This window comes from Cervus canadensis, chromosome 1, assembly GCF_019320065.1.
Source record: "Cervus canadensis isolate Bull #8, Minnesota chromosome 1, ASM1932006v1, whole genome shotgun sequence".
Taxonomy (NCBI): Eukaryota; Metazoa; Chordata; class Mammalia; order Artiodactyla; family Cervidae; genus Cervus; species Cervus canadensis.
In genome coordinates this window covers 95,406,137-95,550,315 of record NC_057386.1, presented here as the reverse complement: position 1 = coordinate 95,550,315, position 144,179 = coordinate 95,406,137, and positions in this window count along the sequence as shown.

Here is a 144,179-nt window from a genome sequence, read left to right as displayed (position 1 = left end):
TACTCCTTGGAATAAAAGCAATAAAAAACATAGACAGCATGTTAAGAGCAGAAACACCACTTCCTCGACCAAACTCTGTATAGCCAGAGCTATGGTTTTTCCAGTAGTCATGTATGGTTGGACCATAAAGTTGGACCGTAAAGATGTCTGAACAACTAAAAATTGAGGCTTTTGATTTGTGGTTCTGGAGAAGACTCTTGAGAGTCCTTTGGACTGCAAGGAGATCAAACCAGGTAATATGAAAGGAAATCTACCCTTAATATTCATTGGAAGGACTGATGCTGAAGCTCCAATACTCTGGCCACCTGATGTGAAGAGCTGACCCATTGGAAAAGACCCTGATTCTGGGACAAATTGAGGGCAATCTGGGAGGAGAAGGGAGTGACAGAGAATGAGATGGTTGGATGGCATCAAAGACTCAATGGACATTAGTTTGAGCAAACTCGGATAGATGGTGAAGGACAGGGAAGCCTTGCATGCTGTAGTCCATGGGGTCTCAGTGAGTCAGAGTTAACTCAGTGAGTGAAAAAAACAATAATATTTATAATGGACACACACACACACACATATATACATACATTTATATATACATATACATATATGACAGAATAGGACTTACATTGTCATATATATATATATATATATATGTATATATATAGCACTTAATTGAACACAGTAGAGTTGTGACTGTCATGACCATCATCATGTTTTCTATTCAAGCATCATACAAATGGCAGTGATGCTACCATTTGGATAAAAACTGGATCCTTGTATAAGTTTTTCCTTAAACCCTAACTGTTTTGAGATACAGCTAGCAATTTGGGCTCTATGCTTGCTGCCCACTGGAAGCAGTCTGCTCTATAATATACATCTGCATCACTGTGTAAGTCCTTCTTACTCCATGGTTATATGCATATCCATCCCTTTTATCATCCTTTAGCAGGTATTAGCCTGTCCCTCAGTTTATTGGTCTACTTCCTACCAAGGACAATGAATAGAATAAGAACTCTAAAATCTGTGTGGGGATCACCCTGTATTTTCTCAGCTCCCTCACTCTCCCACTCTGTTCCAAAACTACTTATTTCTCCTTAACTTCCCCATAGAGCATCCCTGTTCCTTACCTTGGCTCATGGTTTAGTGTCCTGTTTTACTCAGAATACTGTGTACCTTGGGAAAGTTCTACACACTCCCACAACCCCTTATCCCTGATACATTTACTCACCTTTCACTTCTGACTCTATGATTCATTGTCCATACTCCTTCTGTCTATTGGTATATCTAAAGTTCAACTTGTATGCTTGTTTCCATCCTCTCCCGTCAAGTTAATGGCAGATTTATATTATATTTTTTTGTTTTCAGTATTATCAAATTTTCCCTCTCTGTTTTGTCCTTCTTATCAGCAAAAAGAGAAACTATTATTTCTTCCATCAACATAAATCCTACGTATTCTCACTAAGTAGACCCCTAGGCTCTTCTTATAGAAAATATCTGCAAAGAATTGCCCACACTTGGTATTCACCCTAATTCCCCTTCCTTTTTCTTGTAAACATTGTGCAATCAGGTCTTTTACTTACAGTGGGACAAACACTATCCAAATGCTTGTGATGGTTGATCTTCCTGTCGCACAGAGAATAACAGATGCTACTCTCTTGCTGGGGACACTTTCTGCCCTTGAATTTCCGGTACCACACCATCCTAGTTTTCTTCCCAGTCATTCTCCTTTGGTACTTCCTCTCCTTTTCTCTGAACTTTTCACATTGTAGTAACCCTGGCTCCATCCTCAAATATGCATTTTAGATTATAGTTTCCTCTCACACATGTTCCTCATTCCCCATTATTCTTTATTGTTCTCTGAAACATGTTTTGCAGTCTGACATATTGTATGCTACTTGCTTAATTCTCATTGCCTATTTCCTTCTACTGTATTTTAAGCTCTGGGAGAAAAGTGATTTTTCACTCTGTTACTTACTACTCTGCTTCTAGTACCAGAAAAATACCTGGGACAAGGTTGAAAGTGAAAGTGAAAGTTGCTCAGTTGTGTCTGACTCTTTGTGGCCCCATGGACTACATAGTTCATGGAATTCTCCAGGCCAGAGTATTGGAGTAGATAGCCTTTCTCTTCTCCAGGGGCAAGGTTAATTCTCAATAAATGTCTATTGAATTGAGACAGGCCTAGGACCTCAGACCCTTTGGTGCAAGATAAAACTTACACCTGGAAAACCTCTCCTCAAGCTACAAAATATAAAAAAAATTGTATGATACTAAAATTAGCTGTCTAAATGTGCAGTTGAGGCAAATTTTGGACCAAAAGATACAAAGACTCAAAAACAAAAAATTCCATCTATTTCTAAAGAGCCTGAAGAAAAAACTGGGTGTCAGGAGCAAAAGTCGGGTACTGTTCATGCCCTTCTTCACTCAACCACGAAGGGAGTGGGCAAACCACCTGAGCCAACCCTCCATCCTTGGACATACTGCTAACCACTCTATGTAAGGAGGGAACTCACCACCCCCACCCCCAACCTCAGGGAGCAAACACGGGAACCTGTTGATTGCTTTTGCTCCCACTTGCAGCTGGCAAGGGAATCCCAATAAAGCCTTGTGTGAATTTCTTGTCTTCCTTTTAGTCAATTTTCATTGGTTGTAGAGGCCAAGAGCCCTATTCAATATCAAACTCAGTGAGTGTGTAAGGTGGCTCTCCTCCTGACAATACTGTCTCACATTTTGTCAAGGCAGTAGCAAATTACGACAATGAACGTCAGGGGGTTAAGACAATCACAGAGGACTATTGTTAAAATACAAGATTCACCTTTTGATGAACAGATTTTCTTAATATTAGCATAGTCTAGCTTATTAATCTTTTCCTTTATGATAAGTGCTTTTCCAAACTCAAACTCATGAAGATATCTTTCTGAGCAACCATCTAATCATTTTATTATTTATCTTTACATTGTGAGTTACAATTTGGAATTATAACCTATAATTGTGAGCAGTGTGAATTAGGGCTCAGCTTAGTTCTTTTTTTTTTTTTTTTGGCCAGTATGGACAATAGATTTCATACTATAAGATATCTTTCTTTTTGCAAATGTTACACTTTTCCATCTTTGTCACTCACTTGATAACCTGCAATTTCAAAATAAATTTTTAAAAAATGTTATGTCCTGGTTTTTAAGCTTTTATCTGCAGAAGGGATGTTCAAAACAGACATGGTAATGCATTGTATGAATATATCATAGCTTAACTTTTGCTTCATTATCTATGTTTTTCGCTATGTTTTCTTGTTATATAGCAATATAAAAGTATTTTAATACATTAAAGTATTTTAACAGTATATGTATTTTATAAACTGTGAGGCTTTATGATCTGTTGAAATACTGAGTTCTATTGATCCAGACCCTGATAGCTCATCTGATAAAGAATCCGCCTGCAACACAGAAGACCCGGTTCAATTCCTGGATTGGGAAGATCCACTGGAGAAGGGATAGGCTACCCAATCCTGTATTCTTGGGCTTTCCTTGTGGCTCAGCTAGTAAAGAATCTGCCTGCAATGCCAGAGATGTGGTTTTGACCCCTGGGTTGGGAAGATTCCCTGGAGAAGGGAAAGGCTACCCACTCCAGTATTCTGGCCTGGAGAATTCCATGGTTTGTACAGTCCATGGGGCTGCCTAAGAGTCAGACATGACTGAGTGATTTTCACTTTCACATTGATCCAGACATTTTGCTGGGTCCTTTGTTATGGTGAAATTTATGTGTAACTTTGACTAGGCTATGGTCCCTACTTATTTGGTCAAAACTACTCTCAATACTTTTATGAAGGTATTTTGTATATCTGATTATTAATAGAATCTATGAGAAGAAATTTTACCTGAAGGTTGCAACTAAAATCTTATCTGAGATTACAGACTGCTGGCCTGCTCAAAAGATTTCAGATCAAAACTGCAATATTAATTCTTACTTGAATTTCCAGCCTGCCCCAAACTGCCCTGTGGATTTGGGACTTACCAGGTGTCCTAATACTATGAACCAATGACTTAATATAAATCTCCTTACATGCAAACACACACATACACACACACACTATTGCTACATTTTCCTCTCTACAAAACCTTGACTAAGACACACTGCTTATATTAAATAGCAAGACTGAATCAAAGGTGTGAAAACTTATTCAAGACAGTAAAATATATGAGGTATAGGGAGATAGGAATTTTTAAAATCTTGTCAGAGAACTCTTTGTGCACTTTCTGATATCCCTTAGTATATACAAAAAGATTCAGCTTATGCTTTGAAGAGCAAGCTATCTAAATATCAGTGAGATCATATCCTATGGGAAATTATTGTTTAAACAATTATGGCAGCAGAAGATCGGAATACTGAGAGAAAATCTTTATGTAAATGTCATTTAAAGATACTTTTAGAATTTACTATAATCAGATAATGGGGGAGTTGCGCTCACTAACAAGAAATACATTTTTGTTTATTTGTTTCAATTTTATGTTAATATTAAGCTGGAAATTTAATAGTTTTATTTTTAACATGTACCTTATCTTGTGTACATAGGAATTAAATTCACATTTTCAATATATATGATCACTTTCATATTCATTAATTGTATCATTAATGATACATTAATGTATCATTTTTTACTACATAAAAAAGAAAATTTCATCAACTTAGATCTGTGAAGGTAATATTTTTTAATAGAAAAGTAATATAACATAAGTAATTAGTCACTATGTCAAGGTTAGGTGGAATTAAATAGGCAATAGCAAATTATTAGCAGATAATTCAGGATCTTCCTATTAAAGTGAAGTGAAGTAAAGTGAAGTCGTTCAGTCATGTCCGGCTCTTTGCGACCCCATGGACTGTAGCCTATCAGGCTCCTCTGTCCAAGAGATTCTCCAGGCAAGAAGACTGGAGTGGGTTACCATTTCCTTCTCCAGGGGATCTTCCCAACCCACGGATTGGACCCGGATCTCCCACATTGGAGGCAGACGCTTTAACCTCTGAGCCAACACTGAATAAACCACCAGAACTTTTTACCCTTTTTTTCTACATGTGTCAAAAAGCTAAACCTCCTAAGATGCAATTAAGCCAGAAGTGAAGGTGACTGCTGGAGGGCCATTGCAAATAATCAATATGTCTATGTGATGAAATAATTTCAAAAGCATCAGGGTTGCAAACACAGAGACAGTATATGCTCTTCTGAGTAAAATATCCAAATAGAGTTTCCAGCCAAGTAAAAGAAAAACCAACATTAGTAAATGAGGAATAGGAAATGTGTAAAACAAAATTGTTGATAGTGCAAAACAACATAAACATGTGTTTCTGTGTTATGTGTGTATATGTGTGTATGGAGAGATGAGCTTTAATAATATACAAATGTACATTAAATTGTATTGTTATTTCAAGTGGTTAAGTTAGCCACAGAAATGAAACCATTATATACCAAATCATGCACATAGTTTAATTATTTGTCTATTCAACATTAGAAAATTTAGAACTATGTATTGAGTGCTTTAGACAGAGGGAAGTGCTATTGATTCTTCTTTTCTCCTACATCAGGTAGTAGGAAAGTGAAAGTGAAGTGAAAGTTGCTCAGTCACGTCAGACTCCTTACGACCCCATGGACTATACAGTCCATTCAGTTCTCCAGGCCAGAATAGTGGAGTGGGTAGCCTTTCCCTTCTCCAGGGGATCTTCCCAAGCCAGGGATCAAAACCAGGTCTCCCATAATGTAGGCGAATTCTTTACCAGCTGAGCCACCAGGGAAGCAAAATATATGCTAGTATCAAGAGTAGACCCTCTTGGTCTTTAACTTTACTGAAAGGTATCCATGCCAAGACTCTGCTACATAGAAAGTTGAAGTGGCTAGATTAAATCATCCAATTCCCCTGAAGTGTAGTTTACATTTCTGCCTATTTCTGTTCTCTGTTGTATCAGTCTGGTTCTCCCATAATTTTTTTCAGTGTCATGAAAAATGAAAATTTATCTTTGACTTTCTGATTGATTTTGATAACCACTGAGGGAAAAAAAAAACAAATTCTAATTTTTAATAGGTCAAGATTTCTATCTTACTTGTGACAGAACATTTAACCAATGTGGAAATTTAAAAGATTCATGTTGCAAGTTAATTTTTGTTGTTGTTCAGTCACTCAGTAGTTGGGCACTTTTTGACTCCATGGACTGCAGCACGCCAGGTTTCCCTGTCCTTTACCACCTCCTGAAGCTTGCCCAAACTCATGTCTATTGAGTCAGTGATGCCTCTGTCATCCTCTTCTCCTCCTGCCTTCAGTTTTTCCCGGGTCTTTTTCAATGAGTCAGCTCTCCACATCAGATGGCCAAAGTATTGGAGTTTCAGCATCAGTCTTTCTAGTGAATATTCAGGACTGATTTTCTTTAGGATTGACTGATTTGATCTCTCAAGAGTCTTCAATACCACAATATGAAAACATCAGTTTTTCAGCACGCAGCCTTCTTTATGGACCAACTCTCACATCCATACATGACTACTGGAAAAATTGTAGCTTTGACCATATGGCCCTTTGTTAGCAAAGCTTCTCACTCATGTATTTTACACATGAAATCATGATTAGTACATTCATACATACTTTTTTTCATACAAATATCTCAGTGTTCCATAAGATAGCCCATTGTGACTCAGTTATAGATTTTATAGGTAAAAATAGCACCTAAAATTTTAGGAACAAATTAGCAATCATGGAAACTGGGAGGAAGAAAGAAAACAATTTTATGGATATATCTCATATTGCTTGTTAAAAATCAGAAAAAAAAACACTCTCTCTTATTTTGATAATTAGAGAAATAGGGTGCCATTTTTACATTTAATAAATTTTGAGACAAATAACCAGTGAAATTTTAAATATAATTCTTAATTTGGAAATAATACAAGCTAAAAGTGGACAGAAAGGAATCACATAGCAATGGTTTGGCTTAGATAATTTCCTTTGGTTTTTGCATTAAAAGTTCAATGGAAGGACACAGGTAAAAGTACGGAGACACTGAAGGTCGTGGCAATAATCCACATGGCAGAAAACCATGGTGGTTTAGACCGAATTGTTGTTGATGAAGGCTGTGTAAGGAGGATTAATTGTGAATGTATTTTAGTGTAGGAATACAATTTCATGGTAGTTTGGATATAAAATATAAAAATAAATGATTCTAAAATAAATTCAAGATTTATTTTGCCTGAGTAATTCAACTAAAAAAATTTCCATTCATTAAGATGGAGAAAACTATGGAAAGAATAAGTTTTAAGGTAGGCATTGAGTAAAGTTTTATGCATTTGAATAGAGATATCAAGTAACATGCTTAACATAGTAGTCTAGAATTCTGAGTTCATATTCCAAGAAATATTTTCAATCAACAGCAAAGAGATAATGTTTAAGCCTATCAAATTACACAAAATGTGAATGAAAATTCCTCATTGAATCTAGCAAAGTGTATACAAGTGAATATATTCTCTTGGATAAGAAGGGTAAAAATTAGTGAGCTCAAGAAAGACTGAGTGATGAAGATATGGAGAAAGCAGTTTGCTGTAAAGTGCTACAGCAGATAGAGATGGTTACATAGTAAAAAGATTTTTTCTAATGAAAAAATATGTATTTATAAAATAGGTAATGAACAATGGGAAAGGAAAAAAAAAAAAGAGTGAGAAAAGCAATGATTCTTAGAATTATGTCCCCTAGTAAAGAAAAGTACCAAAAAAAAAAAAAAAAAAAGAAAAGTACCGCTTCACTGGTGGTGTTAATAGTAAAGAACCTACCTGTCAAAGCAAGAGATGTAAGAGGTGTGAGTGTGATCCCAGGTTGTGAAGATCCCCTGGAGAAAGGAATGGCAATCCCCTCCAGTATGCTTGCCTAGAGAATCCTATGGACACAGGAACCTGGAAGGCTACAGTCCATGGGGTCACAAAGAGTTGGACATGACTGAAAAGACTTAGTGTGCACGCATAGAAAGTAGATGGGATCTAGTGAACAAGAGCAACTGAATCTGAGGTTCTTGCTTCCTTGCAAAAGAATTTGGAGACAAAGTGACAAGTAAAAAGTGAATTTATTTAGAGAGAAATAGACTCCACAGACAGAGCGTGGTCCACCTCAGAAAGTAAGAAAGAGCTAGCTCTGAAATATGGCATGTTTAGCTTTAGTGGGCTAGGTAATTTTATAGGCTAAAGAGTGGGAGGATTGCTCCAATTATTTTGAGAAAGGGGCAGAGATTTCCAAGAATTGGGCCAACACCACTTTATGACCTTTTAAGGTTGGCCTCAGGACTGGCGTAGCGCCGGAAGCGTAGCATGCTAATACATTACAATGAGTGTATGATGAGGTTCAAGGTCCACTGGAAGTTGAATCTTCCGCCATCTTAGACTCAGTTCGTTCTAATCAGTTATGTTGTCTCCTCAGGCTATGTCATTCTTTTAAAGGTTATGCACTGCCCCCTTCCCTCGTGTTTCCCAACCATGGATCCTTATTAATAAAAGTACAGACAGAATATATGAGAACAGTGGTGTGTGACTTAGAAATAAGATGCTGAGTAAAACTAGAATTTTGTTTCTATGCTTATTGCTATTTTATCAAAGCATTGGAAAAAAGATAGGAATGGATATAAATGGTGGTAGAGTAGAATTTTAGGAAAGAACAGATGGTATAAAATGCTTCTTGGAAGGTGCGGTCCAGTTACAGGATGGGGAAATTTTAAGAGGCTGGCAGAGCCATGTCAAGAGTCTACCTACATTAGTGGTCATATTTTAAAAAGAGAGAGCCAATAAGGTTGAGTATTCTTCTTTGAGCACAGAGTTGGTGAAATTCCCACCTTGGGGACTCTGGACAGTTTTATGGGTGAAATAGATTATGGAGGCTACTGAGGATGTTTCAAGAGAAGATAATAGTGATAAAACATGGATTCTAATCTGGAAGTGAAGAAAATGAGAATAGGATGGGGATGAGGACCAGAAAATAGGTGTCAGGATCAATGCATTGGCAGTTCCTGTGGGGCCAAATATTCTTAGGGCCAAGGCACTACAAGGGAAGATTGAACTCTAAGTAGGCAAGGAAATCCAGTGACAGGAAATTATGTCACTTCTATGAAAATGATCAAGAAAAAAAAAGAGGGAATATAAAGGATATTTACAGTAAAATAGCATAACCCCTGCCTGTTTATACCTTAGCATTAAAAATCCACTATTTCAGTTTTATAAAGAGCATAAGAAAGCATATTTTAAACACTGTTTTGTACTGTAAGTAAGATGTATATAAAGGATTCAAGGCATATAAATAGTTTCAAACTATTCATTCCATTTTAAGTACATGTCAACTAAAATGTTCTAAGAATTAAGATAAGATGTTTTTGTTCTCATTTTAAAGGAAAAAAAAAAAGCAAACGTGGTTTCTGGGAGGATAGGGTGTTAGTTGAGTAACTGTGAATGTATAAGACCAATAAAAGTGTAAAGAAGCTGGTAATTACAAACAAAACTGAACAATTGAAGCTGAAACCTTGTAGTATTAGAAACTAGGACACATGGAGCAAATGACTAACTCAAATGAGAACCAGAGTTGAAAAGTGTATTTTTAGAAGAGCATTTTTGTTTTCTTTTGTTCTGTCCTTTCCTTCTCATTAGGGGATGAGTTAAAGATGAACAACTTAGAGAGCTTATGTGAGGAACATAATACACATTCAGAACAGAATGCCCGAATTACATAAAAATTGACAAATGTTAAGAGTTTATGCCTAAAAAACCATTTAAAACCCAGATTTAGTCAGGATAATATAGCAATGGGAGTAGCTCATTACATACAGCAAAAGACTAGAATTTGACAGCTTTCAGCTACCTTTTCCAACAAAAGGCTGTTATTAAGATTTTTCACCATAAATGATTTTAATGAAGCTCCTGTGGGCAAGTTGTCAAGGTGTACACATGCCGTTTTGCATGTTCCTCTTTAGAAAGAGATGAAAACTGCTATGAGCACCTTGGACAGCACTGCTCCACAGAAGATGAGTCCTCTGCTGCCTCTAATGACCATATCCATCAGACCATAATAATGATACAATTTCCTGCTGAAGGTCTTGTTGTCATCCCCCAGGGGACTCAGTTACACTGAGGTATCAGAACTGTTTAGTGACAATGCCTGTTATTATGGTCTCCATTCTCTAACTTTGGAGTTTTTGGATACATTTTTATTATATAAGGATTTGGAAAGTGTTACAAAGGAACAGTCTTTCATCTCTCAGCTGGAGCAACAGTAGTACCTTGCCTGAGAACTTAACCAAATCATCAATTCATTTAAATTCTGTGATAAGTTCTAATACTGGAGAAAATATATTTCTTATAAATAAATGTTTAAAATAACATGAATACAATGAGTATGTTTGCTTTTCACAAAATTTCATGCAGTGTATTTTACATACATATATCAGATCACTTGTGCAAACAGTAATGGCATAGACTCCCTTCAATTATTCTAAAAGGACAAAAAGGCAAAAAGGACAGAAAATCTTTGTTCTTGGCTATTGTTCTTTCTCTCTTGGGGTATTATTATATTTTTTCTGTATTGAAATGATAGCTCTATGGAAAATTTGAATATATGAATATTTAAGTATTGTCCATTTATAACATAGAAAAGGAGACTAGAAATGTGTTTTTCTGTATGTATTGATGTATGCAGACAGGAAGAGGTTTGATTCCATTTTTTTTCATAGCAAAAGAGTAACTAAGTCTTGACTGATATCACTTGGGTCAGAAACAGCACTAGTTAAGTTAGGATGGATTAACAGACAAGCTCCAAATGCAGAGTGAATCAAAACCAGCATGTTTGCTTTTGGCCCATTTCCTATGCATAGGGAATAGGAAGTTTTTACATTAGAATCCAGGAACCCAGGTTGATAAAGGCTCCAATACTTTCCACAAATATCTTTGAAGGTTTCCCTGATGGTAGGACCCATCTCAGTCAACAAGAAATGGAGAGTTCACAACAGCCCCATGCAGGTTTCCAAGGGTCAAGGGTAGAGGTAGCCCTCACTGTCTCCACTCACACAGAGACTGATTCTACACCTATAAAGCAGAGAATGCTCATTTTGATTAATAACCAGTAATTTCTGCTTGATTATCTTCCATTAATGCCTTATCAATGTTCAGGCCTTATAAATACAAGAAATACATTCACTAGCAATAGTTCCATCTATATGGATTAAAGAAATTAATTATTTTTAGAATACCTACAGATACTGTATAAGTGCGGGGATCTATTATTGACTATCCAATCATCCTCAATGGTACAATCAAGAAATTTAGACAGATATAGAATGTCCTTCCCAGTGATTTGTCTGCCATTGTCCTAGATTGGTGTCATATGCTACTTGATTCTTGGGTCCAGTGTGATATTTGCTGGCATAATCACCCCTTCTAATATCAATTAATCTGGTAATTTACTTTATAGAATTTACATGCAAGTTGTAAAGATTTGTTATTTCTATTATGTACCATTTACATCTAGTCTTATCAGAAATTATATTTTTCTTATAAGAAATTATATTCTTATTCTTATATATTATGCATATGGCTATAATTTCAAAATATGTTGACTTTTAGAGCTGCAATTTTCTTTTAAATTACAATATTTCTTTTATTCAATAAAAATCCTTTATTAAACTTATACTAGATCCCATATGCCATATTCTGAGGTTACAATTTTTTAAAAAAATGACTGTGTAACATGGAGAAAGGTCTATAGATGGATTAAAGAGAAATGTGAAGACAAGGTGGTTAAATGTTTCACCATGTTTTTCACTTTGGGTTACTAAGGTGGGAATGTTTTAATAATCTCTTTTGATGAAATTACAAAACTAAAATGCTTTAATCCAAATATTATTTAAAAGATTCTCCATTGTCATTATTTAAAAATACATCACTTCTTAGAAATAACAATTTTCTGTACTTCAATATATGTGGTTTTAAAACTACTGAATTAAAGTTTTGGTTTAATATGAGGGAGTCAAGCCAGACTTCTACATTCCCTCTGCATAGGAGCTAAAATGAACACAATAAACAAAGTAAATAAACAAATCAGGGAAACACACTGCAGCAATGAGACAAAGGTGTGAAGCTTCATGTTCTAATCTTTTTGAAAGCAGTGCTCATTAAGAAAGAGACATTTTTACAAGATTCTCTAATTTGATTCCATGCAGATTTCAAGTTTCTCTCTCTTTGCATTCTACACATAAAGAGTGCAAAAATTAAGTTTAGGTAAGAGAAATCCTAAAAAAAAAAAAAAAGAAAAAGAAAAATCTTAAAAATAACACACACACACACACACACACATATACACACACCTGCAGAGACAAAGATGTGCAGTGAACACCACTGAAGAGAAGAGCACTCTTTTTTTTTTTTTTTCATCATTTTTGTATCCTACGCAAGGCAGGAAATAAATTTTGGATTGCATTTATTTAGAGGCTCTAAGCTAAAATTAAGTTAAATTGATATATCTAGAGGTAATTTCCTTTAGAAGTACTGAAAACAAAAGAGACAATAAAAATAATCCTTTCAGAAAGCAAGACAGAATAAGATCTCAGGTGAAAACAGTAGAAACAAACAGGTTGCCTTGGGCTAGTGAGTAGGGAGGAGTGAATAGAATACAAAGGAAAACTAAGACATTGAGTGTAATGGAGACATTCTAAATTTTGATAATTCTGATGTTTAAAAAACTATCAACACTTGTCCAAATTTATAAAATTGAACAAAAAGTAGCTGAATATTATGTTGTCTCCCTTGAGTTCAGATCAGTTCAGTTGCTCAGCCATGTCCGACTCCTTATGACTCTATGGACTGCACCTCGCCAGGCTGCCCGGCCCAGCACCAACTCCTAGAGCTTGCTCAAACTCATGTCCTATGAGTCTATGATGCCATCCAACCATCTCATCCTCTGTCATCCCCTTCTCTTCCTGCCTTCAATCTTTTCCAGTACCAGGGTCTTTTCCAATGAGTCAGTTCTTTGCATCTGGTGGCCAAAATATTGAAGGTTCAGCATCAGCCCTTCCAATGAATATTCAGGACTGATTTCCTTTATGACTGACTGGTTTGATCTCCTTGCAGTCTAAGGGTCTCTCAAGTCTTCTCTAACACCACACTTCGAAAACCTCAATTCTTCAGTGCTCAGCTTTCTTTATGGTCCAACTCTCACATTCGTACATGACTACTGGAAAAACCATAGCTTTGACTATATGGACCTTTGTCACCTCCATAAATCTGGTTAAAAATCAAATTAACCAAAAAAAGGAATATTAATCATAAAAGAATTAGCAAAAGAAGTATGGTAGTCCAGATGTTTGGAAAGTGAAGTGAAGTCGCTCAGTCGTGTCCGACTCTTTGCGACCCTACGTACTGACTATAGCCAACCAGGCTCCTCCGTCCATGGGATCTTCCAGGCAAGAATACTGGAGTGGGTTGCCATGTCCTTCTCCAGGAGATCTTCCTGACCCAGGGATTGATACTGGGTCTCCCACATTATAGGCAGACACTTTACCATATGAGCCACCATGTTCAATCGATGTTTGGAAAGGCCTCCTACAAACCAAAGTTAGGAAAGAAGCTGAGACTTGAATTCAAGCTTGTGGAGAATAGGACTTGTTATAGGTAAGTTATGCCATGGACAATCCCCAGTGTCCATGCTGCCCAAGTTTCTACCAGCAGCAATGTGCAGGATAGAACTAGAGTCTCAAATTAAGCCAGAAACCTTTGAAGAGAGCTAAAGTAGCTTAAGATAGTTGCTAGGCAGAAAATGAAATAAAAACATATGCAGCCAATTTGTTTTTTATATCATTGTGTCTGTTTCTGTTTTATTATTTTTATCTATTGGCTTCGTATTTTAGAATCTAGTGGGAAGGGGGAAGATTAAGTTATGGAATTAAGATGTACAAACTGCTATGTACAAAATAGGAAAGCAACAAGGAAATAGTGTTCACAAGAGAAAAAAATAGCCATTATTTTTTAATAGAAATTAACTTATTTATTTTAATTGGAGGCTAATTACTTTACAATATTGTAGTGGTTTTTGCCAGACATTAACATCAATCATCCATGGGTGTACATGTGTTCCCCATCCTGAATACCTCTCCCACTTCCCTCCTCATCCCATCCCTCAGGTCATCCCAGTGCACCAGCCCTGACCACCCTGTCTCATGCATCAAATCTGGACTGGCGATCTGTTTCACATATGATAATATGCATGTTTCAATGCTATTCTTTCAAATCATCCCACCCTCGCCTTCTCCCACAGAGTCCAAAAAATTGTTCTTTACATCTGTGTCTCTTTTGCTGTCTTACATATAGGGTCATCATTACCATCTTTCTAAATTCCATACATTTATGTGTTAGTATGCTGTATCTGTGTTTTTCTTTCTGACTTACTTCACTCTGTATAATAGGCTCCAGTTTCATACACCTCATTAGAACTGATTCAAATGCATTCTTTTTAATGGCTGAGTAATATTCCATTGTGTATATGTACCACAGTTTTCTTACCCATTCTTCTGCTGATGGACATCTAGGTTGCTTCCAAGTTCTGGCTATTGTAAACAGTGCTGCGATGAGCACTGGGGTACATGTGTCTCTTTCAATTCTGGTTTCCTCAGTGTGTATGCCCAGCAGTGGGATTGCTGGGTCATATGGCAGTTCTACTTACAGTTTTTTAAGGAATCTCCACACCATTCTCCATAGTGGCTGTACTAGTTTGCATTCCCACCAACAGTGTAAGAGGGTTCCCTTTTCTCCACACCCTCTCCAGCATTTATTGTTCATAAACTTTTTGATAGCAGCCATTCTGACTGGCGTGAGATGGTACCTCATTGTGGTTTTGATTTGCATAAAAATAGCCATTATTTTGTTAAAACTTAAAATGGAGAATAATATATGGAAATGTTGAATCACTATGCTATAAATCTGAAACTAATATAATATTACAAATCACTTATATTACAAAAATAATAAAGAAAATGCAAGAGAAACATATGTGAGAAATTAGGAGAATGAGGGATACAATGGGCAGATGTAGTGTTGGGGTCCTTTAATGGACAGGAACCTGCTGGTCTGGAGTCAACAGTGAGAAAGTGAAAGAAGGAGAGGCTAATATTTCCTGGGTTAGGCAGTCAGCTTTCGCACTCCAGGGAATAAGCCAGAAATAGAGAGAGAGACAGAGACAGAGAGAGAGAGAGAGAGAGAGAGAAACAAAGAAATACACAGGGACCCAGATTCTGATGAAGCAAAGGTGCTTTATTGAATTCTGTAAGAGTATATATACCAGTAGCTTCTTTAGATAAAGTTCAAGAGACCAGACTTTACAAGTTTACAAAGGAAACAAGGAGCAATAGAGGCCACAGGGGCAAGAGGCAATCCATATCAAAAGAGGATTGTAAATAACCCCTTTCACCAAATGGAAAAGCTAGTGAAGGAAATGCTATGCAAGCATCCCATCTCTTTGATCTCCATCCTGGGAGAGGCTTGCCTCCTCCTCTTGCCCCTGACAAGGACTGATAAGGAACAGAGGGCTCAAGAGAGATAGGAAACAGCACACAGGAATCTTACTGTTAAATGCTTCCTGACAGTGTAGCATATACATTTCCTCAAATATCTAGAATAGAGAAAAAGAGGTGGAAATAAAATATCTGAGAATAGAATGACTGAAAAATTTCCTGAAGAGATTAAAGACATAAATCCACAGGTACATGAAGCATGATTTAAAGTGTGCAGGATAAACACAAAGATGTGCATATGTAAAGAAATATTCGGCTCAAATAAGATATTTAAAAGAAGCCAGAGGGATATATAAGATCACATACACAGGAACGTTTAGGCCAATGACAGATTTCTCAGCAGCTAAACCTGAAAACCAAGTTCAATATTTGGAATATAATGTTAGAACATTATCATTGAACACATTTTTTAATACCCAGAAAAAAAAATATATTTTAAAACAAAGTTCAGGAATAACAATTCTTAAATACACAAAAATTTCAATTACCACTAACAACCCAAAACCAAAACACAATTTTAAAAGAAGTCTTTAATGAAGTGATGGGACTGAATGCCATGATCTTAGCTTTTTGAATGTTGAATTTTAAGCCAACTTTTTGAATCTTCTCTTTCACTTTCATCAAGAGGCTCTTTAGTTCTTCACTTTCTGACATAAGGATGGTGTCATCTACGTATCTGAGGTTATTGATATTTCTCCCAGCAATCTTGATTCCAGCTTGTGCTTTATTCCACCTGGTATTTCACATGATGTACTCTGCATATAAGTTAAATAAGCAGGGTGACAATATACAGCTTGACATACTCCTTTCCCAATTTGGAACCAGTTTATTGTTCCATGTCCCATTCTAACTGTTGCTCCTTGACCTGCATACAGGTTTCTCAGGAGGCAGGTCAGGAGGTCTGGTATTACCATCTCTTGAAGAATTTTCCACAGTTTTTTGTGATCCACACAGTCAAAGGCTTTGGTGTAGTCAAGAAAGCAGAAGTAGATGTTTTTCTGGAACTCTCTTGCTTTTTTAAATGACACAATGGATGTTGACAATTTGATCTGTGGTTCCTCTGCCTTTTCTAAATCCATCCTGAACATCAGGAAGTTCATGGTTCATGTACTGTTGAGCCTGGCTTGGAGAATTTTGAGCATTACTTTGCTAGCATGTGAGATGCATGAATGCAATTGTGTGGTAGTTTGAACATTCTTTGGCATTGCCTTTCTTTGGGACTGGAATGAAAACTGACCTTTTCCAGTGCTGTGGCCACTGCTGAGTTTTCCAACTTTGCTGGCATATTGAGTGCAACACTTTTACAGCAACATCTTTTAGGATTTGAAATAGCTCAACTGGAATTCCATCACCTCTAGCTTTGTTCACAGTGATGCTTCCTAAGACCCATTTGACTTTGCATTCCAGGATGTCTGGCTCTGTGTGAATGATCACACCATCATGGTTATCTGGATCATGAAGATCTTGTTTGTATAGTTTTTCTATGTACTCTTGCCACCTCTTCTTAATATCTTCTGCTTCTGTTAGGTCCATACCATTTCTGTCCTTTATTGTTCCCATCTTTGCATGAAATGTTCCTTTGGTATCTCTAATTTTCTTGAAGAGATCTCTAGTCTTTCCCATTCTATTGTTTTCCTCTATTTTTTTTGCATTTATCACTGAGGAAAGCTTTCTTATCTCCCCTTGCTGTTCTTTGGAACCTTGCATTCAAAAAGGGGTATATCTTTCCTTTTCTCCTTTGCCTTTAGTGTCTTTTCTTTTCTCAGCTATTTGTAAGGCCTCCTCAGACAATCATTTTGCCTTTTTGTATTTGTTTTTCTTGGGGATGGTCTTGATCCCTGCCTCCTGTATAATGTCACAAATCTCTGCCCATAGTTCTTCAGGCATTCTCTCTATCAGATCTAATCCCTGGAATTGATTTGTCACTTCCACTGTATAATTGTAAGGGATTTGATTTAGGTCATACCTGATTGGTCTAGTGGTTTTCCCTACTTTTTTTCAATTTAAGTCACGTCCTTCTACTCTGCCATCATACTTATCACTTCATGTACTTTAACCACAATGAAATAAAATTTAAAACCAAAAGATTTTTATAATAATGCCTGTACATCTAGAGAATTTTCATTCATCACTGTCCTTCAGGGATGTCCCAGGAAGGGTCAATATCGCTGCAACTCTCCACCTTTAGGTGGAGCCCACCTAAAGAGAGTTCCGATTTTATTCGGAACTCTCTGCAAATTAGGCCTGAGTTTTCTCTTTCTCTGTCAACTTGTAAAATGGAACTTACCATGGGGTCATATATACAGGCTGGGGGAGAGAAGGCCAAGTAGCAAAAAGGGGGACAAGAATATTTGTGTCACTTCATGTAGACTACTTGTTCATTGGCTGAACACCAATCACTTCTTGACCACTTCTATTAGATGATGGTGTGCTGATCTTCATGTCCAAACTTATAGCTTGGAGAGTCAGATAACTGCCCAGTTCATGATGAGCAGCACAGGTCACATGGTAACTTAATGACCCACAGTTAAGTTTTCAGTCTCTATTGAGGTCCACTAGCAGTCCAGGTGCTGTTTCTCAGAAGTAAAGTAGTTAGTTATCTTCAGTTGATGGCAGTGCTTTCTTCCCAAATCCTAAGGGTATGGGCTGTAATTCAATAGTAAGTTCCTGTCTAAGGCTCCAGATTGTGGTCCTGTCTTCTGTTGCCACTTCAGGAGTCATTAGATCTGGTAGACCATATGGGTAAGCAGCAGAAGTGCTTATGCAGCTGCATAGTCCTGTTATAAAATCTTTTCTTGATCTGCAGAAAGAAAAAGATTCTAGGTTTCATCTAAATTATAAAAACAGAGAGTCAGGGCCCTTCAGTCGATTTCCAGACTTGAGCTAATTTATAAGCCTAGAATGAAAAGAAAATTCAGCTCCATTGAGAGAAAACCCTGGTTTACTCCCCAAAATCTATACTATTAATCTTTCTTTCAGCCTTCCCCAAAGGGGCCTATAGTGTTTGTTGTTGTTGCTATTCTTTTAAACAGGGCAACAGTGCATTGGAGAAAAGAAAAAAGCAGATCTTTCAGAGACCACTAGATGCTGGCTCTAAACTAATATTAATTCAGGAGAATTAACAGTGGATGTGGTCAGAAGAGGAATTTATGGAGATCAGGTAATCAGTGGAATTTGGTTGTTGTTGTTCAGTCACTAAGTCATGTCCAACTCTTGGTACCTTGCATGTGGAGGTGGGAAATACTTTATTTTTTTAATACCTCTCAGTAAAGACCACCAGAAGCAGTTGATTTTCAGGGGGAAAGGCCAGAAAAATTACACTTTCAATGTACTACCTCTTGTTACTGTTCTTCAGTCACTAAGATATATCTAACTCTTTGCAACCTCATAGACCATAGCATGCCAAGCTCCTCTCTCCTCCACTATCTCCCAGAATTTGCTCAAATTCATGTCCATTGACATCTCTAACCATCTTATCCTCTACCACCATCTTCTAATTTCCTGCTTCAATCTGTCCCAGCATCACAATCATTTCCAATAAGGCAGCTCTTAACATCAAGTGACTGAAGTATTGGAGCTTCAGCTTCAGCAACAGTCCTTCCAATGAATATTCAGGGCTGATTTCCTCTAGGATTGACTGTTTTGATCTCCTTGTAGTCCAGGGGACTCTAAAGAGTCTTCTCCAGCACCACAATTTAAAAGCATCAATTCCTCTAGCCTTCATCAATTCCGGCCTTCTTTATGGTCCAACTCTCACACCCATACATGATTTCTGGAAAAACCACAGCTTTGATTATATGTACCTTTGTTGGCCAAGTGCTGTCTCTGCTTTTTAATATGCTGTCTAGGTTTGTCATAGCTTTCCTTCCAAGGAGCAAGAGTCTTTTAATTTCAAGACTACAGTTATCATCTGCAGTGATTTTGGAGCCCCCCAAAATAAAATCTATCATTGCCATGAAATGATAGGACTGGATGCCATGATTTTAGTTTTTTAACATTAAGTTTCAAGCCAGCTTTGTCACTCCACTCTTTTACTCTTATCAAGAGGCTCTTAATTTCTCCTCACATTCTGCCTAATTATAGTGTTATTATCTGCATGTCTGAAGCTTGTGATTCATCCAACCAGGCATTTCACATGAAGTACTCTGCATAGATGTTAAACAAGCAGACTGACAATATCCTGCCTTGTTGGACTCATCTCCCAATGTTGAATCAATCAGTTATTCCATGTACTACTTCTAGCTTATATCAACTCCTTAGCTCTGTCATAATTTAGGTCTCAGGGATCATGATCACCTTTTCTTTCTATGAGATATTACTGATCCAACACATGGATAGCATTATATCGGCTGGACCTTTTGAGGAAGAAACAGCAACTTCTCTGCACTTATTGGTAAGGCATTTTGTGCTGGAGAGTGGGAAATACATTTGTTGAAAATCCAAAGGCCAAACATGTCAGAGAAATTTCTAGTGGTAGAGTGATGCAAGCATGTTGAAATACCCCTTCTAAGATTCTTGCTTTTGGCCCATCCTATAACCAAAAAGAAGAAAATTGGAGGTATCAAAGGAACACTTCATTAAAGCATGGCCACAATAAAGGACAGAAACAGTAAGAACCTAACAGAGTCAGAAGAGATTAAGAAGAAGTGGCAAGAATACACAGAAAAATTATACAAAAAAGATCTTAATAACCCAGATAACCAGGATTATTCACCTAGAGCCAGACAGCCTGGAGTGTGTAGTCAAGTGGGCCTTAAGAAGCATTACTATAAACAAAGCTAGCAGAGGTGACAGAATTCCAACTGAATTATTTGAAATTCTAAAATATGATGCTGATAAAGTGCTGTACTCAATATGTCAGCAAATTTGGAAAATTCAGATGTGGCCTCAGGACTGGAAAGTTCAATTGTCATTCCAATCCCAAAGAAGAACAATGTCAAAGAATATTCAAACTACCATAGGATTGACCAAGAACTTCCAGATATACAGTTGGATTTTGAAGAGATAGAAGAACCAGAGATCAAAGTTCCAACATTCATTGTATCATGGGGAAAGCAAAGGAATTCCATAAAACATTTACTTCTGCTTCATTGACTTATGCCAAATCCTTTGTCTATGTAGATCACAATTAAAGTGTGGAAAACTTTTTAAAGGGATGGGAACACCAGACCACTGTACCTGTCTCCTGAGAAAACTGTATGTGTGTCAAGAAGCAACATTTAGAACCAGACATGGAACAACTGACTGATTTAAAATTAGGAAAGGAGTACAAGGCTGTATATTGTCATCTTGCTTATTTAACTTCTATATGGTGTGCATACAAAATGCCAGCTTGGATGAATCACAACCTGAAATCAAGCTTGCCAGGAGAAATATCAGCAACCTAAGATATGCAGATGATACCACTCTAATGGGAGAAATTGAAGAGAAACTAAAGGGCCTCTTGATGAGGGTTAAAAAAACAGAGTGAAAAAGTTGGCTTGAAACTCAACATTAAAAAGCTGGAGATCATATCATCCAGTTGCATCACTTCATGGCAAATAGAGAAAAAATGGATGCAGTGACAGATTTTATTTTCTTGGGCTCCAAAATCACTGTGGACCATGCCTGCAGCCATGAAATTAAAAGATGCTTTCTCCTTGGAAGGAAAGCTATGATAAACCTAGACAGCATATTAAAAAACAGACATCACTTTGCTGGCAAAGATCCATAGAGTCAAAGCTATGATTTTTGCAATAGTCATGTATTGATATGAGGTGAAACCATAAAGACTGAGCACCAAAGAACTGATGCTTTCAAATTGCAGTGCTGGAGAAGTCTCTTGAGAGTCTCGGACTGCAAAGAGATCAAATAAATCAATCTGAAAGGAAATCAACCCTGAATATTCACTGGAAGGACTGTTGTTGAAGCTGAAGCTCCAATGCTTTGGCTACCTTCTGCGAAGAGCCAACTCATGGGAAAAGATCCTGATGCTGGGAAACTGCAAAGAGCCAACTCATTGAAAAATACCTTGATGCTGGGAAAGATTGAAAGCAAAAGGAGAAGGTAGCAGCAAATTATGTGATGGTTAGATAGCATCATCACCAACTCAATGGACATAAATTTGAGCAAATTCCAGGAGACGATGGAGGACAGAGAGGTCTGGCATTCTACAATCCAGGGAGTTGTAGAGTCAGGCATGACTTAGCAACTGAACAACAACAACAGAAGACTCAATAACTAGAGGGTCTTCTTGACTTTTTGAACATTTAATGTGTTCTTCCAACACATTTAATGAGTAATTTTGAAAATCTGCTAGTTTTGAGTTTGGACCAGGACAAGAGAAATTTTCTAATTATATAGACCAAGTAATAATATAGTAGACTTCTTAAATATTTCACTTGTAAGAATATTGCCAGTGAATTTAAATTTCTTGCTTTGTCACTAAAGAATTTCAAGATGAAATAATAGGTAAGAGTTGGACTTATTTACAGAGAAATACACTCCACAGACAGAGCAAGGTCTGTCACAGAACGTGAGAGAGTATCGAAATATGGCACAGTTAGTTTTTGTAGGCTGGGTAATTTCATTGGTGTGAATTAGGAAAATCAAGTAGTTGTCTTGAACTGTAGCACATGGGTCATACTTTAAGATGTCTGGTAAGGCGTCAGCCTAGTTATAAGTCTAGAAGCAAACAATGGTGCTCTGGTGGGTCCTGAGGACATCAACAGTGTATTGTAAAGTATCTGCCCTAAAGGAAGTTGTTATAGTTTCCTCAGGTATCCCTTACTGGAGTTAGGGAGGCATCTGACAAAGAAGACTCATCAGAACTTAGGGTCTCAGTGTCTCATTTTCATCAGTCTTTTTTGATATGGCCTCATCTTAACAGAGAATCTTATTCTTTCTCAAAACTTTGCTTCATTCATTTGTAGACACTGTACAAAGTTTGGTGTTCAACTTACTTTATAATCCAGTCAGTCACAGGATGAGGTTTTTCATTTCACTGTCAGTTGTTTCAGCCCTGTAGCTACAGGAGTTAAAGGTCCCCTCCAGGGAACACATAGAAATTTTCAGGTACTTCATGTGGCACTTGAGTTGGGAATTTGAATTGCTGACCTCATTCTTTTCATTCATCACTTCATCTAAGGATATTAGAAAAAACCAGGCGACCTCATTCAATTTATGTTTTCCAAAAACACTCAAAATACATACAGATTCTTGTTTCTTATAAAGCGATTAATTTAAGGGTGTGAAATGGAGTTGTTTTGCATATATCAGTTGCCATGGTCTATCAGTGCTTTTTCTTTTTTTAACTATTGGACATAGAATCATTAACTTCTTTACACCTCGTTAGTTTGGAGAGCTAATTACAGAAACCTTAGAACTGATTATGATTTTTTTTTTCTTAAAATTCTCTTCTTTTAGAATATTTTTATACTAAAACTTAGTTAAAGTTGTTTGAAAATAAATAAGATATACAGAAAGATGATGGATAGATATGTACATGGATAGAGTTTACTATAAGAAACTGGCTCAGACAATTATACTCAATGTACACGGAATTCCATAATATGCAGTGTGAAGGCCAGCAAGCCAGAAGAGATGATGGCTTAAGTTCCAGTCTGAGTTAGATGGCAGGACAAGACAGATATCTCAGTTTGAAGACCACCAGGTAGAGAGAGCAAATTCTCTCTTGCCAGGCCTTTGGTTCTACCTAGGCCTTCAATAAATTGGATGAGACACATCCCTATTGTGGAATGTGGCTTTATTTAGTCTATAAATTTAAATACTAATCGCATCAGGAAACACATCTACAGATACACCCAGAAGAAACATTTAATCAAATATCTGGGCAAACCAATGCCAGTCAGGTTGATACACTAACCATTATGTGTAATTTTAAAATACTTAGAAATGAATATTAAAATAGTAGTTAGGGGTAAAATTATTTTTTAAGTGCTTACTTCAGAAAAAAGAATAAAAAATTAATGAGTATATTTTCTAATTGTAAAATGATAAAATGTATTTAAAAATTAAAATAGATACAAAGATTAGAATAAGCAAGATAAACATAGATGCAATGGGTAGGATTTTCAAAGCTAAAAATTGATTGGGTGAAATGACTAATAGCATAGACAAATATTTTCTAACAGTGATCAAGAACAAAACATTGCAGGCAAGTTAAACTATATTAGCAGAAAAATAAGCAACTAATGGCCTTTTTGTGAATGAATCTTAATTTCATGTATGCCAAAATTAGACTTACTCTGTCTGCCTTCAGGGCATGTTTAGTAAGATGCTTTGTTGGTCCTCACCCTTTATAGTTCAATGAGAAACCTTCTGATGAACAGTTTATTCTGAAGAACTCCTCATTGGCCTGGGAAAAAAAAAAAAAAAAGAATTCTTTTGTAATTTAAGGCTCTTTGGACTCAGTGATTCTTTCTTGGAGGTGATGCAATTCCAGTTGAGCTATTTCAAATTCTAAAAGATGATGCTATGAAAGTGCTGCACTCAACATGCCAGCAAAACTGGAAATCTTAGCATTGGTCACAGGACTGGAAAAGGTGAGCTTTCATTCAAATACCAAAAGAAGGTATTGCCAAAGAATGTTCAAACTACCACAATTGCACTCATCTCACATGCTAGCAAAGTAATGCTCAAAATTCTCCCAGCCAGGCTTCAACAGTGCATGAACCATGAACTTCCAGATGTTCAAGTTGGATTTAGAAAAGGCAGAGGAACCAGGGATCAAATTACCAACATCCATTTTGTAATCAAAAAAAGCAAGAGAGTTCCAGAAAAACATCTACTTCTGCTTTCTTGACTACACCAAACCCTTTGACTGTGTGACTCACAACAAACTGTGGAAAATTCTGAAAGAGATGGGAATACCAGACCACCTGACCTGCCTTCTGAGAAACCTGTATGCAGATCAAGAAGCATCATTTAGAATTGGACATAGAAAAACAGACTGGTTCCAAATAGGGAAAGGAGTACATCAAGGCTGTATATTGTCACCCGCTTATTTAACTTATATGCAGAGTATATCATGTGAAATGTCAGGCTGGGTGAAGCATACGCTGGAATCCAGATTGCCAGGAGATATATCAATAACCTCAGATATGCAGGTGGCACCAATGTTATGGCAGAAAGTGAAGAAGAACTAAAGAGCCTCTTGATGAAAGTGAAAGAGGAGAGTGAAAAAGTTGGCTTAAAACTCAACATTCAGAAAACTAACATTATGGCATTTGGTCCCATCACTTCATGGCAAATAGATGGGGAAACAATGGAAACAGGGACAGACTTTATTTTTGGGGCTCCAAAATCACTGCAGATGGTGACTGCAGCCATGAAATTAAAAGATACTTTCTCTTTGGAAGGAAAGTTATGACCAAGCTAGACAGCATATTAAAAAGCAGAGACATTACTTTGCCAACAAAGGTCCTTCTAGTCAAAGTGATGGTTTTTCCAGTAGTCATGTATAGATATAAGAGTTGGACTATAAAGAAAACTGAGCACCAAAGAATTGATGGTTTTGAACAGTGGTGTTGGAGAAGACTCTTGAGAGTCCCTTGGACTGCAAGGAGATCCAACCTGTCAATCCTAAAGGACATCAGTCCTGAATATTCATTGGAAGGACTAATGCTGAAGCTGAAACTCTAATACTTTGGCCACTTGATGCAAAGAACTGACTCGTTGGAAAGGACCCTGATGCTGGGCAAGATTGAAGGCAGGAGGAGAAGGGCATGCCAGAGGATGAGATGGTTGGATGGTTTCACTGACTCGATGGACATGAGTTTAAACAAGCTCCAGGATTTGGTGATGGCCAGGGAAGCCTGGTGTGCTGCAATCCATGGGGTCGCAAAGAGTCAGACATAACTGAGTGACTGAACTGAGCTGAACTCCAAGCATGATAAATCCCTTGTCATTTTCTTAAGGGTCTCTCTACCTACTCCTACTTCTTCTTCTTTTTATTTTGGTTTAGAAGGATTTCCTGGAATAAATTTCAAGGAGATCTAATTCAATGCAATCTGCTTCTCAGAGGGACTTGCCTGACATCTATGATATCATAATGATTGGAACAGTAGGCATTAAGAGGCACTTGAGAACTTGCCCATCTACTGTCCACCTGGCAAATAGTTCCCCATTCTGAATTGAAGGTAGGACTTAGACAATCCTGGGCACAGTTTGGTGGTCTAATTGCTGAAAATTTTACTGGCCAGAGAAAATTCCCAAGTGACCAAAATCCCCTTGACTCTATAATGATGCAGTCATTTAAATAAAATGGGCGGGGGATTCCTTAAAAGAGTGCAGAAACAATCTTTAGTGGTTATTATTGAGTTATACTGACATTCTGTAGAGAAATAATGAGAAGCTGAAAAGGTTAATAACTCAGGTATGCATGGGAGCCAGAGGATTTTTTTTCATTTATAAAATTCCCACCCACATCTCTTGTAGTAGAAATGCATAACTTGGGAACAGGATTTGATGGTTTGAGTCAGAGAGTTCTAGTTTTAAGTGCTCTTTCAAAAATTAGATGAGGATTCTAGCTGAGAAAACCCAGGACACTTAGACATGGGAATGTGACATCTGGATGAATCTCTGCAAGAATTTTGACTCTTCAGACCCTCTTGAATCTTAGAAACTTTCTGGCATAACTCACTCATTTCCCAATAATATTGTGTTCTTTCTTTGTATAGGAATGATCTGGAGAAATCACAAAATGGAGATATCACCATCAGACATTTTCCACACCTCCTTTCCTGATTGCCAGGCTGAAGAAAAAAAAAATCCAGAATAATCCAGCTCTGGACGTACCAAGGGAGTTATAAGCAGTAGCTAGCTACATTGGTAGAAACAAGAGGAATACCCACCCATGGGGTTGAGTGTTTTTGAGTGGTTGATAAAGGGAAGCAAAATTTAAGACTGGATAAGCAAGAATTAATTGACTTGTGCTCACTTTCTTGATATATGAGATTTAACGCCCTTGTGAGCACTCCAGGGGTGGGGACAAACTTACAGCTGGAGTGATTTAGAGAAGTCTGGAGGAAGCGATGACTCACATTAGCCAATGGACAAGATCTGAGTTGTCTTGCCTAAAAAGGCTAAAGGAAGTGAAAGTATTCAGTTGGACATATTATGTAAGACCAGAATATCAACAAAAGATTATCTTCCATTGGAGAGACAGGGCTCAATATTCCCCCAAGACTATCAGGAAAGTTCTCATGAGAGGGAAACCAGCATAACTAGAATGTTCAGCATTGGGTCTTCTCTGAAAGTCAGGGCTGGTATTAGCGCTAGTCACAGATCTGGCCTATTTAATATCATTAAGGCCAATGGGGTTGAACTAATAGGAATCAAGTGCTCATAAGTCCACTGGGTCAACAGTCCAAACTAGGGTCAGTTCTTCTCTTCCTAAGTATCTTTGTCTGCTACGGATGCTTTAACAAATATAAGAGACTGAGTAGCTTAAACATTAAAAAAAAAAAAAATTATTTTTACATAATTTAGGAGATTGGAAAGTCCAAGATCAAGGTCCTGGTCAACCTGGTTTCTTGTGAGACCTCTTTTCCTGACTGGTAGACAGCTACTTGCTTACTAAATTCTCACATGGCCCTTTTTTGGTGTGTATTTGCAGAGAGAAAGAACAGGAAATCTCTCTTTCTTCCTCTTCATATAATGATACCAATACTATCATACTAAGGCCCCACCCTCATGACTTAATTTAACTTTTACTACCTCCTAAAGGCTCTATCTTCAGAGTCACACTGTTGGTTAATATCTCAACATATGACATCTAGAGAAACACAGTCCTATTCTACAACACTAAGTTTGTTAATTGGCACGGACATATTTGACAGCTGAAATAACTCAAGATGTGGTCTTTAAAACATGTCCTGTCATGCTCAGTCACCCAGGAGTGTCTGACTCTGTGCAACCCCTTGGACTGTAGCCCACCAGGCTCCTCTGTTCATGGAATTTTATAGACAAGAATACTGGGGTGGGTTGCCATTTCCTCCTTCAGGGAATCTTCCCAACCCGGGGAATGAACACATTCTCCTGCATCTCTTGCATTAGCAGGCAGATCCTTTACCACTGAACAACCTGGGAAGCCCCTAACATGTACGGTAAGAGCTATTAATAGTGGGGAAGATCGAGTGGAGCCTCTGAGCTACCGGCCCCCTACCTCCTCCCCTTGAAGCCAAGAGAGTGAATCAAAAACCAAATCACATTCTGGAAAAGATGATGATCAGTGACATCATTAAAGATACAAAAGATGCAGGAGAAGTAGTCCCTGTCACATCTCCATTTAATTCACCAATCTGACTTTGACAGATTAATCCTTGAGAAAGACAATAGAGTCAGCCAAGGAGGAGCCACTGGAGTGGCTGTTATGTTAGGTGCTATCATTGACAGAATAGATTTAAAAAGCCTCGGCATGCTACAAGTTGGCCATTGATTTGGTGAGGGTTTTTTTGGTTTTTTTCCCTCTTATTCTATCACTTAAGAGGATCAGACAAGTTCACATTCATGTGGAATGGACAACAATGTTCATTTATAGATTTTTCAAAAGGCTATGTTAACTTTCCTGTATTCTGTAATAATATGATCCCCCAAAATCTGAACCATATGGGCATCTCTGATGCATGATATTGATGACATCATGCTGTCTAGACAGGACAAGCAGTAAGCGGCCCCTTTGCCAAACATCTTGGTAGTACATGTGTTCCAGATGTTGGAAGATTAGCTCTATGAAATATCAGGGATATGGTATTCAGTAAAATTTTAGGATCCAGTGGTCAGGGATTTGCAAGGATAACCCTTTAAATAAAAGACATATTTTTGTATTTTCTGACCCCTGAATTGTTGCAGAGAAGGAAGCAACTAGCGGGCTTATTTTGCTTCTGGAGATCACTCCTTTCCACAATAGATATACTGTGTGTTCACCCTCCACACTGTGAGACATGAAGACTGTCAAACTTGGGTGAAACCCAGAACAATGCAATGCTCTGTGGAGAGTCTAAGCTATAGAGCCAACCACCCTGAAGCATGGGCTTTATGAGCTGCCAGCACTGTGTTATTGTGGATCTCTGTTGATGGGAAAAGATGCACTTTGGAGTTTATGGCAAATTCTTGTGGAAGAATCACAAAGCTGGTCCCTAGAGTACTGGGACAGTGTCATGTTTTTGGCAGCAAAGAATTAAATGAAAGTGAAGTCGTTCAGTCATGTCCAACTCTTTGCAACCCCATGCACTGTAACCCACCAGGCTCCTCCGTCAATGGAATTGTCCAGGCAATAGTACTGGAGTGAACTGCCATTTCCTTCTCCAGGGAAGCAAAGAATTAGATGCCTTAAATATATATATATTTTATATATAAAATATAAAATTGTAAAGCAAGTATATATATACCCATGAAAGATGAAATATATATATATATATAAATATTCCCACCGGGGAAGTGCTCTAGATATGATATACTTGAGTGAATAGCTGTGGTTTTTAGCTTCTTACCTAGGTGCTCAGTGGTAAAGAACCTGCCTGTCAATGCAGCAGACACAGGAGACACAAGTTCCATTCTTGAATTGGGAAGATCCTCTGGAGGAGGAAATGGCAGTAGTTATGCCTGGAAAATCCCATAGACAGAGGAGCCTGGCAGCCTAGGGTTAGACATGATTTAGTGACTGAGCACACACACACACACACACACACACACACACACACACACACACACACACACACACACACATTGCTTAAATATGATATACCTGGGTAAATTGGCTGGGGTTTTTATCTTGCTTAATGTTCTCTGATCTTCCTGGATATGTGGTTTGGTGACATCCATTAATTTTGGAAAATTCTTAATCATTATTGCTTCAATTATTTTTTGCTTCTTTCTTTTGTTCTTTTAATAGTACTCCTATTATACACATGCTACATCTTTTGTGGTTGTCTCACAGCTCTTGGATGCCCTGTTAAAATCTTTTTTGTTGTTGTTGTTTCAGTTTTAGAAATATCTGTTGACATATCATTGTGTTGTATTTAGTTGCTCAGTCATGTCTGACTTTTTTCGACTCCATGGACTGCAGCCTGCCAGGCTCCTCTGTCCATGGGGATTCTCCAGACAAGAATACTGCAGTCGGTTGCCATGTCCTCCTCCAGGGGATCTTCTCAACCCAGGGATCGAGCCCAGGTCTCCTGCACCCACTGAGCTACCAGGGAAATCGCTGACATATCATTAGGCTTACTGAATCTTTCTTCTGCTTTTCAGTCTAATGATGAGCAGTTTTTAGTACTTTTTATTTCCAGCTTTTCTTTTGAGTCTTTCATAAATTTTCCATCTCCTTACATTAGCAATCTGTTCTCTCATTATCCACTTTCTCCATTAGAGCCCTTGGCATATTAATCACAGCATATTTTAAATTTATGATATGACAAACTCAAGATTTCTCTTATCTGTATTTCATCTAATGCTTATTCCGTTTATTCAGACACTCGTTTTTGTTTTGTTTTGTTTTGTTTTTGCCTTTTATCATGCCCTGTAATTTTGTTGGAAGTCAAGCATGATGCACTCAGTAAAAAGAACTGAAGTAAATAGTCCTGAAAGTGTGAGGTTTCCTGTTTATCTGGCTAGGAGCCATGCTGAGTTTAATTTTTGCTGTAGTTGTAGGTGTCAGAAGCTTAACTTTCTTCAAATATTCTTGATATTTTCTCTGTTGTTGGTACTAGATTTCCCTATAAACTCCTTTTAAAATAAAATTTGATCTTCCAGTTCTCCCTTATGTAACCCACTGTTATTATCCCAAAGCCCTGCAGTGCTGAAAGAGCCTATAATCTTTTGATGAAATCTCTGTGGTCTCTTTTTTTTCCTCTTTTTCCTCCCCCTGTTCCTACCAGGCAAGAGTCCCTGGTCTGTGACTTTCAGAATATTTTCTTAGCTCCTTTGTTTATTTATTTTTCTTCAACTCCAACTAGGCTGGAGTTGCCTAGTTGCCCTTCACCGAGGTCAATTAAGACTGATAAAGCAGTTTCCTTCAGAGGGGTGGCCTTTGTTACAGAGAATATAGTGAAGAAGGAATGTTGGGAGTGTATTTCAAAATTGTTACTTTTACCCTCACTCTGCCTAATGCATGGTGAAATTTTCTCAAATCCTTAGTGAAAACCTGATCTGTCTCTTGCAATTAAAATTCAGGAAAATGTGGGGCTTTAGTAAGAACTGGGCCCTGAATTTTCATTCTCAAGCTCATTCACACTGAGCCTCCAGCAGTTCATCAATCAGTTTAAATGTTTCTGCAGTTTCTGGCTCTTCAGGATTCTTCTCCCGGTAAGCTGTGATTCTGTTGTATTCACCTGTATCTCCAGTTTTAAGGGTAGACGTTTGCATTGTGACCTAGTTCTCCAGTGGGTCTAAGAAGAGTTGTTGATATTCACTTCCAAGTTTTGTATGAGTCAGAAAGAGAACTGGAAGCCACATCATTCTTTTTGTTAAAAATAAAATGTATAACTTTTCATCTTTATTTAAAGCATTTTGACCTATTATTTGCTTGTTTCAGGCATAATTTGAGAACAAAATAACTAATATTGCATTTAAAGCTTTCTTTATACTACTACATGTACTGAGCAAAATGCATTGACTACAATTTTATTTTCTATTATTGAATGAATCATAGGATAGTCCTTCACCCCAAATATAAAAATCATGAGACAAGACATACAATACAGCCAAATAACTACCAAGAGACTTATTTTTCTCTATGATCATTGGTAAAATATTTTTATGGAACCCAGTAAAGCTTTTAGATACCCTTATATATCTTAGATATTTATTGAATTCAGTACTCAAAATTAAGTTTTATTTTCTGTTTTGAGTATGATATTTATATTTTTAAAATAATTATTGCACCATCTATAGAGGAAAGTATTTGCAATACTGTATTCTCACATTTTTCCTAATACATTTTCAGTTGATTTTCTTGATCTTTGAAGCTATACATTATTTAATCTATCTCCTTTAAAAAGACTCATTTTATTTCATTTAACAGTATAAAACACAGTATATATTTATGCTATACATTGATCCAAAGCACATACACACTCATTAATTTTGACTAACTGCATTTGCTGGTGTATCCAGAATAATGCTACATGAGTATGGAGGTAGAAGCCATTCCTATTTTGTTTGAGTGTGATGAGAGGGTTTTATGACCGAAGATAACCTTTGCCCTTTACTCACTCCCTCCTCCATACATCTTTCTCTGTCCTGACTTCCCTCTTACTTCTCTCATACTATCTGTCTATATCATTACACCAGTTTTCACATTAAGAAAGGATCCATCCATTTTCGTCAGGATGGAATCTAAGAATTTGTCAGATGCTTTCAGATTTTATAGAAATATTTTTTAGTTAAAAAGTTATGAAATCAGAAACATGTTTAAATTTGAGTAAAATTAGCATTAATTGTAAAGCAGTGGTATATTCCACTTAAATATACATTGCTCACACTCTTTTTTATAAATCACTTTCTTTATCTATATAGGAATACTTTGGATCAATGTATGTACAAATCACGGAGGAAAAAATTAGATAGTCTACCTACTGTCTGATGAGGTTAACACAATTCTAAAACTGACAGTTACTAATTATTACTGGTAGAGTCCTTGTATTGAATTTTCATCTCATTCAATATAAGCAATAAGAATGATATGTCTTCCAAATTATTTTATTACTGAGACTGTCTTTAGTCATCTGAAATCTAAACTTTATTTAGATTGATGCAGAAGTAATTGTGGTTTTGCACTGCTGAAATTTGCCATTTGATATTGGACTAACATTCCTAAACAAATGCAGTTATGTTGTACCTAATTTTAATGCATATTTTTCAGTTTATTTGTTTTTGCTAATGACTTATTGCTTGCTATTTATTTTGTATTTGCTTTAGACTACAGAAATGATGTTAGACAAAAAGAAAATTTAAGTGATTTTTTTATTCAAGTTCAAAATGGGTCGTAAAGCAGCAGAAACAACTCGCAATACCAACAATGCACTTGGCCAGAGAACTGCTAACAAATATATAGTGCAGTTGTGGCTCAAGGAGTTTTGCAAAGGAGGCTAGAGCCCTGAAGATAACGAGCATAGTGGATGGCCATTGGAAGTTGACAATGACCAATTGAGAGCCATCATCAAAACTGACCCTCCTACAACTACATGAGAAGTTGCTGAAGAACTCAAAGTTGACCATAATATGGTCATTCAGCATTTGTAGCAATTTGGAAAGATAAAAGAGGTCAGTAGGTGGATGTCTCTAGCACTGATCAGAAATCAAAAAATTCATGGCTTTGAAGTGTCATCGTGTCTTATTCCGTGAAACAAAGAACCATTCCTCGATTGGACTGTGATGTGCGATGAAAAATGGGTTTTATACAAAAACCAGTGATGGCCAGTTCAGTGGCTGGACTGAGAAGAACCTCCAAAGCACTTGCCAAAGCCAAACTTGCACCAAAAAAGGTCATCATCACTATTTGGTGGTGTGCTACCATTCTCATCCACTACAGCTTTCTGAATCCTGGTAAAGCCATTACATATGAGAAGTATGCTTAGTAAATTGATGAGATGCACTGAAAACTACCTGCAACTGGCATTGATCAACAGAAAGGACCAATTCTTTTCCACGGCAATGCCTGACTACATGTCACACAGAACAATACTTCAAAAATTGAATCAGTTGGGCTATGAAGTTTTGCCTCAACTGCCATATTCACCTGACCTCTTGCCAACCAACGACCATTTCTTCAGGCATCTCAACAACATTTTGCAGGGAAAAAGCTTCCACAACCAGTAGGAGGCAGAAAATGCTTTCCAAGAATTTGTCAAATTCCAAAGCATGGATTTGTATGCTACAGGAATAAAGAAACTTATTTCTCATTAACAAAAATATGTTGATTGTAATGGTTCCTATTTTGATTAATAAAGATGTGTTTGACCCTAGTTATAATGATTTAGAATTTGTGGTCTGAAACTGAAATTATGTTTGCACCAACATAATAATGTTGACTTGCCTCTTGAGAAATCTATATGCAGGTCAGGCAGCAACAGTTAGAACTGGACATGGGACAACAGATTGGTTCCAAATAGGAAAAGGAGTATGTCAAGGCTGTATATTGTCACCTTACTTATTTAACTTATATGCAGAGTACGTCATGAGAAACACTGGGCTGGATGAAGCACAAACTGGTGTCAAGATTGCCGGGAGAAATATCAATAACCTCAGATATGCAGATGGCACCACCCTTATGGCAGAAAGTGAAGAAGAACTAAAAAGCCTCTTGATGAAATTGAAAGAGGAGAGTGAAAATGTTGGGTTAAAGCTCAACATTCAGAAAACTAAGATCATGGCATCTGGTTCCATCATGGCATGGCAAATAGATGGGGAAACAATGGAAACAGTGGCTGACTTTATTTTGGGGGCTCCAAAATCACTGCAGATGGTGACTGCAGCCATGAAATTAAAAGACGCTTATTCCTTGGTGGAAAGTTATGACCAACTTAGACGGCATATTAAAAAGCAGAGACATTACTTTGCCAACAAAGGTTCATCTAGTCAAGGCTATGGTTTTTCCAGTGGTCATGTATGGATGTGAGAGTTGGACTATAAAGGAAGTTGAGTGACGAAGAATTGATGCTTTTGAGCTGTGGTGTTGGAGAAGACTCTTGAGAGTCCCTTGGATAGCAAGGAGATCCAACCAGCCCATCCTAAAGGAGAGCAGTCCTGAGTCCTTAGAAGGACCGATGCTGATGCCAAAACTCCAATGCTTTGGCCACCTGATGCGATGAGTTGACTCATTTGAAAAGACCCTGATGCTGGGAAAGATTGAAGGCAGAAGGAGAAGGTGAAGACAGAGGATGAGATGGTTGGATGGCATCACCGACTCAATGGCCATGAGTTTAGGTAAACTCCAGGAGTTGGTGACGTACAGGGAGGCCTGGTGTGCTACATTCTATGCGGTCCCAAAGAGTCGGACATGACTGAGCAACTGAAATGGACTGAACTGAATAACGTTGAGGTCTGTATTAACTCCAAAGGCTTCAGAAAACTTTTCAGGAGTTATATTTTTGGGTGGTGGAAATGGTAAGAAATATGTTAACAAAATATGGAACTTCCTACTGTTCCTACTTCCTTCACAGCTCTGTCGGTAAAGCATCTGCCTGCAATGCAGGAGACCCAGGTTCAATTCCTGGGTTGGAAATATCCCCTGGAGAAGGAAATGGCAACCCACTCCAGTATACTTGCCTGGAGAATCCCATGGACAGAGAAGCCTGGCTGGCTGCAGTCTATGAGGTCGCAAGAGTCAGACACAACTTGGCTACTAAACCACCTCCACCACTGTTCACTCAATCTGTAAATGAAATCACTTTTCATTTTGTTTTTATTTTCTTCATTCTAAAAAGAAGCTAAAACATCTCTCCAACATGACATTACATGTTTTGAGTTGACTGCAATACTGTTTTTTTTTTTTTTCCTTTGTCAAAAGATTAAAAATAAAGCTATAAACACACTTGAGTTTCTGAACATGAAAATATGTGGTCTTGCTTTGTATTTTATGTAGTAAATGTAGGAATGACACGGAGCTCAAAATTTGGCCTACTTTGACTTTTTATCTATCCATTCTCTGTAAATTATTTCATATAATTATATGAAATATAATATACAAGTTACCATTGCAAATGATATTTCTAAAGGATCTAATCTGGTCCTGCTGTCCTTTCTGTATTCAAATGTTCAGTTGCTCATTTGTCGTCTTAGTATGAATATTTAATGACAACGTTACACCTACTTTGGCCAAAACAAATTGCTAAACGCTGTCTCTTCACTAGCAGTGATACAATGCTCCTTTATCAGCATTGCTTCAGCCTCCCACTAGTTACTGAGCTCAGAACCACCAGAATTATTTTCAACTTTAATCTCTAGAATCTTGGTACTCAAAGTTTGATCTGAGCCATCATCACTGGGAAACTTGTTTGAGATGCAGTATCAGTTGCCCTAATTCAAACCTCTTGATTCAGACTCTGGATTTTTCCTTTTTTATAGGATTTTTTATCAGATGATTAGTAGAAATATTAAAAGTTAGGAAACACTGCCACAAATCATCTCTTATATCCAATCTATCTCTACACCTAAGGCAGATGCAGAAGAGAGTAACATTTTATCTTCATTTACCAGTGTAATTCTTCATCACTTCTTCCCACTTCCACTTTTGCTCCCCATGGTCCACTTTTCTCAACAGCAAACCCTGTTGGCTCCCAGTCTCACCATTGCATTTGAAGCCCTTTATTCTGTCCTATAGTGCTCTGTTTGATCTGCCCCATCTGTCTATTGCTCACTAATCTCATTCACTCGTAAATTCAGCTATACCAGCCAGTTCTGGACACACTGCCATGTGGTATACCACAAAAAACTGGGACCCAGTAATATGCTGGGGCTATTTTGTGGATGAACCTAGAGACTGTAATACAGGGTGAAGTAAGTTAAAAAGATAAAAACAAATATATAATATCACTTACATGTGAAATCGAGAAAAATGGTATAGAGGAATTTATTTGCAAAGCAGAAATACAGACACAGACATAGAAAACAAATGTATTGAGAGCAAGGGGGGAAAGAGTGTTGGGATGAATGAGGAGTTTGGGATTGACACATTTACACTGTTGATATATGTATAAAATAGACAACTAATGAATAGTTGAATAGCTATTCCCTGGATAGCTCAGGGAACATTACTCAGCAGTCTGTGATGACCTAAATAGGAAGGGAACCCAAAAAAAGAGGGGATATATGTATATGTATAGCCAATTCATTTGCTGAACAGTAGAAACTGACAGAAAATTGTAAAGCAAGTGTATATATACCCATGAAAGATGAAAGTGATCATATTTAAACTGAAGGAAAAAAAAGAGACTAGAAAAATCTTGAAATAAGTTAGAAGGATGGTGGTAGTATTATCTATAGGGGAAGAAAAAAAAAAGACTTCTTTTTACAAGTTATGAGGAAAGAGAAAATGGAATAAAATATTTTAAATAATAGAAGAAATTAAAAAAAAAACTAGAATTCTTAATCTATCAAAACTATCCTTGAAAAGTGAAGGAGAAATAAAGATTTTATGATAAAAATAAACATTGAGGGAATTTATCACCAGTAAAATGCTAAAATATGTGAGAAATTTAGATCTACATGAAAAAGGAAGAGCATCAGAGAAGTAACAAATAAAGTTATGTAAAATCTCAGGATGGCTGCTATCCAAAAGTCTACAAGCAATAAATGCTGGAGAGGGTGTGGAGAAAAGGGAACCCTCTTACACTGTTGGTGGGAATGCAAACTAGCACAGCCACTATGGAGAACAGTGTGGAGATTTCTTAAAAAACTGGAAATAGAACTGCCATATGACCCAGCAATCCCACTCCTGGGCATACACACTGAGGAAACCAGATCTGAAAGAGGCACGTGCACCCCAATGTTCATCCAGCACTGTTTATAATAGCCAGGACATGGAAGCAACCTAGATGCCCATCAGCAGATGAATGGATAAGGAAGCTGTGGTACATATACACCATGGAATATTACTCAGCCATTAAAAAGAATTCATTTGAACCAGTTCTAATGAGATGGATGAAACTGGAGCCCATTATACAGAGTGAAGTAAGCCAGAAAGATAAAGAACATTACAGCATACTAACACATATATATGGAATTTAGAAAGATGGTAACGACAACACTATATGCAAAACAGAAAAAGAGACACAGAAGTACAGAACAGACTTTTGAACTCTGTGGGAGAAGGTGAGGGTGGGATGTTGTGAAAGAACAGCATGTATATTATCTATGGTGAAACAAGTCACCAGCCCAGGTGGGATACATGAGACAAGTGCTCGGGCCTGGTGCACTGGGAAGACCCAGAGGAATCGGGTGGAGAGGGAGGTGGGAGGGGGGATTGGGATGGGGAATACGTGTAAATCTATTGCTGATTCATGTCAATGACAAAACCCACTGAAAAAATAAATAAATTAATTAAAAAAAAATCTTATACTTTTCTAATTTCTAAATGATGTAATTGATAATTATTATTTCATAGTAATACCAGCAACAATGCATCATGATCGTAGTATATGGATTGTAGTATATGGATCAGTGAAATATTATAAGGGATGAAAGAAAGGAATGGAGAATATTCAGCTATAAAATGCCTGAAACACTTATGAAGTAGTATCCTGTTACCTGAAAGAGGATTTATACTAGTTGTAAATGTGCATTTTAAACACAAAACCATCATGTGAAATTTGAAAAAAAGGGACTTCCCTAGTGGTCCAGTGGCTAAGACCCAGCACTTCCATTGCAGGGGACCTGAGTTCAATCCCTGATCAGGGTACTGGATCCCATATGCTGCAACTAAGACCAAGCACAGCCAAATAAATAAACAAATATTTTAGAAAAAAGTAAAAAAAAAAAAAAAGAATGTAAGCAATGAGTAAGAGAAGAGTGAAAACTGAGTAAATAATATTGTTCAGTTTAAATCATTGAAGGCAAGAAAAGAATGGCAGTTAAAAACATAAAGAAACAAAGAACAAAAGCAATAATAGAATAGTGACAAATATGGCAGCTATTACTCCTACTATAATAATGACTTTAAATGTCAATGATCTATAAACACCAATTAGACAGAAGTGGAAAGAACAAGTAAAAATTAAAATTCAGCTATTTCCATGTATAGAGAACCAATTTAGACATAAAGACACAGATAGATTTAAAGCATCAGATTGGAGAAAGATGTTTCATGTTAACAAGCAAAAATACTGGAGGAGCTACATTAATTTCAGATAAAGCAGACTTCAGAAAAAGAAAAAGAAATATCAAATATAAAGAGGAGTATTACATGATGATAAATGAGTCAGTTCTGCAAGAAGATATAAAAGTTCTTAAAGTCTATGCACCTAACAATAGAGAATCAAAGTACATGAGGCAAAAATTATAGAATATTAAAGGGAAGTAGGCAGTCACTGATTATAACTGGAGCTTTAAACATCTATCTTTTGGTAATTGACAGATCCAGCAGGCAGACAATGGAAAGAATATAGTTGAACTGAACAGAACCATCATTCAATTGGATGAAACGGGCACTTTTAGAGTAACCAACAATAGCAGAATTTGCATTTTTCTCAAGATCGCTTAGAACATTCACTATGATAGATCACACTCTGGGGCATAAAGTGCACTTTTGCAAATGAAGACAATAAAAATCATACAAAGTATGCTCTCAGATCACAATGGAATTAAACTAGAAATCAAAAAGTGAAAGATGGTGGGTAAATTGCCAAATATTTGGAAATTAAATAACCAAATTCTAAATAACATATAAATCAAAGAAGCCTCAAGAGAAACTTTAAATATATATTACATCAAATGAAAATGAGAATACAGTTGCAAAAATTTGTAGAATGAAGTGGCAGCAGTGCTTATGAATAAATGTGGAAAATCCCATGGATGGAGGAGCCTGGTGGGCTGCAGTCCATGGGGTCGCGAAGAGTTGGACACGACTGAGCGACTTCACTTTCACTTTTTACTTTCATGCATTGGAGAAGGAAATGGCAACCCACTCCAGTGGTCTTGCCTGGAGAATCCCAGGGACGGGGGAGCCGGGTGGGCTGCTGTCTTTGGGGTCGCATAGAGTTGGACATGAGTGCAGTGACTTAGCAACAGCAGCAGCATACTACAAAATGTATATTTTACAAAAGAAGAAAATATAAAATAAGTAATTGAAGAATCAGTATAGGAAACCAGAGAAAGAAGAGCAATATAAATCTAAGAAAGCATAAGAAAATAAATATTAAAGATTATCAGTTCAGTTCAGTTGTCAGTTATGTCCAAATCTCTGTGACCCCAGGGACTGAAGCATGCCAGCACTTCCCTATCCATCACCAACTCCCGGAGCTTGCTCAAACTCATATCCATCCAGTTGGTGATGCCATCCAAACATCTCATCCTCTGTCGTCCTCTTCTCCTCTTGCCTTCTATAGTAGAAACTAATAAAATTGAAACATGTAGACATTAGAGATGAACAATGAAAACAAAAAGAAGATTTTTGAAAAGCTCAATTGAATTGGTAAAATTCTAAACTAACCAAGCTAAATAAACAGAGAGAGAAAGAGAGAGAGAGAGAAAGATAGAGAGAAAGATGACTCAAATAATTTCTAATAACAGGAATAAAACAGAAACAAACACCTCTTTTCTCATGGACATCAAAAAGCTAATGAAGGAATATTATGAAGAACTTTATGACCACAAATTTGATAATTTAGATGAAACGAATCAATTTCTTGAAAGACGTATCTTTGAAAAGTCACACAAGGAGAAAAGATACCAAAATAGGCTTATATCTGCTAAAATGGATTGATAATTAATAACCTTCTAAAACAAAATCACCAGACCCAGAAGGATTCACTGTTGAACTGCACCAAAACTTTAAGGAATATTAGACCAGTTCTTTGCAACCTTTGCAAGAAATACTAAACCAATATTAGACCAATTCCTTTGCAATTCTTTGCAAGGAATATTAGACCAATTCTTTGCAATTTTTGCAATCTTGTTTAGAATTAGAAAACAGATGTAACTTTCTGTAACTCATCCTATGAAGCCAGACTTATCCTAATTCCAAACTAGAAAAAGACTTGACAAGGAAAAAATATATATATATACTACAGACAAATATGTCTCATTCATATAGATAGAGAGGGTGTCAACAAAATATTAGCACATATAATCTAACAATATAAAAATAACTATATCTTGGTCAAATAGAATTCAAGTATTTTAAAAGACTGTTTTGATGTTCGAAATCAATTTAACACAATCCATTACAACAGAAGTCTAAATTATAAAAAAAATTCTATATCAGTAGAAGAGAAAGCATTTGACAAGATCCAACATGCATTCATGATAAATACTCTTCACAACCTAGAAACTTCTTCATCTTGATGAAGAACATTTACTAAAACATCTAGCTTATATCCTGCTTGAGAGTTAGAAACTAGATGCTTTCACCCTAAGATTGAAGAAGGAAAAGGCAACATCATACTGGAAGTTCTAGCTAATGAAATATGATAAGAAATGGAAATTAAATGCATTTGGTTGGGAGAAATAAATAGAACTGCTTTTGTTAGCAGATGACATATTTATGAAGAAAATCTCAAAGAACCGACAAAAAAAAAAAAAAAAACCACTAACAGTATTAAACAATTATAACAAGGTTACAAAATACAAGGTTAACATACCAAAGTCAACTGGTTTCCTCTTTATTAGCAATAATCAATTTGAACTTGAAATGTAAATCATAATGCCACTTCATTGGCATCAACAAATAGAAAATTCTTAGGTGTATATCTAACAAAGGGCTTCCCTGGTGGCTCAGCTGGTAAAGAATCCACCCTGGAGAAGGGAATGGCTACCCACTCCAGTATTCAGACCTGGAGAATTGCATGGACTGTATAGTCCATGAGGTCACAAAGAGTTGAACACAACTTCATATCTAACAAAATATATATAACAATCTATGTGAGGATAAGTATGAAACTTTGATAAAACATTAAAGAAAGTAGAAAATTTTTTTTTCTTTTTTGTAGGTGGAAAGACAATATTATTAAATATGTTAGTTTTTCCTGTGTAAATTCAGTTTAATCCCAATCAAAATCTCAGCAAATTATTTTGCAAATATTCAAAAAATTAGTCTATAGGTTATAAGTAAAGGCAAAAGACCTGGAATAGACAACACAAGACTGAATAAGAAATACACATTTGAAGAACTAGCACTGTACTTCTTCGTGATTCACTATAAAGATATAATAATCAAGACTGTGTGATATTGATGAAATAATAGACAAGCAGAACAATGGAACAAAATAGAGAGCCAAGAAATGGACTACACAGACACAGCCAACTGATGTTTGATTAAGGATCAAAGACAACTCAATGGAGATATTAGAGTATTATAAAGAATTGTTCTGGAAAAAAAGAAAAACAGCAAATATAGACTTTATACTCTAAAAAATAACTCTAAATTGTAGATGTAGAAGTAATATGCAAAATTACAAAAATTCTAGAATATATTTTAGGAGAAAAACCTAGGTTACTGTAGATTTTGCAGCAAATATTTAGACACAACACTAAAGCATCACCCATGGAAAGAACAAAATAAATAGACTTTTGTTCTGAGCAAGGTACTTTTAATATAATGAAAATATGTGCCATGATCTGGGAGTAATGTTTATCTGATAAAAAATGTGTACTCAAAATATACAGAGAACAATTTAAACTCAAAAGTACAAAACAAAAAAGTAAATTAAAAAAATTGAAAGTAGATCTGTATAAATAGCTCATTAAAAATATACAAATAGCCAATAAGCATATGAAAGCAATGCTCAACAAGATATTAATGAATTGCAAATTAAAACAACATTGAAAAGCTACTACACATCCATTCGAACGGCCTTAATCCTGAATACTGACAATATCACGTATAGAAAAGAATGTAGAGTACTAAGGACTCTTAATTCATTCCTGGTGGAAAAAGCAAGGCTATGCAGCCCCTTTGGAAGACAGTTTGGCACTTTTGACAAAGCTGAACATAGTCTTAGCATACAACCCACTAACACACAAATAAAATTGAAGACTTGGGTTCAAGCAAAATGTTGCAAAGAATGTTTACAGCAGTTCTATTTATAACTGTCAAACACTGGAAGTAAACAAGATGTTCCTCAATAGGTGAATGCATAAACAAGCTTTTGTACACTTATGCATTGCAATGTTATTCAACAATAAAAAGAGATGAGCTATCAAATCATGAAATGACATGGAGGAAACTTAAATGCACGTTACTAAATGAAAGAAATCAATTAGGAAAGATTGCACTACATACTGTATATTTCCAGTTTATGATACACTGAAAAAGGTGAAACTGCAGAGACAGTTAAAGAAAATCTGCCAGAGGGTATAGGAGAGGATGGAGTAACTAATGAAGCAGAGGGAATTTTAGGGTGGTGAAGCTATATCATAATATACAGTACCAACAAAGATACATAATTAGGCATGTAAAAATCAACAAAGTTGTAAAACACAAAGAATATTTGTGTTTTAGTATACTATATATGTTTAGTATACTATACTATACTATATATATATATTTAGTATAATATATGTATTATATTTAGTATATATATAGTATATATATATATTTAGTATAATATATATATTTAGTATAATATATATATTATAAATTATGGATTTTTGTTAATAACAATCTATCAGTATTGGCTGATTAATTTAAACAAATGCACCACACTAATGCAAGATACCAAAAGTAGAAAAAAATGAATGAAGGAGTTGTATCTGATCTCTGTACCATCTGCTCAATTTTTCTGTAAATGAAAACAATTTGCAAAATAAATTACATTAATTTTTCAAAAAGGATGAAGTAACTTTCAAGAATTTGAAAAAAATAATTTTATGTAAGTTTTTTTGTTTAATACTTTCCAAATATTACAAACTTTGCAGTAAAAGTATTTTTTCATTGCCACATTATGTCTGTGACAAACGGAATTTTTAAATTATGTTACAAACAAGCTACAATATAGAAAAATATTTGATAAAATGTGGAAATAAATATATTCCTGAACAATTAAGCAGGTGAAAGAAAAAACTAAAATTCTATATTAAATAGTGGAAGTGAGCATGTGCTATTTTATAATGTATAAGGTAAAGTACAAACTGTTATTTGTAGTTCATATATATATATATATGTGTGTGTGTGTGTGTAAATATATATATATATACATCCTATGTACATAATGTCTTCCCTGGTGGCTCAGAGGTTAAAGCGTCTGCCTGCAATGCGGGAGACCTGGGTTCGATCCCTGGATCAGGAAGATCCCCTGCTGAAGGAAATGGCAACCCACTCCAGTATTCTTGCCTGGAGAATCCCATGGATGGAGGAGCCTGGTAGGCTACAGTCCACGGGGTTGCAAAGAGTCGGACACGACTGAGCGACTTCACTATGTACATACAGGGTTGACCAAAAATGTTATTCGGATTTTCCATAAGATCTTATAGAAAAACAAAATAACTTTTTGGCCAACCCAATGTACCAGGCATAAAACAGAATTATTATATATGAATAAAACTTTGATAAGTTTTTGAACAAAATGAAATCGCCCATGAGTTTTATCCTGTTTTGCCTACATTAATCCAGACACAAATTTTATGTATGGTCACCTATTAGTGTCCTATTTTATAAATGTGTTCTTCGTGTCAACTATTTCGATATTAAATGACTCTAATTCAATTTTTGAAAACAAATTATCAGAAGATATGTCTTCAGGTAGAAGCTCTCTTACTTTCCTCTCTAAATTCTGGGTCTCTTAGTCTTGTTTATCACAGTATCTGCCTCTGCATAAAATATACCTAACGTGGATAGTTAATAGTGTGAAACTTAAATATTTGTTTTATGAAAAAATACCCATAGTCGTTCATCATAAAAATATTTCTTGGAGTTATCCATGTGAGAAACAAGTTGCAAAATGACTTGCAATGTTTTCCTTTATGCCTTTAATCTAGGGCTTGTATTCAAGGCTAGTATTAATTTTCTTTGTCCCAGGATCCTGCTACTTTGAAGGAATTTATTTTAATCATGATTATACAGGCTCTCATTCTGTCTCAGCTTTAGGTATCTAGACTGTCCTTCTTTGGAGAAGCACTGAGACCTCCCAAGGTGAATTTTTCATATGCCACACTAAAAGTTTCATTGTAGTCATTCCAAAAAGTAACCTCCTAAATATGTTAGAAACTCCTCAGCTTTTTACATTAGATGTATAAGAGGAAAAAAATAAAAAATGGATCACTAGAAGAGAAAACCTGATCTACTGAAACCGATAATAAGATTTGGATTTATACACTATCCTCAAAAATCATAATTATATTTATTTTAAGAATTCACATCTCCAAGAAAAAGAAACAATATAGGGGAGGGATTATTTTTAATAATACCTGTAAGAGGTCTTCTTGCTAGTTCTTTTCCCTCCATTCTATCCATAGATGTCACATGTGCATGATTTCTGGTTGGTTAGGGAGAAGCACAGCTGGTAGTTACCATCAAAACTCAAATCCACATCTGTTGTGATATTGCTGAAAACAATACTTCACTAACTTATATGATGAAACATATTTCAGCCACCAACCCTTCTCACAGAAGTGCAAGATATTTCCAAAAAACATCTGGGCTCTTTGCTAAAAGTAGGTATTTCATATAAGACATTATTATCATTAGACTTTAGTATAATTTGCTAACATTATATAATGAATCACTGAAAAATAATATAGTAGTGTCAGATATGTTAATTCACAAATATATTTTAAAAAAATAATAATTCTTCTTAATTGCTCCGTTGTCTCAGACTTAACATAATACCCGAAATAACCAAATTACTTTGTTTTACAAAGTTCAGAAAATTTCATTTTTTCCCCATTTCCTTATTTCAAATTCAGCAAATTCATTTTTCCCCTTAACTCCTTTTCTCAAGGTTCAGAAGTCCATAAGTCTTCAGGTCTCCAAAAGTTGAGCTGAGATAATTTCAGTGCTAAAATACAAAATCAACTTTTAGAATTACATACTTTTAAAAATAAGCTTTTATAAATATTTTTCTTATTGGCTGTACTGCACAATAGTTGTGAATCACTGAAGTTGCTCAGTCATGTCTGACTCTTTGCGATCCCACAGACTGTAGCCTACCAGGCTTTTCCATCCATGGAATTTTTCAGGCAAGAGTACCGTGGTGGGTTGCCATTTCCTTCTCCAGGGGATCTTCCCGACCTGGGGATCAAATCCACGTCTCCCACATTGCAGGCAGATGCTTTACTATCTGAGATACCAGGGAAGCCCCAGTAGTTTTAGTGTTTCTTCATCTCAAAAAATACTAGGTTGACCACATAGTAAATAATTAGCATTGATCTCAGGGCTCTAAATATTTGTGAAAAGAAGAGAAGAGAAAAGCAAAGAAGAAAGGAAAGATATACCCATTTGATTACAGAGTTCCAAAGAATAGCAAGGAGAAATAAGGAAGCCTTCCTCAGTGATCAGTGCAAAGAAATAGAGGAAAACAATAGAATGGGAAAGACTAGAGATCTCTTCAAGAAAATCAGAGATACCAAGGGAAGATTTCATGCAAAGATGGGCTCAATAAAATACAGAAATGGTATGGACCTAACAGAAGCAGAAGAGACTAAGAAGAGGTGGCAAGAATACGCAGAAGAACTATACAAAAAAGATCTTCACGACCCAGATAATAATGATGGTGTGATCACTCATCGAGAGCCAGACATCCTGGAATGTGAAGTCAAGTGGGCCTTATGAAGTATCACTATGAACAAAGCTACTGGAGGTGATGGAATTACAGTTGAGCTATTTAAAATCCTAAAAGACGATGCTGTGAAAGTGCTGCACTAAATATGCCAGCAAATTTGGAAAACAGCAGTGGCCACAGCACTGGAAAAGGTCATTTTTCATTCCAATCCCAAAGAAAGGCAATCCCAAAGAATGCTCAAACTACTGCACAATTGCATTCATCTCACACGCTAGTAAAATAATGCTCAAAATTCTCCAAGCCAGGCTTAAGCAATACGTGAACCATGAACTTCCAGATGCTCAAGCTGGTCTTAGAAAAGGCAGAGGAACCAGAGATCAAATTGCCAACATTTGCTGGATCATCAAAAAAGCAAGAGAGTTCCAGAAAAGCATCTATTTCTGCTTTATTGACTATGCCAAAGGCTTTGTATGGATAACAATAAACTGTGGAAAATTCTGAAAGAGATGGGAATACCAGACCACCTGACCTACCTCTTGAGAAACCTGTATGCAGGTCAGGAAGCAACAGTAGAACTGGACATGGAACAACAGACTGGTTCCAAATAGGGAAAGGAGTACATCAAGGCTGTATATTGTCACTCTGTTTATTTAACTTCTATGCAGAGTACATCATGAGAAGCGCTGGGCTGGATGGTGCACAAGCTGGAATCAAGATTGCCAGGAGAAATATAAATAACCTCAGATATTCAGATAACACCACCCTTATGGCAGAAAGTGGAGAAGAACTAAAGAGCCTCTTGATGAAAGTGAAAGAGGAGGGTGAAAAAGTTGGCTTAAAGCTCAACACTCAGAAAAATAAGATCATGGCATCCGGTCCCATCATTTCATGGCAAATAGGTGGGGAAACAGTGGAAACAGTGGCTGACTTTACTTTTTGGGGGCTCCAAAATCACTACCGATGGTGATTGTAGCCATGGAATTAAAAGATGCTTACTCCTTGGGAGGAAAGTTATGATGAACCTAGATAGCATATTAAAAAGCAGAGATATTACTTTGCCAACAAAGGTCTGTCTAGTCAGGTTATGGTTTTTCCAGTGGTCATGTATGGATGGGAGAGTTGGACTATAAAGAGGGCCGAGCGCTGAAGAATTGATGCTTTTGAACTGTTTGTTGGAGAATACTCTTTAGAGTCCCTTGGACTGTAACGAGATCCAACCAATCCATCCTAAGGGAAATTGGTCCTGGGTGTTCATTGGAAGAACTGATGTTATAGCTGAAACTCCAGTATTTTGGCCACGTGATGTGAAGAACTGACTCATTTGAGAAGACCCTGATGTTGGAAAAGATTGAAGTCAGGAGGAGAAGGGGACAACAGAGGATGAGATGGTTAGATGGCATCACCGACTTAATGGATATGAGTTTGGGTGAACTCCAGGAGTTGGTGATGGACAGGGAGGCCTGGTGTGCTGCACTTCATGGGGTTGCAATGAGTTGGACACAACCGAGCGACTGAACTGAACAGCGTTCTAATTTAGGCATTTTATAAGTTCTTAGTTTTTTATCCAACATTTCTTGCTTATACATGCCACAATATCTATTTTAATTAGGATATATGGCATTAGCTGATATATGGGGCATTATACTAAGTTATGAAAAGTACTTCAGGAATCAAAGTAAGTCCTTAATTTGTAGTTGAAGGCTCTGAGATTTTCGAGTATGAAAAAACAGTTATGCTCAGATATGTCCAAAGGAAACATATGGATAAAATACAGTAACATATATATGCACAAAGAAATTCTTCTCATTTCTGGATGTTTTCTAAAATTATTATATTTTCAAAATTATTCTAGTACAATTAGTCATGCATCAGCTTGTAAAATTTACAAGCATTATTTAGTGAAGTTGTTGCTGAACTTTAAACTGTTAATACAATCAACAAATAAATACATGGCAGTTATTGAGAGCAAGGGAGGTAGAAATGGTTCAGACTCAGGAATCAGATGTTGGGGTCCTTTAATGGACCGGAACCTTGTGGTGCGGAGTCGACGATAAGAAAGTGAAAGAGAGAAAGAGAGAGAGAGAGAGAGAGAGACAAAAAAGACCCGGGGACCTAAGCTCTGATGGAGCAAAGGTGCTTTAATGATTTTTCTATGAGTATATATAGGCTGCAGTATAAGAAACTTCTTTCGGGAATGATAGAGATCAGAAAACCAAATGTACAGCAACTGTTACCACAAGGTCAGGAGACAATCCATATCTCAAGAAAGGGGAAGGAGATTAAGCTGTTTTGTCCTAAGGAGAATGTTTACTAAAGGAGACTCATGCTTGCCTCACATAATGACCTCAGTCCCTGGGAGCAGCGTGCTGTTCCACTTGAAGAGGGACAAAGGACTCATGAGAGACAGCATGTAGGAATCCTCCCATCAAACATTCCCTGACAATGCATCAGCTTGTAAAATTTACAAGCATTATTTAGTGAAGTTGTTGCTGAACTTTAAACTGTTAATACAATCAACAAATAAATACATGGCAGTTATTGAGAGCAAGGGAGGTAGAAATGGTTCAGACTCAGGAATCAGATGAGGTAGTATATTGTAAGCCTCATAAAGAGATTGCTCTTCAATATTATGGAAATAATTTGGAGAGGTTCAGACAGGAGAGTGTATTGCTGTCATTTATCTAGTTTTAAGACATTATTCTCTCTACTGTTTTGAAAGAAAGTTATAGGGAGAAAAGAGTATAAGCTGGAGGCTAAAAATGAGACTACATTAGCATCAGTGACATGTTAAGTCAAAAATATATACTCTTGAAATTTGGGTTGTCATCTGAGCCTTCAGATGATACAAGAAAGTTACATGATCAAATGTCAGATTTCACATCATTCCTGTTGTAGTCAACCTCTCCCTTAGCCAGACCTAAGGCATCATTAGTTTTACTTCATGAAAGGGAAAATTAGGCCAACTTCAAAATAGATTATCCACATATATTATACATATACTATAAGAAGAGAGAAATGAGATTTGGTAATGACAGCCTCATGATGCTTTCAGTATAGTTAGGGAAAAGAGTACAAAGATCTTGGATCAGAACATCTAGTTATCGTCTTTGAAGGAGATGTGGTTACAGAGAAGATTTCACCTACACTCATGGGCAGATGTGAATGCTTTGATTGCTTCATCTGACCTTTTATGAAACAAGGTTGTAATATTATTAACAAGAAAGTCTTAGGAAAAAGTCTTGTGAATGGGTCTTTTGGAATCAGCACAAGGGCATGGAACTTTTGTATCTCATATCCTGAGAGCAGCATCTTCTGCAGAAGAGATACTGGACCACCACATATATTTTGCAGTACTTGCATACCAGTCCCATGAAGAGCTTCCATGTGTCAGGAAGCTTCCATGTGCAGGGTGTGACATCTGAGCTATCATGCAGCACTGAGCTGAGTTCCCTATGCCACACTGTGGGCTCCCACTATCTATTTCACACATGGCGGTGCACATATGCCAATGCTACTCTGCCAATTCATCCAGCCCCCCTTCTCCCTCCTCCCTCCTCATCCACACATCCTTTCTGTAAGTCTGTCTTTTTATTCCTGCCCTGCAAATGTAGCCCTTTAATTTTTAACATGACTGCTGGAATTATTAATTTTACTCTGGAAGTTCTGAATAGCCATCATGGTGGAAAATTAGTATCTTAGCATGAGTGGATGCAAATTGTGGAAGGAACAGATCAGAGTACAGATGATCTTGTTGGTGTCTCCATCTATATTGCTCTGTCACATAGTAATTTATACAGGCCAATCCAATCATTCCCATATAAACACCTGCTCATTATCACTGAAAAGATCCCTATGGATACTAGAACAGGATCAGACTGGGTTTGTGGCAGACTAGAAGTGCCAAAGAATTAATAACCCCGGGAGACCCCTCTCTACCAATAGCTGATAGGAACTAATGGGTGAATATCCACAGTTGAACACTAAGACTGCATGACACATACATGAAATCTAAAAAATGATACAAATGAACATATTTACAAAACGGAAAAGAGACTTACAGATACAAAGAACATCCTTATGGCTACCAAAGGGGAAATGTGGTGGGGGGAGGGATAAATTAGAGGTTTGGGATTAACCCGTATACATTACTATAAGTAAAGTGGATAAACAAGGACCTACTGTATAGCACAAAGAACTCTATTCAAAATTCTGCAATAAATTATATGGGAAAAACCTGAAAAACACTGGCTATATGAACATGTATAGCTGAATAACTTTGACGACCTCCGGGAGTTGACACCACAGTGCAAATCAACCTAACTTCAATAAAATATTTTATCAAAAGATAAGCCATATTTTAAATTTGACCAAAGATGAAAAACACCCTGCAAGCTAAAAGACGCATTATCTTTCCAACAGGCACTTCCTATTATCACCTCAAAAAGTGTTGCTATTGTTCAGGCACTAAGGCCTGTCCCACCCTTTGTGACCTCATGGACTGCAGCGCCAGGCCCCTCTCCTTCACTATTCCAGGACTTAGCTCAAACTCACGCCCATTGAGTCAGTGGTGCTGTCTAACCATCTCATCCTCTGCCGTCTCTTTTTCCTTTTGTCTTCAATCTTTCCCAACACCAGGGTCTTTTCCAATAAGTTGGCTCTTGGCATCAGGTGGCCAAAGTACTAGAGCTTCAGCTTCAGCATCAATCCTTCCAATGAATATTCAGGGTTGATTTCCTTTGGGATTGACTGGTTTGATCTCCTTGCAGTCACAGAGATTCTCAAGAGAATTCTCTAGCACCACAACTTTAGAGCATCAATTCTTCAGCAGTAGAACTTAGCATAAACTAGCACCCAGACTTCTTTATGTTCCAGCTCTCATATCTGAATATGACTGCTGGAAAACCACAGCTTTGGCTATATAGACCTTTGACAGCCAAGTACTGTCTCTGCTTTTTAATATGCTGTCTAAATTTGTCATAGCTTTCCTTACAAGGAGCAAGTATCTTCTAATTTTATGGCTGCAGTTAACATCCACAGTGATTTTGGAGCTCCAGAATATAAAATCTGTCACTGTTTCCACTTTTTCCACTTCTATTTGCCATGAAGTGATGGGACCAGATTCCATGATGTTAGTTTTTAAATGCTGAGTTTTAAACCAGCTTTTTCACTTTCTTCTTTCACCCAAAAAATATTGGCCTCTTTTACCTCCAAAAACTATTTTTACTCAAATCTTGAGGGAAGCTCCGTAAAGACATTCAAATGGATACCCCATGCCTTCTGCTTTTATAAATAAGTACTTCAATACAAGTGATAGGTCTTTGTTTATGGGAAGGCTGATTATATGCAGCTTAGCACATTTCTCTGAAGAATAAAAGTTCAGAGGATTGTGTGCATTTTGATATTTCTCTCCCTTTAAGCATTCCCATAATTACCTGTATACCATATTAGAACTTTACAGGGCTGGTTTCACATGTGTCCTTGTCCATTTTCCCATGGTAGTCATGATATTCACTCTTGTTTATGATGTTCTTTCCTCTTCTAATTCAATCAGACACTGATATCCTAAACTAAAAGACTGAAATATACACTTTATATAAAATAACAGTGAAATAGAAGGGGATCTGGATTTTCTACGTCACAAGGCTAAAACAGCAGAGCTTTGACTGCAGCCTGGATAAGCTGAAAAGTCTTCTCTTGTCCTGAAACTTTTTCAAAAGTTGTGGCTTTAAAGCATTCTTTAAAATGTATCAGTTGCTTACATGGAATCTATAAAAATGGTATAGATTATCTTATTTGCAAAGCAGAAATCGGGACACCAATGACAAATGTACGGATATCAAGGGGGAAAGGGAGGGGTGGGATGAATTGGGAGGCTGGAATTGACATATATACAATATTGATACTATGTATAAAATAGATAGCTAATGAGAGTCTACTGTATAGCACAGAGAACTCTACTCAATGCTCTAACTGGAAAAAAAAAAAATTCCTAAAAAAAGGGATTACATGAAAGCATATAGAAAATTCATTTTGATGTACAGCAGAAACTAACACAACATGCTAAAACCACTATATTCCAATAAACATTAATACAAAATAAAATATATATGTGTGTGTGTGATACATGCCAACCTGTGAGGTTAATTTCTTTTAAAAATCAAAGCGATTAATCAGGTTATCACACCTCTTTCTTAGGGGTAAAGAGTGCAATGATTAAGCAACTACATTTGATTTTAGAGAAAGCATTTTGACATGCCTGAGAGGTCTGCATTCCAGATGCTTCACTGTATCCCAAGTTTTTATTTCTTCCATCACCTTGTCCATATATGTTTTACCAGGTAACCCACAATACCTGCTTCTTCTGATTTTCCAGATTTAGTAAAAATTGTGGTTCTCGATGGTGACTGTAAGAGGAGGTACTCAAAAATTTTGCAGATTAGGTTACGATAGAAACCTGAAGTGAGTCAGGAAGAAATATTGCCACCCCTGTCAGTTGAAAACAACTTGTTTATAGTATGTGTATATAATATGAATTATTAGTCTGGAATAATATAAATTATTAGTCTGGAAATCTCATAAAAGATGACAGGATCTGTGTTGATTTGGTCAAGTAAAGAGACTATATCAGTAATCTATTCATGGTGAGAGCTAATTAATGTTAGTTATACTTTTAATAATCCACTTGTGTTCTCCAAGATTCATGAGTTTTCTACATGAGTTAAACAAGTTAAAAAGCTTATAGAAGTGGTGAAGTGAAGTGAAGTCACTCAGTCGTGTCCGACCCTTTGCGACCCCATGCATTGTAGTCTATTAGGCTCCTCCGTCCATGGGATTTTCCAGGCAACAGCACTGGAGTGGGTTGTCATTTCCTTCTCTAGGGGATCTTCCCGACCCAGGGATTGAACCCAGGTGTCCCACATTGTAGGCAGACGCTTTACAGTCTGAGCCACCAGGGAAGCCCATAGAGGTGGTAGGGACCACTATAACTTCAGCATTTTAAGTCCTTGAGACTAGCGTTAATCTCTGAAACTCATGATAGATGTGGTATTGTATGACCATTATTATTTTAATAAACAGGGAATGGGGCTTTTGCAAAGCTCTCTTAGCACAATGAGTCAATGAAGATATTCCACCAGGCTCCAAACGTGGACAATCTATATTTGCATATGTAAAGCAGGTAAATAAGCACAGGATGAACTCACAAGTACTCTAGAACCTTTTGAGACATACTCAATTATCCTCTGCCTCCTTCAGCTTTCCACCTGAGTGACAAATCACACTGACTCTGCTATCAGATAGTCATATCAACTCAAAGTCCATGAACGCAAACCCTCTAAATTGAACATTTTTTTTTTTCTCTATCATACATGTTGACTTTAGTAAGTGGCCACAAGTCACACTAGCCTGATTGACAATGTCAGAATATTCTTCCTCTGAGAATATTTGTTCTCTGTTCATGCAAAGAGTTCTGTGCCCACAAACTCACTTGGGTCTAGAAATGGAGTGAAGAATGCTGGCTTTCCACTGTAATACCTTAGGTCATTTTTTCAGACTTACAGGGATTTATCTGGGTATCTATCTCAACCAATCAATCTGTCTATCCATCATCAATCTACTATATCTATCTATCTATCAATATGTCTATCTGGCATTGATCTGTCCAACTATCTATCATCAATCTACCTACTATTAATATATCTATCTTCTATATTTATTTATATATCTGTGTGTTTTTTTGTTTTTATTTTTTTGTTTGTTTTTTTAAATCACAGACCAATAGGACATTTTTATACTGCTCACTATTTTAGGGCTGGGACAGCATAGCCTTCAAGAGATAGACATCTCTTGACAAAGAACATACAGTTTAAATCATTTTCACTACAGGGCTGACCCTGATTTCATTACGGTGGCCATGGCCATTCTGTTTCTGGTGGTTACATGCTCACCTACTGATGAACTCAAGCACAGTGTCATTCACAATTGATACTGAGATCAGAAACTACTCTAGGTATTTCTAGCAGAAAGATTTAGTACAAGCAAGTAGATACTGAGAAAGTCATACAAAACTGTCTCTGGAGTACTGGCCTCAAGTTTAGACCTGGGATTCCATAATTAAAACGTCAGTAAGTACTGCAGTCACTGCACTGTTTCTGGGTTCTCATAGTTAATTTGCCTCTGACATCTACAAAGCTGGATATCAGGAAATAGAATGCAGAGTCTAACTGTATCACCTGCTCAAGTGCAGTGATCTCTGCCTCCATTCTGCTTTTCAGGACTTTTGCTTCTGCATCTAATTGACCACTTCTCATCTAGAAGGATAGTAGCAAAAATTCATGAAAAGGTAGTTTTTTTTTCCTTAGACACTTTTCAATAAAAGTAGATAGAATCCTTTCCCTAACCATACTATGCCTCTAATTATTATTACTTTTCTGCATATGCTTTCATCATCATATCATTAGCATAGGAAGCTTGTTGTCAAGAAAACTAGCACAAAGTGAAGAAAAACAAGATCACATTCTTTTTGAGAACTTGTGATGCACTGAGCACAGTTTCTAGCATATTAGATGTAATGACTAATTTATTTTTCACAGTAACCCTAAGGGATGCTATTTCATTTTACAGATGGGGAAACTGAGACATGATGTATTACATGAACACCAAATATCACAGCAGTAAGTGAAAGGACTCTGTGTTAAACTCAGGGGTTGTGTGGTTCCAGAGCAAGTACTCTGAATTACTGTGATGCACTGTCTCCAGTTTAATCTTTACTGAACATAAGTTTCCACTTTGCTGGACTCGTTCTTTTCAGGGTTCTCTCCAGTTATACGAAGAATATAAAGTCTTCCAAAGATCTAGAATCTCTTCACAGAGTTTTCAGTTCCTTCTCAAGGTTTCCTTGATCTGGTCATTCTTTCCCCTATTCACTAAAGTAACTACTTACATTTTCTAAGTAAACTTGATATCTCACTTTCCTTCATAAAAAATCATAAAAATAAGCATTTCTATCAAAATAAGGATGTCTATTATAAGTTCAAACATTTCAGACACTGATCTAACTATCTAGCTATTCATCTGTCTACCTCTCTATCACCCTTTATTTGTGAGTGCTGGTAATGGGAAAACATCATGCTCAATTATTACAGTAAGAAGATGTATAGAACTTATAGACTTACAAAAACTTTAGAGGTTATCTATACTTGTTTTGGATGCTGAAATATATCTCCAAATACATTGTTTTCCTTTCTATTGCTAAAACTGAAATTTTTCATCATCAGAATTGTTTTAGAAGAACTGATTTATTTCAGAATAAATAGTTATGCAGAGAAAGAAAAGATAATTGATAACATTACAAGAGAGCAGCTGCTATGTAATGTAACTTAAAAAGATCATTTCCAAGTTAGAAATTAATTACTTAGCTTCCCTATGAAAAATATACAGGATCATTGTTATAACTCATGCAATATGTGTAATTCCCTCAGTAGGAACGTCAACTAGCTGGCACTCCAATGCAGACATTACTTAGTAATCCTTTCTTGCAAATTTAGGTTGTACTTGGCAGTGAATGGCAAATAGAAAGGCAATATCTATAGTAATTAATATAAGCACAGATTTGCAAGCTTTCATAATATAGCCTAAGCAGATTTCCAAGGACACAAATCTTGACTTCTTTAAGCTTCAGATGCTTCATTTGTGAAATTAGATCACTAGATGCTAAGATCCCTAAAAAACATTGTTCTGAATTTCTACTTGCTAATATTATTCTGCATAGTAGAGAGGATTTTTCATTTTCATCCATAGGAGATTCAATTAATGCATTATGGAATAACAAATATTAATTAAATATAATAGAATGCTTGAGGAACCCTATTTAACTCATAATCAGAGATGGCATGTATGAATGTAAACATTGTTATCAAACCTTTCTATCTGAGTGGCTTGGAGATTAATACATTTTTCTGTGTAAAATGGGTATTCAGCACTTTACTATCTCTAAAACTGACCCTTTGCATTGATCTCTGAGGAAGATTTTCTTGTCTATTCTTGCTATACTTTAGAACTCTGCATTCAGATGGTTATACCTTTCCTTTTCTCCTTTGCCTTTAGTTTCTCTTATTCTCTCAGCTATTTGTAAGGCTACCTCAGACAACCATTTTCCATTTTTCATTTATTTTTAATGGGATGATCTTGGTCACTGTCTCCTGTACAATGTTACGAATCTCCATCCATAGTTTCATTTCATGCAAAGATGGGCACAATAAAGGACATAAATGGTATGGCACTAATAGAAGCAGAAGATAGTAAGACGAGGTGGCAAGAATACACAGAAGAACTATACAAAAGCAATATAAATGACCCAGATAACCACGACGGTGTGATCACTCACTGAGAGCCAGACATATTGGAATGCGATACAGTTGGCTCTATGAAACATCACTACAAACAGTGCTAGTGTAGGTGATGAAATTCAGCTGAGCTATTTCAAATTCTTAAGATGATGCTGTGAAAGTGCTGCACTCAATATGCACAAATTTGGAAAATTCAGCATTGATCACAGGACTAGAAAAGATCAGTTTTCATTCCAATCCCAAAGATGGAACTGGGAATGTCAAACAATGTTCAAACTACTTCACAACTGCTCTCATCTCACACGTTAGCAAAGTAATGCTCAAAATTCCCCAAGCCAGGTTTCAACAGTACGTGAACCGAGAACTTCCAGAGGTTCAAGCTGGATTTAGAAAAGGCAGAGGAACCACAGATCAAATTGTCAACATCCATTGGATCATAGAAAAAGCAAGAGAGTTCCAGAAATACATCTAATTCTGCTTTACTGACTACACCAAAGCCTTTGACTGTGTGGATCACAACAAAGTGTGGAAAATTCTTCAAGAGATGGGAGTACCTGACCTGCCTCCTGAGAAATCTGTATGCAGGTGAAGAAGCAACAGTTAGAACTGTACATGGAACAACAGACTGGTTCCAAAAGGGAACCAGTTTGGAAAGGAGTACATTGAGGTTGTATACTGTCAGGCTGTTTATTTAACTTTTATGCAGTGCATATCATGTGAAATGCTGGGCTAGATGAAGCATAAGCTAGAATCAAGATTACCAGGAGAAATGTCATTATCCTCAGATATGCCGATGACACACCCTTATGACAGATAATGAAGAAGAACTAAAGAGCCTCTTGATGAAAGTGAAAGAGGAGAGTGAAAAAGCTGGCTTAGAGCTCAGCATTCAAACAACAAAGATCATGGCATTCAGTCCCATCACTTCATGGCAAATAGATTGGGAAACAATGGAAACAGTGACAGACTTTATTTTTTGGAGCTCAAACATCACTGCAGATGGTGACTAGAGCCAGTCATGAAATTAAAAGATGTTTGCTCCTTGGAAGAAAAGCTATGACCAACATAGAGAGCATATTAAAAAGCAGAGACATTACTTTGCCAACAAAGGTCTGTCTAGTCAAAGCTATGTTCTTTCCAGTAGTCATGTATGGATGTGAGAGCTGGACCATAAAGAAGGTTAACACTGAAGAACTGATGCTTTTGATCTATGGTGTTGGGGAAGACTCTTGAGAGTCCCTTGGACTGCAAGGAGATCAACCCAGTCAGTCCTGAAGGAAATTAGTCCTCAATAGTCATTGGAAGGACTGATGATGAAGCTTAAATTCCAATACTTTGGCCACCTGATGCTAAGAACTGACTCACTGAAAAAGATTCTGATGTTGGGAAAGATTGAAGACAGTAGGAGAAGGGACGACAGAGGATGAGATGTTTGGACGACATCACTGGCTCGATGGACATGAGTTTGAGCAAGCTCTGGGAGTTGGTGATGGAGAGGGAGGGCTGGCATGCTGCAGACCATGATGTCGCAAAGAGTCCAACACAACTGAGTGACTGAACTGGACCAAATTGAATGAACGGTGACCCTTACTAATCCTATCACTAATTTTAAACCTAACGTACATATTATCAAATTTGATTGGGCCAGTCTGACCTACATAGTGAAAGGTGACTTTTTTTTTTTTTTGCTCAGACTTAGAGTTTTAAAAATTGACTTTGTTGTTTTATTTTTGGAACGTCAAACTTGAAAATCCTCATGCAATTCTGATTTCCTACAATTTTAAGAAGAACTTGGTCCATGTCAGGAAATATTGCTTCTAAACATTATTTATTTCTGGAATTTCTTTAGAGGAAAGAATAGTACATTAATATTCAGTGTCTGTCTGTTCATAAACAACATGTGACATCTGCAAACTTTTTCACTTTTAATATGAGGTCTAGAAAATAAATATATTTTATGACACTGTTTTCTGATAACTTTACCAACCATGTAGTTCTCAATTATGTTGATAGAGATGACTGAATTTATTGCCAATGCTTTTTAAATGGGCTCATAAAACAAATGTTTAGTAATCATTATAATAAATAATAAAAGCTACAATTGATTGTTAAAAGGTATTTTGTTGTTGTTGTTCAGTCACTCAGTTGTGTCCAACTCTTTGTGACCCCATGGACTACATACAGCACACCAGGCTTCTCTGTCTTGCTCACACTTGTTAAACTGTATAGATATGCCTAAATACATAAAATCATCAAAACTTTGTTGTGCACTCTAGAACATATAATATTGAATAAAATGTCTTGTGTTATGAGTCATTGTAATAGTCTGCAATAAGAAAAAAAATAACAAGCTTCCATCATCCTGGCTTATTGTAGTAAAGCAAAATAAAAATTTCCTTTCCGAAAAGTTCACTTTTCAGCTGTTGCAGGGTATTGATGCTTACTCTCTATGTCAAAAATATTCCCTTTCTCTTTCCTGTGACAGTTGACTTGAGCCTAAATTAAAGTCCTTTAAGCTACCAATCTTGTTGCGCTCTATTGTCACTGAGTACCATTAATTCCATTCTTAGTAGTCTACTTTTATTGACTGATTGCAGCTGCAGTTTCTGGAAAAGTGAAGGATCTGTAGCTAATATTCATTTCTCCCAATTTATAATTTCAAACTGCAATGACTATGGTGTACTTATGTCAATTTTCCTTATTTCAGATAGTAAAAGGAAGTTCATTGAAAAAGAGATAACTAGACACTTCTGAGCAATGCCTATCCTGACATAAATTACTCTTTTGAATTTTCAGGTTAAGGAAAATTTGCCATTATAAGCTTGTTAGATATAATTTGAAAATATTTCTTGGATAATTATTTCATTTTCTATTATAGAAGATATACAATGACCTCTATAAAAACTGGTGTATATATTTTTATTTTATTATAGATTATTCTAATATTTTTCCCTATTGTTAGCTAAATAGAAACTCTTTTCTAAATTTTCTACTTCAGAAAAATTAACTTTGATTTTAACAAGCTCCTTCAGTCTTTTGAATTGCAAGGAATCTAGTTAGGTTACCTATCTGGGAAACATATATTGATATATATTGGCAAAATTTCCAAACAGTCCAAATCTTAACAGTACTCATCTTGCGTGATTCATTTTTAGTGTTTTCCTTCTTATTTTACAAGTAATCTTAGAGGTGAGAATCAAGCTTTCAAAATAGACGCGTGTGTGTGTGTGCACACTAAGTCTCTTCAATCATGTCGACTCTTTGCGATCTCATGGGCTGTAGCCCACCAAACTCCCCTGTCCGTGGGATTCTTCAGGAGAGAATACTGGAATGGTCAGTATTCCAGGGCAGGGCCCTCCTCCTGCGATCTTCCTAACGCAGGGATTGAACCCATGTCTCTTATGTCCATCAGTGTATGACATTTACTGACACATATAGTCCTAGCTGATGACAATAATAAAACAAAATAAGCCAAAGGAATAAACAAAACTTCAGAGCTAAAGTTTGTTTAATATATTGTTAACCCCAAAGAGATGTTTTAAAATAACTTTTTAATTTTACAACAATTTAGATTCCCAGAAAAGCTGCAAAATTAGTATTGCATATTCCCATATATCATTTACCATTTTCCTTTTGTTAACATATTATATCCTCACATCAGTGTGCTGAATTTGTTCCAACTAATGACATGATACATTATTGATATTTTGCTGTCATTAATAACTAAAGCCCACATTTCATTCAGATTTCCTTAGTTTTTACCTAATATTCCTTTTCTATTTCAGAATCCCAACCAGGTTGTTGTGACTCTGCAGATTTCTCTAGACTGTGACAGTGTCTCAGACTTTCCTTGTTTCTGATGACCTTCACGACTGGAGGAGTACTTTGTAGAATGCTTCTAAATTTGGGATCATCTAATGTTCCTTTATTGTTAGGATGTGATGATTTTTTGAAGGGAAGAAAACAACAGAGGCCAAATGCCATTTCCTCACATCTGTTAACTTGACTTGTCACTTATAACGTTTAACTTAGTTATCTGGGTAAAGTAGTGTTGCTCATTTTTCTTCAAAGTAAAATTACTCTTTCCCCTTTCCATCCTGTGCTGTTTGAAAGGATGTCACTGTAAGTAGCCCGTGCCTAAAGGAGGGCTCTGTTTTCTTGAGAAAGGAGTCTCTACATAACTTATTTATATTTTTTCTGTATGAATATTTTCTGTAATGAATATTTTCCATCTCTCTTTTTAATGTATTCAACCCACCATCCAATCAATATGGACTCATGAATATATATTTTATCTTATTTCTTTTTAAAATTTTTAAAGTTATAGTTGATTTGCAATGCCATGTTAGTTTCAGGTGTACAAAAAAGTGATTCTGCTTTTTGTATATATAAAGAATCCACCTGCTGATCCCTGAGTTGGAAAGATACCATTGAGCAGGAAATGGCAACCTGACCCAGTATTCTTGCCTGGGAAATCCCATGAATAAATGAGCCTGGTAGGCTACATTCTATGGGGCTGCAAAAGAGTTGGATATGACTTAGAAACTAAGCAATAATAACAACTATATATATATATATATATATATATATATATGTACATGTATTTCAGATTAATTTCCTTTATAGGTTATTAAAACATATTAATCCTTGACTCCTCTGAGAGTCACAGTCAGACCTGACCAGATCCTGTGTTAAGCTGATAAGATTCCCTGAGACATGAGAGGAGACGAACAGAGCAAGACTTAGAGGTGAGCTCTGTTCTCTTAGGATAAGGAAGTCCACCAGAGCAGTCTGAGGAGGGACTGAACACAGAAGACTCCCAGCAAAGAATGAGATGGTATGAGTCCTTCCCAAGTCACTTGAGTGTGATTCTCAAATTCACAGGCATTCCCTCAACCCCTTGCATTGATCCATGTAAACCTGAGAATCAATATTTGAATGTCTTTGCCCTCCAGGACAAGCTGAATATTTCCCACGTATGGCAGGGCTTCCAGTTGTCAAGGAGCTGCCATGTTTTCTTCTGGATGAAGATCTGATCCCTTGAAGGTTATTATTTTCTAGGTGCTGGTCATAGGTGAGTGTCAGGAAGTAGTCTCAGGGATCTTGGTTACCTGGAGCTTTCCTGAGTCTCCAGTGTTGTCTGTGAAGGATCCTGGTTGAGATCCTGGACAGTGATGCTGTCCTCTTCAATTTCTGAAAATATAAGGCTTCCAGAGCCCTATGGGACATTTATAGGCTGATTCCTTTTGACAGACACAGCCATGGGCAATGTGGACACCAGCAGCTTCACGCGTTTGTCAACTAGGTCAAGGGCCAATGACTTCTGGAGTTTGTTGATGGAGTTCCACTACAACTTTGACTCTAGTTTTCTGAATGCAGACCTTCTTTTAAGTTTTCCTCCAGATGCAGAAGGTACATAGATATGTAAGTGTAATTTTACATGTTTATTTTCTCCAATCATTAAAAGTATTCTGAATATGTTCAAACCCTTTTAATAATTGGAAAAATAAAAAAATTACCCAATAGCCATTGTTTGGCTCTTCTTCAGCACAAATTTTTCTCTTAATTTTAATTTCCACTACTAGCAGAGAAAAGGAACCTTCATGGACTCTTATAAAGTTAAGAGAATAAGTTGGTATGGTATCTTTGGATGTATATAAGACAAAATCTGTTGAATCTTACATTCTTCATATTTTTAAGTTAGTAATATCATTCATTGGAAGTTATACTAAATTAACCATAGGTAAGGTAACATAAATATAAAGAGTACAGGTATAGAAATTAAGCATCTTAGATTTAAATATAAACCCTGAATCTTAGTTTCTTCCTGAATAAAATAGAGATATTGATATTAGTACTGCTTCATAGTTACTGTTAGTGCCACATATTCACCACATGAAATGCTAATGTTTGATCAAAGTATAATGATTATAGTAAGTTATAATAGAATTTATAAAAATCGGGTTGATTAATTGTGACAAAATTCTACACAATTAGTGAAAGCTGTTTTGAATGTTACCTTTATTCTTTCTTTATAATTCTTTTCATTGTCTAAGTTTTCTACTGTGAACAAATATTTCTACTGTAGTATTATTTTAGAAACACATATTTAGAAATAATTGTGCCATTACTTGTAAGTATAATGGAATGATCAAATTAGTCCAAATAGTGTACCTTCCAGATCTTGATAATGCAAATGTTTTTAAATACAGAAAATGATTGATGTGTAAAAGCAAATACATACTTACTGATGTTGTTTTACATGCTCTTTTGTGGCCTTTTTTTTTCCCTCTTAAATATCCTTTAACTTTGTTCTGTAACACAATTAATTTTTTTATTGTTGTTTCAATGTTTCATTTTCCCTAATGGTAAATAATTTTCCTCTGTCCCTCCCATCTCAGCAATGTTGGTTTCTTAACCTTTACAGCTAACATTGTCTTGACTTCTAAGACACTCAGTAACACCCAGATGTGTTGAGTAATTATAAAAGAGACTTCCTCATTGGGAGTGTCCTCATACTGTCCCAAGTATAAGAGACCTTACGCCTATTTCCCAAGTGTGGAACAAAGGGTCAAGAAATGTTGGCTTTTCACTTATTGTAAATGCTAAAGGCACACTTTATTTTCTTCTGTGGCCCGACGTCCACTTCAGCTTTTGTGCTTTCGCCACAGGAATTCTGACATGCAAGATGGCTTATAAAACAAGTAATGTCAGATCTATTTGTCAGGTCACCTCACTCTCTTACAGATGCAGATCTAAAATCAAGTATATTTTTGGTTTTATAATTCAAACAATAAGAATTACTTGGACTCTTGTCAATTCTCCTTGTCCTCTGTTTATTTGCTTTTCAATTTTTGTCATATTTCTTCAATTTAGCCTACTCAAAGTCTAAAACACAACATAAATTTAGGAATATGTTGGTGACAAGATTACTTCATGACTCTCTGAGTATCAGCAAGTTTTTCTAGGTGCTTCATTTCTGTTACAACAGCTTCATATTCACAAAAGTTTACATAGTACAAAAATGCTTTAAAACAGATTCTTTTCTATTTGAAGAATATTGACTTATTTTCTGTTTTCAAAATTAATGCTGATCATTAATTTTAAGTTTAAAATATTATAAAGAGCACAATATTATTAAAAGTAAGATATAAGTAAGGCTGCTTGTATAGACAGAACATGTCATATATTTATTTATTTTATCTTGAATCCTGTAATGATTTTTTCAGGACTTCTTCAGTTTGGTCTCCTATTCAGCTTTTTTCACTAGATTACAAATATTTATCAGTTAGAGCTATTATTCATGTAACTGGGTGTCCTGTGTTTTATTTGTTAAATCTGGCAACCCTAGATGCAGACCTTTTTATTATCATAATTTGTTAAACAAGATTAAATATAATTAAAAAAATCTCTTTAGTGATGTCTGCTTCCTTTAGTGGAAAATATAAATGAATACATTAAATATATTTTTAGGAGGGAACATAATAGAAAAAATAGGCAAAGACGGGGAATTTTTTTTTTTTATGTGACAGGCTGATTAATCTACTAATCAACCTCCAATTGACATGGTGATATATTCCTGATATTGAATACCAGTTATTGTTTAGTCTTTAAAATGTAAAATGATAGACAAAGAGCCCAAGCCTGGGTAACTAATATAGACAAATATTTAAGTTAGATTATTTCTATGTCTTTTTATAAGTAAAGGATATTTGTCACCTCATTTGCTAATTTTGTACAGTATGTAACATTTTCCAGTGGGATGCCTACCTGTATGTCAAATTTTCTTTTTCCCCAAACATTTCTCTTTTATTCACATTTCTGGCTGTAACACTTCCAGGAGGGCTATGGACTGAACTGTGTCTCCTGAAAATTATACAGATGTTAAAATCTCCAAAGTAGTGCTATTTGGAGACTTGGCCTTTGATAAATAGGTTTAAATGAGCTAAACCTATGAGATAAATAGGTTTAAATGAGCTCATGAGGTTAAAGCTTTCATGATGAAATCAGTGCCCTTTTAAAAGCTAGCTTCATTTCTGTCTCCACACACACACACACACACACACACACACACACACACAAGACTATATGAAGACATAGACAGAGGACAGCTCTCTGCAACCCAGAGTCCACAGCAAAAGAGTGATCATGATGGCATCTTGATCTTGGGCTTCCAGCTTCCAGAATTGTTAGAAACAAATTCCTGTGGTTAAAAACATCCAGTCTATTTTTTGTTATGCAGCTGAAGCTGATTAGCACAAGGAGATTGCTCTTTGAAAAACTGTCATCTAATCACCTGTGACATTGCAGTCATATCTCATACTGCTGACAGGATCCAAATCGCTTCCATGAGGATGCAGTTTTGCCTTTCTCACTCTGTTCCCAAAATCAGACAATAAAATTCCAACTAAGTGGTCTGGATTTATTTTTAAAAAACTGAAAAGGTCTATGGTATATGTGGTTTATTTTTATGTTGGATTAGATTCAGTTAAGAGTTTTAGGGGTTTCCCAGAAGGCACAGAGGTAAAGAATCCACCTGCTAATGCAGAAGACATAAAAGATGTGCATTTGATGCCTGAGTCAGGAAGGTCCCCTGGAGGAGGAAATGGTAACTCACTCCAGTATTCTTGCCTGGGAAATCCCACCCATGGACAGAAGAGCCTGGCGGGCTACAGTTCATGGAGTTACAAAGAGTCGGACATGACTGAGCGACCAAACACATACACACAACAGAGTTTTAAACTTTATTTATTTCAGTGACCATTTTGTGTGTCCACTAGTAATCCTACAAGAGGCAGTTTCTTTTTTCATTGCAGATACAGAATCACAATAACATTTTTTAGATTTCTGTAAGGGTTTACTTCTTATGGAACTAAAATTCAGAAATTCTGTCATGTAAATCTCATTCCAAAGCAAACAGCAAATATTGTCATTGCAATACACAATTGCATTGGTTAAATTGAAATAATTTTAGCAGACCATGTTTTCCATGTTCAAGCTCCATAGGCTCCTGAATTGTGGAAACCCTAGGAGAGCAATCTTGAAATTTATTAGGATCTGGTTAGAGGAAGAAAGGGCTTCCCAGGTGGTGCTATTGGTAAAGAATCTGCTGACCAATGCAGGACACAGAAGACATGTCAATCCCTGTGTTGGGAAGATCCCCTGGAGGAGAAATGTCATCTCACCCCAGCATTCTTGCTGGGAGAATCTCATGGGCAGAGGAGCCTGATGGGCTATAATTCATGTGGTCGCAAAGAGTTAGACCAAGCTGAGCATCTGAGGACACAGGAAGAAAAGTAGCTCTACTTCTGTCAGAACACACTATTAAACTAACTTAATATTTCATTTATTGCTCATAATTTGTATCATTAGGGAAGTGGTTTAACATTCATGAATCTCTGTGTGAATACTTTGTAAATGTACACAACATATTATGTTGCACAAATACTCCAATATACATTCAGATATAATCTCCACAAGTTAAGAATTCACCTGCCTGTGTTAAGTCGTTTCAGTTGTGTTTGACTCTCTGTGACTCCATGGACCGTAGACCACCAGACTCCTCTGTCCATGGGACCAACCGGGCCAAGAATGCTGGAGTGGGTTTCCATTTCCTTCTCCAGGGGCTCGTTCTTACTGAGGGATCCAACCCACATCTCTTATCTCCTGCACTTGTGGGTGGGTTCTTTACCGATAGTCACCTGGGAAGCCCCTCACATGCCTACTAGCTGAAAAGTCAGTATGTGTGCATGCTCAGACACTTCAATTGTGTCCAACCCTGTAACCCTATGGACTGCAGACCACCAGGCTCCTTTGTCCATGGGATTCTCCAGGCAAGAATACTGGAGTGGGTTGCCATGCCCTTCTTCAGAGGATCTCCCCAATCTAGTAATCGAACCCACAACTCCTACATCTCCTGCATGGCAGACAGATTCTTTACCCACTGAGCCACCTGGAAACAAATTCCTCAACCCACCACACTTAAATTACCAAAGATGGCTAAGGATATGATTCTCTTTATTGATTTCCTTCCCATTTAGGTCACCACAGATCATTAAGTACAGCTCCCTGTGCAATACCATAGATTCTCATTAGTTACTTATTGTATACATAGTATCAATAATGTATATATGTCTAGAGATAGGTTTAAGATGGTGGAGTAGAAGGATATGCACTCCTCTTCTCCTGCCAGAGAACAAAAATCTTCTTTCTCTTATCTGATGGCTGTATTGAGGACTTCTTGAATTTTGTAATTTGTGCAACTAACCTAATGCCTATGCCACTTTTTATCAATTTAGAGACTTCCACAACCATTCAAAGTATTCACACTGCAGAAACAACTTCAGACCTCTAATCCTCTACCTTGATCAAGGAACAAATCTCCATATTTGCTTCTTAGATTGAAGACTTTTGGGTTGATTATATCATCATCCTTGGCAATTATATTTTGGCTTGCATTTATTTACAGTTTTTGTACTTTGTACAAATTCTGTGGATCTTTTATGATGAACAGAAGCAGAATAATTTGCACGTTGTTCTTATTTTGATGTACCTGTATATCAAATATGTCAAATATTCATGACTCTAAAGATAATATTTATCTAGAGCACTATTTATATGGGTTAAAGTCACTTTGATTTAGAAGTTTTAAGTGAATCATATAAGAAATAACATATGGGAAGTCTTCTATACATGTAGAAGTCATTGAGCTAATTAAATATTAATATGCTCTGTGTATGTGTGAGCTCAGCCACTTAGTTGTGTCTGATTCTTTGTGACTCGCAAACAGTCGGACGTAACTGAGCAACTGAACTGAACTGGACTGTAGCTACCCAGGCTCCTCTGTCTATGGAGCTTTTCAGTTCAGTTCAGTTCAGTCACTCAGTCATGTCTGACTCTTTGCGACCCCATGAACTGCAGCACGCCAGGCCTCCATGTCTATCACCAACTCCCAGAGTTTACCCAAACTCATGTCCATTGAGTCAGTGATGCCATTTAACCACCTCATCCTCTGTCATCCCCTTTTTCTCCTGCCTTCAATCTTTCCCAACATCAGAGTCTTTTCAAATGAGTCAGCTCTTCACATCAGGTGGCCAAAATATTGGAGTTTCAGCTTCAACATCAGTCCTTCCAATGAACACTCAGGACTAATCTCCTTTAAGATGGATTGTTGGATCTCCTTACAGTCCAAGGGACTCTCAAGAGTCTTCTCCAACACCACAGTTCAAAAACATCAATTCTTCTGTGCTCAGCTTTCTTTATAGTCCAACTCTCACATCCATACATGACCACTGGAAAAACCATAGCCTTGAGCTAGATGGACCTTTGTTGACAAAGTAATGTCTCTGCTTTTTAATATGCTGTCTAGGTTGGTCATAACTTTCCTTCCAAGGAGTAAGCATCTTTTAATTTCATGGCTACATTCACCATCTGCAGTGATTTTGGAGCCCCCAAAAATAAAATCAGCCACTATTTCCACTGTTTCCCCGTCTATTTGCCATGAAATGATAGGACTGGATGCCATGTACTCTGCCTAGAAGTTAAATAAGCAGGGTGGCAATATACAGCCTTGACATACTCCTTTTCCTATCTGGAACCAGTCTGTTGTTCCATGTCCAGTTCTAACTGTTGCTTCCTGACCTGCATACAGGTTTCTCAAGAGGCAGGTCAGGTGGTAATTTCATTCAGAATTTTTCAGTTTATTGTGATCCACACAGTCAAAGACTTTGGCATAGTCAATAAAGCAGAAATAGATGCTTTTTTGGAACTCTCTTGCTTTTTCGATGATCCAGCAAATGTTGGCAATTTGGTCTCTGGTTCCTCTGCCTTTTCTAAAAGCAGCTTGAACATCTGGAAGTTCTTGGTTCATATATTGCTGAAGCTTGGCTTGGAGAATTTTGAGCATTACTTTACTAGCGTGTGAGATGAGTGCAATTGTGTGGTAGTTTGAGCATTCTTTGGGATTGCCTTTCTTTGGGATTGGAATGAAAACTGACCTTTTCCAGTCCTGTGGCCACTGCTAAGTTTTCCAAATTTGCTGACATATTTAGTGCAGCACTTTCACGGCATCATCTTTTAGGATTTGAAATAGCTCAACTGGAATTCCATCACTTCCACTAGCTTTGTTTGTAGTGATACTTCCTAAGGCCCACTTGACTTCACATTCCAGGATGTCTCGCTCTAGGTGAGTGATCACACCATCATGATTATCTGGGTCGTGAAGATCTTTTTTGTATAGTTCTGGGTATTCTTGCCACCTCTTCTTAATCTCTTCTGCTTCTGTTAGGTCCATACCATTTCAGTCTTTTATTGAGCCCATCTTTGCATGAAATTTTCCCTTGGTATCTCTGATTTTCTTGAAGAGATCTCTAGTCTTTCCCATTCTATTGTTTTCCTCTATTTCTTTGCATTGTTCACTAAGGAAGGCTTTCTTATCTCTCCTTGCTATTCTTTGGAACTCTGTATTCAAATGGTTATATCTTTCCTTTTCTCCTTTGCTTTTGGCTTTTCTTCTTTTCACACTATTTGTAAGGCCTCCTCAGACAGCCATGGAGTTTTTAGGGCAAGAATATTGGAGCCAGTTGCCATTTCCTATTCTAGGGTATCTTCCTTTAACTAAAGGAAATAGCCTTTGTCAAAAATGAGTAAGTATGGGTTTGACTTTTGGCAAGGGTTTTGAAAAATTATAGCCACTTTATCTACAGAAATAAATTCTTTCGGTTCACCATTATTGTATAATACATCTTTGTCATAAGATAATACTACAGCATATTTTCCACAGTTGAAGCCCCCACAACTTCAGAAATAGAAAATATTATTAAAAAATGAAAACATAGAGCTTCCTGTAATGAAATTTCAAATGTTTAAAAAATTTTAATGCTAGCATATTCCTTTGAATATATTAGAAGTTCAAATGATCTTTTGATGAATTTGTGGGGGAGAAAGTGGTCTCCCCGTCCTATTCCTCCACCATCTTAGTTCCCTCTCCCCTAGAGGTTCCTTAATATTATTTTTAAAATTAGTTTAAAAATAGTCATGAACAGTAAACATAAGTAGAAAAAAATCATTTTTTCTCATCAATTTTATTTTATTTAGGCTGAAGTTATTTTATTTTTACATATTAAATAATTATAAGTTTTGTAATTTTAAAGATATTTTATTTTTTGATGTTACTAATAACAATAAAAACAATTGATGTCTTAGGGGTGTTTTGTTTACATTAAATCATTGATGCTGTCTACAACTTCTGGAAATTACCTTTATTAACCTATTTTGCAGATGAGACAATTGCAACTTTAGAGAAGTTAACCAACTTGCTAAAGGTCTCATATCCAATAATTGTCAGAAATAGGCTGCAGTAGGATTCTATGACTCCAATATACTGGAGATCAAGTCAAGCAGTGTTACATTTGGTTTCTAAATACCTTGAAATAGACACACTTAAATTATCTTAAATGTTAATATTTTTTAGGTTAAAATAAAATACATGTGTGAGTTTGTCACTTTTTATTTTTAAGTTATATGTTTTACATATATATTTTATATACATATATATCCTATTATATATATATATATATATATATAATCTTTCAGAATGTATTTCCAGTAGTAGAAATCAAATAAATATTGAACTGACTCAATGGAAAAGACCTGTGATGCTGGGAAAGATTGAAGGCAGGAGGAGAAAGGGATGACAGAGGATGAGATGGTTGGATGGGATCACCAACTCAATGGACATGAGTTTGAGCAAGCTCCAGGAGTTAATGATGGACAGGGAAGCCTGGCATGCTTCAGTCCATAGGGTCGCAAATAGTTGGACATGACTGAGCAACTGAACCAACAATAAAAATTATATGATATATACAATATATTAAAAATTTGAAACTTTTGTGTCAGTAGTATTCCAGTTTTATATTCTATGGTTATTAATATACAACTGAATAATTTAATATGTTGTTTGTGTTATCTCTGGTTCATTAATTTTTCCCCACCCTTGTATGAGGACTATCATTTATATTATTCTGTTTCCTAAGGATTAAATAAGGCAATTAGCGAGTGCTTATTATCACTGTTTCTTTTATAAGATAAGGCAATTCAAAGCACTTAGAGTACATTTTTCCTCTTTTTATTTTCCTTGTTTGTGTCTACTTTAGTAAAAATAATCTGCATGAGATACTACCTACTAATATATAGCCCATATTGCCTTTTTTTAAAAATTCAAATAAAAACTGTGGTAAAATTAGGTGACAAGAATTGATTCTGTAACAATTTGACAATATTTATTTTTGTAGAAAAGCACAGAAAATCCAAAATTATGTTTAGACTTAGTATGTGGTATGATACACATATCATAAAAAGGTCATTCTATATATAATATTATAGACAATATGTCAATTTGTTTCCATTTAAATAAAAAACACAAACAATTTTAGAGTGCATATATGTGTGAACTAATGTTCAAAATACTGTTTTGGCCAAAAAGTTCATTCAAGTTTGTCCATAAGATGTTATGTAAAGGTTCAAATGTAATTTTGGCCAATCCAATAACTTATCAGATGAAATTTTGAGTTATTTGTTGCACCACATGTATACTAATGTAGCATATAAGTGCAATTATGGTTCAAATAATGCAGTATAATTGAATAAATTAAGCTCTATAGACAAGACCCAAGAGAACAGTACTCTGTAAAAACTATTTAATCAAGGTCTAATAAACTCTTCTACTACAGGCCAAGTGACTGAGATCACACAAAGGTAAAATGACCATTAATTATACTGCAAAGTATGTTTCATTATCTTCATGAAATGGAATATATAATGACTGCAAAACCCAGAGCTCTGCATGTTCTTTTCTTTCATTAATACATATAAGACATGATGAGTAGTAAGTTTATCTTAGGAATACTAGGTCGGTTATTTCTTAAACATAATGTAGGTTGATATTCAATAACTATGATTTAATAAGTTTTAAAATTTGTTGATTATCAACTATTACAATTTATTTTTACTTAAGTTTCTATTATTGATTGCTCTATTAACCATATACTATTTAGGAAACCTCATTCTAACTATCTATTATAATCATTAAGTAATTTAAGCCACAATTTTATTCCTTACATATGTTCATAGTATTTAAAAAATTTCCTGATTTGAGAATACATATATTTTTAACCAAGTAAATGCCGCTGAAAAATATATTTTTAGTTGAAATGCCCCTAATATAATCTCTTTCTCTCCCACTCTTTTATTCTCAACCTTTATCTTTTCTACATTAAATTTCTTTCTTAAAAATTAGTATCTATTCTATAATGGTATTTATTGTATATTAAAAATATATAACCAACAGTAATGATCTCCACATGCTTCTAACGGAAACTGACTGCAAGAAAATAATCAACATGGTTTTGCATCATTCTTCAAGACACTTATGTAAAGTTAGGTTAAATTGTCTGAATTTCAATCAAAACAAATCAATATTTTGCTTTATTCGTCATTTTTAATGTAATATTTATTACTTAAGTCTTAAATATCTGCCTTTAAGGTCAGATGTAAACTGAGATTTACTGTGAAATTATCTGATTTATATAACAATCATATATTACTTTATTTTTAATTTATTATAGTTTTGCTTTTTATTTATTTTGTTTACTTTATTATGCTTTATCTGTATTACTTTATCATTTTTCTGAGTAGATATTTCATCAGCTTTTCAAACATTCTCGAGGTTCCTATTTTTTTAATTTTTATTTGACTATAGTTGATTTATAATGTGTTAGTTTGCTTTACAACAAAGTGAATGTTATGTATTAACATATATCTACTCTTTTTTAGATTCTTTTCACATGTAGGTCAGTACAGACTATTGAATAATGTTTCCAAGTGCTATACAGTAGGTCATTATTAGTTGTCTATTTTATATACAGAAGCATATATGTGTCAGTTCCAATCTCCCAATTTATCCCTCCCCACTTCCCACTCTGGTATTATAAGTTTGTTTTCTACATTTGAGACTCTATTTTTGTTTTGTAAATTGATTCATTTGTACTATTTTTTTTTTTAGATTTCACATGTAAATGATAACATATTATATTTGTCTTTTCTATTTAATGTCTGTATTGATGTCAGTTGCCTTTGTATACTAGGGCTGTGTCTATGAACAGACACATGGGTGAGAGCAGACACCGTTATATCGCAGAAACTTACTGTTTCAACACAGTAGCACGTGACTGTCTTTGAAATTGTTTTTATAGATCTTAGCTAGCCTTTAAAGAAAATGGAACAAAAATGTTATTAAATATCATGGACACAGTCAAAAATGAACTATTTCATGCTAATGATTGGGTCCCTTAAAGCAACAAGATCATAGACGATTGCATACAGCCCTTGCAATACAAAAAAAAAAATCTTAGATTATAGTTAGTCCTCACCATTGAAGCACAAAAATTATCAACTTTAGGTAGTAACATAGACAGCTTTAATCAAGGAATCTTCCCTAGTTGTTCAGCATACCATCATGTGATTCACTGATCACCATGAGTACAAACCCTCCTTCCACAAAGAAATTGTTAAAGACTAGTTAAATCAAATTACACCTCCATATTTTTCTTATTGCTAATATAGTTTTTTAAAAATTTTCCTTTTTTTACAGTCCAGGTAAACTGATGAATAACCTTTGATATTATGTATCAAGTGTTAATTCCTCAAATTACAAACTCAAAACATGTGCCACTCAAGCACATAGAGCTACTTAGGGTAAACCAGGATTACATATCTGTCCTTAATCCCTCAGAGGCAAGGTCTCACTATTCCACATTCAGTGGAAGAAAAGATCAATAAGGAGTTTAACATTATTAGAATAATAATCATTGCAAAGCAACTCTGATGGGCTAGACAGTATGGAGATGGCAATAAGATACTCGAATATGCCACTGACAATAACAGTCTTTGGGAGAGGGGAAAAAATCAATACATTTAGCTCATCTACAAGCAGTGAGGGTCACTAAAGTTAAAAAAAAAAAATAAAGCAACATACATTCTTGCCTTTGGAAATAGGCTGAGTTCAACTCCTGGGTTGGGAAGATCCCTTGGAGAAGGAAATGGCATTATGTTCCAATATTTTTGCATGGAAAATTCCATGGACAAAGGAACCTCGTGGGCTACAGTCCATGGGGTCACAGAGAATTGGACACAACTGAGAGACAGAGCATACACTCTAAATATAAGCTTTGCCAAAAATTTGGCTTGTAATTCAAAGCTACTAAAAATGTCAGACCATGAAAGCACAATTTAGACAATGAATTGAATATTTTCCTGTGCACCAAACAGAATTTTTATGGGTAACTTGAGAAACATTAAGCAATGAACACAATTAGATGCTAAAGCTCTAAAAAAGAGTCTAGTTTGACTTATTACAATTAAAGAAGATGACATTTTATCAAAATGTTACTTTTACTAGAAATACACATACATACCTATTTAGTGGCGGTTTTGAAACAAAGAGATAACAGAAAGCTAAACGTAAAGTAGCAATATACTAGAAACATTTGGTAAACTGTTGATTTGCCATTAATACAGATTTGCCATTAATTAACTTGTTTCTTATTTCATTTTAATTTTCTTCACCACCACTTGTTGTTTTGTCATGATCTCTCAATGCTCTTAAATAATCTCTGAGATTTTAAAAATATTAATGACATAGTCACATCATAACAGATATCACAAGTATAAAAATAATTGGTGTGAATATACCATATGATAGCACTTATATGTGGAATCTTAAAAAAATACAGCAAGCTGATGAATAGTATAAAAAAGATTCAGAAAAGTATAGAATAAACTGTCATTACCAGTGGGAGAGGAAAGAGAAGAGGGACAATATGGGGTCGGGGGGAAAAAGGGTTATTATGGGATTATATGAAATCATGTTTGTGGAACTTTTTCAAATTTTAAGGCACTGCAGAATTAAAAGACTTTGATTCAATAAAGATATGCCCCAATAAAATAATTGATGTGACAAAAAATTAAGAATATCATTGATAATTTGCATTAATATCTGATAGTCATAATTGCAGGTTTTCCCTGATACCTCAGTTGGTAAAGAATCTGCCTGTGATGCAGGAGACCCCGGTTGGATTCTTGGGTTGGGAAGATCCACTGGAGAAGGGATAGGCTAACCACTCCAGTATTCTTGGGCTTCCCTTGTCGCTCAGCTGGTAAAGAATCTGCCTGCAAAGAGGGAGACCTGGGTTTGATCCCTGGGTTGGGAATAATCCCCTGGAGAAGGGCAAGGCTACCCACTCCAGTATTCTGGCCTAGAGAGTTCCATAGACTGTATAGTCCATGGAGTCTCAAAGAGTCGGCCATGACTGAGCAATTTTCATTTTCACTTTCAGTCATAACTGAAAATATCCTTGGGGATTAGTTTAATGATTATCACAGAACAGTTAATTAACAAAATCAAGTCAATATAATAAGTATCTATTAATGGCCTTAATGTATTTTTAAGACATCGACAGGTCCTATTTTGAGCATACTCTATATGGTTGAAGACATAATCACCAAATGTAAAAAGAAAATGTCTCATGTGAAAGGAACAGAATATGTAAATATGTGTAATAATTTCAGACCCCATATTTTATTTCTTTCAAGTAATATCCTCAGATAAATTTCCTGAAAAACAAATAAGCTAAAGAGATATAATGGAAGTGTATCTAGTCTATGATGTTGATAAAAGTAGAACAGTAAAATTTAGGAAAATATTTGCAAAAGTTGAACAAATTCTCCATCAAGAAGGCAACAGACATTTTCTCACCTTTCACCTTTAAGTGAAAAACTACGTCTTGAAAATAGGAAACTGTCTATGGTAGAAAGATCTCAGGAAAATACCAAGGATTTGCTTGGGTTTCTGGACAAGAAGAAAATGTCAATAGGCAGTCTTTGTTTTAATTTTAGCTTTTACTTCTGATTTTAATTTCAGAGATGGGCTCATTCATTCATTTCAATACCCTTCTAAGTCCTTTATTTTACTATAGACACCTGAGCAATTTTAAAAAGAATAATAGAAATTACTGGTTTTACTCTCCTGAAGAGGTTTGTTGAATGGATAGTTTTATTATCTGGAAGTTGTTGATGGTCCTTTGTAAGGTTGTTATAGAGATGGATACACTTAGTACCATGGGGATTTTATGGGTGTTGATCCTGATAGCTTTAAAATCTGGGGTATGACAGAGATTCAGTGTCTGAAACAATGGGTAAGTGCAGCACAGACTTTCATGTATTAAGGTTCACTTCCCTATTATTGCTCTGTTCTTTAGTCAACAGGCATGATAAAACAGATGTGTGTGTGTGTGTGCATACACGGATGTGTGTGCAGGAGCATCTTGGAGGAGAGTTGCAGAGTAAGGGACTCCAATAACGAAAGTGGAAAAATACAATCTAGAAATAAACTAAAATTATTTAGCTAAAATAGCAATATCAGGTTAACTATCATTGGTAAGACTACAAAATAATATTCATGTTCAAGATTACTACAAGTGAAATGTCATATCTATTTAATTCCACCAGCAGAAATGCTTTGAATGCTTATAAATAACAAATAAATAACAAATAACAAATAAAGTCCCAACTTTATTTGTGTAATTCCATACTAAACCTCTTAATATACAAGCAGTGATACAAGCTTAAATCATTCATCTTCTCTAAAGTGTCATCATTTTCATAATATTTAAAGAAATATTTATTTATTTAATATTTAATATTTATTCATTATTTATTTATTTTTTATCATTAATATTTATTTAATTAATAAATATTTATTTAAATTTATTTAATATTTAAAGAAATATTTATTTAATGTTAAATATATATTATTTAAATATTATTAAAGATTTTAATATTTAATATAATTACATAATATACTATAATAATAATATATAATATTAAATATATTATTAAATATTAAATATATTAAATTATATAAAAATATATAATATACTATAATAATATAATTAATAAATTAAATATAATAATAAATATAATATTTAAAGAAATATTATAATATTTAAAGAAAACTGGCCCTAGTGCAACATCCATGTCATTTGAAAACATTTCTCGCAAAGAAATGCAAATATATAGATTAATTCCCAGATATTTTTGTCATGCTTTATTTGTATTTACTTATAAAACATGTCAGGCAATTTACAAAATTTTATAATATGGAATTTTAAGGTTAAATATAGAGAATATAGAGAAAACATATGGATTAATATTTTGAGAGACTTGCCGAAAGGCTATTAGAAATGAATAAAAGTTTGGCAGATGGAAGCTGAAAAGAGTCACAGGAGGTTGGAAACCATAAAATGTTAGCAGCAGTTATCGGTGGGTCTCTCCAGAAGCCTTTAGCAGTTTAGAAGGAAAAGGAGAAAGCAGATGGTGGCATTTAACTAGGTTCACTATTAGCAAAGCGGGAAAGAAAGAGACAAAAGGAATAAAAAAGATGAACCTTGCTATTCTGGCAAAACTAAAATCAAAATTTTCTCCAACTATGTCCAAGAAGAAATATTTACTGCATAAATCTATTTTCTGTCTTGATTGCTGGCAAACCCAAATATGATACCAGGCTTGTTTAACAAAATTTGGCCTAAAATGACTTTTCTTAAAGCTGTGGATTTGCTTGTGTTTCTAAATTTTGTGAATGTGGGTACACTTGTGTGGTAGTCTTGCAGATTTTGTTAACTTTTTGAACTTTTTTTTAAAAAAAGAAACATTGAAGACTTGCTATTAAACTACTTCTGCTTTTGTTATATTGAAGACTCTGTATTCAGGGCAGGAAAACAGCCTGGATTCTAAGTGTGGAAGCTATTTCATTTCTCCAGGGAGATGGGATAACGTGCCAGGGCTGAGACCAAGCTGAGTTAGAACTTCAGAGGATGAAGACTGATACTGGGCTTCAATTTTCTGGAGGCTTTACTTCAAAAATGGACACATTTGATTTTGGCTGTCATTCCTTTGGGTTCCAAAGTGTAACTGAAAGTCGCTCAGTGGGGTCCAATTCTTTGCGAGCCCCTCGACTGTTATCTGCAAGGTCTCTCTGTCCATGGAATTCTGCAGGCAATTCTACTGGAGAGGGTAGCTGTTTCTTCTCTAGGGGATCTTCCCAGTCCAGAGATCGAACCCAGGTGTCCTGCTTTGTGGGTGGATTCTTAACCAGCTGACTTATCAGGGAAGCCCATAAAACATTAAAAATATCTTCAACTTAATACAGTAAATATTTATTTCACTGAATTATAAGTTGCAAAATATTCTTTAATTATTTTCTGGGAACTTTAGAATGTTGAAGTTTATAATCTAATTTTATATTTGAGATTTGTCATATTTCTGAGTTTTTCCCCCCCTGCCTTTATGTATTTACCTTGACTCTTTCATGGGAATGCTGGTTTTTCCTCATGTGTTTTGTAACATTTCAACATGAGCAATTTTATTTTTTTTTTAACTTAGACATTTTATTTATTTTTAATTTTTTTTTTTAAATTGGAGTATAGTTACTTTACAATGTTGTATTAGTTCCTACTGTACGGCAAAGTGAATCAACTCTAGGTATACATATATCCTCTCTTTTTTGGGTCCTATTTTTGAAACAGAAATAGATGTGCAGATGTAGAGAAAAAACTATTGGGATAGATATATATACACTATTGATGCTATTGTTATTATGATACTAATGAGAACCTGCTATATAGCTCAGGGAACCCAAATCAGTGTTCTGTGGTGACCTGGATGGAAAGAAAATGCAAAAAGCATGAGAAATTTTAACTGAGGACTAACCTATGGATTCTGAGAAGCCCCAGCAGACTTATTTGTCTCTGAACAGTGCTTTTGTATTTGCTCTCTTGGGTGCCTAGGGAGTGTCAATATTCAGGGACTGAGTTTCATAATCATTTTCTCAATGTGGGTATCTTGTACCAATAAATGGGGCATAAAACTATGTGTGATATAGCCCATGGTTACAAAGTAAACATAGCCCTTGGTTACAAATTATCTAGAGAGATTTGTTTCAACCTAGAGACCAGGTAGTGATGGAAACTGTCTGTCAACTCTCTTTACTTGTATGTAGGTCTTTGTTTTCCCTGGTTTTCCCTTTTACTAACTACAGAGTTCTTTGAGGATTCCTGCTTTGCATGAGGCTCTAAATTCAACTTGCATCTCCCATACTCTCATGACTCAGATCCTTCCCCATGTGGGTACCAGAGTAGTCCTTTGTCCCATTCCCAATGGAGACCCTCTGTAGGTTTACTTTCTTCCGTATCCCTGGGACCAAATTTCTAACATCATTTTACTGTGTTTGAAACCATACGCTTAAAGAAATGCTAAAATTGTATGTGACATTTCTAGACATTTGCAGTGGGAAAAGTTTCTGACTGTCTAGTTTGCAGGTTGCTAGAACTAAAGGCTTTTATTTGAGAAATATTAAATATTTATATTTTAAAATTTTTTTTTCTGCATGAATTAGTCTATTCAAGTTATTTCCTGGGGGAATTTTGGTAGTACGTGCTTCACAAGAAATATTACAATATTTTTTAGGTTTCCAAATTTCTTGTTATACAGTTGTAATACATAATATATTATTAAGTCTTTAAAATGCTAAAACTTGAGAGCCTGCCATATTTTAGGCACTATTCCAAGCACCAGGAACAGTAAACCAAATAGTCATTTCCTTTGCCCTTACTCGGTTTACATTAGAGTCGGGAATTCATAATATAATAACATATAAAGTAGATGATCAATATTGACCTAAAAGTAGAAACAAGAAACTATTTCACAAAAATATCTAGACGGAGACAGGCAAAAGCTATGGCAAGAGGGCAACTATAAAGTCAAGGACCAAACACTGTTTTTATCAATCTGCCATCTTTAATGTGGCATTATTTTTGATGATGATGATGACTTGATAATGGTCTTTTTCTCATGCTTGTTGCCTTGTACTGTCACATGGCTCCCACACTGTGAGGCAAGGTTAAGAAAAGAATCTGAGAAATATAAAACCATTGACATGCCCCTTGTTTCTTCTCTTTCTTTTAAACACAAAATATTCTGCCTAGAAGCCCTCCATCAGACATTTCATTATGTCTTCTTGTCCAGAATTCTCTCAGTTCTAACTCAAAGGAAGAATAAAAACGAAGCACCAGGCAGAAAAGAATTGTCAACAACAGTTTAAGGCATAGTTTGGCACATTCTCTTTATTATTACTTTGTATTGAATGCAGTTGATTTACAATGTTGTGTTTATTTCTGCTATAAAGAAATGTGACTCGTTATACATATATCTATTCCTTTTTTTTAATTTTCCCATATAGCCTATAGCAGAGTACCAAGTAGAATCTCCTGTGTCATATAGTAGGTCCTTATTAGTTATTAGTGGATAACTAATATATAGTAGTGTGTATATGTCAACTCTGGACTTCCCTGGTGGCTCAAAGGTTAAAGCATCTGCCTCCAATGCAAGAGACCCGGATTCATTCCCTGGGTTTGATCACTGGGTCGGGAAGATCCCCTGGAGAAGGAAATGGCAACCCACTCCAGTATTCTTGCCTGGAGAATCCCATGGTTGGAGGAGCCTGGTAGGCTACAGTCCACCGTGTCACAAAGAGTCGGACATGACTGAGCAACTTCACTTTCACTTTCATATGTCAACTCCAGTCTTCCAATTCATCCCTCCTCTCCTTTCCCCTCTGGTAACTGTCAGCTTGTTTTCTATATCTGTGACTCAATTTCTGTTTTGTAAATAAGTTCATTTGTACCATTTGTTTAGGTTCTACATATAAGTGATATCATATGATATTTATCTTTCTTTGTCTGATTTACTTCACTTAGTATGACATTCTCTAGGTTCAGGCAAAGAGTAGTATTTTGAGCTTTGCAAGTTGAACAGACTGCTGTGGCTACTTATTTTAATATGAAAACAGCCACAGACAGTGTGTAAATAAAGCAGCAAAGTCAGTAAATAAAATAATAAAAAAAAAAAAATTAAAAAAAAAAGTAGATAAAGTCAGGCAAAGTGTGTCTATAAAGCAACTGATGGGCCAGATTTGGCCCATAGGTTTGCAGTTTTGAACTGATTGTGATTCATTTCCTGAGACAGAGTAAATTGCTTCAAAGAGGGGATAAAAAAGATGAAAGGAAAGAAGGGAAGAAAGAAGAAGGAAGAAGAGATACTTTCTGTCAAAAAAGAATAGTGCTGTGTGTTGGCAGGGGGTGGGGGTGGCGGGAATGACCACAATAAGAATTTATTTTTAGTTTTGGCTTTTAAAAAGCAATATAATTAAAGACGATGCATTTTAGTTTCCCATTTGTGAATAAATTTTTGCATGAGTTTTTTCTCCTTTTTATTGATTTTCAGGTCATTTAGATTTTTTGGTTTTAGTTATGTGTTTATTTTTGATGTACGTTATTGAAGAAAGAGGGCTTCCCTAGTGGCTCAGCTGGTAAAGAATCTGCCTGCAATATGGGAGGCCTGGGTTCAATCCCTGTGCTGGGAAGAAAGAACTCTGTTCAAACAATTCTTTGCCCTGTATTTGACCATTTATTTTTAATTAAAATATGTTATGATCAGATAATATGTTTTGTAAGTGTTAGCTTTGGAGATGATCTAAAGAGTTCATTTTAAACAAGTACATAAAATATTTAAGTTATTTGTAAAGGTTTCATATGCATACACAAAAGAACAAATATATTTACATGTATGAGTATAGGTATGTATTAAATTATGCATATATATAAATGTATTCTACTAAATTATGTTTTCTTACTAAATTAGAAGGTGTTCCGAACAAACTTTCATGAAAACCATCTTCAAATTAAGTGCCAAAAAAATTTTGACTTAAGGATATATGTATATGTGCATTAGGTTTCTTTGTTTCATTTTGCGATGCAGAAAATCATTGTTGTATGTCAAGAGAATTTGGTGATTAAACATGATTGAAAAGTTAAGTGGGGAAAGTAAAGGAATTACAGCTAGACTATTAATTTCAGGGTTATTTGACCCCAGAGATAATCTGGAATCTAGGAAATGTGTGCTGTTTCTACTTTAACCACTGCTACTTTATTCTCCTGATCCTGGTGTAGATACTGGAAGAGAGTCCTTCTTCTTCTTAGTCACTCAGTCATGTCCAAATCTTGGCAACACTGTGGACTGTAGTCCACTGGGCTCCTCTGTCCATGGGATTCTCCAGACAAGAATACTGGAGTGGGTTGCCACATCCTCCTCCAGGGGATCTTCCCACTCAGGTATCAAACCCAGGTGTCCCACATAGTGGGTGGATTCCTTACCATCTGAGCCACTAGGGAAGACCAAGAAGACCAGAGTGGGTCACTGTATCCCTTCTCCAGGGGATTTTCCCAACCCAGGAACTGAACTGGGATGCCCAGTAACCACAAACACAACCATCAGAACTTGTTTTCCAGACATAACTGCAGCAGAGATATGGCACCTACCACTCCTAAATTATGTACCATTGAACCTCATTCACAGAGGTGGTATTACACAGGGCTCTAACTGTGAGTGAAGATGTCAACGTGTTTTTTCCCTCCAGTCACAGCTACACCAGGAGAGAATAGATGGATGTGGTTGGCGGTGAAAGAGACAGCATCACCTACAGCCAGTGTTCCTTACATCCTAACTTTATTACATCATTTAAGATGTTTCTTACAAAGGTCATAGATGGAATTATTTTTTTTTAACTTAATCTGACAATATTTATTTTTCTTTCAGTAGGAAAATTAGTATTTGCACTTTGGGAACAATAAGGCAAATTGACATTATTTCTTTCATGTTGTATATATTTTGCATAAGATAACTTGAATAAACATGTTATTTTCCTCTTCCCTTACCTTTTTTGGTGACATATTCAAATCACCACTCTTCTAAGTTTCTGAGTCTTGTTCCTTCAATATGACAATAAGACACCAACTATTTCTCCACAAGCATTTTCCTTGCCTCCACTTACAGCAGGATGCATCCTTATGGAGATGATTGTTTTCTCTTGCCCCTTGTCTCCAGAAGAGACCCTTAGGGTTTTAAATTCTCCTCTTTCTTCTTTCACCTTTTAATTTTTCTTCCTCTTTTTTTCTTTTACACCTCCCTCTCTTGTCTCCCATCACCTACTTACATTCAATATTTTTGTTTCGCAGAGATGGAGAACTACTTTTAGTTCCAGAATTGGTGTTTTAGACTTGCATTATGCATTCTATCACTAGTCATTTAGAGGAAATAATGCAAAGATTCTCCAGTAAGAATCTCCATTTGACATTCATATGACTCATTTTTAGAGAGTATATTACTGTCCATTTGGATTTCATGGCAGTTGGATAGATTGATAGCATTCATTAGTAGATCAGTGTTTCCTTGCCTTTACATATAGACTACTGGAATAGTTGATTGCTAATATAGAAACAAGTGGAAAAAATATGTTTCGGGTAGACTTTAGATAAGAGTAAAAAAATCAGAAATAAGAATATTTAAATAAATACATGAATTGGGAATAAAGAAATGACAGAGTTGGAAGGGAAAAAAGTGGCAATCTAAAGGAAGAAGTCAGGTCTTGAAGTATGGAGGTTAATGCATGACCCTGTCAGAGGTTGCTGAGGTTGAAAAGGAATAATTTTGTTTGGAGGAAATTATCAAGAAAATAATTCATAAAAGTGTTTTATAGACATTCCTGGTAGGCCAGCAGTTATGAATCCATCTCCCAATGCAGGGGACACAGGTTTGATCCCTGATCTGGGAGATTCCACATGCTGAGGGGCAACTAAGCTGATGTACCACGACTACCAAAGCCCACATGCCTAGGGCCCATGGTCTGCACCAAGAGACACGACCACAATGAGAAGCCTATGCTCAACAGTTAGAGAAAGCCACGCACAGCAACAAAGACTTAGTGCCATCAAAAATAATAAATCAATTAAAAAAATGTAAAAGTATTTTGTAAAATATAAGGTAATAGGAAATATAGAATAATATTTAATCTCCTTCCTTTCTTCCTTTTTTATGCTTTTATCTTTGTTTTCTGATCCTTACAGTACCTGGTATTTCCAGGTGGTCTCCCATCCAAGGACTAACCTGGCTCGATCCTGCTTAGCTTCTGAGATCAGATGAGACGGGGCACGTTCAGGGTACTATGGCCGTAGACCCTAGTAATGATACTGTATTTAATTATTGCATTTTTAGAGTAAAATAACAATACTGATATTTAGTTATCAGTATTATATCAGTGCATTCTTTGATAGTTTAACATTTATAATATTACAGAAGTTTTGAAAATCATTTATAAAAATAGCCTATGACAAAAAAATAGGAGGGTAGCTGTGAAATATAAACTTCAACATGTAGTATAATTTTGAACATAAATTATTAACACCAAACACACAAAACATAAACTTCATGTAAATTAAGAATATTTAAAATCATAAGATTTTAAATGAAATGATATTATGTAACATTATTGTGATCCTTGGATATAAATTTGTGATTTGTATCATAATCAGATCTTGAGCATATTTTTCACTAGATTTTAGCCACTGAGAAAAATATTTTTAAAGCTACCCTAGATGAGTCTTTACCAAGGATTAGTTAAAATTTAATAATTCTAAATACTGTCCCCCCTTCACTTTTTAATTTTCAAATAATGTCACATTTTGCTTGATACTTTTGAGATCTCTATGTTCATTACATATAGATGGATATTGCAAAGTAGAACTAATTATATCATTTTTAATACTATAATGCTAATTTTTAACTTACAAAATTCTTGACTCTCAAGAATGAATTATTAATTCATACTCATTCATACTAAAGAGTAATGAATTACTCTTTAGTAACCTTTAGTTTTGTTTTTGAAAATTCTGGAAGTATAAGACAATGCACATTTCCTTTATTCAAAGTTTTAATGTGTACATCTGAATTGGTAAATTTTTGTTACATATACTTTGTATATATAGAAATAAAGGAATTTTATGCTAAAAATTATGGCTCATGTACAAACCATTGTGCAGAGAAAGACATGGGATTTAAAATATATATTGCAATCATTATATTTACTATTATGATCATGATTGGCTGCTATTTTTAAAGTGAAAGTGTTTTGCCTATGTTCTCCTCTAGGAGTTTTATAGTTTCTGGTCTTATATTTAGATCTTTAATCCATTTTGAGTTTATTTTTGTGTATGGTGTTAGAAAGTGTTCTAGTTTCATTCTTTTACAAGTGGTTGACCAGTTTTCCCAGCACCACTTGTTAAAGAGGTTGTTTTTTTTCCATTGTATATTCTTGCCTCCTTTGTCGGAGATAAGGTGTCCATAGGTTCGTGGATTTATCTCTGGGCTTTCTATTCTGTTCCATTGATCTATATTTCTGTCTTTGTGCCAGTACCATACTGTCTTGATGACTGTGGCTTTGTAGTAGAGTCTGAAGTCAGACAGGTTGATTCCTCCAGTTCCATTCTTCTTTCTCAAGATTACTTTGGCTATTCGAGGTTTTTTGTATTCCCATACAAATTGTGAAATTATTTGTTCTAGTTCTGTGAAAAATACCGTTAGTAGATTGATAGGGATTGCATTGAATCTATAGATTGCTTTGGGTAGTATAGCCATTTTGACAACATTGATTCTTCCAATCCATGAACATGGTATGTTTCTCCATCTGTTTGTGTCCTCTTTGATTTCTTTCATCAGTGTTTTATAGTTTTCTATGTATAGGTCTTTTGTTTCTTTAGGTAGATATACTCCTAAGTATTTTATTCTTTTTGTTACAATGGTGAATGGTATTGTTTCCTTAATTTCTCTTTCTGTTTTCTCATTGTTAGTGTATAGGAATGCAAGGGATTTCTGTGTGTTAATTTTATATCCTGCAACTTTACTATATTCATTGATTAGCTCTAGTAATTTTCTGGTAGAGTCTTTAGGGTTTTCTATGTAGAGGATCATGTCATCTGCAAACAGCGAGAGTTTCACTTCTTCGTTTCCTATCTGGATTCCTTTTACTTCTTTTTCTGCTCTGATTGCTGTGGCCAAAACTTCCAACACTATGTTGAATAGTAGTGGTGAGAGTGGGCACCCTTGTCTTGTTCCTGATTTCAGGGGAAATGCTTTCAATTTTTCACCATTGAGGGTGATGCTTGCTGTGGGTTTGTCATATATAGCTTTTATTATGTTGAGGTATGTTCCTTCTATTCCTGCTTTCTGGAGAGTTTTTTTTTTTTAATCATAAATGGATGTTGAATTTTGTCAAAGGCTTTTCTGCATCTATTGAGATAATCATATGGTTTTTATCTTTCAATTTGTTAATGTGGTGTATTACATTGATTGATTTGTGGATATTAAAGAATCCTTGCATTCCTGGATAAAGCCCACTGGTCGTGGTATATGATTTTTTTAATATGTTGTTGGATTCTGTTTGCTAGAATTTGTTAAGGATTTTTGCATCTATGTTCATCAGTGTATTGGCCTGTAGTTTTCTTTTTTGTGGCATCTTTGTCTGGTTTTGGAATTAGGGTGATGGTGGCCTCATAGAATGAGTTTGGAAGTTTACCTTCTCTGCAATTTTCTGGAAGAGTTTGAGTAAGATAGGTGTTAGCTCTTCTCTAAATTTTTGGTAGAATTCAGCTGTGAAGCCATCTGGTCCTGGGCTTTTGTTTGCTGGAAGATTTCTGATTACAGTTTCGATTTCCTTGCTTGTGATGGGTCTGTTAAGATCCTCTATTTCTTCCTGGTTCAGTTTTGGAAAGTTATACTTTTCTAAGAATTTGTCCATTTCATCCAAGTTGTCCATTTTATTGGCATAGAGCTGCTGGTAGTAGTCTCTTATGATCCTTTGTATTTCAGTGTTGTCTGTTGTGATCTCTCCATTTTCATTTCTAATTTTGTTAATTTGGTTTTTCTCTCTTTGTTTCTTAGTGAGTCTTGCTAATGGTTTGTCAATTTTGTTTATTTTTTCAAAAAACCAGCTTTTAGCTTTGTTGATTTTTGCTATGGTCTCTTTAGTTTCTTTTGCATTTATTTCTGCCCTAATTTTTAAGATTTCTTTCCTTCTACTAACCCTGTGGTTCTTCATTTCTTCCTTCTCTAGTTGCTTTAGGTGTAGAGTTAGGTTATTTATTTGACTTTTTTCTTGCTTCTTTAGGTAAGCCTATAATGCTATGAATGTTCCCCTTAGCACTGCTTTTACAGTGTCCCATATGTTTTGGGTTGTTGTGTTTTCATTTTCATTCATTTCTACGCATATTTTGATTTCTTTTTTGATTTCTTCTATGAAAGTTGCTCAGTCGTGTCCAACTCTTTGGGACCCCATGGAATTCTCTAGGCCAGAATACTGGAGTGGGTAGCCATTGCCTTCTCCAGGGGATCTTCCCAACCCAGGAATTGAACCAGGGCTCCTGCATTGAAGGTGAATTCTTTACCAGCTGAGCTATCAGGCTGTTTTTAAGAATTGTGGCAGGCTGAAGGAGATTATGTATAAGGTATGCCATCTTCTTGAAAGAAGAAAAAGTAGTCAGAAATTAAATTATATAGAAGGATTGTAAAATTAGACACAATTAATCTGCTAAAATAAACATTGAGAATCAATTCTCTCATTTCTGTTTCTATATCTTCTGTCTCTCTGTATACCTGTTTATCACTTTTACACTGATTTTTCTCATTTTTTGTCTAAATATAAAGCAAGGGGACATATTTTTTTGTTTGTTTCTACAATTTGGTGGTGTTTTGACTATATATAAAATGTATAATTGTGAGTTTGAAACTTAACTATGGGAATTCAACAATCAGGCTTAGGTTCATTTGTTCCTCATGTCACGATACTATTCCTACCCCTTTACACACAGCTATGTGCAAACACAAATGCACCCCCATACAAAAAAATTTTGCCTGCCGATCTACCCGTATTCACTACCTTCTTTTCCTTAATCATCCTTCACACTCTTACTTGAATTATTTTGATAAAACCCAAATTTACTATAATACGTGGAGCCACCCCATGCATTTTCCACATCACAACTATATCCAAGTTTTTTCTATTCACCTATGCCAGATAAACAACATTGTAAATAAAATGACCTAAATGATGTTTGGGCAGCAGAAACAAAGTCACGGAGTTACTAATTAGATTGGGATGAGGTGGCTTCTTTGGTGGACCAGTGGTGAATAATCCTTCTTACAATGCAGGGGATATAGTTTTGACCCATGCTCTGGGAAGATCCTACATGTTGTGTAGCAACTAAGCCTTTGTGCCTCAACTACTGAGCCAACATGCTCTAGAGTCTGCATAGAGCAGCAAAAGGAGACAGCACAATGAGAAGCCTGTGCACCCCAAAGAAGAGTAGTCCCCACTCTCCACAACTAGAGACGGCCCTCACACAGAAACAAAAATCTAGCACATCCAAAAGTAAATAAATAAATAATCCTTAAAAAAAAAAAAAAAAGATAGGGATAAGGGATGAGGTGCATGAGTTAGTATGCAGAATGGAAATTCAAAGACAGAAAAAAGGTTTTCTGATTTTGAAGAACTAGCTAAATTGTGATTCTACAAAGTAAAATAAAAAAAAATCCAGGAGGACATATAATTTGGGGAAAACATAATGGCTATAATTTGAACATGTTAAAATTTTGTTGACTACAGGGACTACAAAGAGAAGTCTAGTAGGCAATTAAACATATAGTCTAGATTTTCAGAATAAGAATTGCATTAGGAACATACATTTAGAAATAATTATAGTCGAAGACATAAAATTGTATATATTCCTGATAAAGACTCAGATGCCTAGTGAAGAGAATTATCTGAGGCAAAATCTGAACTGTAGCTCTGTGTGTGTGTGTGTGTGTGTGTGTGTGTATGTGTGTGTTGGGTGGGGGGGGGGAGTGTAATAAAGAAAATAAAGAAAGTGAAGTCGCTCAGTGGTGTCCAAGTCTTTGCGACCCCATGGACTGTAGCCTACCAGGTTCCTCCTTCCGTTGGATTGTTCAGGCAAGAATACCGGAGTGGGTTGCCATTTCCATCTCCAGGAGATCTTCCCGACCCAGGGATTGAAGCCGGGTTTCCCGCATTGTAGACAGATGCTTTAACCTCTGAGCCACCAGGGAAGTCGTAAGGAAGAAAGTGAGACAGCAAGGAGGTTTGAGGAGGAATGGGTTGCAGTTACATGTCATGGAAAGGAAGGTGTATTGGCGATCCAGCTCACAGCACCAATTGCCTCGCTGTTCACACAGTTCGCACAGTTTACTGAACCCGGGGTAGGCAAAGTGCGATCTAAGATCCTGGAAGGAGACTCAAGGAGACATAGGAACTGCACATATTTTTATTCTCCCCTGGCTGGCATGGCAGCCATAACACAGCCTCTCTCCTGGCTGATGCAGCAGCCAAAGCAGCAGCTGCAACATGACCATAATGTAACCATGACATAGCCGTATCGCAATCTCGTATAACCGTAATGCCACTCCAATGTAGCCCCAAGGCGGCAGCAGCCAAGGCTTTCATGGTGGAGCTCATACAGGCGTCCCACACAAAGTAGCCCATGACAAGTGAGGACCTCATGATGCACATGCACATTGCTACATGTGAGAGAGCCTGCCCACGCCATCTCCTTGGCTAATTTGCTCTTTCTCTACAGAAGAGAAGCAATGGTTTCAGAAAAGAAAGAAATGATGCAGATGATGAATGCTCTTCATTCAATATAGGGAACCAGAAGTAATGAGTTACCTTAGTGAAAACATTTTGTAAGAGGTGATAGGGCAGAAGAGAATCTGTCAAGAATTGTGGAGTAACTGGGAATGAAAATTGAAGACAATAAAGGTATAAATGCCTTTTAAAATGTTGACTATTAGAGTGTTGGATGAATGAAAACTGTGGAAACAAAGTAAAGATTTTGTATTTGTTTGTTTTAAAGATGTAACAAATATGAACATTAATAAATGTACAATCACCCCCCACCCCATATCTCCATAGGATTGTCTGCAGGAACCCCGTGGATACTGAAACCCCTGGATGCTCAAGTTCCATATAAAAAAAGGGTATGATAGTCAGCCCTCCAGATCATTGAGCATCACATACCCATGGATACCCAGAGCTGACTCTAAAGGAAAACCGTAAGAAAAAGAGAAAGATATAGAGAAGAGATTGGGTTAAAAAATGACAATTTATAGAACAAGATCATGTGGGATCCCACTAGAAAGGGAGATAAGTTAAATGATCCAGAATAGCAACGCTGAACAACTAAAACTTGGAAAGGGGAAGATATAAACTTTTGACAGTAAAAGAGAGAAAAATGAAATAGTTGTATGTATGTGTTGCAGAAATATTTATAGATTTGAGTGAAGTAACTCTTGTCTTATGGCTTCCATTTTGTCTCAGAGAAAGAAATGGTTGGATAAGTTGGAGGCTGCAGGGACTTGAAGGTTTGAGAGGCATTGTGGAGAATGGGATATGAACAGCAGAAACATAAATGGATTTCCTGATATCCTTGAGAATCTACCTGAAGTTGTAGATTTTGAGTTTAACTTTATCCCCTGTTTGGTATCACATGAGTTCCCATACATCATGTAGCCCAAGGTTAGGTATGAGAACACAAGAGTTAGGTAGTATAGGCTATTGAATATTTCTACTTTTTTAGGATCATTTCAAATAAAATATTCTTTACAGGAAATCACTCTAGTCTTCATCCCTACCTAACATTGTTCCCTTACTTTTTTTTTTTCCTGTTGAATTGGGGGTTTTATTTATTTATTTATATTTCATTTATTTTTATTAGTTGGAGGCTAATTACTTTACAATATTGTAGTGTTTTTTGCTATACATTGACCCTTACTCTTTTGTGTTCGCTTTGTACTCTACTTAACACTACAACACTCACTGTCTCTGTGCCTCAGGCATATTTCTTTATGTCCTATCTCCACTGATAAATAATAAAGCTTTTCATTCATATTTGTATCTTAAGTACCTAGTACATTTACTTGCACTATTGGCTTACTGCTGGTTAAAAGTTGACAATTAGGAAGAAAATATTCCTGAAATTTCATCAAGATTGATTGTGTAAAGGAATATTTTCTCAGACCTCTTCTGGGTTGCAGAGGGAAAATATGGAGTGAATTTGTATGATGGATCACAGTGGGAACATTTGTACAGGGAACAATAAATACTTTACTTTCGAAATATCTAAAATATAAAGTTAGGTGCCCAATATATTAGTCACCAACCACATGATGCTACCGAGTGCTTGAAATGCAGCTAGTTCAAACTGAGATGTGCTTTAGAATTAAAATACAAATCAGTTTTTAAGGAATTAGTATAAAAAAGAATGCCATGTATCTACCTAATATTTTATATTGATTTCACATAAAATTAGAATAGATATATTGAAAGAAACAAATTATTGAAATTAATTTCACCTGTTTCTTCTAACTCTTTTAAATATAGTTAATAGAAAGTTTGAAATTATATATGGTACTCATTTATGGCTCACATTATATTCTTATTGAATACTGATATACTCTTATGTCACTTATATCAACTGTTGATATAGAAAAAATACCAAACTAAAATTTATAGTGTGTTGCCTTTTATTAATACCCATTTTTATCAATAATGATAATTGTCTAATATCTTGGATAACCCAATTTGCAAAGGTAACTGAAGGTTTTCCATATGACACATGATATAATGCATTCAATTTTTACATTAAATTAATTTAAATAATTTCTAAAATTGCTATGAGGATCAGAGTCCAATTATTTACCATTAGACTAAAGTTATATTATTCTCAAATGAATTATCCATGTATTCGTATAGTCAAAGGTCAGCATTTTGTCCCTTATTGCATGCTATTCAATTTTTAAATGCAATATAGAGACAAATTGAGATCAATTAGCAAGATATTTATTCTTGTTTGACATAATAAATAAAATATATTTTGCAACAGAACAATTCTGTGCAATTTAAATATTAAAAATCTGTAGTGGTCATCAGGTTCTAAAATTAAACATGCTTTTATAAATCTTATCTATAAAATAGTAACAAGGGTAACATACAACAATAAAAATAATCTAAATGACTAAAAAAACATAATTTACAGGATACTTTGCAATAGTCTGTAATTATTCTCACAGACATTTACATATTTAAAAAATGCATTCTATAGCTTGATGGCATATTAATGGAAAAATTGGTAGTCATTTCATGAAATAACATACCATATTTGTTCCTATACGTGTTAACAGAATATAGGCTATATGTTTGCCATCACTACTTTTGCTATGAAAACTTCATTTATATACTGGAAACAATCATCTGAAATTCAGCTACATTTTGGCAATATTTTTAAAACTTGACCTCCATTTTCTTTTTACTTACCATCTGTCCATAATGTTAAAGCTATTCAAAATATTGTGATACCAAGAGAGAAAACTCATAAGCACAAATAGAAAAAAATATAGCAACACTTTTTAATAAACAATTTATATATATTTATATTCATAAATCTCATTTTCTTATATATTTTATACATTTATTATACTACATACATACATACTAAGTCATTTAGGTGGTGTCTGACTCTTTATGACCCTAAGGACTGTAGCCCACCAGGCTCCTCCATCCATAGGATTCTCTAGGCAGAAATATTGGAGTAGGTTGCTATAACTTCTACCAGGGAATCTTCCTAACCCAAGGATCAAATCTGTGTTTCTTACATCACCTGCATTGACAGGTAGATTCTTTACCACTAGAGCCACCCAGGAAGCCCATACATATAAATTTGTATTAAAAAGTGTGTATACCATTGAAGGTATTAGTCAATTTATTTATCCTAAAATAATTCTGTGAGTTAAACAGAATGACACACCCACTAAACTTTTATTTTGCAGATAGTTGTAATATTTTTTCCATTGGAAGTACTTTTGTATAGCTATGCCCTCAACCTCAGTTGATAATGAATTATTTAACATTATCAATATTTTATTGGAATTGAATATCAATAATAAATACTACTCAGATAATGAGCTAAGTTTTCTCTTATAACCCAGCACATTCAAAATGAAAGGGGACATTGAAATCAGAAATATAGACCCTATTTCAAGAAACAATAGGCAAAAAATTATGGGAAAATGGACATTACAAATACCTATCATAGTGATCATTTGTCTCATTTGTGGTCATCCATCATGTGTAATTATTTACCCTTCTCATTGGTATTTCCCATAGTTTATATCTCATCTTCCTGAAGTTAAAGCCATAGAATTGTCTTAATGTGACTCCTCTACAAGCAAGGTAGATTTCATTAATCACACACATTTCTGTAAGAATTACCATGTAATTCTCCAAAGAAAGAGAAGTGAAGCAAATAATGCTTCATCGATTGTCTTCTTTGCCCCTAGGCAGATTTAACTCATCCTCAGGAATCATATTTAATCTAGGTATTTATGTTTTATAAATATTTTGTAATTGTTAACAAATAAGGAAAATTTTATCAAAATTATGTTTAACCATATAGATTCTGTCCCATTGTGCCTTTGCTACCACCTTATAAATAAAATTTATACGTGTTTATTCTATGATAAAACCTAAAGAGCAATACAGAGACATTTATTATAAATGATCAGAAAACTGAGGTATAGGTCAAGAACAATAATTTTTTCCTCCAGGAATAACTTTACCTGGAGAATTCTTATATCATTTAGCATGTCCAAATACAACATTTGGACATAATAATTTAAATTAAAAGTTTTAAGAAAGCCTTCTGCAACATATACTCTATTTAACATTCTAAACAAGATAAAATATTTTGCTAATTCAATTTTATTACCAATTGATTGCAACTAGGAACTCAATGACTTGGAAGAAGAACCAAATCCTGATTTTTGACTATATCAAATATATGGGGAATTATATTGAGTGTAATTTTATTCTGAAAATTATTGAATGAAATATTAAGTCCTGACTTACACTCTAACAAATTTTAAATAAATATTATTAGAATTAAATAGTATTATGTGATATGTCATATAGAAAATACAGGATTTTTTCAATCATCTTTGTACCTTGAATTAGAAAATTAGCACTAGCATTGCAAATAAGTATGACCATTAAAAGAAAAACAGTGCAACCATATATTTTGATTCAATATTATTCACTGCATCAGCAACTGGTACAATACAAATGAAATGTGAGCCACAAATATGAGCTACATGTGTCATTTTAAACCTTACAGTAGCCTATTTAAAATGGCGAAATAACCCACATTATATTCATATTAATGATATTTTTTAATATATCCAAAATATGTTCCTTTTAGAGTTTATAAATTTAAAATAAGAGCAATCTCTTGTTTATTTTGTTAGGGCTTTTCACTTTAAAGTTTGTTTTAAATTTTCAGCACATCTCAATTCAGACTGGATATACTAAGTCCAACAGCATCGAGTGCCAAGTGTCTGCTGCTTTAGACAGAATAACTTGCTAAGGAAGGCAACACCTTCATAATTGTACACCTATGTACCTGCTCATATGTATGAATCATTTAGTTATCAGATTACTGGAGCACAAAGAAATGTTTCTGGAGTAAAATTATATATATATATATATATATGGCTCTGAGATAAGTTATGTGGGGCTAACAAAGATGAATTCATGTATAGTCCATGTATATATATATATATATATAAAGGCTTAAGGAGAATAGAGAGGAATAAATGACCTCTGCACTCGACAGTATCACCTGGTTTTGCCTTGAGCTCACACTAATAGAAGGTTAACAGCAGAACCTGATGGAAAATTTTTGTGAAAATCGGGACTTAGCAAGCAAGACTCACAGAGAATTAGGAAGGAGCAGTTCTCCCCATATGGGCGCAGGACTTGTTACTTTCCAGAACTCTGAGCAAATGAAGCTGCGGAGCATGAAGGAATTCCATCACCGTAGACAAAAACCTTTCTCTTCAAGTAGCCAAAAACACTTTTTGAGAAGTTTTACAAACAAAACAAATATCAAAGCTGGGAGCAAGAGTAGAAAAGGAGGAATAAGACAGACATCTAGTGACAACTCTAACTGACATATTGGTTGAAGAGATAATGGTGAGGAATTCTGTGGGACTCCCATCCCCCCAAAAATGAGGCATTTCTTGTGGGAGTTTGGAAGGTAAAAATTTTGCTACTAAGAATGTGAGGAATATTAAATACATAGATAATTTTACTATATGTATTTGATGCTTTTTTTTTTGCACTTGAAATTAGACACTAACTTATGTCACCCACTTATCAATAATAAGTGCAGTATTTGGAGATGGTTCCTTTTCAAATACTGACACTCATGATTTATATTTCTGCCAGTTACATAAAATATTCTAATTCTAGATCCTAGAAGAGAGTTTGCTGTTGCTGAAGCAGGGCTCATTTCGTGGCTCAGATGGTAAAGAATCTGCTTGCAGGGCAGAAGACCTGGGCTTGATCTCTGGGTTGGGACCATCCCCTGGAGAAGGGAATGGCAATCCTCTCCAGTATTCTTGCCTGGAGAATTCTAAGGACAGAGAAACCTGGCAGGCTACAGTCCATGGGGTCACAAAAATCTGACACGACTGAGCAACTCATTCTTTCATGTAAATAAATAACCTTGGACTAAAAAAAAAAAAAAAAATGCATTGAGAACAAAGGTGGGAAAATGAAAACAAGGCATATTCAAAGGTTATCTTTTGAAAATAAAAAGTAGTGTGACCACAAATAGAAGAAATTAAAGCAAACAAAATTCTTACATCAGTAACAAAGTCAAGTTCTAGTTTCTTGCCCAAAACCAGTGGTAGAAGTCACAACCTGGCTGTGCATTCACTAATGAGGATTTATACTTTAAACAAGGCTTTGAGAAAATATGAGCAGTAGGAAAATATGAAGGGCAGCATTACTTAATAAAATACAAGGTCTCAGTAAGAATCAACCATAGAGATAAGAGCTACCACGAATTCTGTAAGGAGAAGATTCAATATCAATTCTGCATTCAAATATTCAAAACATAGCTTAAAGAGTAGTATAATAATCTGAGTGTGCTGAGGAATCATTTAATAAAAACAAATACAGACACTCCCTGAAGGTAATGTGTTGTATTCTGAGTCATCCATAGCAAATTAAAATCACACCATTTTAATATTATCCTCTTATCAAAAGAATACAAGAAAGTTGTTTCTGTCTTTTCCCAAAATTTCCTGAATGTCTAAACACACAATATAGAATGATATAAAAGGGGGTGCAATGTACTGTATCTCTCTTTGTAAGTCCATTATTAAATAGGAAAGTCAAGTGACTAATTAAATGTTTTGGTAACTGAATCTTACCTGCCTCCTGAGAAACCTGTATGTAGGTCAAGAAGCAATAGTTAGAACCAGGTATGGAATGATGGAAAGGAGTAGTTTAAAATTGGGAAAGGAGTATGTCAAGGCTGAATACTGTCACCCTGCTTATTTAACTTATATGCAGAGTACATCGTATATGAGATGCCAGGCTAGATGAAGCACAAGCTGGATTCAAGATTTCTGGAAGAAATATCAATAAGCTCAGTTATGCAGATGATACCACTCTTATGGCAGAATGCGAAGAACTAAAGAGCCTCTTGATGAAAGTGAAAGAGTAGAGTAAGAAAGCTGGCTTAAACCTCAACATTCAGAAAACTAAGATCATGGCATCCGGTCCCATCACTTCATGGCAAATAAATGGGGAAACAATGGAAACAGTGACAGATTTATTTTCTTGGGCTACAAAATCACTGCAAATGGTGACTGTGGCCATGAAATTAAAAGATGCTTGCTCCTTGGATGAAAAGCTATAACCAACCTAGACAGCATATTAAAAAGTAGAGACATTACTTTGCCAACAGAGGTCCATCAAGTCAAAGCTATGATTTTTTCCAGTAGTCATATATGGATGTGCGAGTTGGACTATAACGAAAGCTGAGCACCAAAGGATTGATGCTTTTGAACTGTGGTGTTGGAAAAGACTCTTGAGACTCCCTTGGACTGCTAGGAGATCCAACCAGTCCATCCTAAAGGAGATCAGTCCTGAATGTTCCTTGGAAGGACTGATGCTAAAGCTGAAACTCCAATAATTTGGCCACCTGATGTGAAGAACTGACTCATTGGCAAAGACCCTGATGCTGGGAAAGATTGAGGTCAGGACGAGAAGGAAACAACAGAGGATGAGATGGTTGGATGGCATCACCAACTTGATGGACATGAGTTTGAGCAAGCTCTGGGAGATGGCGAAAGACACGGCAGCCTGGCGTGCTCCAGTCCATGGAGTTGCAAAGAGTTGGACACACCTGAGCAACAAACTGAACTGAACTGAAGTGAACTTAATCCAATGAACCTTTCTTGCCGATGTGGCTCTGAGATAAGTTATGTGGGGCTAACAAAGATGAATTAATGTATAGTCCTAGCTATAGATCATGCAGCATAGAACTAAATATAACTGATCATTATTTTTATAAAATATACTCTACAAAAATGAAAGTTCAGGAAATGAAGCATTTCTATAAATTGTAACAGAGCCAATCACAGCATTGCTTCCTTGTTAGCAGCCTGGCTAGAGAGGACATGGGTAAGTGGTGAAAGTTATGGTCCAATGAATTCTATAAGGGTGCTGCCTTCTGTCAATGATTTGGAGCCACAAAGATGTCTATGGAGAGAGATGGCCAAAGCTGTGATAGCAAATGCTAGTGCTGAGTTGCTCACCAGCTCATACAACAGACTATCACTGATTTTCTGGATCACCATTACATAGATAATAACAGGCATAGTCAAGATTAATAACCACTTGTCCCTGACACAAGAGCTGGGCACTGAAATAAAGTGCTAGTCTGCCTTTCATATCATGAAGCTTTATAAATATGTACATGTTACTGAGAGGAAAACATTTAGGAAAAAAAACTAATAACAGGACAGGACTGTCTCTATGTCACCATTCATAAAGAAATAGTGTTTTATTCCTACAGTACAATACTAAAATGTTCTGTACAGTCTCATGTTTACATTTTGGGCAATTTGTCCTTATTTTTTCATCTAAATGTTAGAAAGTAAAAGGATACATTCAACAAATTTATGGAATTTAGAATAGCTTTGGGGACATTTTGCTGAGCATCTCTGGGGATACTCTTGGGAAAACATTTGCTTAATAGGTGTTTTTTTTTTTTTTTTGAGAAAATGAAGCAGAGAATCTATTTTGTTCTTCTTTTGATCTCATTTTAAATATCCCTCCAGCAACTGAAAGTATTAGTGATTTAATTGCTGGTCTTTTTTTTTTTTATTTTTTCTAAATTCAATGTTGTAATATCTTTTGTATATGTTTTGGGCAAGCCCACTTTAATTTATATTCCTGCCTACATAAGTGGTTTTAGAAAAGTCCATAGGTATAATTGGATGAGCTCTGTGTGGATCTCTCTAATTAGAATTTTCAGTAAGTTGAGCAGGAAGTGCTTCTACTCTGATATGCATGTGTAATTTCCACTAAAGTGAGCAAGCATAACTAAGGACAATCTTTTCCCCTCTGAGCACTTTGAATTCTATGCACTCCAGATGCTATGGAGAATCCTATGACTATTCCCTTATTCAAACTGTTGATTTGTTATGGCAATATAATTCCTTATGAAATCACTTTTGTTTGTTTAAATGAAGTTTAAACCCCTCCAAAGTCATATAAGCTCTTGGTTATGGAGGTGTTAACTTTTTAGTGATGGAAGAACTTTTTGCTAAGTGAAATGAAAATATTTGTCAAGGCCATCATACTTCTAGTTTGATAACTCTGGACAGGATGCTGATACTAGCTGGCAGAAAGATAGGAACATCCTTGCAGATCAAAATGCAAATTTTATTGCAGAAAACAGCAAAGCATAGAACGGCCATAGAGCCTTTCAGCTTCTGACAGCAGCTTGTGGAATGGGTGCCCTGAATCACTCAATATCTTTAAGTGACTATCTTGTTCTGGAACTCTCATAAACATCTGCTCACACTGGACCCGTGCCAAGTTCCAGATTTAAGAATATGCAGGCTTCAAGATTAAATAACTGTTGGGCTAAGCACGTTCTCTACAGTAGATTGTGATTGAATATATATTTTTTAATGTTTTATTTTACATTGTTGATGAACAATGTTGTGTTAGTTTCAGGCATACAACAAAGTGATTCAATTATACACATGGATGTGTATATTCCTTTTCAAATTCTTTCCCAGTGAGGTTGGTTAGAGAATATTGTGCTGAGTTCCCTGTGCTATACAGTAGATCCTTGCTGGTTTTCCATTTTAAACATAAGCAGTGTGTATATGTTTATTGCAAACTCCCTAATTATCCCTTCCCTCTATCCTTAGGTTCTGGTAACCACAAGTTCCTTCTCAAAGTCTGTGAGCTTGCCTCTGTTTTGTAAACAAGTTCATCCATATCATTTTTTTTAATATTCCACATATAGGTTATATCATATTATATTTCACTTTAATGGGCTGACCCTTAACTTCATCCAGTATGCTAGTCTCTAGGCCCATCAATGTTGCCGCAATTGGCATCAATTCACTCTTTTTACTCTTAAATTTAAAAAAAAAAGGGTGAAACAAAGTAAAAGGTGAGGGTATAACATTATATAGAAATCTAGGCTTTAGATAAATAATTTCTATACTAAGAAAACTACAACATGAGTTTGATTTATGGTGATCAGTATAGTTCACTGCATGCAAAAAATGAAATAGTTTACTTCTGCAGTGTAAATAACAGACTGTGAGGTTTATTCAACAAATAATAAGTGATTCCAAGTGATTCTTAGAGACCAAAGTCTCTTCTAGGTTGAACAAAGACATAAGGAAAAATAAAATGGCTTATCATTCAAACACTTAAGAGTTTGTCAGGGTCACAGCCTTGTAAACAACTGGGTCCAGTAAAATGTGATACAATACCTTGTTTAAACAGCATGTTCTATGCTCAAGATTGACTTTGTTGCAACCTCTCAATATAAAAGGTGAAAGAAGAGAGCAAAAAATCTGGCTTAAAACTCAACATTCAAAAAGATAGGATCATGGCATCCAGTCCCATCACTTCATTGTCAATTCAGTTCAGTTCAGTTCAGTTGCTCAGTCGTGTCCAACTCTTTGCGACCCCATGAACTGTAGCACACCAGGCCTCCCTGTCCATCACCAGCTCCTGGAATTTACCCAAACTCATGTCCATTGAGTCAGTGATACTATACCACCATCTTATCCTCTGTTCGTCCTCTTCTCCTCCTGCCTTCGATCTTTCCCAGCATCAGGGTCTTTTCAAATGAGTCAGCTCTTCGCATCAGAGGCCGAAGTATTGGAGTTTCAGCTTCAACATCAGTCCTTCCAATGAACACTCAGGACTGATCTCCTTTAGGATGGACTAGTTGGATCTCCTTGCAGTCCAAGGGACTCTCAGGGTCTTCTCCAACACCACAGTTCAAAAGCATCAATTCTTCTGTGCTCAGCTTTCTTTATAGTCCAAATCTCACATCCATACATGACTACTGGAAAAACCATAGCCTTGACTAGATGGACCTTTGTTGGCAAAGTAATGTCTCTGCTTTTTAATATACTATCTAGGTTGGTCATAACTTTCCTTCCAAGGAGTTAGCATCTTTTAATTTCATGGCTGCAGTCACCATCTGCAGTGATTTTGGAGCCCAAAAAATAATATCTGACACTGTTTCCCCATCTATTTGCCATGAAGTGACGGGCTGGATGCCATGATCTCAGTCTTCTGAATGTTGAGCTTTAAGCCAACATTTTACTCTCCTCTTTTGATGGGGACAAAGTGGAAGCAGTGACATATTTTATATTCTTGGTCTCCAAAATCACTGTGGATGACAACTGTAGCCATGAAACTAAAAGACACTTGTTCTTTGGAAGGAAAGCTATGACAAACCTAGACAATGTATTAAAAAGCAGAGACAGCACTTCTGACAAAGGCCAGTATAGCTATGGTTTTTCCAGTAGTCACATATGGATGTGACAGTTGAATGATAAAGAAGACTGAGTCCGAGTGAATTGATGTTTTCAAACTGTAGTGCTGGAGAAAACTCTTGAGAGTCCCTTGGAAAGCAAGGACATCGAAGCAGTCAATCCTACAGGAAATCAACCTTGAATATGCATTGGAAGGACTAATGCTGAAGCTGAAGCTCCAATAATTTGACCACCTGATGCCAAGAGCTGACTCACTGGAAAAGAACCTGGTGCTGGGAAAGGTTGAGGGCAGGAGTAGTAGGAAGTGACAGAGGATGAGATGGTTGGATAGCATCACCAACTCAACGAATATGAGTTTGAGCAAACTCCAGGAGATAGTGGAGGACCAGGAAGCCTAGCTTGCTGCAGTCCATGGGGTTGCAAATAGTCAGACACAACTTAGTCAATGAATAAAAACAACAACTAAATATAAAGAAGTCATTCTTTCCTAAATGGAAGAAAACCTAATTTTAAGTTGGCAATAAACATTCAAAGAGTAGAAGTTACTAGATCATCATGAAATCTAATGCTAACAGTATTTTATAAAGTTATTTGAAATGGAGCTACCAAGAGCACCAAATTGGATCTTGGCCAGTGTTGAAACCATGGAGATGAATATGGGGTTCCTTTTTCTATGCTTCATGCTGAATTAATTTGCTACAGGTTACAATGTGTCCACTTAGAGGTTTATTTAGTTTTACTCAAATATTACTTCTAAAGATCACTGATCCTACTCTTTTCATTTCCCCACAATAAGTTCTTAGAAGAGGACTTTAATTTCAAGTATGTAAAATATTTCACTGCTGCCCTGTGTTCTTCAAGTAAGTCAAATTTTGCTTTTACTTGAACTATGCACTATATAGTCAAGACTGGGTCATTTGTAGATATTTAATATGAAGCATAAGTTATACTCAGTTTTCTCCTATCAACCAATATAATTTTAGATTACTGTAAACCACCTGCATATTAATTTATTGTGGGTGGGCAATATATAGTCTTGCATATACATATGTTAAAAAAACTTGCATGCATTTTAAATTTAAAGTAAGCTTTTTTAAAAAAAAAATTTAAATTTAAGGAAGTTCCTGTTGATTATTTACTTTAAAAAATTGTTCATTCCTCTATTTTCCTTTATCATTTTGAATAACTTAAAGTTACTTATATTTGCCTTATCTTTAATTCCATTTATATGTGTTTTAATCTTGTTGCTTTCTCTTCTACTACCCAGAACTTTTAGTATAGGATTTGAACAGTGTTTTGCACAACATAAATAACATCTCTTAAAACACATTTTTGACATTTTCTTACAGCGCTCTTTGTTGCTAATATTTTCATATAGTATTACTGACTCTGAAAAGTATGAAATATGCCTTAGATTTTACATATAGTGTAAATCATTCTATGCAGTAAATAACCCAAATAAAGACTAGAAAACAAAAACAAAAACAAACAAAAAAAAAAAAAAAAAAAAAACAAAACAAAACAAAAAAAAAAGACTAGAAAACAAATTTATATTCACATATTCTTGTTTATTACTTAAGAATATATAACTTCTTCTTATAAGGGGGAGGAAGCACTATGAAAATGAAACAACAGGGTATTTACCTGTAATCTGAGGGCAGAAAAGAACATGAAAGAATCATTGCAAACCAGTGTTGATCTAATTTTTCAATCTGTGAGAGAATTCAAATGTTAACAATTGACAAATGTCATTGTTAGGCACTCTGTGCTATGCTGTGTTGGACTTAGTCGCTCTGTTGTGTCAGACTCTTTGCAACCCCATAGACTATAGCCAGCCAGGCTCCTCTGTCCATAGGGATTCTCCGGGCAAGAACACTGGAGGGGGTTGCCAAGGCCCCCTCCAGGTGATCTGCCCAACTCAGGGATTGAACTCAGGTATCCCATATTGCAGGCAGATTCTTTACTATCTGAGCCACGAGGGAAGCCCCTTAGGTACTCTGTTCTATGTTAAATGGCAATCTGGATGGGAGAGGAGTTTCGAGGAGAATGGATGCATGTATATGCATGGCTGAGTCCCTCTACTCTTCACCTGAAGCTATCACACATTGTTAATTGGCTATACACCAATTTAAAAAAATTAAAAAATAACAGAATATAGAATAGGCTCCAGTTTCATCCATCTCATTAGAACTGATTCAAGTGTATTCTTTTTAATGGCTGAGTAATATTCCATTGTGTATATGTACCATAGCTTTCTTATCCATTAGTCCGCTGATGGGCATCTAGGTTGCTTCCATGTCCTGGCTATTATAAACAGTGCTGCGATGAACATTGGGGTGCACGTGTCTCTTTCAGATCTGGTTTCCTCAGTGTGTATGCCCAGGAGTGGGATTGCTGGGTCATATGGCAGTTCTATTTCCAGTTTTTTTTTTTCCCCCAATGTGCACTGCAGCACTATTTATTTATTTATTTACTTATTTCATTTATTTTTATTAGTTGGAGGCTAATTACTTTACAATATTGTAGTGGTTTTTGTCATACATTGACATGAATCAACCATGGATTTCCAGTTTTTTAAGAAATCTCCACACTGTTCTCCATAGTGAAGTAAGCCAGAAAGATAAACACCCCTACAGTATACTAACGCATATATATGGAATTTAAAAATATGGTAACAATAACCCTATATGCAGGACAGAAAAAGAGACACAGATGTATAGAACAGACTTTTGGATTCTGTGGGAGAAGGCGAGGGTGGGATGTTCTGAGAGAACAGCATCGAAACATGTATATTATCAAGTGTGAAACAGATCACCAGCCCAGGTTGGATGCATGAGAGAAGTGCTCAGGGCTGGTGCACTGGGATGACCCAGAGGGATGGGATGGAGAGGGAGGTGGGAGGGGGGTTCAGGATGAGGAACACATGTAAATCCATGGCTGATTCATGTCAATGTATGGCAAAAACCACTACAATATTGTAAAGTAATTAGCCTCCAACTAATAAAAATAAATGAAAAAAAAACAGAATATAGAAGATTAATTATGTGTAGATGTAATAGAAGGTTTCAGTATAGTCCTGCTGTCTTAGTAGTTGTGGTTATTACAACTGTTGCATAGGGGGGTGACTTTTAGCAAATGGTCCTGCATGTCAGTGAGAGCTAAGCTCACTGTTGGAGAGATAAGGTCCCAAAAGTATAGTCTCTCTTCCCACAGATCCTTCTATGAAAAAAAGCAGTCTCAACTGCAAAAATTAAAAATGAGAATTAGAAACCAGTTTAGTGATTCACATATGTTTTATATTTAAAAATGGTAAGATATATAAGAAGTGTCTTCTCTCAGCTAATTCTTCTTTCTTATGAAGCCAAATTTTTATGTGTCTCTTCCAATCAATGAATTGGACAACACACATACATACACACACCATGACATATCTGCTTAAATTCTGATAGTTGTGGCTTCATTTAATATTTTTTCCTTCAACTTTTTTGTTGATGATTTTAAACTCAGTCTCCTTTATCTAGTTGATCAGCTTGAAAAGAGGATGGAGGCCAAGCACACCATTATTCAAGGCTCTATGGTTCCAGGTCACCAGAATAAAATAGAAGAAGGTTACACTCAAGCAAATGTAACTCTCATCACACAGTTGTTACAAATCATTCGCAGGGAATAGTGAGCACATGGCTGATAGGTTTTGGAAGAAAATTTTTCCTGTTTGTATTGGGGATCCAAAGGCAGTTCCCTTCCTCTGGCAAAACTTCCTTTACAAAATTCTGTAGCTTTAATATTTTATTTGAAATCTTATGTTATCGTATTTGACATGAAATGCATTCCACATTTAAAATTTAATTCAGTGGGTAAAGGTCCCACTACAGCATCTTATCATAATTTTATCATAATTTTGACATATTTGATACATCTTGAAGATGTAATATTATTCTTCTAATAAAATAATCTGCAGTTGAGTTGAGAAAACAAGTTGAACATAGGTGTGAAAGATACATGCTTATTTATTTATAGAGGCAATACAGAAAAGGCAATTTATCAAAAGACAATGCATGAGAGTCAATTATTACACATAGTCAATAAATAATGATACTATTTATTATATATTTATTGTATTTGACATTTACTGAATAGTTAATGTTTATGAAGCATTGGACTAAGCTCTTCATATCACTTTTATCCTCACAACAATCTTGTAAGTTAAATAATAAGTCCTATGACTTCAGAATGTGGAGAGATTTCTCTGTGATGAAAGATTGAAAATTATCTTTGAAATGTGAGACCCTTAAATTGTGTCTTTAAATGTCTAGCTATTACTATTTAAAATTTTGTCATTCTAAAGTACATAAGTGGTTTTTGCTTAGCTGTGTCCAACTCTTTGCAGCCCCATAGACTGTAGCCCACCAGATTATCTGTCTATGGAATTCTCTGGGCAAGAATACTGGAGTGGGTTGCCATTTTCTTCTCCAGGGGACTTTCCTGACCCAGAGATCGAACCTGGGTCTCCTGCATTGCAGGCCAATTTTTTACCATCTACTGAGTCACCAGGGATGCCCTAAAATACATAAGAGGACACTTTAAACAAAGCATATCACTTGGGTAAAAGGTGTAGCAATTTATTTGTGATGGCATCATCTTATAAAATACTGAGAAGATCATCACTGGGAATTCGTATAATTTTGGAATGATGTTTTTAGAGTATTTTGTGCACTTGGCCAAGAACGCTAATATGTCAGATATGGTATTATAAGCTGTAATGTTAGAAATAATAACATATTTTATATTGAAAAGAGCCATATGAGATAATTATTTTTATTTTCTTGATTTTGCCATTATTGAAATAGAAATACAGGGTTTGATTGACTCAAACTCACACAGGGAATGAATATGAAATGGATTGATTGCCTTATGAAGGAATTACGGAGTCATGATATCTAATTAAGTTGAACAGAAGAGAAATTAAAGATAAAAAGATATTGAGTTTTCAGGAATAGTGAAATGGGAGACTAATATTGCCACGGTCAAAATAGAGGGTCAAAAAGGAAATTCAATAGGGAGGACTTAAGTGAAATAATATATTTTCTCTGCATTTTCAAGACATGAAGGAATGAGGATAAATATCTCAAGGGTACTATTATAAGAACTGAATCAAGATCTATCTTTTGTTTAAAAAAAACTGACTTGACTTTCTACAAAGACAGAAGCACTACAAGAATGTTAAAAATCCTCAAAGGAATCATTCTGGATGATATACTATCAGAAAATAGCCTCTGGATTACATGCAAGTGTCAGACATTGGTACACAGCCAATTTATTAATATATTCTCTAGTCGCCGAGCGGAAGCATAGTCTCAGGAGAGGGTGAAAGGAGAGCCTGGTGGTGTACTTACACTAGAAACAGCAGTGACAAGAACAGGTCATGGGTGTGTGACTGTTTTCAGTGGTTTAAGGAAGTTTGTGCTCGGGGATCAGGGAGGAATCCATGCATCTCCTGTAGAACAGGGGCAAGGTTATCATCTGCGGAGAGAGAAACTCAAACTTCATGCCTAATTCTAAGACTTACAATTAGACACCAAACATATCTGTTTTATAGTCTCAATAATGCTTATTTAAAATATGTGAACAATTTTAGTGCCAGATTATTGACTAAATGAGATAGGAAGTGTAAAAGTACTTTGTGAATTATTGTATAAATGTGGAGGGTTTGTATTACAAGCCATTTCCATGGGTGACTAGTGTAAGAGGTAGACAGAGCCTTTTAATAGCAGAGAACTCAATAACAGCTTATAACACCATGTCTGACATATATCAAGTATATCATAAGATTAGCATTCTTGGCCAAGTGTACAAAATACTCTAAATACATCATTCCAAAATTATGCAAATTCCCAGTGATGATCTTCTCAGTATTTTATAAGATGATGTCATCACAAATAAGTTGCTACACCTTTTACCCAATGTTATTGAGTTCTCTGTACTGGATAAGGGGAACTGGTCTCATTACAACCCAGGATCTGTTGGGTTGCCTGGGCTCAGAATTTCACATTATAAAAAGTAGCTGGTATTTGTTGAATCAACAGCCGTATCTAGCTTTCACTTTGAAACAGCTGAATAGATCATCCCATGTTTTATTTTAAAGAAAAACAATTTAAAACAATTTATTTTCTACATTACCCTAGCAATCAGGGGAAGAATCAAAAACAAAAGCATTTGTCTGTGTGTGAAATTGATGAGTATATAGCATTTGTAGGTTAATCAAAATAAATAGTAAATTATTTCTGTAATCTTATTATCTCAATCAGGCCTCCCACCTACTTAATATTTAATTCCTTTAATACAGTACACTTATACTGGGTTAGACACTGAAATAATCATTTGTCTGTTTTAGTAATTTCTGTCAGATTTAAAATGTTCCATTATTTATAGTATTGACCGTTCATAATTCTCCAATTTGGAATCTCCATTAATTAGCATTAATTATAAAAAGTGTATTGTAATATTAGAACTTAAGCTTCCAAGACATAATGCCTAACCAGGTAAGAATGCCACTGGAGAAATGTCCTTGACAACTACATTATCAAACAACATCATCTGGTTTGGCAAAGGTTAAGACTGACAGTTACTTGTGGTTGCTGGCCAAATGGTCAGTGTGTATCTTACTTCAGTGGAATGAGAGTTTAAGTACACAAAATAATTACCTGAAGGCTGAATAGATTGAATTGGACATTGCGTCCTCATCAGAATTCAGCAGCCATGTAGATGAATAAAAATAAGCATGAAGTGGAGAGGAAACCAAAGATTGACATAGAGAAAAAGCCATGCAGTTCCTTAATTGATATCAGAAAAACAAGTGTTTTTATGTGACCTTAAACTTGGTTTTCCCACTTTTTAGGTTGGCATATGACTCTAAACTTAATTGCTTTGAAAATTTCTGGTTATCAGTCAGGCAAACTTAAAGAACCAAGTCTGGTCAGAAAGCAAACAGATGCAGAGGACATTGCCACATACCCTTCTAAAGAGCTTTGCCACTGCATTGCCATTCAAGGCATACATCTATAGAATTAAAACTGCATTACAAAGGATGCTTCACCCATAATAACTGAGCAATATATGATTGTATCATAAGAATGTAGCTATATTTTTAAAAATCTCCTCAACATATTCTGTCAGGTGATTTTTCATTGCATTTAAAAGGTCTCTGGGATAAATCCAGCTTGTATTAAAAGAAAACAGATGTTTTATTTTATATTTATTCAGACTTGGATTTACATCTAAATTATTTTACATGCAGGTCTGGAAATAAATATGTACTGCAGTTTATTTCACAGAAAAAAAAATGACAAGTAAAACAACTAATAGATATGACAACTACACCTTATCAGAAATGTTTTGGAGTTGCCGTGAATTTCAGTTATGAAATACTGTCACTGATTTAGAAGCCTGGAAATAGTTTGGATAGATAATATTAAATGTAGCCAATTCTTGAGGGAGAACTTCATGATTGAGCTAAACTGAATGTATTTTTAGAGTGTGAAATTGCTCTTTGAACATACACATCACAGCGGGAAAAAAATCAACTTGAGACATGTGGTGAGTAAGGGATTAACAGAAGAGAAGAAATGTGAAATATAGTAATAAAGTTATACTTCCTAAGGGTACAGTGGCATAACAAATGATACAAATTTTTTGAGGGGCTCTTGGTATTAGAATGAAAATAAAACTAAAAATGAATAAATGTCCATCAATACAAAATTCCTAAGTAAACTCTCAGACACCCATAAATTTAAGCAATATATATTTCTAAAATTAATGAGGGCAATTTATATGCAACTAATGTGAAAAGCTGTTTGTGATATATGACTATTTTAGAATAAGTGCTTAATGTAATCATATTTTATGTAAATAATAAAAATAAATTATTAAATTTAATGATTAAAAATGGATATGTATCTTTCACCAGAAACTTCAATTACCCCTCTAGGAACAAGCAAATGGGAATAGAAGTAGAGAGTTATCTTCTAATATTTTCCTTATGCTCTTTTATTATTTTTTAAATTGTTAGCATTAGAAAATATTTTATGTATTGAAGTAAAATAAAATGTTTTGTTTTTTTTAGATGGCTGCTCCATCTCACTTTATCCTCAAATTGCTCATCTGTCATACAGCCTTACTTTATATATCTTTGGCCATTCAAAGACTCCAAAATCCTCTGAGAATATACTTCGAGGATTTTATGTGTGGCCACTTGTACTACTTTGACAATAAACATTCTTTTGTAAGAAAATTTCTGTATCTAATTCACCTGATTAAGAAAATAATTTCCGGAAAAACATTTAGTGTCCTTGTTTTAAATCAATCAGAACATGGTAATGATGTGTCATTCAATTTAAATCTATCTTAGAAAAGATGTATAATGACTTTTTAATGACTACCTTAAAAGCATTTTCAATATTCTAAATTATTTAACTTAATATAGTCTCAAATTTAATGACTGTTTTTATGATCTATATTGTAGAACCCTGCATATATAGTGGAATAAAGGAAATGGTTTACATTTTAAATGCACTATTAAGCAAACGGAGTTATAATGAAAATGACCATTGTACAGTTATGTATGGATTTCCCCTTAGACAGAGCCGTAGTTTTCTAAGTTGTTCCTCTGATGATAAACCTCCAAGTATATAAGGATGAAGTAATGGTACTTACTGAATAGGCTCTAAATCTAAATCTTTTAGGTCGGCCAAAATATTGATTAGCATTTCCTTTGTAAGATGGCTGTAGTGGTATTTAGTTGTCTTAAACGTCATTTGAAACAACTGTGTTAGACTGTACCATGACGGCTGCCACATCAGTGTGTATTAAACAAACAAACAAAAAAAATCAAAATTGGTGAATTTTTGTGTAGCCATTTCAAGATTGAAGATAGAAGAAAAAAAAATCAACATTTCTGGCATATTACTATTTCAAGAAATCATTTATTATTTCAAGAAAGGTAAGACTACAACTGAAATGCAAACAAACAAACAAAAATGTATTCAAGGTATGGAGAACGAACTGTAACTGACTGAACTTATCAAAAGTGTTGAGTAGTTTTTGTGCCAAAGATTTCTCACTGAATGGTACTCCACTGTCAGCTATACTAGTTAGGTAGACCTGGAACAGTTCATTGCTCAAAAAGATAAAAAGTGTTGGGAAGATGGAATTATGAAGTTACCTGAAAAATGGCAGACAATAATGAAAAAAGACGGTGAATACTTTATTCAATAAAGTTTTTGGTGAAAATTAAAAACGTGCCTTTTTTTACTCAAAAATTAAAAAAAAAAAAAAAACCATTTTGGCCAACCCAATATAAACTGCTAGTAAATTACAAAGTATTAGAGATATTAAAGATGTAGAATCAAAACACCCATGAGGACTTTCCTGGTGGTCCAATGGATAAAAATCCACCTATGCAGGGGACGTGGGTTCAATCCCTGATCTGGGGATTCCAGATGCCACAGAGCAACAAAGTCTGTGCAGCACAATTACTGAGTCCACACTCTAGCAATTACTGAGCCATTGCTCAAGAGTCCAAGAGCCACAACTAATGAGACCCTGTGTCACAACTACTGAACATCACAGTCTCTGGAGCCCATGCTCCATAACAAGAGCAAACACCAAAATAAGAAGCCTGTTCACTGCAGTGAAGAGTAGTTCCCATTCACCACAATGAGAGAAAAATTGCACACAGCAACAAAGACCCTTCACAACCACAAATAAATAAATCAATAACTAAAAAACAAAACACCTGTGAACTAACTTGGGTGACCCCTATCTAACACTTGCAAAGCATTTGATAATGACAGAAATTTCAGTGGACTGATAACTAAAAGCAGAGGTAAAAAATATGCACTCTCCTTTCAAAAGAATAAAATAGAATGGAAGGAGGAGAGTGAAAAAGTTGGCTTAAAGCTCAACATTCAGAAAACTAAGATCATGGCATCCAGTCCCATCACTTCATGGCAAATAGATGGGGAAACAATAGAAATACTGACAGACTTTATTTTCTTGGGCTCCAAGATCACTGCAGGTGGTGAGTTCAGCCATGAAATTAAAAGATGCTTGTTCCTTGGAAGAAAAGCTATGACCAACCTAGACAGCATATTAAAAAGCAGAGACATTACTTTGCCGACAAAGGTCTGTCTAGTCAAAGCTATGGTTTTTCCAGTGGTCATATGTGGATGTGAGAGTTGGACCATAAAGAAAGCTGAGTGCCAAAGAATTGATGCTTTTGAACTGTGGAGTTGGAGAAGACTCTTGAGAGTCCCTTGGACTGCAAGGAGATCAAATCAGTCCATCCTAAAGGAAATCAGTCCTGAATATTTATTGGAAGGACTGATGCTGAAGCTGAAGCTCCAATTCTTTGGCCACCTGATGCAAACAGCTAACTCATTGGAAAAGATCCTGATGCTGGGTAGGATTGAGGGCAGGAGAAGAAAGGGGTGACAGAGGGTGAGATGGTTGGATGGCATCACTAACTTGACGGACATGAGTTTGAGCAAACTCCAGGAATTGGTGATGGACAGAGAAGCCTGTCGTACTGTAGTTCATGGGGTCTGAACGAATCGGACACAACTGAGTTACTGAACTGACTGAGTGGGTCAAGACTTTTAGAAACAGAGAAGACAAGCTTCATATAGTAGGAAGGGGGCTTCAGATCTTGCTTCCATCCTCCAGTTTTCTTTTCAAATTCTGTGTGTCCCATGTGAGGTGCGGGAAGGAGGGGATTCTCCAGTTCCAGTGATGGGAATGCATGGTCAGCATAGCCTATTCTCTGTTAAAACAGAAGTGACTGGGTCCTCAGTTAACAGGAAGAAAGTCAACGGAGGCCAAAATGCCTAAAATCTTTATATCTGCCTCAAATAATTGAAAATAATAGTCATTTTTATGGTAGAAAAGTAGAAAAAAGAGATTTAATGTGTAACCTAACCTCAAAGTTACAGACGATGTAGGTTTAGGGCACAGGCCTCCAGGGTCCCATAATGGAGCACCTTTTCATGCTGCCTGTGTGCACAAACTGTTTGGCATGAAAATGTTACCTATGCTTTTATAGGTTTTTGTTGTTTTTTCTTCCCATCACTGGAACTGGAGAATCCCCTCCTTCCCGCACCTCACGTGGGACACACAGAATTTGAAAAGAAAACTGGAGGATGGAAGCAAGATAGCTATATTGCTATCAATATAGCAATACAAAGGAAGGTATTTTAAGCACCTATAAAGCAATAATTAAAGACATGTTGGTAGCAATGAATCTTCCTTTACAGAATCTGTTTACTCATTTATTTTTTGATGCACTTAAGAATTCATTATCAGCAACTCGAGAGAAACTCTTCCAAATCATGACTCATTAATTACCTAGTGTAAATAAAGTACCAGTGATGGTGCAACTGCTAGAATAGAAGGGTGTTCTACCCCTCTGTTGATAGCTTAGGTTAGAAACAATGCAATGTAACACAAATAAGACAGTACCATTCATTTAGAAGTCGTCAGTGAAAATTGCATATCACTCCATGGAAGGCTAGAATGAAATCATCTACATGACTCTGAGACAGAAAACCTAGCATGCTTCATTGCCACATTGAATACTTGTGTTTCTTCTTAAAAATCCTGCCTTCCGTCAGTAGAGGATCTCATAGGGAAAAAAGAGAGCAAGAGAGAGAGAGAGACATCAACCTCTGCATAACCCTGAACATGAAATGAGAAATCTTATGAAAAACAGCTGCAGCTGCTTTTACATGAGAAGAGAAGGTAATGGCATTGGAGCAGATGCTCAGCTTCTCCCTCAGTGACAAAGCATACTGGTGATTTCCAAGAGGGCTGGCATCTTGAAGAAAGCAATTAGGTTCTTTGTGAATGATGGTGGTAAAGAAAGCAAAGTAATTAGAACAGATTAAAGAAAAAAAAAAAGAGAAAAACCTTTCCCAAACACAGGCCAAAGCTATATGACCACAATTACTCTGGCAGGAACCAAAGCAGTGCATGTGGTCATGGGCTGTGGTGTCTTAGCATCCTAACTGTATTTTACATAAAATTATTATTAAAGGCCCTTAATTTAAGATGGATTATGTGAGCACATCAGGATAGTGTATTTGGCAAAAACATTTGGTGATCTCTATTAAAGCAGTTATGTAGTATATGGGTATGTTTCAAACTGTTTTTGAGAAAAATGTTTAAATTTTATACCATAACCATACTCAGAACAGACCTTGGGAAATCATTTATGAATTTGGAATTTATTCTCTAATTTTATATAGCTGTTACATAGCCGAATTACAGAAAGTTCTTTTCGTTTTATCCAACACACTTGCCTATTTCCACAGTGTTGCTGGTCTGCAATTAATATGTAATAGCCTTGAAACCTGAGTATTATTATTCGCTGGAAAAATACAAGTATGCTAGCAATAATATTTAAAATTTCTTAACTTAGGTATTGTAACCAATATATACACCTAAAAGAGTAGCTTAGTCATAGATTTTTTTGTTCACTCATTTTAGGAAGCAAAATTAGAATGGAGATTGATTCTGTGGATCTAAGATTAGCAAACTGAGGAGTTAAATAAAAAATGTAAGAGCTATTATAGAAGTTACACATTAATAAACCAGGCTATTCATCAGGGATTTAGTTGTTAGCTACACTCTTATCAGTCAGTTTTAGGTTGATAAAAATACTCTTTATTTGTCAGATAATATCTCACCCTTCTCTGATAATGTGCTCCTTCTTCCTCAATTATACACATAAGATGGATTGGAAGATTCTGGAAGATACTAAGTAATTTCAAAGACAGGAGTTAACTCTGAAACTACTTTAAAAAATGAACTAGTAATAAAGTGATGAATAATTTTTACTGCTAATAACTTTTCTTACTTCCCTCCTCTATCTATCTATTTATTTATATTAAATGATTCTGACCTTTGGAATAAAAAAGAAAATAGAACAAGCATGAGGTATACATCTAATTAACCATAAGATGCATATGATGCCAATTTATAAAGTTGATTCTATGAAATCACATTCAATTTCTATAAGTTTTAAAATTTTGCTGTCTTCCAGTCTCTTCCCTCAGACAACAAAGGCTAAAGGCAAGATTTTTGATGCTATCTTTTGGAAGCCTTTTAAATTTTCTCTTTGATGATTCACTATTCACAGTACTTGAAAATAATTTAGTCACTGCACACAAAATATTCCAAAATACTTTTTTTCATTTTTTTCTTTTTCAGAGTATTGAATTGAATCCAAGTAACTGAAATAAGAAAAGTGCCTTAATATATAAAGCAAGCATTAACAGATATGAAGGGAGAAACAGACAGTAAAACAATAATAATAGGAAACTTTAACAACTCACTTATATCAACAGATAGATCATTCAGACAGAAAAATCAATAAGGAAACATTGGCTTTAAATGACAAGTTAGATTAGCTGGACCTAACAGTATACCCCATTCAATAGCAACAGATTACACATTCTCCTCAAGTACATGCAGACTTTCTCCTAGACAGATCATATGTTAGACCACAAAGTAAATATTTAAAAATTTGAACAGATTGAAATCAAATCATGCATCTTTTCTAACCAAAATGATATGAAACTAGAAATCAATTACAAGAAAAAAAAAACTGGAAAAAATTCACACATATGTAAAGATTAAGCATTATTGTGCTTGATAACAAACTAGTCAATGAAAACATCAAAAGCAAAATAAAAACATACCTTGAAACTAATGGAAATGAAAATACAGCATACCAAAACTAAGAGGAAAATCAGGTAAAAGCAGTAAAAAGCAGGAAAAGCAATTCTATGAGGGAAGTTCATGGGGATAAAGCCTTCCTCAGGAAACAGGAAAAATCACAAGTAAACAGCTTAACCTTATATAACAAGAAACTGGGAAAATAAGAACAAACAAAGTTCATAGAAGGAAGGAAATGGCAAATATCAAAGCAGAAATAAATGAAATAGACATTAAAAGGCAATAGATAATGTTAGTAAAATTAAAAACTAGCTTTTTAAAAATTAAAAGAAATTGACCAATAATTTTAGATAGACTCAAAAAGAAAAATGTGAGAGGGGTTAACTAAATGAAACCAGAAATGCAAGAGGACACATTATATCTGATACCAAAGAAATACAAAGAACCATAAAAAGCTACTACAGACATTTATATACTAACAAGTTGGACAATCTAGAGGAAATGGATGTTTCTAGAAACATAAATCCTTTCATGACTGAATCATAATGATATAGAAAATTTGATCAGACCAATTACTGGAAAAGAGATTGAATCACTAATTTAAAACTCCCTACAAACAAAACTCCAAGACCAGACAACTTCACTGTTGAATTCTACCAAACATTCAAAGAACTAATATCAATCCTTCTCCAAATCTTTAATAATTTAGAGGATGAACACATCTGAACTTATAAGCCCTTACCTTGATACAGAAACTAGATAAGGGCAACAAGAAAATAAAAGTACAGATCAATATTCCTGATAAGAATAGAGGTAAACTTCCTCAACAAAATAGTAGAAAACTGAATTCAACAATACATTAAGAGGATTAGACACCATTATCAACTGGAATTCATTCCAGGGGTACAAGGATGGTTCGATATATGTAAGTCAATTGTTATATACCAATTTAACAAAAAATAAAAAAATATGATAATCTAAAAATATGCAGAAAAAACACTTGACAAAATTCAACTTCAATTTATGATTAAAAAAAAAAAAGTAAGAAAGTGAGTACAGAGGGAATGCCTCAACATAGTAAAAGTCATATATGATAAGTCCACAACTAACATCACGCTTAGAGGTGAAAAGCTGAACTTTTGCTGTAAGATTGGAAACAAGATAAGGATGCCAACCTTGCCACTTTTATTCCACATAGTATGGGAAATCCTAGCCAGAATAATTTGACAAAAAAAGAAATAAAAGTGCTCAAGTTGGAAGGGAAAAAGTAAAGCTGTCATTATAGAAAATCCTAAAGACACCATTGATTTAGTAAAGTAGCAAGACACAAAATCAATATACAAGAATTGTGTATTTTTATACACTAATAACAAATTATCTGAAAGTTAAGAAAACTATTCATTAAAAATTGAATCAAAAAGAATATAATACGTAAGGTAAAATTTAACCAAATAGATGAAAGACTTATACAATAAAAACTATGAGACCGACGAAAAATTGAAGAAGACATAAATAAATTGACAAATAGTCCATACTCATGGATTAATTAATTAATATTGTTAAAATATACACAATACTCAAAGGAATCTACAGATGCAATGCAATCCCAATCGGGACCCCACCTGCATTTTTTTACATAAATGGAATAAATAATTCTAAACTGTGTATGGAATCACAAAAGAACCTGGATATTCAGATCAATCTTGAGAAAGAAGAGCAAAGCTAGAGGCATCGTGCTGTTTAATTCTAAACTATATTACAAAGATATAGTAACTGAAACAGTGCATTGTTGATTTATTTATTTTATTTATTTATTTATTTTTTTTTTCTACTTCCCTGGTAGCTTAGGCGGTAGAGCATTGTTGGCTTAAAAACAGACTCATAGACCAATGGAACTGACAGAGGACCCAGAAATAGGCCCACACATACATGTCCAATTAGCTTCTGAAACCATAAAACTCTTAGAAAAAAACATAGGCAGAAAGCTTCTTGACATTGATCTGTCTTGATTTTTTTGTATTTGATATGAAAAGTAAAACCAGCAACAGCAAGTATAAACAAGTGGAATTATATCAAACTAAAGCTTTACACAATAGAGAAAAATATCAATAACAACAAAAATAAGGAAACCTACTGAATTAGAGAGAACATTTGCAAATCATATATATGAAAGTAAGGGAATACGACTCAAATTAAGCAAAGAACTCAGCTCAATAGCAAAAGCAAAAGATTCAATTAAAAAATAGAGGATTTGAATAAACATCTTTCCAAAGAAGACATGCAGATATCTAATAGAAACATGAAAAGATCCTCACATTATTAATCATCAGGGAAATGCAAATCAAAACCACAAGGAGATATCATATTACACTCATATAAAGGACTATTTTCATAAAGGCAATATGTAACACACTAGTAAGAATGTAGAGAAAATAGGATGCATGTTCATAATTGGTGGGAATGCAAATTTATGCAACCATTGTGAAAAATAATATCGAGGTTTCTCAGAAAACTGAAAATAGAAGAATCACCATATGATTGAGCATTTCCTCTTCTGAGTACGTTTCCAAAGCACATGAAAGCATTAACTCAAAAAGATATATGCACACCTCTATTCATTGAAGCATTATTTTCAACAGCCAAGATATGGAAACAACCTGAGAATTTATTGGCAGTGAGTGGATAAAGCCAATATGGTATATATACAGACAGTGGAATATTATTCAGCAATGAAAAGAATGAAATATTGCCATTTGAAAAAATGTGGATGGATCTTCATGGCATTATGCTATGTGAAATAAGCAAACAGAGAAAAACAAAAACTATATGACATTGCTTATATGTGGAATCTAAAAAAGCGAAAAAGAAAAACAAATTGAACCCATAAATACAGAGAAGAGATTGGTGGTTGTGAAAGGTGGGGGTTGGGAATGGATGAATGGGTGAAGGGAATCAAAAGTCACAAGCTTCCAGCTAATAAAATATGTGAATTAGTAATACCAATCATTAATTAGTATTAATAATACTGATACATCCTGGTGACTATAGTTAATATCACTCTAATGAATACTTAAAAGTGGCTGAGAGAGTAACTCTTAAAATCTGCATACACAAGAAAAAAAATTCTCAAAATATGCATGGTGACAAATGGTAACTAGACATATTGTAGGAATAATTGTGCAGTATTAAAATATTGAATCTTTCTTTGTATGCCTGAAACCAATATAATGTTGTATGTTATTTATATCTTAATTTGTAAAAATAAAGATTAGTATTAATCATTCTAAGATAATTTCAACACTGACTAAAAATTATACAGAGATGAAAATAAGAATTAACATTAGGTATTAAATGTAGAAAAGACAATAACCAAGTTGTTAACCCTTTCAAAATTTGAGATGGGTATAAGGCACAGATGGTGAAAGCAGTGGATTATTGAGGCGATATTAAAGAAAGTTAAAAGTACTAATATTTAAATATATCTTACTCCACATTTATTAGAAGATAGTTGTGAAATGAAACTAGTATTTAGAAATGTGTCCTACATATGAAATAAAGTAGATATTAAATTAAAGGACTGTCCTCGTAATTCATTTGCAGATGAGAGACAGGACTAACAGGAATTGAAGTCTGAGTAAAGATGAAATAACACACATGAGGGCTTCACTAAAGGAAGAAACAATTTATAATAGAACAAACACATCCCCGATTCTATAGAGTTTTGAAAACAAACGTAATTTTGGTCCTCTTAGTAGTTGAAATGATTTCCAGATCAAACAACATAATGACAAGCAACATCTAACGTAGTTTATCCCAACCATTTATAGGAATACTTTTATCTATAAACACAGAGATACAAAAATTGATGTCAGTTTTCTAATTCCAATTAATAGAAAATTATGAAAAATGTTCCAGAAACATTTTTCAATAATTATGCAACCCATGTAGGTGGATTGCAAAGCAGTTTTGGAGTAGACTCTAAGATAAATACCAAGTGGATCAATAACCCCTAAAAAGGTAGGGACTTGGGCTTCCCTGGTTGACCAGTGGTTAGGAGTCTGCCTTACAATATAGAGGACACTGGTTCAATCCTTGGTCCAGCAAGACCCAGCATGCCATGGGGTTATTATAACCATGAGCAGCAACTACTGAAACCAGTTGCTCTAGAGACCATGCTCTTCACCAAAAGAAGCCCATGCACCACAACCAGAAATTAAGCCCCATTCTTCACAATTAGAAAAAGCCTTTGCACAGCAACAAAGATCCAGTGCAGCCAAAAATGAAATAAATCTATAAATAAATATCTTTTAAAAAGCTACGGACTTTTTCAAACTAAACCTGTTCATTCAGGGATGCAGTGATTGTAATAAAGCAGAAAATAATCTAAGCAGATTAGAAGTCATAGTCCGGTTCTTATTTGCTGAACTTGCTTGACCTAATTTGTAGTTTATCTGTCATTCCACTCCATCAACTTTCTGATTTTTTTACATTCATAAGATAACACACAAAAAGTGTATGATCCAGGAAGATGTAGAAGATCAAGGGGAAATGTGAAAAATATCTAAAGTTCCTACTGGCACTGTTTGAGCACAGTTAGGAATAACAAAAATACTGATACATGATAAGGGATATAACCTTTGATGCAATTCAGATTTTGAAGAACACAAGCTCCATGGACAGCATACCTGACAACAGAAGAATGGAAACTCTGATCTTGGTCCCTAGGGCAGCAGGGAAAAACTGAATGTGCTTAACATCTCAAATTCCACCAGGTTGCTTTCCATCAACCCATTCTGACTTGGACATCAAGCAAATAGTTTATGATGTTATTTTTTCTTATATTGAAATGATATTCACAGAGAATAACACTTATATAATTTTTTAAACACCTTAACTATACTATAGAAGGTGAATAAAATGAAAGCCATTATAAATAACAAAATATATTTCATATGCAAACTGAAACAAAGTCCCCCAGAACAAAGATCTATACAATAAATTGGAGTAGACTTACCACTGAAGAGTCACAGAAACTTTCTAAAGATTTTAGTGTTTAGTTTTTATTTAAAAACCTTATTCATGATTCAAAATAAATAAAATTACATCTAAATGGTTAATTATGATCTCTAAAAGACTCAAATATAAGCATTTGATCACTATATGTACTCCCAATCGCTGTAAAATAATGTGCATTTTGGTCATGATCCTTATTTAATATATATTGATTTAGCTACTCTGAAGTGAAGTGAAAATCACTCAGTTATGTCCAATTCTTTGTGACCCCATGGACTACACAGTCCGTGGAATTCTCCAGGCCAGAATACTGGAGTGGGTATCCTTTCCCTTCTTCAGGGGACCTTCTCAACCCAGGGATTGAACCCAGGTCTCCTGCATTACAGGTGGATTCTTTACCAGCTAAGCCACAAGGGAAGCCCAAGAATACTTGATGGATAGCCTATCCCTTCTCCAGAGGATCTTCCCGACACAGGACTTGAACCAGGGAAAAATATGTTTAATTGCTCTTAAATAATGATAAATGAGTAATTTACACTAGATCTATATCATTTTAACCTGACAGATATCTTTGTTAGTCAACTTTATATAATGTATTCAATAAATAGAAATATTTCCTTTTCCTTATATAATCTGAGTTATTATGTTCCATGCTTAAAATGTTTCAATATATTCATTTCTTCAGAAAAATACAGTGTGTGTGTGTGTGTGTGTGAAAGTTGCTTAGTTGTGTCCGACTCTTTGCAACCCCATGGACTATACAGTCCATGGAATTATCTAGGACAGAATACTGGAGTGGGTAGCCTTTGCCTTCTCCAGGGGATCTTCCCAGCCCAAGGATCAAACCCAGGTCTCCTACATGGCAAGTGGATTCTTTACCAGCTGAACCACAAGGGAAGCCCAAAAAATACAATAAGGTTTATATTTTAACATGAAGTTAGTTGTATTCGTCATTTGGTTTGACAATGTAGACTGCCTGTTCTTTCGGGTCATGTATTGATATTTTCTGCATGTTAAGTGAGCTAAATCATCAGATCCAAGCAAAAGTATTAATAAGAGCATTTTATCAAAAATGATTTCATTAGCAGAAGTACATTTAAATAAAGAATAATTAGTTTCTCAAGCATGTCTGAATTCCTCCGTGTTAAAGAGCAATAGGAAAAAATAATTATTTCATAATTCTTGATAAAACCTTTGGTTATATTTCTCAGAAACAACAAAAGTAGCTCTAATAGATAAAAAAAAAATCCTTTGAAAGTCCTATGGTTTGCAATCTTTACTTTCAAAAGTTGAAGGAGAACATATTCAAAACATTAGCTTATAGATCATTAAAACTCATTGTCACTTCTAGTTCACTTTTTGATTTCGGTGTGTTCTAGGGAGTTCAAAAAATTGAGTGATGTTGCTGTGAGAAAGCAGGTTTCTCAAAATAATCATCCATAAAAATGCAACATAAAGAATTTATGCTAAATCTTGCTTTTACCAAGGCAAAAATTATTAATCATCCAAGAAAACATAAGAGCAAATGAAAAATATACACTGTAGAGATTACAAAATGTTAATATATCATAAGGAAAAAGCAACATTTCCTAAAATTCTGAGGAAAATCATCTCTAAATTGAGATTATTTTTGTAATAAACTAAAAATAAGATAAAAGCCATGTGCTAGGTATATTCAAAAAGATACATTATTAATTTTAAAATATGTTATTGAAATATACTTGAGTTATAGTGTGTTAGTTTTAGGTATACAGCCAAGTGATTTGGATATATATATATATAAAACATATATATATATATATATAACATATATATTAATGATGTTACAATTGCTATGATATATTACTATGATATAGATATTACAATTACTAAAGATATTACAATAAGTAAAAATAGAGAGGATTCCTGAGTGTAAATTTAATAGAAGATTCTCTTAATCAATTAATGATGGGATTAGTGTAAAATTATAATTGTCAGTTTTGTGATTTTTAAAAAAGCATTGATTTCTTTTTTTGTTTATTTTTGGTGTATTGGATCTTAGCTGTAGTACAAAGGCTTGTCTTGTTGCAGCACGCATGTTTCTCTCTAGTTGTGGTGTGAGGGATCCAGAGTCAGATGCTCAGTAGTTGTAGCATGTGGACTTAGTTGCCCAGAGGCATGAGGGGATCTTAATTTCCCAAGTGAAAAAGTAAAAATGTTAGTCACTCTTTCATGTTTGATTCTTTGTGACCTCATGAACTATAGCATACCAGGCTCCTCTGTCCTTGGAATTCTCCAGGCAAGAATACTGGAGTGGGTAGCCATTCCCTTCTCCAGGGAATCTTTCCCAGCCAGGGACAGACCCAGATCTCCCGCAATGCAGGCAGACTGTTTACCTCTTTACCCTCTGAGCCAACAGGGAAGCTCCCTAGTTCCCCAACCAGGGATGAAACTCATGTATCCTACATTCTCAGGTGAATTCTTTACTGTTGGACCACAACACAAGGAAAGTCCCTGTTATGAATTTCTCTTTTTTTTGTCATTAGTTCTGGACAAGAGCAACACATGATGAACTAGCAGAATCAAATAAGGAGATTTTGCTTAATTTAGAAAAGTTTCCCTGAAGTGATGATAGAATTGAGAGCTGAAAGTTTAATGAAGTTTAATGAAACACAATGGAGGAAGGACCAAGCTAGATGAAATAGCATTTGCAGAAGTGTCGTGGTGGTAACTGGGCTTCCCAGGTGGTACACTGGTAAAGAATCTGCCTGGCATTGCAAGAGACATAGGAAACTGGAGATGCAATTTCAGTCCCTGGGTTGGGAAGATCCCCTGGAGGAGGAAATGGCAACCAGCTCCAGTACTCTTGCTTGGGAAATCCCATGGACAGAGGAGCCTGGAAGGCTGCAATCCTTGGGGTTACACAAAGTCAGACACAACTGGAGTGATTGAGCCCAGCACACAGCATGGTGGTAACTAGAGGACATGCACACAGGAATAAAACAACTGAACATCATAAGTGTGATACAAAATTACTAAATATAAAGCCACTGAAAATCAGAATTATTAGCAGATAAATATATTTTGAGAAATCCAGCCTAAATTTGAATCTTTCTGTTTTACGGACATGCCACATATTACAATGTGACCAGGCTTTAGCTTGAAGCATACAGCTTGCCCCTACCCCTGCCTTTTTTGCTGTTATTGTTGTTCAGTTGTTAAGTCATGCCGGACTCTGAGACACCATGGACTGCAGCATGCCAGGCCTCCTTGTCCCTTACCATTAGAGTGATAACATCTGCATAACTGAGTTTGTTAATATTTGTCTGGACAATCTTGATTCCAGCTTGTGATTCATGGAGCCCAGCATTTCACACCATATACTATGCTATGGACATAAATAAGTTCTAGTAAGTGTAAACAGTGAAGTACTCATTCTGGGTAAAACTCCATGTCCTTAAATTTGCAATTTTTAAAAATTTATTTTGAGCATTTTACTTTTCCATTTACATTTATTTGTGCTGATTTTCCTATTTGGATTTTTTTTATTTTTATTTTTTTAGATTCTCAACTCAGCATCATCCACAAATCCAATTATTATATATCTCCATTCTGATTTTGGGTGTTACCAAAAAATAGTGACCAGCATATTAATAGACCTAAAGCCTCTAAGTGTATCAGTAGAGTTTTACTTCATATAGCTCCAAAAACCAGTGTTATTAAAGTTTATATATTTAACAATATAGTACTAAATAAAAGTTGGAATAATCAACAAGTTTTCAGAAGAAATAAAAATTTGAGTTTTGTTTCCATATCCTGCAAAAAAAAAAAAAAAAAAAAAATGGAATGGATTTTTACAGTAGGCATGGAAATTATCTCCAAGATGTTCAGCCTCTGGGTCTGATGGCAGTTCTTTCTCCCTCTCTCTTTCCCTCTCTTTTTCTCCCTCTCTTCCCCCACCTCTTTCCAAGTCATAGAAAATTAAAATTGACAAAAAGTGAGAAATCTTCAGTTGAAAATGGATAAAGACTTGGCTTCTGGTATATCTGGAATTTGGGAGAAATGTTATTATTCATTAAGTGATGTCTAATGTAGAAAGATTTAGAGATTCATTAAATTTACTTTTCCTTATTTTTACTTTTGGCCTCAGCTAGGAAGCAATGAAAAAGCAGAGATGATCAAATGTACATAAAGGTAGAAATGAAGGCCACCTCATCTCTCCAAGGAAAGTTTCTGAAATTCTATGGTCTCAGCAGCTAAGATGCAGAGAGACAGGCCTGCCGAGACAGATGAGCCCAGAAATGTCACCACCTGCTGTTTTCTTTTCCCCTTATGTCTAGCTTGGCTGGGGCCAATGTCAGCCTATCTAACTCAGCCTTAACATCTGAAGTTATAACTTCTTACTGTTGCAATCCCATGATCCAGTTTGATAATGCTTACAAAATATCACATATTACTCAGGTACTTCTATGCCATATATTTTATTTTTGGCTACACTACACACTATTTCCTGATTCAGGGTGGCAGGCCTTGCTGTTGCTTATTACACATTTGACATCTGGATCTTTCTCCTTCAAATGAGAACTCTGAAGTTGAGAAAGACTACAGAATTGATCTAGAGCTAACAGTTACTCGTCTTTTCCAAACCAAAGAGACAAACTAGCAATCTCATTATAATTCTTGCTGTAGCTCATGCAATTCTAATACTTTATCTAAGGCTAATTGCTTCATTAGAATTAAGTTTAAAAGTTTTTTTCTGAAAGGTTTTTAACAGAGGTGACTGTGTTCTAATAATACCGATGATTACTTTATAACTTTAGCTCCCATGAGCTGTTTTTAAGACTGTATATGATTAATAAGGATAAAGAACTATTTATAAAATCTCAAAAAACTTTTTTTTAACAATTAAAAGAGCAAGTAGGTTTGTACTATTATTATTAACTAATTAAAATCAAGTGAAAAGCATGTATTAACATAATTGGAGAAAACATTAAGCTACAATAACTTGATTTCATTTTAAAAAATCCAAATTCACTCTGCTTATGTGATATCACTTGGATTTAGTAAATCTATCATCTCCTACAAAATGTAGAAAATTTGTTGAAATATTCTTTTCTTCAAATCAGGCAGAGTCTAAGTTATTCCATAAAAATGTGCACATCCAGATTCATATTGAGTAAATGATCTTTCTCATTCCTTTTTCCTTTAGATCTCCATGTGGTAAACTGACAATTTTTGCTTGAGTATCCATTTATAGAGCTGCTTTGCCAATTCTAGAAGTTCTCTATTGCTGGAGTCAGCATGCATAAAATGAAACATAGTTGACAAAAAGAATAGCAAGTCCAAAGCAGAGATTACATACTCAGAAAAAAAAAAAAAAAAAAAAAAAAAAACAGCATGTGAAAGAGATAAGGCAAAAGAAAGAGAAATGAATATCTCTAGTGCCCTGTGCTGCATAATGAATTCATAGGAGCTGTTGCTGAGCATATTAAAGATAATACAGATTTTTAACTTGCATAAAAGAGATCATTGTGATGCATTCTCCAGAAATGAGAAGAGTAGGCTTACTTTTCCTTTTTTTTTTTTCCTTTAGACCCTGTTGACTATTTTGTTTTTGTTTTTATCATTTTCATTTTCTAATCTTCCTTAAATCATTGAGACTACCAGTGAAAATAATGGCAATAGCTGATAGACACATAAAAATTTCTGTCTTTTCTCAGCCTCTGACTCTGTGGTTTGAAAAATTCTTGGCTTCTTTGCCCCATTCATTGGAAAAAACATTCAGTCTTATGTAGCAGAGTCTTCATATTACAAGAGAAAATTTACATAGAAAACATGAAATTTTATTTTTACTCTAAGTCTTTTCTACCTCTGAGTATATGACTTATAAGCTAATGACGGTGTGTTAATCATACAGAGTCTGAAGGACTTATGCCTATAATTATAATGGACTTATGCCTATTAAATTATTGGCTTATATCTTCATACATTTTTACTGGCCTCTTTCCCAATAATAAAAATGCCTAGAATTATATTTTTGTCTTTCTCACATACTTATCTTTCTATATTTACATTCATTAGCTTTGGAAAATATTCCCCTAACTAGATCCATGAGGGATTTCTCAGAGAAGAACTGACAGCCTTCTGACCCATCTAATGAAACTCCTTTTCTTTTCTCTTCCAGTTGGCATTCTTCTCAGGCACATTATTCCATATTTATATGTGGTATGTACAATATTATGAAAGTGATATACTAATATTTCTATGAATGGGAAATAACATGGACAGAAACATGGCTTGCTGTTTGCTCCATTAGCCTATTAATAAAATCAAAACAAACAAACAAAAAACAAAAACAACACAGTGTTCAATTCTGTAAGCATGCACAAAAGATAAATATCTAGTCTCTAAACTAGATATTCACCATTGTCACATACTAGATAAGAAAATTCCTTAAAAATAGCCTATAATATTGACATTATGGTAGTAAAATTAGATTACATTTTGTCCTTGCATATTTTTTTCTTATTTTCACTGTTGGAATAGTCTGTGGGAAACATGTACAAAATTCATTCAGTAAGTGGAATGACAGTGTCTAAGTTTACCTGCTTTCATTTAACTATACTGCCTTTCCAGTGCAACAGCATCTGAAGGGGGCTCTACTAAATCAAAAAATAAGAAGAGGGAAGAAATATTACATTCCATGTGAGCAATAACTTATTATCCCTTTAGATTCTATGCTTAATGTTTATTCTTTTTGCTTGTGCAGCAGAATTTTGGAAAGTAGAAAAATTGTTAAACTGTCATTAATTTTTATACTGTTCTCCTGAACATTGTCGAAGGCAATTCACTACTGGCAGAATGTTAAACACCTAAAGTGTGCTCATTATTCTAAGATAACAAAGCACTTTTTCAGATCTCAGAGGTGTCAGTTATGAGATTCCAAAGCAAGATTTATTCTTAAACTTCAGTCTATTGTCATAAATGAGAACCAGGTAGATCTTTGTTACTTTGAGTGTTACTGATACTTTCTTGACAACATTGAAATCAATGAATAGCTCACAAATTGTTCTTTCAAGAAATGTTTGTTAAGACTCTTAAAATGTGTCAAGTCCTACTCTAGAAAATGGGGTTGTAGCATTGAAAACAGATCACCAGCCCAGGCTGGATGCATGAGACAAGTGCTCGGGCCTGGTGCATTGGGAAGACCCAGAGGAATCGGGTGGAGAGGGAGGTGGGAGGGGGGATCGGGATGGGGAATACATGCAAATCCATGGCTGATTCATGTCAATGTATGACAAGAACCACTACAATATTGTAAAGTAGTTAGCCTCCAACTAATAAAAATAATTAAAAAAAAAAAAAGAAAAGAAAAGAAAATAGAAGTTACATGCCATTAAGGGAGACATATTATATATAATTCAGTAACTACATAAATTTCTACACAAGAAATTAGACCAGATGTTCAAGTGCTATAAAGAAAGTAAATCAAGGTGATATAGTATAACAGCAGCACAGCTCCATTAGGATAATTGGTTAAAAATTATGCCCACCTGAAAGAGTGATACATATAGTCCAAATTAGAAACATTCATGGGAAGATCTGATAGGGCAATATTCCAAGCAAAGACTTTAAAATAAGAATGCCCCCCCTCCATCCAAGAAAGAAAACAAAAGAAGGAAGTATGACTAGAACACAGAAGCAAGAAGAGAGAATTATTGGGTGAGATCATCAGAAATGCCTTGTGAAGAAGGCAGACAGTGTAGAGATGCTGTAGGAGAAGGAAGTTGTGAGCTTATGTCAAGCACCAGTGGAAGACACTTTGAGGAATTCTATGCAACTCTATGGAGGGAAATTTTTAAGAGAAAGTGAGAGAGTAGAGAGAATACATCAGAAGCTAATTAATTAATCCAAGAAGGAATTATGATGGTAAGCACAATGATAGTGGGGCTTCACAGGTAGCTCAGTGGTAAAGCATTTTCTTGCCAATGCAGGAGACATGGATTCAATCTCTGGGTCAGAAAGATCTCCTGGAGAAGGATATGGCAACCCATTCCAGTATCGTTGTCTAAAGAACCTCATGGATAGTATGAAAAGGAAAAAAAAAAAAAAGGATTAAGACACTGGAAGATGAATTCTTTGGGCCAGAAGGTGTCTAATATGCCCCTGGGGAAGAGTGGAGGGAAACTACTAATAGCTCCAGTAAGAATGAAGCCGCTGGGCCAAAGCAGAAATGAAGTTCAGCTGTGAATGTGTCTGATGGTGAAAGTACAGTTTGATGCTGTAAAGAACAATACTGCCTAAGAACCTAAAATCTTAGGTCTATGAATCAAGGTGAATCGGTCAAGCAGGAGATGGCAAGACTGAACAGTGACATCTTAAGAATTAGTGAACTAAAATGGACAGGAATGGGTCAATTAAATTTAGATGACCATTATATCTACTACTTTGGGTAAGAATCCCTTAGAAGAAATGGAGTAGCCCTCATGGTCAACAAAATATTCCAAAATGCAGTACCTGGGTGTAATCTCAAAAAACAACAAACAAACAAACAAAAAAAACCAGAATGATCTCAGTTTGTTTCCAAGGCAAGCATGGAATTTAACAGTAATCCAAGTCTATGCCCCAACAATTGATGCTGAGGAAGCTGAAGCTGAATGATTCTACAAAGACCTATAAGACCTTCTAGAACTAACACCAAAAAAAAAAAAAAAAAAAGATGCTATTTTCATCATAAGGGATTGAAATGCAAAAGTAGGAAGTCAAGAGATACCTGGAATAACAGGCAAGTTTGTCCTTGGAGTACAAAATGAAGCAAGGTAAAGACTAGCAGAGTTTTGCCAAGAGAATGCACTGGTCATAACAATCACTCTCTTCCAACTATCCAAGAAACAACTCTACACAGGGACAATAAGAGAGAGTAAATTCTGAAATCACATGAGTGTGTTCTTTGCAGCCAAAGATGGAGAAGCTCTATATAGTGAGTAAAAACAAGACCTAGAACTAACTGTGACTCAGATCATAAGTTCCTTATTGCCAAATTCAGGCTTAAATTGAAGAAAGCAGGGAAAACTACTAGGTCATTCATGTATGACCTAAATCAAATCCTTTATGATTTTACAATGGAGGGAATGAATAGATCAAAGTGGTTAGATCCAGTAGAAAGAATGTCTAAAGAACTATGGACAGAAGTTCATAACATTGTATGGATGCAGTGACCAAAATCAGCCCAAAGAAAAAGAAATGCCAGAAAGCAAGTGACTGTTTGACGAGATTTAAGAAAAAGCTGAGGAAAGAAGTGTGCCCTAGTCCGTGGGGTCACAAGGAGTAGGACATGACTTAGTTACTGAACACAAAAATAGCACAACGATAGTAGAGCTAGAGCAAAATGGAGACTTTGGATATTAAGACAGATTTTTGACAACAGAGAAGACTAAAAGTAACTAAGGTGCTGGGCTGAAGGGAAAGTGTTACTCAAAACCAATGTATCGAATTTCAACTGAAGCAACTGATGGGAAGTTATGATGTATATCTAGCAGGGAAAGATTACAAAAGAATGAGATGGGAATATCAAGAGCAGGAAAGAAGACATTTTTGACATGCTAAATTTGAGACCACCATAAGAAGTCTACACAGGCATGCTAAGAAAGAAGTCAGGGGTTTAGAGAACTCAGATAAATTAAGTTTCAACAAAATACAACACATGTTGATGAAATAGAGAAACTAATGGTATTAGGGAAATTAGGAAAAACATCTTGAAAAAAAAAAAAGAGGAGAGAGATTTCAGCATATTATCCATCACTTGGTTGGCAATTACAAGGATATCTCATCCATGGTAGCAAGATGGAAGGCAGAGAATTGTATTTGCTCTTGAAAAGAAGAAATTAGTCCATGCAGATTCTTTCAGTTTTCTCAGTGAAGCATGAGCCAAGGTAATTAGCTGAGAATGAGGAACAAATAAGGAAAAAGAAAAGGAAAAATAGGAAAAACAAATAGGAAAAACAAATAGGAAAAAAAATGATATAGGAAATGTGCAATAGAGATATGAGGTAGGAGGAAATGAAAGAAAATGCTAAAAAGACAGTCAGATTTTTGAGTAGTATAGAGTGATTATTGGAAATTTGTAGCCCTGAATTTAAGGTGAGATAAATAATTTCTGATGTGTTCAGTCGTGAAAAAGACAGAAAATTGAGTTTAATTAGGTATTAGGTAAAACATGGAAAAGGGAAAGGGGAACTGAAAGTCTTGAGATGGTGTTGTTATAATTATAGAACATTGAATCTAAGTTAATTAGGAAATGAAGCTAATATGTATGATAGAGAAATAGCAGGTCATAGAAAAAAATCAATTGGAGTTTTCAGTAAGGTCAAAATGTTGGTAGAAAAGAGACTGAACTAGGTCATGATGAGAGTATACTGTTTTGTTTTCACCTATCTCTGAGTCCTAAATTAAGTGGTAATTAAACAAAAATATACTCATCTGAGAGGACTTTAAGGTTAGCAGTGTCATCAGGTCATGACTGAGTTCTGTTATAAAGAGGTAGATGACATACAGAAGTAGTTTGAAAATTTTAGGAATTTTTCTGATTATAGATCTTATCCATAAAACATAGCATAGGATGGTTTTAGAGGTTGTGTAAATATAAGGAATTATGTCAGATGAATGGATATGAATGATGTGAAGAGGACTGGTGTCTTGGGTTTCTAATGGTGTGCAAGGTGTGTGATGAGGGATCTATTATGCATGGTTTTCTAGTGGTGTGAGGGGTGCCGGAGGCTTAGGAAGTCGTCATGATGGTCCCTTGAGTAAAGGCAGGAAATCAGTGCAGTGTGGATGGTGAGGGGCCTCTGAGCACTTTTCCCTCTAGTCCTAGGGGAGTGGTGGCCAAGGTGATGAGTGTGACTAAGGACCTACTTAAAGGATAACTTCTTTTGGTGACTGGTTCTTCTGGGAACCTTTTAATCCAACAACTTGTCTATGGCACACAGCTTTTCCTTCCGTAGGAAATAATGAACTTCCTTTTTTTTTTTTAAGTGATAGTGCGTGTTGTGGCCAGACTGGATGAGGGCTTAGATAGTTTCTCCTCTGTACAGCGGTGCTGTATAAAGAAATTATATATATATGATTTAACATAGTTGAACTCCGGGAGTTGGTGATGGGCAGGGAGGCCCGGCGTGCTGCGATTCATGGGGTGGCAAAGAGTTGGACACGACTGAGCAACTGAACTGAACTGAACTGAATATTTGTCTATGGGTATCTTCTGGCTTCCGTGGTAGTTCAGATAATAAAGAATCCACCTGCAATTCAAGAGACCTGGGTTCGATCCATGGGTCAGGAAGACCCCATGGTAAAGGGAATGGCTACCCACTCTAGTATTCTTGCCTGGAGAATTCCATGGAGGGAAGAGCCTGGTGGGTTACAGTCCATGGGATCTCAAAGAGTTAGACAAACTCAGCAACTAACCAAGCATGTATGGTGTCTTCAGGCAAGGTTGGCTCAACACCTGTGAAGTAACTAGATTCCAGCTCTTTTCATTTTACAAACGGACTGATATAATATCTATACCTACTCACACAAATCAATTCATATATATCATATTAAATATATTGATAAATTAAATGTATATTAATGGTTCTAGTGTACACATACATATATAAACATATACAAAAATATATATAAAAAAATAAAATTAAAAATATATATATAACTACAAATTCTAATACTTTCCTTCCCATAAAGGGCAAATCTTTCTAAGCTTTTTGGAGTATGGCTGTTTAGTTTTAGAGAACACTCAGAGTATATAGTTTAAGAAACCCACTATCAAACTTAAAAGTAATTTGGAATTAGAATCAGTCATACATGCTGATATAAATATATATAATAAGGATATATTTCATTCTTCTGAAAAATCATAGGGAAATTCTGTAATTCACAAGTAGTATGTGAAAAAGAATCTCTAAAACAACATGTATTTCTCATGAGATTAAGCTTATTTTCATCCTTGTGAAATCTGATTTCTGGGTTTACTGGTTAGTATGAGATTTATTTTATTTGTTTGCCCCTGACTGCTTTCAGAATTAGCGCGAATGCACATTTAAATATTTTCTATTCAGTTCAGGTCAGTCGCTCAGTCATGTCCGACTCTTTGCAACCCCATGAACCGCAGCACGCCAGGCCTCCCTGTCCATCACCAACTCCCGGAGTCTACCCAAACCCATATCCATTGAGTCGGTGATGCCATCCAACCATCTCATTCTCTGTTGTCTCCTTCTTCTCCTGCCCTCAATCTTTCCCAACAGCAGGGTCTTTTCAAATGAGTCAGCTCTTCGCATGAGGTGGCCAAAGTATTGGAGTTTCAGCTTCAACATCAGTTCTTCCAATGAACACCCAGAACTGATCTCCTTTAGGATGGACTGGTTGGATCTCCTTGCAGTCCAAGGGACTCTCAAGAGTCTTCTCCAACACCACAGTTCAAAAGCATATATTTTTGGTGCTCAGCTTTCTTCACAGTCCAGCTCTCACATCCATACATGACCACTGGAAAAACCATAGCCTTGATTAGATGGACCTTTGTTGGCAAAGTAATGTCTCTGCCTTTTAATATGCTGTTTAGGTTGGTCATAACTTTCCTTCCAAGGAGCAAGTGTCTTTTAATTTCATGGCTGCAATCACCATCTGCAGTGATTTTGGAGCCCAGAAAAATAAAGTCAGCCACTGTTTCCACTGTTTCCCCATCTTTTTTTCATGAAATGATGAGACTGGATGCCATGATCTTAGTTTTCTGAATATTGAGCTTTAAGCCAACTTTTCACTCTCCTCTTTCACTTTCATCAAGAGGCTCTTTAGTTCTTCTTCTCTAATATTTATTTATAAACATAAACCCAATATACATCTTACTATGGCACCCAATTTGATTCTAAGTCTTCAAATTCACTCCCTCTTTATCCCCATTATCCCTATTTGAATAGAAATCCAATCATCCCATATTTGGTTTGCTTCAATAGCCTTTTTTTCTGTCTAATCATACTCCATTTCACTTTTGACACAATCTGTGACCCATCACCATATTTTGATTCTAAATTTATCTCTTTGTAGCTGTCAGGGTTGTTTATCACACTGAATTTTAATCCCTTGGCAAAACATTTATTGTACTCATTTTTTTTAAAGCCACCTGTTTTCTATTATCAACTTAAATTTATCTCCCTTTATATAGTAACATAAAAACTTTATTCCAAAAGTTCAACTTCCTATTTTACCCTACATAGCTTATTTCTCTTTCTTATTCTGTGTCCTGTTTGATCTTGTTTGTTCAGCCTTCCTCTTTTATGACTCGGCCTTTATATGATGGTAAAAGTATATCTCCTAAATTCCTTTTTGAGAAAGCAATATAATTGTTAAGAAGTTAGCTTAAGTAGAACCATGAGTATTCTCAAAGACACAAAGGCAGACTATAAGACTGTGCCCATTGGAGGATGAATCCTGTAAAATGGAAGCACTTTTGTTTGAAGTGGGATAAGCAAACTTAAAAGTAAGACATGAGCTCAGGCTGAGATGATCCGCATTACAAAGAGGACAATTTGAAAGTCTCTGGAAACTCTAGGGGAGGTGGGGAAAGAAATCTAGCAAGATTGCAACTGTAATGGAAATATGTGAGAAAAAAATCTGAGTAGGGACATTGGATACTGGAAAGTTAATATATTGAAAGAAATTTTGTATTTATTTATTTGATGAAAAGTGAAAGTGAAAGTCGCTCACTTGTGTCTGACTCTTTGCAACCCCGTGGACTATATAGCCCATGGAATTCTCCAGGCTGGAATACTGGAATGGGTAGCCTTTCCCTTCTCCAGGGGATCTTCCCAACCCAGGGATGGAACCCAGATTGCAGGTGGATTCTTTACCAGCTGAGCCACAAGGGAAGCCCAAGTATACTGGAGTGGGTATCCTATCCCTTCTCCAGGGGATCGTTTCAACCCAGGAATCAAACTGGAGTCTCCTGCATTGCAGGCAGATTCTTTACCAACTGAGCTATGCTTGTTTGGTAGAAATATATAATTTTTTCCTGTGCTCACACACTAGTCACTGTCATCATTTTCTTCTTATTTTTAATTCACTGAAAAATGATAAAGAGGGTACTTCCCTAGTAGTCCAGTGACTGGGACTCCATGCTCTCATTATGGGGCACCTGGATTCCATCACTGCTCAGGCAAGTGAAGCTCCTGCATTCAGCAGCTACAGACCAGGTACAGTCAAATAAATAGATATTTTTTAATGATGTAAATATAACAGTCAGATTCTAAAAATGCCATAACCTTTTTCATTTGTGCATTTAGATAACATTTTTTAAAACTAAACATCAACAATTTTATATTTAGACTAAATTATCCAGTAGTTATTTGACAGTCACAATTTGATTTAGAAGAGAAATTGATCATGTTCCTAGAAACTGCTGCCATATCCTATAACTAATAATTTTCATATAAATGAATAATGAATCATAGACAGATATAACTACTAATGAAAACATTCACAAATATCTATTTATAAGTATAAAATACCAATATTATTTCAAGTCTTTATATATAATAAGAGAATATAATTGGTATAAAACTCTTGAATCCCTTACTGATGACTTTCTGATGGAAGTTTTTGATTTTGATTAGAGTTACTTATTAATTCCATTATTTATAAATTGCATACATATATATAAAAACTATGTATATATGTCTTAATGCATGCATTCAGGTCTATCTATCAATATCTATCTACAAAATCAACAATGACTGTTTTAGGAAGTGAAAGGTATTGAGTCGACTATCATAGTTTCATTACTGGCATAATTATTCACCATTATACAAAACAGTCAGTAATTCCATGAATCTTTTTGGAAAGACAAACAAATAAAGATACTTTGAAGTGCATACTATTTACTGACTTTGAAATAAAATACACTGAAAAGTATGAAATTGCTCTTTGTATCTGTCTTCAGTTTTTTATGTCCTCAGTCCTCAAAGCAACTGACATAAAGCACAGCTGATTCGCATCGCTCCATTTTTTATAAACCGGATGAAACAATCTCTAGATACCCAAGATTGATCTGAATGGACTAACTTTGACTACTGATAGCAACACCACCATGGATCAGACACACCATCCAATGTTGTACAGTGGAAAGGCTGCCTGTGGCAACATATTAAAAAGAAAAATGGTAGCACTGCTTAAAACTCTGTGATGTTAACAATTCCACAGGCTTTACCACCATTGCATACTTCTTCCTAATCAAAGCTTTTAATATGAGATAATTATGTTGTTTTCAGCCCTGCATACTTTATGGCCAGGATACACTACAGGATACACTAAAGTAATTGACATTTGGAAATAGTCAGACTGACTGTATTTTACAGTGAGAAATTATCTCAGATCTGTTCTATTCTTGTTTTGTGACCTAGTTGAACAGACAGTGTCTCACCTGTTCCTCAGTCAATAGCCAGTCTGTGTGTCTGCACATTCAAACCCCTTAACAAAAGCTGCTGCCCAGGACCCTTTAACATTTTTGATAATACACAGAGTGTCTTCAATAAAAAATTGTATCCCACAATCACACCCATAGTGCACTCTCATGGCCATTTTTGAGTCTGCCCTTCAGTCTTCTAAGTAAATGCTATAAGTCCTCTTTACTCACTATGGGAAATATTACAATCTTCTCCAAACACTGGTGCATGTCATATTTATTAATTAAACGAAAGCTTGTTTTGATAATTTTTTCTAAGTGCCTAGTAGAATTTTAGGCTGTTTAAGAAAGATTTAAAACCATTCCCAAATCTAAATTTACAATATTAACCTCACCAGGTTTAGCCCTTTAGCCCCACCATGTATTTTCCTGAGATTTCTAATGTCTTAGTTTTTCTGTTGCTTTGAATTTACATATATGAGTGAAGACACATCTTCTTTCTCTACAGTTTTTTTTTTTTCTTTTTCTTATATTTTAAAATTTGAAATCTAAAATGAATTATTCTTCACCCTTATTCAGTCTGGGTGGCCAAATACTATTCTACTTTAATAAAGCCTTTTAGACCCACTCTCTTGCTAACTGTCAGTGGACAAATTCAGGCCCTCATCTTCTTTCACTACTCGACTGCATTAGATGTCCTGTCAAGAATTTCTCTGTCCTCATTCTTTCCTTGGTATAATCTATTTCAAAAGCCCATTTAAAGTACACTTAGATTTCAAGTCACTACCTACCACCTAGACAAACTCATGACAAAATAAATGTTTAATAAATACCTTTCATATGTTTAAAAATACTTTAATTTTTAATTTGACCACAAGGTCAATTTGCACCAGTTTCATCAATGGCAGGCACAGTACTGTGTACATTGATACAAATTCCCACCTGCCTCCACTGCCTACCTTGTCCCTGCTCTAGACTGTCTGCACTGGCTTTCATTAGCTCTCTCATATTCTTCCCTTTTTCTCTCTTGACTTCTGGGACAAGAAACATACATACTAGACCTTTTCATGTTATTTAACATAGATCAACTGCCAATATCCACTGGATCAATGAAAAAGCAAGAGAGTTCCAGAAAAACATCTATTTCTGCTTTATTGGCTACGCCAAAGCCTTCGACTCTGTGGATCACAATAAACTGTGGACAATTCTGAAAGAGATGGGAATGCCAGACAACCCGACCTGCCTCTTGAGAAACCTGTATGCAGGTCAGGAAGCAACAGTTAGAACTGGACATGGAACAACAGACTGGTTCCAAATAGGAAAAGGAGTATGTCAAGGCTGTATATTGTCACCCTGATTATTTAACTTATATGCAGAGTACATCATGAGAAACGCTGGGCTGGAAGAAGCACAAGCTGGAATCAAGATTGCCAGGAGAAATATCAATAACTTCAGATATGCAGATGACACCACCCTTATGGCAGAAAGTGAAGAGGAACTAAAAAGCCTCTTGATGAAAGTGAAAGAGGAGAGTGAAAAAGTTGGCTTAAAGCTTAACATTCAGAAAACTAAGATCATGGCATCTGGTCCCATCACCTCATGGGAAATAGATGGGGAGACAGTGGAAACAGTGTCAGACTTTATTTTTTGGAGCTCCAAAATCACTGCAGATGGTGACTGCAGCATGAAATGAAAAGACACTTACTCCTTGGAAGGAAAGTTATGACAACCTAGATAGCATACTAAAAAGCAGAGACATTACTTTGCCAACAAAGGTCTGTCTGGTCAAGACTATGGTTTTTCCAGTGGTCATGTATGGATGTGAGAGCTGGACTGTGAAGAAAGCTGAGCACCAAAAATATATGCTTTTGAACTGTGGTGTTGGAGAAGACTCTTGAGAGTCCCTTGGACTGCAAGGAGATCCAACCAGTCCATCCTAAAGGAGATCAGTCCTGGGTGTTCATCGGAAGGACTGATGCTGAAGCTGAAACTCCAATACTTTGGCCACCTCATGCGAAGAGTTGACTCATTGGAAAAGACCCTGATTCTGGGAGGGATTGGGGGCAGGAGCAGAAGGGGACGACAGAGGATGAGATGGCTGGATGGCATCACCGACTCGATGGGCATGAGTTTAAGTAAACTCCGGGAGTTGGTGATGGACAGGGAGGCCTGGCATGCTGTGGTTCATGGGGTTGCAAAGAGTCGGACATGACTGAGCGACTGACCTGAACTGAATAGAAAATATTTAAATGGGCATGAGTTTAAGTAAACTCCGGGAGTTGGTGATGGACAGGGAGGCCTGGCGTGCTGCGATTCATGAGGTCACAAAGAGTCAGACACGACTGAGTGACTGAACTGACAAATAGTGGTGTTGAACACCTTTTCACGTACCTCTTGGCCATCTGTGTGTTTTCTTTGGAGAAATGTCTGTTTAGATCGTCTGCCCATGTGTTTATACAGATGATATTAAGCACACAAACCACACTTGCAGAAACTAAGATTCAGAACCTCTAAGGCAGGTTCTAATGAGTTCTATTAAAAATCTTGAATCACTGAGTTTTAATAGCGTTTATTAGAACCTGCCTTAGAGGTTCTGAATCTTAGGATCTGAAAGGAGGGTTAGTTGTCTTTATTTTAAAAACCCCATTAAGTAAAAATGAAGCACAGCCATGGCTGTGCATCATGCACTGGGAGCCAGGGGGTTCTATCCCTATATTTCTACCATCTGGCATGATGTATGAACTTAAGCAGGCAGTCAGAAAATCTCTCTTGAGTTTATAAAATATACAGCTTTCCTGCATTTTACATATACACAATTTACATAACTATCATTTGCTTAAATCATATTTGCATATAAATATGTTTGTTGTGACTCATTATCATTTTAAAAGGGGATCACATCTAAGGTGCAACAATCAGGATGCCTATGCATTTGTGATGCCAGGTTGGTGGGACATATTTTTTCAGTGGTTTACTTGCATACAAAATACCCAATTAGATAATCTTTTGCCTCACATACTTTGATTTTGTATGAAAGATGATGAAAACGTGCTCATATGTCTTCTTGTAAACAATCTTGGTCTGAAATATTTTTCCAAATATAAGACATTATATGAAAATTGCAGGGCTTCCCTGGTGGCTCATTGGTAAAGAATCAGCCTGCCGATGCAGGAGATATGGGTTTGATCCCTGGTCCAGGGAAATCACACGTGCCATGGAGAAACAGCCTGTGAGCCACAACTATTGAACCTGACCTCTAGAGTCCAGGAGCCGCAGCTACTGAGCCAACGTGCCTGCAGCTATTGAGCCCAAACACCTACAACTGCTGAAGTCTGTATGCCCAGAGCCTGTGCTCTGCAACAAGAGAAGCTGTTGCAATGAGAAGCTGGCCCACTGCAAAGAAGAGTAGCCCCTGCAGTAACAAAGATGAAGCACAGCCAAAAATAAATAAATAAAGCTATTTTTCAAATCGTGAGAATTTTATATTATGCTTGGCTTTGTTAAATGCAAATGAGTTACATTAACATGACCAAGCTGTCACTAGAGAATAAATCAAGATTTATAGGACAAAATAAGCATTCTCATATTTAAAAGAAGGATACCATCATCACTACTCAAAGGGTAGATGTTAGCTTCACTGTAGTTTTGTCATCTCTTTTTATTTTAGTCTGGTGATTTGTGATGTAGATGTATTATTCTATCTGGTATTTTTTATTTTTATTTTATCTTGGCAGACTTGTAAGCCCTTCAGCCGAGGATTTAACCACAAAGAAAACAGAACTTAAGAACTAGTCATTCAGCATCAAAGTATTAGACAAGCTGTGCAACGTCTGCTTTGATAATAATGCATTTTCAAAAATTGAAAAGCTTTAAGAATAATATATTTTAGAGATAACCATGTGTTTATACACTGGGTTTAGGTGACCTTACTTTAGAAAGCCGCCCTTGCTTTACTTTCAAATGAGAAAGTTCTACTGTATTATTTTGCATTCTTTGCCTTAGCACAGATAAATTTAATAATTTGAATGTGGTTTTTCTTGCCTTTCAGTGTTGGTTATGTAAATCACCATCTTATAGACTGAATTATTTCCTTCTCATTCATTCATGCTTTCCATGGTCACCTGTTGAATGCCTTCAATGTGAAATATTATTAGAAATTATTTAAAATATTCAAAATGCGGACCATGATCTTTGCTCTCCAGATTTAGGACACTAGTAGGAAGCAATGCTACAAAAATAACCTCAGACAATTAACAGATCATGAATTCACCATATGTTTATTCTAGTCTCAAAACTAATTAGATACTAAGCTAGGAGAATTATTTGATTCTACTGCCTCTCAACTTTTTCACCTAATATGTGAAAATAAGTTAACCTGTAGGCACAGCTCTAAGACAAGTTCTCAGTGGGTTCATGAGTTGTTGTTCCACATATAGATCACTTGATCACAATTTCCTTATCTATAAAATGAGAAGACAAAACTGACCTTTCTCACCATAAATAGTCACAGTCCTATGGCATGCTGTAACCACAGCAGAATAATTTGTTGTGAACAAGAGTAAGATTCTTCTCAGGAGCTGCATCCAAGATAGCTCTAAACATACCTAGCTTCTATTTCAGGAGAAATATGAAGAGAGACCCTGAATTTTATTCTATAGCCATTACTTAAAACCTTTAGATGGAAAATTATTCTTAAAATCAATTTTGATCTATAATTTTACCTATTCTATTCATAAATAAAGAATTCAAAAGATAGCTAATGAAAACTACCGGTATGTGGGGTCTTTGTTAAGAAAATTTGAGAATCAATTTTTTATACACTGATTGATAACCCACCTAGCTATCAACCATCATTTAAAACATTGTAAAACAAGAATTTCTCAGCATTTGGCACTAATTCAAGATTTAATCTTGATGTTTCAAAACTGAATCTTTTTCATTAGATACCTTCCTGGGGATCTTCAGCACAAATAATTTTAAAAACCTTAGACCAGTCATAACTGTCCACAATTTATGACTTGTTAGTAATTCTTACTTAGTGACAGAATGAAAAATAAAATACCCATTTTGAAGATGTTTCTGCAGTCACTTCCAGATGGTTTGTTCTCTGGAGCCATCCTAATCTTCTGTTCTCCAGGTAAATCTCCTTCCTTTTGTCCATGTGGCAATAATCCTATTAGTGAGATAAATGAAAGTCCATCTCTCCATTGGGCAATAACTCAGGAAGACCAGAACAAAGTAACCTGGTCCTCAAAATTGAAAAATTGTTGAAAAGAAGTGATATTTCTTTTTGCACATTTACACATACATACTGATACAGATACTTGTGCATGTGCACACACACACACACACACACACACACATTTATTTCCCAAGTCAATTAGAGTACCTGGGGCTTTTCCATCTGGATGCATTATGTTGTAACCCATTATGCTACTCCGAGAAATATCAGTCTTCTCTTCAAAACTTAACTCCATACTTTCAGTTATCAGGAAATTTTCAAATGGTAATATATCAAACACACTATGAGGCATTCTTCACTGAGCCACTTTCTAAAATTCCCTCCCTTTGTGTGCAGATGGAATCTGTGATTTGCTTTTTGCTCACAGAATATGGAGAAAAGGTAAAGATGTTTTTCAAATGTACTTCAGATTTCAACTCATTTGATTTTAAGTTATGCAAAAGGGAGAATACTCTGTCTATGTGGATCTCATTTCATCAAATTTAATCCCTTAAAAAAGAATTTTGTCTCTCAACAGCAGCATATTATAGGCTTCAAAGTTGCCAAGAGACTATACCTTAATTGTTCTCATACAAAAGTAAATATTAATCATATGACAAGATAGAGGTTTACCTACGATACAGAGGTCATCATATGGCAATATATGTCAAATCAATGCATCATACATCTTGAATTTTCACACTATTATGTGCCAATTGTATCTCAACAAAACTGAAAAAAAAATCAAAACCCTCCCTTCAGAGATAAATGGCTCATATTTATGGAGAGATATGAAAGAATGGAGGGAATGATGATATCTATCTCTTCATACCCGAAGTATCTGAACCAAGATTCCTGCCCAGACAGAGACAAAGTATTCTTGCTTTCTCTAGGATAATTATTAAAAGAGAAATCACTATCAAAATAAGGAAATCTAATTTTCTATTTGTCATGCTCAGTGAAAAATGTATTATTTGCCTGTTTATTGTTTATGGGTACATGCAAAGTCCTTTATATTTTATATATTTTATATACTATATACTAAATATATACTATATAAATATATAAACATAGTATATATTTTATATACTACATCATTGTTATAAGTTACTAAGCTTTACAGATGGTATTGTTATGCCCAAAAGTGAAAATGTTACTTGCTCAGTCATGTTCAACTCTTTGCAACCCCATGGGCTGTAGCCTCTGTCCATGGAATTTTCCAGGCAAAAACACTGGAGTGGGTTGACATTTCCTTCTCCAGGGGATCTTCCTGACCCAGGGATTGAACCCAGGTCTCCTGCATTGCAGGCAGATTCTTTACCATTTGAGCCATCAGGGAGACCCTGATGTTATTATGTATGTTATACCTATGTGCTATGCCTATAAACATATTATTGAATATTATATCATTATAATGTGTCATAATATTGAATCCAAGAGCAGACATCTCTCATTTTTTTATATTTCTGTTGCTCTTGGGAGGAAATGAAAAGGTCTATATTTAAGTTAATAATTATTAAAACATCATGACAGACTTCTTGATTCATTTATTTGACACTTTGGTGGTGCTATCTCTAATTAAATGTAGACCTATGCATATGTTATACATATGCAATACTGATAATCTTGCTATGTCATGTAGATATCCTTGAGAAACCCAGATAAATCTCAAATTCAATATCACATTATTTTCATGTGAGGCTTATACTTGGTTTTGTGAAAATATTGTTTAAATATTAATAGATTTATTCAATGCTATCCTTGCGAGGTGACCATTTGTTACTGTACCTTTTAACAGGGAAGGAAACAAAGGAATGTGGAAATACTCTGACTGCAATGTATTTACACAGCTAATAAGTAATGATAGGTGGTTTTCTTGACATAACCAACTGTACCTCACACTGCATCTGGACTTACCTGGGCCATCACTATTTTTAAAATGTGACTTATAATCTATACAAGAGTTCTATATAAAATAAAATGCATTTTCTAATTGTTACATGTGATTATCAGTCATCTATCCATGTATCTATTTTATAAGACTTTATCAATCTATCTTTGAGCAATCTATTTCCTGTCTATATTAATGCTACTTAAAAAGATAGAGGTATACTTTCATAACTATTGATTTTAAGTAATTTGTTTCTCATATCTCATGCTAAAAGTGAAAATGTCAAATTCTCCTAATCAGTCTAGTCTTTCTTAATATTGGTCTTAACGTATGGAAGGAAAGCCTACTTGATTACTTGTGATGCATCTCAGTTCAGTTCAGTTCAGTCACTCAGTCATGTCTGACTCTTTGCAACTCCATGGACAGCAGCACACCAGGCCTCCCTGTCCATCACCAGCTCACAGAGTTTACTCAAACTCGTGTCAATTGAGTCAGTGATGCCATCCAACCATCTCATCCTCTGTTGTCCCCTTCTGCTCCTGCCTTCAATCTTTCCCAGCATCAGGGTCTTTTCCAAAGAGTCAGCTCTTCTCATGAGGTGGCCAAAGTATTGGAGTTTCAGCTTCAGCATCAGTCCTTCCAATGAATATTCAGGACTGATCTCCTTTAGGATGGACTGGTTGGATCTCCTTGCAGTCCAAGGGACTCTCAAGAGTCTTCTCCAATACCATGGTTCAAAAGCATCAATTCTAATGATTCTTGTCCAAGTACCTTAAACAATAAAGAAATAATGAAACATCTTGAATTTGTTCATATCTTGAACTGGCGATTACTTTCATATTGACATTTAAGGAATAGCATTGTATATAGTGTATATTAACATGACAGATTTGACAGATTAGGAGAGAAACTGTAGTGTGAAAAATACTTGTGGTAAATATAACTCTGTAAAAATATGTGTATGTGTTTTAGATTTGCCTAAGAAATTCCAATATCAGTGAACCCAATAAGTAGGAAAAATTTCAGGTTGCTTAAAATAAATATATTATTATATCCTATGGAAAATTTATAAAAAGAGAGTAGTTTGGCAATCAATAAAAAGGCACAGACAGGATAGTTATAACAAAAAGTCTTCCCATAAATCTTTTGTTTATTCTTCTGTTTAAATTGCCTTATTTTTTTTATTTTTGACTGTGTTCTGATTTTAAATTTGGTGTCATCTATGTCACCAACTGACTTTTTATAAACTATAAAACAGAGGAAGATATTTAGACAGAATGTTTTATTACTTATGTTTAAGTGATCTTTAAGTAGCTTTATTTCAGATCTTTATCTTTAGAATATAAGACACTGATTGTAAATAATGATGATTTTATTTCATATCAAGATAATTTAATCAGTGCTTGTATGATTTTTCTTGAAAATTCAGCAAAACTGGTAGCAATAAAATAACTCCTTTTAATATATTGATCAAGTCAACAATTTTCTTCAGGTTTTTTCAATTTTGCATAGATTTTGCATGGGTTTTTAGGTTTAATTCCTTGTTAATACGCAGGATCTTATTGATTTCCTTAATTTTATGGAAATCTTTTCCTTCTACTAAGGACATTTCCATTACCACTTTGAAATAAAGAAAATCATCATATGGTTCAAACTGCATGTTTTCCACCATCACCCTTAACCCCTTTCAAAATTACTAGCTGGTGGCTTAATTTTAAGGATTATATACTTCAAATACAATAACATAAAGTGACATTATTGTCTTGACAACAGTGATCATTTCTACGCATCTTTAGGCTTATGTCTCAGTTCAGTTCAGTTCAGTCACTCAGTTGTGTCTGATTCGTTGCAACCCCAGGCCTCCCTATCCATCACCAACTCCTGGAGTTCACCCAAACCCATGTCCATTGAGTCGGTGATACCATCCAACCATCTCATCCTCTGTCGTCCCCTTCTCCTCCTGCCCTCCATCTTTCCCAGCATCAGGGTCTTTTCAAATGAGTCAGCTCTTCGCATTGGGTGGCCAAAGTATTGGAGCTTCAGCTTCAACATCAGTCCCTCCAATGAACACCCAGGACTGATCGCCTTTAGGATGGACTGGTTGGATCTCCTTTCAGTCCAAGGGACTCTCAAGAGTCTTCTCCAACACCACAGTTGAAAAACATCAATTCTTCTGCACTCAGCTTTCTTTATAGTCCAACTCTCACATCCATACATGACCACTGGAAAAACCATAGTTTTGACTAGATGGACCTTTGTTGACAAAGTAATGTCTCTGCTTTTTAACATGCTGTCTAGGTGGGTCATAAAATATAGTATTTACATTATAAAAATGTGGCATGTCAAATTTGCTATCTAAGAACCTCTTCATATGTTCTGTGAATCCATGAATCCAATCTCATCTTTGTCTGTTATCGACTGTAATAGGGCTTCCCTATTACAGGGAAGCTTCCCTATTACAGTGGCTCAGACGGTAATATGCCTGCAATGCAGGAGACCCAGGTTCAATTCCTGATTCCTGGGTTGAGAAGATCCCTGGAGAAGGAAATGGCAACCCACTCCAGTATTCTTGCCTGGAAGATCCGATGGACAGAGGAACATGGAGGGCTACAGTCCATGGGGGTCACAAAGAGTTGGACACGACTGAGCAGCTAACTCCCATACTGAGTTTTCTACTGCTGCT